The sequence below is a fragment of the Paroedura picta genome, chromosome 5 (assembly GCF_049243985.1).
Source record: "Paroedura picta isolate Pp20150507F chromosome 5, Ppicta_v3.0, whole genome shotgun sequence".
Taxonomy (NCBI): domain Eukaryota; kingdom Metazoa; phylum Chordata; class Lepidosauria; order Squamata; family Gekkonidae; genus Paroedura; species Paroedura picta.
Window position 1 is genome coordinate 51,505,490 of NC_135373.1, and position 115,666 is coordinate 51,621,155.

Below are 115,666 nucleotides of genomic sequence, written 5' to 3' on the forward strand. Positions count from 1 at the left end.
AAAGCTGTATTTCACTATGGTGGCTTGTGTGTACATATAATGCAACAGACTGGATACATGCAATGCAGGTTAATATAGTGCCTGGGAACAACAATTTTGGTCTGTGCTGGTAAGTATTTGAAAGGTATTAAATGCACGGGCAGTTGTACTTCTATTGTAATGGCTCTGTTTGTGTTTTCTGTATTTTTCATATTTCATATTTCATTTCTTTTTAGGTGAAATATGCTATGACAAAAGTCTCTTTTGTTGAAGAGATATGACTTTTCTCTTATAGTTCCACAATGAAAGTGGCTAGATAATTTTAAAAAAATGAAAGCTGGGAATTCAGAGAACCTGATACCTACAATATAACAATAGTCAATGCTCAGTTTAAAAAATAACAACAATAATTAAGCCATCTGGTGGTGAGAAGAATGACTACTGCAGAGGACTAGGCAGTGAAACTGCCATGAGGAAGCCTGGTTTTGACTGAGCTGAATTGACAGTTGAAGCTGCAACAGGAAGAGCACAGGCCCATTCTCATGTGGAAAATGTTTGTGTTGCTCAGTGTGGGAGCTTTGTCAAAGCAGAAAATGGGATTTACCACCCACTGTTTTGCTGGTACTTACCACTGGTTACCTTTCATCCCTGCATTACAGAGCTATACTGGAATCTGTGGATTGTAAGAGCAGCAAGGAATGAGTTCAGAGTTCTGGAAGGTAAAGAATATTCAATCATTCCAAATCCCAAGTAACCTGTCTTGGCTAAATATAGTTTAGCCAAGGCCACCATAGTTTTTAAGTATCAGTGCAGAAAACATTCATTTCAAATTGATTTCTCAAGCAAACGGAAAAATGGCTGAAACGTTGGGTTTGCTGCAGTGTAGTTTGGCAGGGTCATCCGACAAAGACAGAAAGTTCCGAAGGGGTAAACCTTGTGCTTTCCTGTTAAAAGTAAGTGAAGCATGACTGTTTCAGGACCAAGCAAGCAGCTGGCAGTTTCAGCAAATCATTTCTTTGTTAACAGACCTCAACTGGTCATATCTGGTTTTGTTTTGCCAACACCCAACAGTCAACAGAGTTCCATCCCCACTCATTCTGTTCCTAAATAAACACCAGTTGTTCAAGGAAGTCACTTTGTGCATTTCTTTTAAAATAACGGTCAGAAGATCAGGAATTCTCCTACTCCCAGCACTCTTCCACATACAGGCAGCTGGGTGATCTTGGGCTAGTCATAGTTTATTTTACATCAATAGAAAGGGGAAAGAAAAGAAAACTGAGGCAATAGTCTTGTGATCTAATACACTAATAAACAGATTTTAGAAAAAAGTCCCAGTGTTCATGAAATTCTTCAGGTGGTCTTCTATTCATCAAATTGGTAAGCCTTGCCATGGCAGCATATTCTCTTAGCTTCTCTAGCCATACATCAGAGTCAGATAGTTCTTGTTGCATCTATCTTGAGGCGATTAAAGGTCTAGCTGTGGTTGTTGCATAGAAAAAGTATTCTCAATCAAGCACAGGCAAATTCTCAGGAAAGATACCTAATGTATGTTTTTGATCTAAGGGAAACTGAATATTGAGAATCCTCTGCAATTTCTCATGAATTTGTATCCAGAATCTTTTAACTCTCCCACAAGGCCACCAGATATGAAAAATGAGTCTATAACAACTCCTATCAAATTGGTTAGACATTTTACCTATGACTTTTGGCAATAAAGATCGCCCCCCCCCCCTCTTTGCTCCTCTTCTCTTCTCAGGGTTACACACGCAGTGATCCCTGCTCTCCTCTTTGGGTAATGTCGCCGTTGTAGGGTTGGATGATATGATTGTGTGTTAGTGTGTTTTTAAGTATTAGGGGTTTTATGGGGTTTTATATGCTGTTACCTGCCACGAGTCTTAGGGAGTGGCGGGCTATAAGTCCAAATAATAATAATAATAATAATAAAAACACCAACTATAAAACATGGCAATTCTCCCTTAATAATTTAAATTCTTAGTTTTACATTCTTAGACCAAAGCTGTTCCTAAACATCAAAAGGTATCTCTTCTGCAAAATTCTGTATAAAAATGTAATAAATAAATAATCTCATTCATTACTTGTTGGGGTGGTATTGTGGTGATTTGAACAATTTTTTGTAATATTCTACATTATCAATCTTCATTGCTGTTATGGTTTCGAAGTCTGCCTCTTCCCTTACCCATAAGCCAGCCCTCTTCCAGGTTTGTTAGCATGTTCAACATTTTTTTTGCCTTAATATGTATTAAGCTTCTTTCACATTTCCTCAGTTTTTAATGTCTCTTTCTGATCTCAGGACATTAATCTTCCTTAGTACTGCCTTTCTGGGAACCTTTTTGGTGCTGATTTTCTGCTGTTCTTAACTGGGCCAAAATATTTTCTAACCTTTTTTTTTTCCTTTTCAGGGCCACATAATAGCTGATCAGTCTCCCCACAGGCAATTGTAAGCTGCTTTGAGACACCTTTGGGTAGTAAAAAGTGGGATCCAAAAAATCAGGTCTTCATCTTCTCAAGGATGATTTGGTGTTCCAATCCCCACACCTAGAAATGTGGAATCAATCCCCTTCTGATAGTTTGACAGAGACTGAGTTTGTACACTTGCACAGGCAGCAGATTGCACAAATAACAGCAGTGGGCTTTATTGAAATAAAATTTTTTAATGGTCCAGACTTAAACGCATGAGTAAGTAGGCTGTCTAGCTTCATGACAGGTTAAATTACCTTCAAATCAGCTTAAGTAACAAAGCAACAGATTGGAGATGCGGTGAAATGTGTCTTCTCACTCAACCTTTTTGTTCTCGCTCATAACTTGTTACTCAGCCTTTCTGTTGTTGCCACCCCAAACGGGTGTAAACAAACTTTATAGGAAAACTGGACCACTGAGGCCCCAGTTTGTGTAAGCCAATCAAGAACATGATCCAAAGGATGATTTTCAAAGAGGAGCAAGACTCCCCCTCCCCAATGGAGTGTCATTAATTAAGTCAGGTGGCTTTTATATCCACAGGTGTGACTTCACACTTTTTATCTTGGCCTGGGAACAGCTGAAGAATGATGAGCATTTGATATAGATCACCTCCCAATGCTCTTATTTATGCCTGGATAGCACAGCAGGAAATAGGCTATTGCTTTAAATTTACAACAGGGTCAATTGCTGATGCTTAAACTGTCAGGTTGATCCATATAGATCTGGCCATCTCTTTTGACATACTCCCACTGAAGCTAAAGTTCATGGCTTTGGACATAATTTTAGCATAACATAAACAAGGGAATGGTTCTAAGTTCGTATAATTATACTAGATCTATAGTCAAATACAAAATGTAGTGTTGCACAAGATACTGCAGTATTGGAAAATACAAAATACAAGCAAGCTATAAATGCATGCATGATACTAAGCAGCGATACACATGGCTACTTTCATTCAGCCACATTTTCCCCACCCAGAGCCTGCTTGCCCTTTGCCCTGCTATCTGCCACAACATTTTCCTTTGGTAGGAGACACTTCAAAGAGTTCAAACTGAAAATCCTGCAAGCGCAGAGCTCATCTGAGAACCTGACTATTGTCTCTGTTAATCTTATTCAGGAAACTGAAAGAACTGTGACCTGTTTGCAACTGAAACCTTGAGCCACACAGATAGCTATGTAGCTCGTTTAATAGCTATACTGTGGCTAATGTTTCCTTTTCAGTTGGCAGTAAGTTGTGAATAAGGTAGACAATAAGGTCCAGTTAATTATCTTCTTCCCTTTGAAGTAATACTGGCTGCCTTTCCTGACTGGCTGCCCTTGCTTTGAACCACAAAGGCTGTTGTGTACTCAGGTGCCCTCAGGATAGGAGCTGTAATCAGTTTCTCCTTTCACTTTTAAGCTGCCTGATACTCCTATGTCCATTTTACTTTCACTGGCAAGCTTTTCTTGCTCAATCAGTTAAAAGGACTAACGATTTGACTGAAATTTCCAATAAAGCTCAACCAGCCCTAGAAAGGATAAGATCTCCTTTTTCATCACAGAAACCACCCATTCCTTAATGCTGAGTACTTTGGCTTCCATGGGGTTAATCTGACCATTGCTCACTTTCATTTCCTCCAAGGTGGCATTTCCAAGCCTTCTCTGTTAAACCTGAAGGATACTGAGTGATAGAGTGATAGACTTGTGATAAAGTCTACAACAACAAAGAAATGCACATATCCTTGGTGGTCCTATTTAACTAATATAATAACTATATTTATTAGGAAACTTCATTCTACACATAAACAAATGAACTGGTGGTTGCTATCCTAGTTTGAATAGTTGGGTGGGGAGCAATGCTGGAGGCATCTCTGTGCCCATCATGTTGTAAGCATGAAGGAGATGGAGGATTAATAGAGAGAAGCAGAAAACAGGAAATTAACCCTCTACAAACAGACCAACAATATCAGAAAGATGAGTGGTCAGCATTCCTATCTATCTCACTAACTCTGTGGTAAAGAGAGTTACTGTAGCACAGCCTTTCTCAGTTTTGTTTTGTTTTTTACTGTTGAGAACCCCCTAAAATTCTTCAGGCTTTGAGAAACCCCAGAAGTGGCGGAATCGTGCAGAATATGGTTGAGAACCATAGCTATGTACATGCCTACCTGGGGCCCCTCCCTTTCCCACCCACCTCAGGCCCATCACTGGTCATTTGTGAAAGAGGAGGTGTCAACATGACCATATGGTCATATCACCCGATTCATGTTTAACAAATATATTAAAAATTAACTCCCACCCATTCGAGAAACCTGTTGAGAAAACCCTGTTTGAGAAAACCTCCTGTAGCTATTTGAGGCAAAAGGCATTGCGCAAGGCTTAACTTTGAGTGAAACCTGCATGTCTTTCTCAAGACAATTTCTTAGATGCTCTAAGAGATCTTGCCAATTATCAGACATTAACTGCAATGTCATCTGGATAAGCACATGTGAATGGAAGACCATTCAGTACTCTATGAGTCTTTGAACAGTTTTGATTGTGCCATTGAGGCCAAACAGCTTGTTGTTGGAACTGAACCAAAGGACTCTTTTCTTTGCTTTCTCTCTTCACAGAGAAAGAGTTAGGCAATTTTTCTGCTCCTGCGTAAACTCCTGTGAGGGGAAAGAAACCTTCTTTTCAGGTACACTTGGCTCTCCTTGTTCCATCTGCTCTCCAGCTACAGCAGGGATGTCTCCCCCTACTGTCACATTCATCCATGCCCTCAGGCTAAACTGGCATGTCATTCTCATTAATTCTTTAATTGTTTTCCTCCAACCACTGAATGTTGTCAACTTTGTTGCACTGAGCACATATTGTTATGGAATTCATTTGTCTGCTCTTGAACCAGAGATCTGCTCCCACGAGAAAGTTACTGGCAGAAATTTCATGGAGCTGCCTTACTGCAATTGTTTGATTGGGTCTTAGTCCTCCTGAAGATTCACCAGACTCACTTCAGGGTGTTCCTTCACCTTTCTCTCAGCCACTGTCCCTGGGTCCAGCCACTGCACCTTTAATTCCTGGGCTGACTTCTGTTATTGGGCTTCCTGAATGCCAAGAGTTGGAGAGCTCGCACTCCTCTGGCAAGTCCCTGTGAATTGGTCTCACAGATAGACTGCTAGCGATGAGCAGGATCTTTGCTTCTCCTTGGTTTTGAGCTCACTTCCAGCAAGCAGACTACTTCCCACACATCAGCAGATGGAAAGAGCTGAAAGCCTTAATTGGGGATTGCTTCTCTTCCTGTGGTGGGCAGAAGCCCAGCTTAAACAAAGGGAATCCTTGCTATGTCCATGAGATTATTCCACTGTGATCCCAGAACAACCATTAGGTGTCACTAGTGAGCACATAGGTACAGTTTAGCATCCACTAACTTTACAACAGCAACCCTTGGGAGTTGACAGAAATTGCTACTTTTTAATAGCAATTCCAACACCTACTCACACAAGCAATACTACATCCATGCAGGTTTTAAAGTGTATTTTCTTCCATTAGTCAGCATTTGCACCTCCATTTCCCCCCACTGTGTCACCAGAGGACTTTTTTCTTGTTTTTTTTTAATGTGACCATTATTGCACTATAGCCGAATTATATAACTATCAATTATCCCAGTCCACTAGTTGCTCTGAATTTGTCGCTTCTATTTTTAAAAAATCCTCCCTAGCCCTTTTTGTTATGGATAGGTATGAGGAAATTCCCCAGTTGCCTTTCCTCTTGTATATCTGCACTGAAAAAGAGTAACTATTTCAAAAAGGAAAGCTAGGGGTTCAGGGAACCTATTAGATCATGGTAATCAGTTATTATAATGTTAGTGCACCATTGCACCATAGCAAACTGGCAATTGCCATTTTTTTTAAAGCCTGAAAAAATCCTCTGGCCCTTTTGTTACCATCTATCATGAAATGGTGCAGTTTGGAACTTGTCATGTGTACAGGTCAGTTTTCTCTGCATCCCTCCTCTTGTCTGATCTACTGCTGTTTCTTTGTTTATTCAGAGTTCCTTATGATTCCTGGATCCAGAGTTCCTGGATGATTTCCTTATGATACAGCTTTTAAAATCTAACCTGCATGAAAGCTGCAGCATCTCTCTCCATCCTAGCTTAGATAGTTAGAATGCATACTGTTTCCTGTCCTTAGCATGGCATTCCTTAACAATAAATGATTTGCATTTCTTTCCTAATGCAACATGCGTCACGTGGACATTGTTCCTAAGGCAGCATCTCCCCACTGCTGGGCAAACCAGCTCTAAGCTCACAGTGTGTACATCCATGACTTCAGAACAACAAGTTTGCACGACAGATTGTCATCATCTGGCTCCGTTTATGCCTGTCTAGTCTAAGGCTTTGATCCACCATGTTGCATTTCACAATGAAAACCAGTTGGTGGTGCCCTTTGTCACTACTTGTATATTTCAAGATTTGCAGATGATGCGGGGTAATTTCTTAGCTGCCTTGAATCTTAAGGAAAGGTGAGTATAAATGTTTTAACAATTTAATAAACTAAAACAAGTAATGAATTTACACATTTGAATGCCTAGTGGAATGAATGCACAAAACAATTTGTTTCCGTGAGTTCTTTAGATTCTAAATACCAGAAATTCAGTCATGAACTTGGCATCACCCACTGCAACTTATTTATCAAGCTGTTCTAATAGGCATAACAACTTCATCATTAATTGAACAGCTTTATCAGTGCTATGGTGAGCTCAAGGTTACCCAGCTACTTGCATATGGAGGAGGAGTGGGGAATCAAACCCGGGTTGCCAAATGAGAAGTCCGCACTCCTAATCACTACACCAAGTTGGCTCTTTAAGCACACTTTTCTTTTGCCAATGAAATAGCATCAATCTAGGAAATGCAGAGGATGGATGGAGGGCATCTTGGTGATGAATCACTGCAATGAAACCTCCAAAACAAAACACACAACATTCAGACAAAGGTAGAGAAACAGAAGGGGAGAATCTCTGATTCAATTAAAAATGCATACTTCTTTGGTGTACAACCTGAAAACATGCTGCAAGGAAGAATAGGAGAAGAAACATGGGGAATGTGTAAAATCTCATTAGACCCCGAATCAATAGAGTTTCACATGGGTAGGAAAAGAGCTCCCTCTGTTGTCTAGTAGAGGACATATCTTTAGACTTACAAGCAAGTGTCCTACTCATGCCAAAACAGTTACTCTCATGCCTATAGACACCTAATTGGCTTATACTGGGGGGTGGGGTGAGTAGGAGCAGACCTATGGGGTTTATTAGAAAATTCTGTATAATACTGTGGCTTCAATTTGTAACCTTTTGGTATATAATTAGTTTAGATCAGGAGTCCCCAATCTGTTTTTTAGCCTCTAGCACTTTTGGAATTCAAAACAGCTACCATAATAGGTGGCGCCAACCATAAAATGGCTGACACAAGAGGTGGAGCCAACAGAAAATTTCACAGAATGAAATCATGTGTAACTCAAATAGAAATTGTTCAACATTTCAGCCAGAGAAACTGGGGCTTCCTGTGAGGATGTTTGGCAGGCTGTCATTTCCAAGAGAGCAACCTTCTGGATGGTGAATTCTGGCTGATGTTATCTCTCTGGATCAAAGGAAGATCTCAAGATAACCTGCTTGTTCTCCAGATGGCAGCTCCCCCATGGGTAAACTGCAGAAGTGGAGATTTTTGCAATTAGACTGGAGGGTGGGCAGCAGGAGGCTGGGGAAAAACTATGCTCACAGGTGCGGTAGAGCCTTTACGGGCATTAAGCTTAGCCAAACCTCATTTCTTAAATTCTAAAGGGAGTAATTAACCTCACAGACTTGGAGAGATTTCCTCTACAGCAAAGGAAACACAATGGCTGGAGTATTCCCAATGTCTGGAAGAGGAAGCCACACAGAGGGCAGGTGGAGGAAACCTTCAATTGGCTACAAGCAAAAGCCATATTTAACTGGAATGAGGGGGGGGGAATTGCTCATACTAAGAAGCCAAATTCTAGTAGGTTAAGTCTTGCAAGATACTGACAGGGATGGGCTCTAGTGTGACATGGTCAATCCAGATCATGCATTGGTGGTGACAGGGTGATACCTGTGTCTCTGTTATTGGAGCATTAATGATTCTTGCAGAAGAAGATTATGATCTTGGGTGCATGCTGACAGGACCCAGTCCTGTTATGGCAGGAATCTGTGTGTGTGCATGAGTCCGAGAGTGCACTTTCCCACACCCTTCCCCTTCTTCCTCTATAGTTCCACCACCACCCAAACTAAATTCAGCCTGTCACGTTTACCAGTGGTTTCGAGGCAACAGAATTAGGGCTGCTCCTTGTCATAACAAGAGGCACTGGTAAAGGATAGGGAAAGCACTGAGAAGCTATTGGGGGACCTTTCCTGGTCTCTCCAGTCCCCCTCCCCCGGGCCCTTTACCAGCCTTCCTCTTGCTCTGCCTGCTGTGGAAATGGCATGTGGATTGGTGTGGTGACACTGTGGACAGCAGTGATTTGGGGCCTCCCAGGCGCTGGCTGGGGCTTGTGACAGAAGTTTGTCTCTTTAAGGGGGGGGGAGTCTGGCAAAGGAAGAGTGTGGGTCCTCTGGGTCACCCCTTTCCACCTCCTGTCAGTGACAGATGGTTGCCTCTGCCTCTTCAGCTCATGGTTCCTTTTGGTCCTGCATGCTCTATCTGTCGTGCTGCCTCTGACTCCCAACAACGTCGCAAAGAATGCTGAGGTGAAATCACTGTGGATGACCCCATGGCCGTGGAAGGCAACACTGTGGGATACCTTTTTCCCATTTGGCCACTGCTTAGCTATCCCTTTTGGGAGGCAACAGGTGGTGCCACAGGTGTGTGGCTGCTGGCAGTTGCAGTGCTGGCACAGTTTAGGATTCCTCTGCCTGTATGTGTTATGATTATTTAGACCACTGAAGGAAGCTCTCAGGGCTGAAATCCATTTAGTCTAGTGCAGGGGTGGCCAAACTGTGGCTCTCCAGATGTCCTAGCGATTATTGTATGTGTGATCAGTATTTTGGTCTAGTGGTTATTGTATGTGTAACTTATATGTTCTGTTGCATGCAATGTCTTAATGGATGTGATGTTACACCCATCACGTCTTTGTTTTTTTCAACATTCTACAAATATTGTTTTAAATTTGTAGTTGTTGTGCACTTTGCAATAAATAGATATATTTTGTTCTGTGTTTTTGATGTGCAACCTTCTTCCTGAAGTACATCATTCTGAAACTGAAAATAATGGTTGGTAACTTGCTGTTCTTTTCCTTCTATTTCAGATATGATATCTGAACAGTTAAACAAAGAACAAATGAAAAACCCCATACATAGCTTGAGAGAGAGAAATCATGTTTATATGAGGCGAGACTCCTGTGAATATTATAAGCAGGGGTGTTTACCAGGGCAGCTTGCAGGGCCAGTTTACCCATGTAAAACATACCATGGGTGCCATGCACCCAGGGACCTTGCACAATGCCTTCCTTCTATGGATCAAAGCCATAGCCTTTCTCCTCCCCCTCTTTCCCTTAATGGACACACCCCTTTTCATCCTAGTCCACAGTCTGGGACTTTGTAGGGCGCTTTGAGATCTGTTCTGCTCTTGAAGCCCCTAACCTTTGCAGATCTATTGAGACCTTAAGAGGAAATGCCTTATGTTTCCGTTGCAGCTCCTGTCACCCAGGATAATGGTCAAGAATTCTTGTTTCAGTAAAAGTCACTTCACCAAATCTCTTCAAAGCTACTTTCAGTGTACAGATTACTTTCAATTTACAGATGTATTAATAGAAGCATTATTTCAGGGTGTATATAGCAGGAACATATGATTTCTTGGAACTGGCAGGGTTTTAAGAAAGAGTCGGTGTAATGACACTTTGAAAGTAAAAGTAAATATTTCTAAGCATTTCCTTTGCTCCTAAAGTTATTTCTGGAAATCCAAAATAAGGAAAGCAAGTTCATGGAGGTCTGTCATGATTTCACAAGTTATTTTACAACACTGACAGACTGGCAAGACTTAGAGTAGGATTACAAGAATTAGAAACAACACAAAAAGGTATTAGATGTGCTATGTCAAACCACACAGAAAATGGAATTACAAAAGTACAAACAATGCTGTAAGAGCAAGACAATGCAGATGTTAAGTAGATAATGCATATATCACAAATAATGGACTAGAGAACCGTCCCATGCTCTTTCCCATTCCTTCGTAGAAATGGCCTCCTGAAAAATTTTGTTCTACATTTATGCTGAATGACAGAAGTATATCAGTCTTCCTGATCTCTTCGGGGAGGCCAATGCATAAGGGGGGGCGGGGCACAACAGAGAACACAATAAAGTACTATACAGGCACAGTGTGAGAAACAAATTTGTATTGTGGAAACAAAGCATTTTAATGTTACTCAAGGCAGCAAAATGTAGCCTATTTTCAAAAAATTGCTTAATGGAGGGATGCTATTTTTATTGTATGGACCAAAAACAAAACACCAACACCAACTTGCCAGATTTCCCAAAAATTCTTATCTGTGTGCCACCCCATTTTGACTAAGTGTCTACCTGTGTGTAACCCCAGTTTCTCCTATTGGCCTCTATTGAGGGGGAAATTATGGGTCCAGAGGCAATTAATGGAATAGAGGAGGAGAAGGAGAAGAAGAGTTGGTTGTTATATGCCGCTTTTCTCTACCAAAAGAAGTCTCAAAGTAACTTACAATCGCCTTCCCTTCCCTTTCCTCTCCCCACAACAGACACCCTGTGAGGTAGGTGAGGCTGAGAGAGCCCTGATATTACTGCTTAGTCAGAACAGCTTTATCAGTGCTGTGGGGAACCCCAGGTCACCCAGCTGGGTGTATGTGGGGGAGTGGAGAATCAAACCCAGCTCATCAGATTAGTCCACTCTTAATCACTACAGCAAGCTGGCTCTCTCTCTAAAAAAGAAAGTAGCAGTGCTTCTAGCCGCTGACCTCCAGTGACCCTAATCAAGGGGACGTACCAATAGGAAAAGAGAAAAAAATACAATAGAAACCTTCAGACCCCCATAATTACCTTTTACTCTTCACAAACAGAATTTAAAAGACAAACAGGATTTCATTCAATAATGAGGAATGTGAAATCAAAGTAAACCACAGGTATAAATGCTCAAACTGAGACAACACTGTCAAGTCTAAAATTTCACATTACATATTCTCTAAACCCTATATTCTCTAAAATAGAGGAAATCAACATAAGACCTGGATAAAGATAATGAGCTGAAATGAACTCCCGGTCTCTGAACCCACAGATTTAACACATACCATAATCTCATAGGCATCCTCTCTTATCTTGCCCACAACATCTGGTATATTATTTCTAAACTGTGTTTGTGTGTGTGTGTGGGGGGGGTCTATTTAACAGCCATGGTAAATAGCCTTTGGCTGGCTTATTCTCAGTGATTTTGCCAACTCCTTTTCAAAAGGCCATATGGTTCCATGATTACACATTTGAAAAGGCCACACAATGCACAATGTGAAGAACCTTTTTGTGAATCCTGACATCTTCTATCAGCCAGCTTCAGTAGATATCCTGACAGATATGACAGCAGAGAAATTTATCTGTGTGGAATACTCATTCATGACCTATCTATCTCCCCATGCCCCAATCTACTGCTTCCAAACTAAAAATTCTCTAGTATATTCAGCTTTCTTTGGAGGAAAGTCCTGCAGACCACAGGTTGCCTTAGGCTGCTATCCTTTATAAACTCAGAAGTCAGTCCCATAGAACAGAATGGACTTACTTCAGAGTAAATTTGCCTAGGGGCTAAGAAAGTTGCTTTTCTGTCTGTTTTGAGCTCTGGGATAACTTTTTTGAGATTGAATACTGTGCACCAAATTATAGAATAGCTCTTCCTTATTGCTTGGTGAGTTTATAATGAGAAATGCCTGAACTTAGCCCAAAGAGGTGGTTTCTGTTCTGGTTAGTATATATAGAACTGAAAATTGAGTTTAGTTCTGTTCACATTGTGAAATGTAACACTTCTCCAAAAGTGGCTTTAGAACACACAAGCTACAGGTTGCTGTTTACATTTTTGTCTTGGTTTTGTTTTACAGGAGCTACACTATACTATACATGTGCCAGAAGCTGCTAGCAAACCAACTGTCTTAAAGATAGCTTCAGACCCAGAACAGAGAGCTGAAACAGATGCAGGAGCCTGAACTAAGCTTAATGTGTTAACAATTAGAGACTCTTATTTATTTATTTATTTATTTATTTATTTATTTATTATATTTATATACCGCCCTCCCCGGAGGCTCAGGGCGGTTCACATTAAACTTATAAACAATACATGGAACAGTCTTCAGAACAGTCTTCTTATTTCCAGCTATTGGAATATGCCAGCTCTGTAGTGTGCATAATTCAAAAGCACATGAAGAATATCTTACAGGAGACAACGTGCATTTAGCATAGTGAGAATAGGGAGTTATTTTTCAAGTAATCTCCTCCAGCATCTTGATTGGTTCCCTTGGAGACTTCCTGCTCCTTTGAGCAGATTTCCTCTCTGCTTGCTTCCAGAACCCACTGGAGGAAGAACAAGTTAGTCAGTTATGTCTCTCTGTCTCCTCTCTCTATCTAAATTTCTCTCCTTAATAAAGCTATTTTATTCTTTTAAGCATCTTGGTGCTTCTAGAATCATAGAATCATAGAGTTAGAAGGGGCCATATAGGCCATCTAGTCCAACCCCCTGCTCAACGCAGGATTAGCCCTAAGCATCCTAAAGCATCCAAGAAAAGTGTGTATCCAACCTTTGCTTGAAGACTTCCAGTGAGGGGGAGCTCACCACCTCCTTAGGCAGCCTATTCCACTGCTGAACTACTCTGATCTCTTTGCATATTTCTAATCTCTTTGCATATTTAAACTCTGGAAACACCATCCATCAGCACCTCCTCAGCTCCCTCTAAAAGTTGCTTGGGGAAACTTGCAGCCTCTGAATGGCTTCCTTTGGGCTGGCCCTCCTCATAGCTCCAGAGTGATAGTAAAGAAAGAAGCGAGATAAGGTCTATCGTTGCCAGCTCTGACCTTGCTTATGCCTGTCCTCAGCCAGCAGTGGCAAAGGCAGGTAAATAGGTACCTATTCTCACTGGGAGTGGTGGCATGCCCCTTGCTAGCCACTTAAAGGAGAAAAAGTGCTGCTGGTGGTCCAGAAGACAACCATTGATGCTAGTCCCCTGCCCTCAAGGAGAATCTGCAAGAATCACTGGGCACTAGCAGGAAACAAACTAAGGGCAGAATAACCAAGGGAGATGACAAAAGCCCTAACCAAGGAAAGCATTTGCTGGTTAAAACCCCAAGAACCAGCAAACTGACAACCTCCAGGGATGGTGTTGCGAGGAAGGTTCCCTTAAAGGAACGTTCTCACAACAGCGGGGATGGGAATGTTGGCCTAGGATCACTGTGGAGGCACTCCATAAACACCTAGTTTCTTTAAATGAAACAAACTCTTCTGGGCCAGATGAATTGCATCCAAGGGCAGTAAAAGAACTTGCAGATGTCATCTCTGTCTATTCTTTTTGACACTTCTTGAAGGACAGGTGAGGTGCTAGATGATTGGAGGCGGGCAAGTGTTGTTCCAATCTTCAAGAAAGGGAAAAAGGAGGATCCTTACTTACTGTTACTTCCAACTCTATGATTCTATGAAAGCCCATCTGACCAGCAAGATAAATGTGTGTGCCAGCTTAAGGCAATACTGGCTCACTAAAGTGTACCTTATAAATCCAGCTATATCAATATATCTTTGTAGTATGAATAAACAAGCTGAGCATTTCCCAGAATTCAGTCCCTTATATGAAAATGAAACAACTTTAACTGTACACCCGACTGGTATGGTCTCCTTCCTCCATGGCCCTCATCCAATTGGGAGGTCTGTTTAGCTGCTTTTAAATAAAACCGAAGATAATGGGACATCCAGTTGCAGGTTTTGTCTCTTTGAACCCACGTTTGCACAAGCTGTTACCCGCAGGATCCTTTGGCTGGATGCAAAACAAACAAAAGATTCTTTCAGAAGGTAGGTCCTGTGACTCTAATTCGGAGAAGGGGCTAGAAAGAGGGATAGGCTTAGGGACCAGCGAGATGGGAGTGCGGGAAACCACAAGGAAGCCTCATCAATGAAGCCCACAACTTGAAGACAGCAGGAAAAAGTAACAAGCCAAGCAAATCAAACTCCTGTGTGAATCCATGTGGTGTTGAAATAAGACAGGGTAGGGTTGCAAGTCTCTAAGGGGAGGCTGGAAATCTTCCACAATTGCAACTATCTCCAGAAGACGGAGAGAAGTTCCTCTGGAGAAAATTGCTGCTTTGGAGGGTGACTGTGGGATTATACGCTGCTGAGGTCTTTTATTGGGTAAGGGAGCCAGCGGTGCATAGTGGTTAAGAGCAGCAGACTCTAATCTGGTGAACTGGGCTTGATTCCCGGCTCCTCCATATGCAGCCAGCTTGGTGACCATGGTTACAGTTAGGGCTCTTCTCACAGAGCAGTTATGTTAGAGCTCCCCCCGCCCCAATTACCTCACAGAGTGTCTGTTGTGAGAAGAGGAAGGGGACGCAATTGTAAGCTGCGCTGGGACTCTTCTGGGTAGTGAAAAGCAGGGTATACAAAAGCAGTTCTTCTTAGGAAACCCTGCTCTCCCTGGACTTTACCCCCAAATTACCCCCAAATTTCCAGGAATTTCCCAACCCAGTGCTGGCAGCTATAAGGATAGGGGTTACCTGGACTCAGGGGTTACCAGAAAACCAACCTATCTCAGCACCCCAGAGGAAAGACAAGGTTTAAATGTCAGTTTAGACTACAGAAAACAAGAGAAGGAAACCACCACTGCTGCCACATAAAGCTTAAAAGACATTTCACAACCGAGGACTTCACTTAAAAAACAAAACCCTAAACTGATGTGAACCTGGAAAGCTGACTGTGCTGTGTTTTTATTTGTTTGTGTGTGTGTGTGTGTGGGGGGGGAGAATCTATAGTTTTGCAGGAAGTGTCACATGTGTGACTGCTTCCTGGCAGAAATTGTGGCTATATCCTCAGTGCAATAAGCTCTAGGCTCTTGTTCGGTGGAGACCAAGGTGGCTGACCTGGAGAAGCTCAGAGGTATGTAGGCAATACAGGGCAGACAGGTCTCCTTTGATGTCCTGGAGAACAAGACAACTGGGACCGGTGGGTACCACACCAAATGAGAGGAGGGAAAATCCCATAGAAAAAACCCACTTCTGGGATGAAGGACTGACACCTCCTCTCAGAGTGGATGCATCCCTGTGGGTGGAGGGGGTTCATGGCAGCATCTGTGTGATCATATCACAGGAAGGCAGGTTTGAGTTGACACCATTGTAGGAAGGCTGCTAGACTGGCATGGTAGAAATCATTGTTTGTGGGGCACAAACAATTGGTGCCTGGCATATTGGAAAATAAGTCAGGAGGTCCTGGAAGCTGAATTAAGGTTCCTAGATCTGTGGATTTTCAGGACCTCTTTTCTTCCATGTGCAGGACAGGCAAAGTTATGCCCTGCCTTCCGTGCCTGTGGTGTGGATGAGGGAAGGGCATCTTGGGATACAATGAGTTTTCTTCACCAGGGGCAGGCTCAGCATAGAAGGCTGCCCTGCGTTGAGCTGGGGGGTGGGTGGTAGCTGACAGTGGGCAAGTAGAACATCTCTTCTGACATTTATGGGGGAGGAAGAGGTGCCTAAGGTCCTAATGGTGGGAATACGGTAGAATTTGGTGATGAACAGACAGCAGCAGGGGCCACTGCCTGAAAGAAGCCAAACAGCTAAAAGGTCATTTGCAGGAGGCTCTAATATGTGGATAATCATCTGTTACAGACTTTGGGGGGAACTTGAGGGAACTGAAGTGCTTTGTCCCAAATGGTTATAGAGTGAAGGTATAGGTGAACTAAAGAGAATGAGCAGAATACAATGATCAGTGCTTATTAGGTCTGTACAAAGGGTGGGTGAGAAAGAGTGGTTTCATACCCAAGGATTTAGAAAATCCTTAAAATTCCCTTAGAAGAGGGAATGAGTTCGTCCCCAAACATTGTGTGTGTACATAGGGCGAGAATACCAGGCTCCCAAGTAATCAGTGACCATGGGTATGTTCTGCAGAGCAAAACTAAGGGTTAAAGAAATCTGAGAGGCAGCGAAATGAGCATATATTATAGGAAAGGGAAGTTCAACCGCCTGTACTGGGTAAGGGGCCCTGTTATTCTAGATCAGGTTTTCTCAACCAGGGTTTTGTGAAACCCTGGGATTTCTTGACGGCCCTGGAAGAGTTTACCAAATGGGTGGGAGTTAATTTCATTTATTTATTTATTTGACTGAGTGATTGATTTCTTGGATTTATATGCCACAGCTCCCAGACCAACTGGTTTGCAGCAGCTCACAACATCATGCCCATTATGTTTTAAAATTTGTTAAACATTTATCAGTTAATATGACTCTATATGGTCATGTTGGCCTGCTCCCCACTCCCATAATGTGGAATGATGAGCCTGGAAGGATGGGGAGGGGAGGGGCCCTGGATGGGCATGTACACAGCTATGTTTCCCAAGCATATTCTGCATGATCGCACCACTTCTAGGGGTTCTCAAAGCCTGAAGAATGTTTCAGGGATTTCCCAGTAGTAAAAAAGTTGAGGAAGACTATTCTAGATTGATATATGCCTGTGCCTTATTCTAAGTCATATGCCTGAGTAGGGGAAGCAACACCTGCCTTAACCCAACAGGGTCCACAATTTGGGGTGATAAGTAGGTGTTGTCAAACTGCTTGGGAACAATGACCATGCTGCAGTCATGTCCAGTGTATGTCTGAGTGGAAAGTTACCCAGAAAAACCAGTGTGATCACACTGGATGTCATAAGAAGAGCCATGAAGCTTCCTTATCCTGTCAGACTCTGGCCTGTCTTACTTGCTCTAATCAGCAGCAGCTCTCCAGAGGGGGAAGCAGAGGCCCTTCACACCACCTCCTCCCTGATGCTTTGAAACTGGAGATGCTGGGGACTGGGCCTCAGGTTCAAAGCAGATGATCTATCACTGAGCCACAGCCTTTGGTGATGATATGCTGGACTAGGAATTTGTCAGCATGGAAGTTAAAAATGAAAGCAGAGTCAAGTATTTTCATGTCATTTTATGTCTTTTTTTGAATGACATAAAACCTGCATAACAGGAAATTGCTTGGCTATGGATGTTTTGCTCTGGTTTGGCATCCAAAGTAGAGGGGGCGTTCTTTTATTTTCATTTTTGAACACCCCTATGACATTTCCTTTTATTGTCCGCTATCCAGGTTCCCCCCTGCTTTCCTCTAATCTTTCCCAAACATGTTGGTTTGATGAGATCTGTTACAAAAAGATCAGAGTCTTAAGTGTGTGCGCATAGTGTGAATGTAAAAGTGCAGTTTTGTGGGCGCAGGTCCTGCCCACATGGGGCCTTTCCCTTGTCTCAGGTCCCCACAGCTTTCAGCCTTACCCCCATACCGCCTTAGGACTTTCTCAGGGTTTTTTATTTTTAAGGGATACTTGCTATAGCAAAACAACAGCTGCCTTTCTTGGAGGCTGAAGGCCTCCTGGTGGATGGAGAGGCAGGCTAAATCAGGACTCCCCCTTGTATTCACAGCAGCAATGAGAGCTTAGTGGAGAAGAGCCACCATGTGGAAGCAACCAAAACCTATAATCAGCCTTGGTTTAAGGAAGCCTTTCTAAACTTTTTTACTGTTGAGAAATTCTGAAACGTTCTTCAGACTTCCAGAAATCTCAGAAGTGGCACGTTTGTTCAGAATATGGTTGGGAAGCATAGCTGTATGCATGCCCACCCGGGGCCCCTCCCCTTCCCATCCCCTCCAGGCCAGTCATTGGCCATTTGGGGAGGGGATGTAAGTTGCCATGACCATATATGGTCATTCCACCCAATAAATGCTTAATAAACTAAATATATATATTAAAGAAATAACTCCCACCCATTTGGGAAACCCTTCCAGGGCTATCAAGAAACCCCAGAGTTTCACAAAATCCTGGTTGAGAAAGCCTGGCTTAATTATTCATGGGGCCCATAATACCAGAGCCAGTTTAAGGATTTGCAGGGCTTTAGCAATCACAATGGGCACTGCCACAACAGTGGGGCACCCTACTAAGAATTTTGGAAGCAAGTGACAGCTTCTTTTTTTTGTTCTTGCAGTCTGCAAGCTGCATAAGTATGAGTACCTCCTAACAATCACAGTGTGAAGCCCCCCTAATTGTGTAGGACTGCAGGGCCCCTGGAACCATGCAGTCCGTAGCACCTGTTGCATGTGCGACTAGGATAAGCCCCCTAACAGCCAGAATACCTGTACAGTTAGGGATAAAAAACAAAGAGGCCCCATAAAGAAAGAAGGCTGCCTTTACAATGCAGAAGTAATTCTATTTGAATGGATCCAAAAAGTTACAAGCCTGTCAGATCAGGGAAAGGAGAAAGGAGTTGTGAATAAAGTGAAGCTTATTTGACATTTTCTTTATTTTTGGTGACTTCCCCTATTTTTCTAGCTCGTGGTCACCAATGAGCTTCACTTCTAAGAAGGGATATGAACCACATACTACACTGGCTCACAGTTAGCATACAGAAGGAAAATAATTGCCAAGAAAAACTCTTGAGAAGGTAAAAGCACCATAGACTGTGGTAATCTGAGAGACATGATAAATGCTAAACTAAACATGAGCAGGCAGTGTGATGCAGCGGTAAAAAAGGCAAATGCCATTTTGGGCTGTATCAACAGGGGCATCACATCAAAATCACAAGATGTCATAGTCCCATTGTATACGGCACTGGTCAGACCACACTTGGAGTACTCTGTGCAGTTCTGGAGGCCTCACTTCAAAAGGACGTAGATAAAATTGAAAGGGTACAGAGGAGAGCGACGAGGATGATCTGGGGCCAAGGGACCAAGCCCTATGAAGATAGGTTGAGGGACTTGGGAATGTTCAGCCTGGAGAAAAGGAGGTTGAGAGGGGACATGATAGCCCTCTTCAAGTATTTGAAAGGTTGTCATTTGGAGGAGGGTAGGATGCTGTTCCCATTGGCTGCAGAGGAAAGGACACACAGTAATGGGTTTAAACTACAAGTACAATGATATAGGCTAGATATCAGGAAAAAAAATTTCACAGTCAGAGTAGTTCAGCAGTGGAATAGGCTGCCTAAGGAGGTGGTGAGCTCCCCCTCACTGGCAGTCTTCAAGCAAAGGTTGGATACACACTTTTCTTAGATGCTTTAGGATGCTTTGGGCTGATCCTGCGTTGAGCAGGGGGTTGGACTAGATGGCCTGTATGGTCCCTTCCAACTCTATGATTCTATGACATATTTTGGACACCTAAAAACGTCTTGACAAAGTCAAGCGTTGAAAGTGATATAGATTTGAATCCCACTTTCACTGGGCCACTCAAACGCATTCTTGAGCTCATGTGGTTGTTGTGGGGAGGAAATAGAGACTCACATACTGAAACCTGAGCCCTTTGGGTGAATGCTGGGATAAAAATATAGCAAAATTGTTTTTATAATTTCAGATTCTTTCCCCCATTGCTATTTAGAGTAAAGAATAAAAGAAATCTGAAGTAACAGCAGGAGAAAAGCAGAGATGGCTGGCTTTTTCAACTCAATTGTGGTAACTTTTCTTATTTATTTGATTTATATATTGCCCTTCCAGATTGGCTGAGGTTGGTGCACAACAACGATAACAATGACAAACTAGATTACTTGAACATTATATCAACTGATAGGGCTCATCCGTCAGGGCAGACCATGTATAGCTGGCATCCCAGGTTTGATTCTATGACACATGGCAAGCCACCTTTGAAATGGAGAGGACTTCCCAAATCAATTTGAGACAAACCACGGGTCGGATGTTATCCAAGGGGAACCAGAGTGGAGCAGTGGTTAAGAGCGGCGACCTCTAATCTGGAGAACCAGGTTTGATTCCCCACTCCTCTGCTACATGCATCTAGCTGGGTGACCTTGGGCCAGTCACAGTTCTCTTAGAGCTGTTCATGCAGAGCAGTTCTCTTACACCTCTCTCACCCCCAGCTACCTCAAAGGGTGTCTGTTGCAGGGAGAGGAAGGAAAAGGTGTTTGCAAGCTGCTTTGGGTCTCCTTTGGGTAGTGAAAAGGAGGGTGTAAAAAAACCCCGCTCTTCCTTTTATCTTCTAAAAATATCTCACTAGACATGCCTAAGTCCTTGGAGTGATTTCAAAGGAAGAATTATCAACAGTTTTATCTGTTGCAGTAAATACGGTATAACAAATGTGCTTGCCCTTTTAGATTGGCCATTTTATATTTCCAGATGTTTGCCAGCAAAATATGGTCATTGGGGCAGTCACATACAACCAGTGAACTGTTGCAGAGCAGGATGGTATAGAGACGATGTGATTGCCCAGGGCACTGCTGGCTGAAACCACATAAATCACATTCCATTTATCTTCTAACAACATATTGACATGCCTGTTTACTGGAATTTTAAAAAAAGTAATAATCAGAAGCTGCCTTTAGCTTACAAAAAATTATTTAGTGATGGAAATTAGAAACAGAGAGAAGATCCTTCTGATGCCTTCCAGCAACCTACCTGCCGAAATAAAGTTGTGCTCCTCAATACCACCGTTGCATTTATGCATCAAAGAGGAAAAGATTTTCATTGCACCAGTATTTCAGCTTTTTAAGTTGGTATGATTTATATCCAGCCCACTTGTTTAACTTTCTCACTCATGTTTGAATGCAGGATGCCGTTCAGGGTATAACACAGGATGTAGATCATGTATTTCGGAACAAAGCTGTGCCCAAGCCTGGGGACATGATGCAATTTCAGATGGCAGGATTCCAGCACTGGGGAATCTACGTGGGAGATGAAATGGTAGTCCATTTTGCATTGCCAGGTAATAAGAGGACAGGGGTATGTGCATGTCTTTGTGCATGAAGGAGGGGGGAGAGAGATAGATAGAGAGAGAACACATACACACATATACAGAACCATGAGGGACTCTACATAGGTCATTAAGTGTTATACAATTCCTACTATTCATTGATAGCTTGATAGTTGCTTTAAAAATTTGGCTCTGACCAGTCTCATATGGCCAGATGACAACAGAGTCTCCTTGCCATATACAAGTCAGAGAAATGTCAATGTTTCAAAAGGATTACAGGTGATTACAGATGGCTTTATCACAGAGCAGTTTCAAAAAGCTGGCACAGGTTGGCATTTTTATATGGGTTGGTAGCTCCGACATTTATGCATCATATAGAACAGAACCCTTTTCTCACCACTTGTATTTTCAGCTGTCAGCTACTTTCCACTAAAATATGCAGTCCGAAAAGAAAAAGTGGAGGCCATCCCAGGGGTCCTGGCTTTTGCTCCATACAATAAGTTTGACAATGCCTATAAACCATTGCCTCCGGAACGTGTGGTAAAAAGAGCAAACCACATGGTGGGCAAGGTCATGAGATATGATGTGGCCAAGGCTAACTGCGAACACTTTGCCACAATGATGAGGTACAACATTCCTATATCAGGGCAGGTAAGTTGATTTTTCACATTTGAGTTACAACATTGAGACAAGGTTCTTCATAGACTCCTCCATGGAGTCCTTCCAGGAGTCCTGGAGGGTCCACATCTAACTGGTCCTTTGTCTACTACATCAGTTGTAGTTCACAATATCACTGGAGAAATAAAACATGTTAGTAATTAACAACAGACACTTTCCCAGTTATGAAAAGCAACTAATTTCTTTTCACAATTAGGAAAGTGTCTGCTATTAATTACTAACTTGGACAGTTTTATTTCTTCAATGCTTTTGTGAACTACAACTGAACTCAAACAGACTGATTAGCTATTTTAGCAAAGAATTATCAGATGACATAATATGGCATAAATTGGATATTATGGCACAGTTTACTAATTTGCCACAATTTACTTTTGCCTTATATCTGTACTCTCATGAACCTTGTTCCATTTAGTCTGAGGAAGAGTGCATGTACTTGAAAGCTCACGCCTTGAATAAATCTTTGTTGGTTTAAAGGTGTTATTGGACTCAATTTTTGTTGTACAGGATAGTAATGTTAGCAGGAAGCTGATGAGCTCCTCCTCTCTGACAGTCTTTAAGCAGCAGCTGGACAGACAGTTTATATTCTGCCTTGATCAGGAGGTTGGACTAGATGGCCTGCATGACCCCTTCCAACTCTATGATTCTGCGATTCTATGAAGTAGGTCACTTGAATCTCACTTGACACAATTTGTAATTAAACATTAACATTCTGGGATGAAGGATGGGGGTTCCAAAACTGAAATGACCCAGAAGCCTGAAACAAACCAGGTGGCCGTGGCCAGTCAACTTTGTTTCTCCCTGCTGCCATTTCAGCCTCACAATGGACAGGCATGCCTGCCCTCCTGTAAAGCTGAAAGCCATTTCATTGACGGACTTCTCCCACTTCCATGCAGGAGAGAGCAAAATGGAGCATTAAAATGACTGTGAGCCATTTAAACCTAACCTCTTGGATAGTTCACTCATCAGCTGTTCACTTTAAATGGCCAATCCTCCCCCGAACTGGCCAAATTCATGAGGAATTTGAATTTGTGAACTGGTTTGTGCCCAATCCTACTGTTACTATGGTTATTGTTACCATTGTTATCTTCTAGTTCATTGGCAAAACTGGGTTCAATGTATAATTCCTCACATTCCATGTAAACCTCCCTGAGCCCCAGGGGAGGGTGGTATATAAATATGACAAAATAAATAAATAAATAAATTACCAGGGAAATCCCATTTCAATCTAAGTTCTCCTTCAGCCATAAAGAGGCAAACCACCGTACTATTTAAGGGGTATTGTACTATTTAAGGGGTAATGGATTACACGCATGGAACACTTTTCACTGATAAGAATTTGTGAGATAGAGTGTAAATTCATGTTTTTCCAACTCTAATGGTTTCTTCATCAAGGTCTTTCCATGTCTGACAACCGTGTGGAACTTTGCAGATGCCAGGTTTTTGGCAAGGTCCATGAAGGCTGGGGACAAAATAAGCAGGAAGTGTTCTTGAAGGATAGCTGTGCTTCAACGAAGTTTGCATGAACTATTGTCTGATTTAATGTATTGACATGCTTTAATATCCCTTCCCCTTTAAAGGCAGAGAGATTTAGTTTTGAGGTGGATCCAGATTTTGTGAAAGAGCTCAAAGGATATCTGGCTGAAATCAAAGAGAAATAGTGGTAAGTACAGGTTGGCGTTCAGATATGGACAACCACTGGCTTTAGAAACAGCTGCCCCAAGAATTTTCACTGAAATGCTGGAACATGGTGATGCTAGAATGTGCAAAATCTACTTCCAAGAACAGTCTGATATCCACAGAAAGGTAGCCATAGAGCACTTCTAGCTGCAGGTTCCATGAACATGCCTATACAAGGACACTCAGCCATACAGATGAGTAATGCTTTTTATTACGTTATTTAGTCTTCTTCAGAAAATGGCATATCATCACTGACATCCAGTAGTTCATATGAAATACTGGAGTGGGCCCACCAGAGATATACCACTAGATCAAAGAAAGAGGTCTTCAATCTGGTAGAGGCCTTCAGTTCTGCATCAAACGGTGTTAGATTTGCATTAATGAGCCTCTTGTGGCGCAGAGTGGTAAGGCAGCTGTCTGAAAGCTTTGCCCATGAGGCTGGGGGTTCAATCCCAGCAGCCGGCTCAAGGTTGACTCAGCCTTCCATCCTTCCGAGGTCGGTAAAATGAGTACGCAGCTTGCTGGGGGGTAAACGGTCATGACTGGGGAAGGCACTGGCAAACCACCCCGTATTGAGTCTGCCATGAAAACGCTAGAGGGCGTCACCCCAAGGGTCAGACATGACTCGGTGCTTGCACAGGGGATACCTTTACCTTTTTAGGCTCATGGTTCTAGTTGCATCACTGCTTACTCAGAAAGCTCCCAGTGCAGTATTATGCCTCTTCTCGCTGGATGAGTTTATGACACTTGAAAGGGACAAGCAGGTCTAATTCTCAAAACTAGGAAACGTGTCTGGGATGCTCACAAAATTGAAGGATTCTTGCTACTAAAGAAACAACAAAATCTATATAAAAAATGAGGTGGCAAAAAGGTCCTGGGTCTAGCCTAATATGCTTGCTCAGCCATTCTCAATGAGAATCATATGGCCCCCTGGGGGACCCTGGCACATTTGAGGGGGCCCACAGACTGAAAAAGGTGAGAAGGGGAGCCCAAAGGGTTTATGGGCCCCCCTGCTAACTGAACCCATGAAATACCTTTTTTGTCCCATATGACATCATTAATTGCTAGAACGTTTGACCTTCATCAAGGGAAAGAAAAAGAAATCATGAAAGCCATTCCTTTGTGTGTGCTTGAATTTAATGAATTCAAGAAAAAATGAATGTACATGCTTCTCATGGTCAAATGTTCTGGAAATCTGACAAGCTACATTGAGTAGTTAGTTCACTCTTAGTTTAGGCCATTTTAAGCCTAGCTCACTGTGCAAGTCACCAGTGTATTACACTGGGCTCAAGAACCTGATAAGAGCTCCTATAAGGTCCATGGCCAAAAACAAAGGTTGAGAAAGGGCATCTAACTAATTATCAGGGATAAGTTTTTTGCATGGAATAGTCATGCCAACTCTTTCCTCCAGTCTGATCCAGATTAGCAGTTTGGTATACACTAAGCCTGGGGCATGACTGTCAGCTGCCAATCTGGTTGCTTTAGCCCATACTTTGAAGGAGGACTGTGGCTCAGTGGCACAGCATCTATTTGGTATGCAGAAGGTCTCAGGTTCAACCCCAGAATCTCCAGTTAGAAAGACCTGGTGATGTGAAAAACTCTGGAGAGCCACTGCCAGTTGAGTAGACAGTTCTGATCTTGCTGGCCCAAGGGTCTGGTTCTTTTTATGGCAGCTTCATGTCATACATTAATTTCAAACCTCATTAGTAATGTAGGGCATTTAACTGTAGGCTTTTGTTGTTGTCAAAGCAAAGAGCCACCTAGTGAGCAGTGATGGTTTCAAGATGTCCCATTACGTGAGGCAAACAGCTTAATGTCATTTGGTTTGTTTCCTAGTGAAATGGAGTGGCCGCAAAGACAGGAGACTCAGTGGTGCAAGGTTACATATCCACTCGACAAGGTCACTGAAGAAAAGTTAGGCAGGCCACATATTAAATTCCATGCACGCTTGATACACTGAATGTTAAGGTTTTCATTCTGTTTCCCAATAGCACCTCCTCTCCAAACAATGCTCTCCACATATTTCTTCATTCAGCCTCTTCAAATGCCCAAGAATCCTCAACATATGGATATAAAGTAACGATGCAAACAGAATGGCAAAGAAGATGGATTCCAGTAACTGAAACAAGGATGTGGAGGAGGATGTTGAGAGCTTCCCCCCTACCACTTGTTTAGTATATTATGTAGTGTACAGCAAATTTTGAATACTTTTAATGTATAAAAATCCTTTTCTGAACCCCTCCGATATTTCTATGAGACTTTTATTTCTTTTAAAAATAAAATAAAGAATCCTCAACATTCCTTCGTATGAGACTCAACAGAACCAAACCTCACACAGATTAGTCAGCACAACAGTAGACCCTGAATCTGTACAGATATGTAAACACAGACTTTTTAATATCTATCCATACACAAGCTTTTGAGATTTATCGTAGACTCATTGGCATGTTTATAACAGAAGAGGAGAAACACTTTCAAGACTAGGTTCTGGTTCTATCTTGCGTATCAGGGAGAACAGTAGAAGTAGGAGGAAATAATAGCAAAGGTCCTGATGACTACAAATTTGGTGCAGGCACCCTACACTCCAACCTCGTATGTAACATACTGATCTGAGTAGGAAAGGGATAGGCCTCAAAGCTCAGATGAGTTAATTATACTTATTCACTCCCAACAGTTTTAGTTCTGGCTTCAACCACTAGTAAAACTGTGATTGTGGCAGAACATTTCTGCAGAAACTACAAGATGGGTCACATCATCCACTTCACCAAAATTAAGCATCCTGTAAAATGGCATGCAAACCTCTGGTCCTGTTCTCTGCCCTACTCCTAAAGTGAATAATCCAATCACAGTATTGTGATCAGAAGGATGTACAGATTTATCCTAAGGGTAGGTATCCATAGGCTGTGGCTGATCCTTCACTGCGGGGATGCTTTTCTTTGGGCTCTGCACTTCCTTCGGTGCAGTCTAGCGATAGGTGGTGCATAAAAAACAGAGGCCAGATTCTCAGTGTGGCAAAATCTTACAGGCCAGGGCAAAGCTACAGTATTTCTTAAGCTTCTGGCTATCATCCCCCACCAATCTCAAGAGTAGGTTAAAAACCAGGGGTTAGTGACACGGTGTCTGTTGCCTGGTTGGAAAACACTAAAATGCATTCCATGTGTGAATTGCCCAGTATACTTAACAGATATGAGCACTTGGTCTTCCTGATGGTGAATATACATAGCTGCCTGGATGAGATTCTGATTCACATACTGAAGAAGAACACACACCAAATCTGTAAATTAAGTGCTAGCAAGAAGGGGTTTGGTCAAGTTTCAACCATGAGTTTTAGAATGCTTGACCCAACCGCACAGGAAAGAGGTAAAGTCTGAAAATACATTTTGAGTGAGAAACTGTCCTTTTATTTTGCTTTCCAAATTCTGTATTTCCCTTTCCCAGTTATCCTCATTTGTCTATTTCTGGGTATGCTTGAAGTACTTTTAAAAATTGGATCCTAGCCAAGAGAGACTTGACTTCCCCCCATGGTGAGATGTTCTGTTTACCCTTCCTAACCTGAAATACAGGACTAGTCTGGGTCAATTGATCCGGGCCTCAAGAATGACAAGAACAGATGATCTGGAGGGACTAGGCCAGCCACTTGAAATGCTTCTACTCCACTGCAAAGCATACATTGTAAATGGGACAGCATAAAAATAAAGGCCATTTGTAATGGCTTGTCCTTTCAATGACACAGAACACTAAAAAAAATTAGCAGGGGATCCCTTGAGTCAGAAGCACCACTTCCTAAGTCTTTCCACAGCATCTGGGATCATGGAGCGGGACACCACCGAGCACATGCCACAGGACTGCATTCCACAGTGAAGTCCTCCCACCGGCTGCTGTTAATCTGGACCAGGCTGGCTATGACTGCTGCTTCTGGTCTTCAGCTGGGACTGGGCTATGTCAGCTAAGGCACTCTGTATCTTCTCCAAAAGCAGATCCCCACGATAAACCACCTCTTCTAGGCGGGCTGCCGCCTCGTGGTTCTCTTCCTCCAAGCGATACAGACTGGCAGCCTGGACAGGAAAGAAGAACAGTGCAGTTTATACATTCCAGCCATATTTTCCACACTGAAATGGACACTTGCGCATTTAGAGACATTCGGTAATCAGAAGCACATTGTACAATACAGCATTCTCAAGACCTGTGAAACTGTTTATTTCATAAAGGGGTAGGGCATTAAAACGCAGAAGATCAGAGAACAAAAGGGTTTCAACTCGGAGAGAATCATTTGCTTATCTCCCAGAACAACAGGATGGATGACACTATAAATTAGGGGTGGCCAAACTGTGGTTCTCCAGATGTTCACAGATTACAATTACCAAGAGGTCCTACCAGCATGGCCAACTGGCAAGGGCTCAAAGCAATTGTAATCCATGGACATCTGGGGAACCACCGTTTGACCACCCCTGCTATAAACCATGATTTGGAGTATGGAAATGTGAGCTACGCCAGGTAACCTAATGGCAGAAAGTATCCTTAAAGATGGATTGGGGAAGTTTCCCAACAAAGCAGACACAAAGGTTTAAAGGTTAAAATGCTTTGCCCAAATGCTGTGGCTACACACAGGGACCCAGCCTGCTCTGCCAGGGCGCTGGAGTGGTATTTGTTCTACTACTACCAGTCTTTTACTGTATCTCAGCTTAGTCTAGGTTGGTATCATTTTGTCAAGGGCTCTCAGGGTCATATTTCAGTGTTTTTTGTAGTTTACTCGGGTTGTGGGGCTGTTTTCTGGTAGTTCTGGCTCCTAATATTTTGCTTGCCTCTGTGGCTGGCATCTTCAGAGGTCTGTCACAGAAAGATGTGTCTCTTTCTGTGACATCAGATTAAATGTAGAGTCCAGTGGCACCTTTAAGACCAACAAAGTTTTATTCAAGGTATGAGCTTTCATATGCATGCACACTTCCTCAGATACATTGTCATGGAATGTATAGGCAAAGTGTGAAGGTAAATTAACATACAGCTAATATGAAAATGGTGAACAGATTCCAGCGATGAATACAAAAAAAACAGCAATTTGGATTTGTTTGTATTAATTTGAGATTGAATACAAACAAATCCAAACTGCTGTTTTTTCCTATTTATCTCCGGAATCTGTTCACCATTTTCATTATGCTGAATGTTATTTTACCCTCACACTTTGCCTATAAGTATGAATTGCATACTTCCATTCCATGACATTGTATCTGAGGAAGTGAACATGCACACGGAAGCTCATATCTTGAATAAACTTTGTTGGTCTTAAAGGTGCTACTGGACTTTAAATTTGTTCTACTGCTTCCCACTTGAATCTCTGTGGCATGTAACCACCACAATTTTCCATGTATGTGCTCTAAATTAATATTTCATAATAAAGTTTCTTTCCTGTTTAAGAAAGCAGACTAATTCAAATCCTACACACATGGCTGGATTGCTCACTCGCACGCTAAGAACATGCATGCAGGGGAGACTATAGTAATTGGAAAGTACTTGGTAGCACAAGAAGAGGGAACATGCTTTTATATGTGTGAAACATGCAATGCATATGTAAGAACATACAGACCCAAGGTGGGTTTGTGACAGGCAGTGTCAGGAAGGAAAAGTCATCCCTTAGCTGTCCTCCCTTCATGTCCACACACTTCTAAGGCCTCTCAATGCTTTAACAATGCAGCGTGATAGAGAAACCTAGTGACACTTTCAAAACTAGCCCAATTAATTTTGTTAGATGAAGCTCATGCAGTAGTACCTTGCAGCTGCTATATATAAAACTGAGCAGGATTTGTGGTGGAAGGCAGTACTCTGGAAACCAGCTTTTTTTTTTTTTTAACATTTTCTAGTGGAAGCTGCCATTTTGCCTTCTTCCCAAAAGGTTCAAGTCACACCTTGATCCCAGTGCTAACCAGCACTGATAATCTAGTCTAGTCTGCAGGGAATCCTACCAGGATACAGACAAAATGCCTTCAAGGGGCATCCTGAAACTTAAAGCTGTACTGTGCCCAACAACAGAGAATGTTTTAAGCAGTTATTCTTAATTCTTAGATTGAAGGACAAAAACAGGGAGTACAGTCTGCACAGCATCTGGACCAAGAAGCTACTGTAACCATTGACAATCACTTGGAAGGTGGCAAGACAGTGGCAAAACACTTCTGGCTTGGTATTCCATTAAACACCAGCTGAATGAATGCCTCACACACATTTGTTCTAGATACAAATTCACTAATTAGAACCTGTAGAGAGTCCACTTAGCCAGGGAGAAAAACAAATCTAATGAATTTGGAGTAAGACTGGCAGTGAGAATATGTACTAAACATTTACATGCCAAAGATTGACATAAACCCCTGAAGTACTGGCTCCACTCCTGGCCCTGATGATTCAGCCACTGGGTCCCTAGCAGCTGACCCATTGGCCATCCTCCATTCAATGGGGCCTCCACTCCATCTTTAAAGCCATCAAGGATATTGCCAGATGGCGGGGGAATAGCCAGGTGAGAAATGTTGCCAGTATGTAAACTTCATCAAGGCACCTGACAGGCCCCCTTCAGCTCCCTGACCCCCTTTATTCACAGGCACAAAAGCAACTCCATCAGGAGGTTGTAGGGGGAAGAGATTAAAAGGTTGCCAGCCCCAGGGTGCAATGCTTACTGTTCATCTGTTTGCATCAGATATTATTTGATGTTCCAAGCATCCGTTTTAATCACTTCTCAACAGCGAGTATTTGTATAAGTTACCTGAACAGACATTGCACTGGGTTGCTTGGGAATGAGTTAGAGAGCTTGCTGATTGGGCAAGGCATTTTGATAAGGCACTGCTTCACTCCCTGAGATGAAAGGAAAGGAGCTACCAAGCACATGAGTCACTTAAAACCCACTCTTACCTGTAACGTAGCTGTGGATTCTTCACTAGGCAAGGAATCTATTAAAACATCGATATCCTTAGCAGTCCTGGCAATCAAGGCAGCAAACAGCTGGGCATATTCTGGAAAAGTAATAACATTAGTCATTACTAAAGGATATAAAACCAGGTTGAGACTGTTCCAGTTGCCGTATTTTAAAAAGAAAGGCTTTTTAAAGGCAATATATGTGAGACTATTTAGCACAGCTGGTATTCTCAAAAGAGGGGCAAGGTTAAGGGACTGTGGTTCAGTAGATCACCTGCACTGCACACAAAAGGATCCAGGTTCAAGTGGCAGCATCTTCAGATAAATGACAACAGGTTATGGGTACAGGCAAAGAGACCTTTCTCTGTTGAAGACCTTGGAGTATCGGCATAGACTAAGCAATATAAGGAAGTTTCATGTGCATGATGGATGTATACAAAATACAAAGACTGCAAGACCACCGAGAGGTTCACTTATGAAGAAAAAGTTACATTTCTAAGTAGGAGCCCACTGATGCCCACAGAAAGGCAACAGCAGCAACAAGCTGCTTTTTTCTTCGTGCTCTTAAAGGAATACACCACAGCAGCTACCACATCTTACAGGAAACCATCAGATGAGGAGAACAATAATTAGCATGTACTCATGGCCACTCAGTATACTATTGGGTAAGAGGATCATCCCAATAATTTTGAGATTAAAAACTAAAATGCAGCAAGAGTTGAGAAACAGCTGATCTCTTGACAAAGCTGTACCTCAATCTGAAAGCCAATTTGGGACTATAATAAACAAATAATTTTGTGTAGGGATGCCATCTTCCTACATTCTGTAAGACTTTGAGAAGGCAAATGGCACCACAAACAATTAAAAAGGCCAAGAGAAGGACTCTACAATGCTTAATTGTACGTGTGGTCTCTCCCCCCTGTCACAGAACAAGTAGACAGAAAAAAATGAAGGTTACTTGCCTTCGGTGGGATTCGTTTGTTGGTCTTTGTTTATTGCGGTTTGTATGTTGCTAAAGGACGCAGGCGGGGCACACTGCTGCAAGACTCCGATCGCATTACAAAACTGATCTGCAAGCTATAGGTAAGCACAGAACAATTAATTTCCAAAATTATGTTATGAATGCATAGCACAGAACAGCAGCTGTCAGTTTCTTTAAAAAGCATCTGAACAACTTGGCAAATGCATCTATGCTGCCCACTATACTAACAAACATTTAATCACCCTCTCCCCTTGATTTACAGATCCACACTTAGACCCCAGCCGGCTTCAGGGCCAGACCCCCACTCCACCCTTTTTAGTTCTGTCCTCTGAGATGGCTGAGTTCTGTTTCCACCTAATAAAATTGGCTGTGGAGGCTTCATGCCCCAGGGCGGCTCAAGCTACCCAGGCTCTTCAGAGAGCACCAAAGTAAGCAGAACAGGAGTCCCTGAGACAGCTTTATAGGGACTAGGGTTGCCGGGCCATAAGCAGGGGATGGGGGAAGAGAGTTGCCAGACCCAGGTTGGGAATCTCCTGGAAATTTGGAGATGAAGTCCGGGGAAGACAGGGGGCTCAGCAAAGTGTAATGCTATGGAGTCCACTCTCTCAAACATCCATTTGATCCAGACTGATTCCTGCAGTCTCGAGAAGAGCTGTAGTTCCTCCCCCCCCCCCCCCGGGGCTGGTATCCCGAATTGGGGTTTCGTCAAAATGAGCACGCGCGCATGGAATGCAAATCCCGTCCTTTGCGGGATCCTGACCTCTCTTCTAGCTGTATGCAAAGAGTCACTTTAACTTAAGGCGGAAGTCAACTGCACCACGTTTCCTAAATTCGGGCTTCCATAAACAACCTCCTACTCAGGCACGCATTCGCGGAGCACCTTGTGTGTTTGTGTGCGTATGTATCTCTCACCCGCCCACCCCACCCCACCCCTACCGAATTCACGGCGTCCTGGAGCTGCGTGAGGCGATCGGCCATAGCGCCCCCTTTCCCGGGAGACTCACGCCACCTGCAGCAGGCGACAGATAGGGGGCCGGTCCCCGCGAGAGCCCCCAGCCAATGCGAAGCCTGTTCTGTGTCGCCGAGGGGGCAGAAAAGTATCAGCGGAAGCGGCGGCCGTCAGGCCACACTCCGGTCGGCCCGACTGTCTATGGCACTGGGTGGGGCGTGGCGAGCGAACTGCTTCTTGGCGCGACCCCTGCTGGTCGGAAGGAGGTATGACCGGCTTTTGGGGAGGGCAAAGTTGGGAACTAGGGACAGGATCTCAGGTGAGTGTATTGTGGATCTGGAGACCATTACCTGGAGACGATTGCTGAAAAGCAAATAGATCCGTTCTGGACAAAATTAAACCCAACTGCTCTCTGGGGGCCATGAGGCTCTGGTCACATAATGCATGCAAATAATGGATTAGAAAACAATGATTATGCTGGGGAAGATTGAAGGAAGCTGGCAATCCTAGCCCTCTCCCCATCCAGTGACACAGACAAAAATGCCCAGAGGTTCATGCTTAAAGACACAGGAATATGCGGAGAGAAAATACAGGGCTGGAATCCAAAGCAGCTCCTACTGGAGAGCAAGTTCCACTGACAGATGTAGTTTTATTGTCGTTTGTTTATTTTCATGAGATCACAGTTGACATATAGCAACCTGTAGGGTTTTGAAGGCAAGATTTGAAGGTTTGTCATTGCCTGTCTCCCCATACCCACCCTGGACTTTCTTGGTGGTCTTCCATCCAAATACTGACCAGCACTGACTCTTAGCTTCTGAGATCTAATAAGGTAGGGCTAGCTTGGGCAATGCAGCTCAGGACATATTAGACTTATTTTCCAGTAAACCAAAGGCAGAGTTTTAGCCACTATAACTAGTAAAAGCAAACTTCTGCATGCAAGGAGAAAACATGGGTATTGTGGGGTTTAAGCACCAAGATTTAAACTCTGTGTATACAGGGGTTGCAATACAGACCAACTCCCAAAACAAATGAAGGGGGAAAAGCTTCTTAAACAAGACAATAAATTTATTGAATTAAGAGAAAGGGAACTTAGTTTAATAAGGCAAATAAAAATAGGGATACTACAGAAAGGAAATACAGATGTTAAGTAAGAATGCCGTGGAGATTGGAATCTGGGTTCCCACGATCATAGTTCAATGTGCTAACCATGATACCATACTGCCCTTAATACAGAGCAGTTATTGCTCAAGCCTCTTGAATGCATAATTCAGCTATTAAAATTAGATTTTATTTTCATTTGTTCTGTGCAGAGGAGTACTAAGGGCAGATCAGGATGTGCTTTGCCCTGAAGAAAGATCCTTGAAGCCAGCATAATGCTACATCCAGTAGAAAGTATTTCCTTTTATTTTTTGACATGCACATCTGGCCGCAGCCACTAGGGGCATGGGGAGATGTGAGCATAGCAAAAAGCATTCTAGATTTCCCTTTCTCCAAGACTGAAGCAAACTTGCCTAACAAATCATACAACCAAGCCAGCATGCTAATAGCTACTACAGTAATTGCCAGCTTGCAAAGTGGTAGTTAGGGTGTTGCAGCAAAGTAAAACAACTGTTTCTTCTCTTCATTTCGACGTTTTCCTTTCATTTCTGTTGCCACTTAACTTTTCTGTCCCCCCCCCTTTATTTTCACTTCTTGGTCTCAAATCCTTCCCTATCCTGCTTGGGAACAGAATGTATTTAAGAACAGTACAGTAGCAAACCTTTGGTAATATTACATATTATAAACAGAATCCCTGGATTTGCTAAGCACTGTGCATTGCACTGGTTTTGCTGATTTTGTGCTTGACATTGTCATTGCCACAAAGCACTGAGTTTTACAGGGCACACTCTGATTGCACGGGTACTGGTGGGATTTGCACTGGTAGTCACATTTCAGAAGCCAAGTGGGGCCGATGGGGAGGCAGGCATTGACAAACCATCTCCAGGCATCTCTTGCCTTGAAACCCTACAGCAGTGGTCCCCAACCTTTCTGAGGTTGGGGACCGGCAGGGCATTGGGGCGCGGCCCGCGGCCCGCAGCCGCGCGGGCCACGCCCACGCACCGGGCCGCGCGCGAGCCACGCCCCGGCCCCGATTCCCTCTCCCCGCCCTCCCGCAGTAAGAAGCTTCCCGGGCCGCAAGCTTGCGGCCTGGGAAGTTTTTTACTGCGGGGGGGGGGGAGAGGGAGCCGCGGCCCGGCACCGGGCACTGCCCTACAGGGTTGCCATACATCAGCTGTGAGTTGATGGCAAGAAATACATAAAAATACAGAAGAGAGGTGTTTAAAACATTATCCACTCCAGGCAGAAAATAGGCAAGGAACACCACTGGTTCCAGGTGTATGGGAAGGGGAGAAAAGGAAAATGAAAAGCAACTGTAATCTGCTAGTCCATGATTAAAGGCAGCCTGGAGGGGTAGCTACTCTGACTAGGGCCCATTCTGCACACCTTGGCTAATGAATTTTCAAGGCATATTTTCCTGCTTAGCAGGGGGAAATCCAGCCGGCAAAAGCCCATTAATATGTGCATCAAGATGTGCAGAATGAGCGATGGATACCTAGCCTGATTTTGTCGGATCTCAGAAACGAAGCAGGTTCAGTTCCAGTCACTGTTTGAATGGATGTCTACCGAAGAAGCAATCGCTGAACATTTCTTGCCCATGAACCCCAGCGGGTTCGCCATCAACTGGCTGTGACTTGAAGGCAGAAATAGCGCGTGCTTTTGCCTCCTCCAAGGCCAGAGAAGAAAAGGCAGGCCTTTTGTAGCTACCGACCTTCTTCTTATGCCAGCCTCTGCTTTTGTGAGGTGTCTGCGACGCCTCACCAGGCCGCCATTTTAAAGCGGGGTGAATCACACCACTAGCGTGCCCGACACTGGCTGGCTTTGCAGTCTGGCTGCGAGCCCAGGGCATGCAGCACCGCCTCCCCCGAAGAGGAGGAACCGTGTCGGCTTCGCGGGCGGGCGGGGAGTCGTCTGAAGGGGCAAGCCCCGGAAGTGAGTGGCTGCAGCTGAGCGCGGAGGACAGCCCGTAGAAATGGAGGCGCGGCGCAGCTGGAGCTGGAGCCCGCGTTGGGGCGGCGGCGGAGCAACAGCAACAGCCAGCGGCGGCCGGCCTTGAGCCGGGATGGGCAGCCGCCCGGGATAAAACCCAGTACGTGGGCAAGCATCCCCCGAGGCCGCCTCGCCGGCGTCTGCCCGCCTCTCTTTCGCTTCTTCCTCGGAGCAGCGCGCAGAGGTCGCCCGGCGTCATGTGGCTGCCCGGCTTGGTGCTGGTGCTGCTGGGCTCCGCTTGTGGGGAGGCGACTGCGGAGGACAGCCCCTCGGGTAAGAGGGCTCGGGGACCTCGGGTGCCTTGTGGGGTGGCCAGGGGTCCGGCGAGGAGAAGGTTTCCACAGAAGGGGCTCTCGGCTGGCGCCCCAATCCCGCTCGGGCCGGGTTTGCCGGGAGCAGACTGGGAAGCGAACATGCCCCTGGAGCAAGCCGTGCTGTTGGCCGCGGTGGGGCTGCAGTCCAGGGCTGCGGGGGTCGCCGTTCGTGTATTTCCTCACACTGCAGGAGAGGTTAAGTTTGTGAGCTCACACCCAGCGCCACGGCTGTTGAAGAGGCTGTGAACAAAGAAATTAATTAATGAAATAAACAAAAGTCTTCCGGGGCTTGTCCCTGCTTTCTGCTGGCTACCAGCGGCCCTCTAGGGCAATGGCCTACTGGGAAATTTCCCTGTAAGTTGGAGAGCCAGTCTGCCCCTGGGACTTACATGGATCTGGGGCATCTCGCCAAGGCTGGGACATGGGGTGTTCCTGGAGGGTGGGCAGCCTTGCCTTGGGTTCAGCAGGGGAGAACGGGCACTCACGCTGCTTTGGACCTGCTGGGGTGGCCATTCTTAATGCCACTGGCCCTTTAAAGGCTGGTGATCAGGGTGTGTGGTGAATCTAGTTAAAAGGCAGCACTGGGCAGCCAGGTTGCTGGGTGGGCCTTGACCTGGGGTTGTCCACTGCCTAGGAGGGAGTTGCCCCTGCCGTGCCTGGCCCAAAGATCCTGGGAGCTGGAGGTTGTGTGTTGTGGTCAAGGTACTGCGTTCTTGGTTTCCTCCACTGATGAAAAAGACTGACTTTCACACTCCTGGGACTGCTGTGCTCCAGAACAAACAAGCTCCTCACGCCATGCGGCAGCCATGTGGCTCTACTTGGGGTTATCCACTGCCTAGGAGGAAGCTGTCACTGCCAGCCTAGCTCTGAGTTGTATGTGTGCATGTGTGATGCCTATTTTGTGTGTTTTCTGCTGTCTGTTTGCTTTAGTCCCACTTTCAGGTTTTTGGTGTCCAAAGCAGAGTTGTGCTTTTCTAAACCTTTTGGCTTCAGTGGCCTTTTAAAAGCCTTCCAAGTGTGAAGCAGCCTTGACCAGATTCCAAGAGGTTAGATGACAATGAAACTATAAGTTAGGTGGAGGTATTGTCTGCCATGCCCTGGGTGAGAAGGCTCTTGAATGCATCCTGAAGAATATTCCAGGCAGAGGACAAAGCATGTGATCACTTCTGCAGCTTCCCTAAGTTGGATGTCTTCCAGAGGAAGACCAATGATCCTGGGAGCTGGAGGGCTTCAAAGAGCTGGTCATGTGTTGTGGTCATGATACCATGTTCTTGGTTTCCTCCACTGATGAAGAAACATTACTTTCTTACTCCCAAGACATCTGTGCGCCAGAACAAACAACCTCCACATATCTCTGGAGGCTAGAAGTTCATTAAGTCTGAAGTGTTTCTGACTGACTTTTGCAGGAACGTTCTTGTTAATTAATGAGCTTTAGAAGAGCAGTTCAGTAACTGTCTGATGCAGTTTGGTACTTGAGTGCAGAGATAAGTTTGAAGCACATGGCTGAGACTTTGCTCCCCCCTTCTCCCTGACTTAAGTAAGCTCCATTAGAATGTCACAAAGTCAATGAAAAAAACTGCAGAGTGCCTGCAAAATGAATTGTGTGTGTCTGGTAGCCCTAGATCAGGAAAAGTAGAAGGTAGAAAGAGCTGGCATAGAACTTTCAAGTTGTTTTTTTACAGGAAAGAATTTAAATGAGCGTGGAAGTGGGTCTGAGCTTGCATGGTGTGACCATAAATAGAGTGGCTCCCTATAGTGAACCAGCAAATTGAGTCTGTTGTTTATCATTAATCCTTCTGTCCAGCAGCTGTATCGGGGGCATTAAGCCTTTCTAGACCCAGAATCAACCTCCAGCATTACTGTATGGGGTGCACTGGAAGCTGTGTGACATTGGTCATGTGACAGCAGAAAGAAAAACAGCCGTACCTGGGACCTAATGGATGAAATGGTAGTTTTTGTGCTGTATGCACAAACTGCAGGATTGCCTGGAGTAGTAATAGGCAGGATAGGGAGTGGTGGATAGAATGTAAGGGATAGTTTTTGCCCACATTTTTTCACTGACATCCTCTCCGCCTCAAGGATGGCCCCACCCCCTGCATGCACTCACTGGAAGGCTTTCTTCCCCAGGCCTTTAAGAAAAAATCTGGAATTGTTAGAATACTATAGCATTATAACTGTCTATTGATAACTTCCTAGTGGTCTGCTTAAGAAGTTTGTTTCTAGTTCTTTGGCTGCAGAGTTGTAAGGTTCTGCAGTGAAATGAGTTAGACCTTTTTTTTCTTTTAAAGGAAGCTGGGAAGCAGTAGGTTTTACAAGCTTGTTGTGTTATGGCTGTCTGTGGGTGGGAATGGTAGCTTCATGGGATTGATGCAACAAAAGTGCAGGAGAAACCGAATGCGATGCCACTATGAGTCTTTCGTGTGCCTTCAGTCCTTTTCTGTAAAGCAGAAAGCTGTAACAAATTGATCTTATTAGTTGGAAAGGAGTCAGTTTTGAGTCAAACTCAATGGTAACTTGTTGCTGTATTAGCTGCGGTGAATGTCTTGTCCGTACTGGATGAGGACAGTCCAGAGCCAGTCAGGCGTCCCAGAAATGAATGGATCTTAAGAGTTTTGACCACATGCTAGAATGTAATTGATTGCAATTAAACTGAAGCATGCTGGACTCAGATGCAGTCACATTGAGAGACTAAAGAGATCCATTGTACACATGTGAAGCCTCACACAACCACTGAAGGCCACTGAGTGGTATTCCTATCAACCCATGTGCAGAAACACACTTTGCATCAGATTGCCCTTTGAGTTGGGTAGTCGTGTGATATAGGAGAAAACACTCCTCTGTCAAGTCTGCAAATCAAGACCTCATAATTGGCCAACTCTCTTCTGTTTGATGTCTCTTGTCCAACTTGTATTTCCTGTGGTCCCTTTCAGTCAACGTACTTCAATTTTCTTTACAGCACCAATGTGACTTTGCCTTTCTGACAGATAGACAGAGTTTGTGAAATGGCTGACAGCGGTACAAGAAAGTCATGGGGAGATCATGTGGGATGGGACATGGCTTTTCATCTTGGAGGCAAGGAGAAGCATTCAATTAAGTTAACTTCCTCCAGGGTCATGTGTGCCAGTCTGTTGGCAGGAAAGGTATGAGCTTTTGTGAGTCACTCTTCTGAAGAAGTGAACAGTCACTTCCGAAAACGCTTACCCTGCCACATATTTTCTTAGTCTTTAAAGTACTACTGGACTCTTGTTCTTTTCAGTCAACATACTTTTCATTGAAGGACAGGAAGAGTGAAAAATTCTGGCTGGACATTCTTTTGCAGTTTTAAAGGAGACCTGTGGATAATCAATTTTTGTGAGATTCTTAACTTTGATGCAATCCACAGAAAACTGCTAGCCAGTGGTGCTAAAGGATTACTTATTTTAGGTCTGCTTTGGCCTGCTGGCTTTACAGTAATGGTACAATATATTTTACTTTTATATGGGTTACAATAAGAATATCTGCTGTAATTTCAATCAAAGTTATGCTATGTTATGCTCCGTCTGTAGGCTGATTTATTGGCATGGTGACATTTTAGTTGTGCCAGATGACTGATTCGAAGGCCCCAAAACACGGTAAACTGTATTCGACTTCCGGTGGTGAAACCTCAGAGTGTTGGTTAGATGAACTGCCATGATGATGCAGAATGTTGGTTCAAATGCTATAATGTTTGCAGTGAAAGGGAAAGTGGTCCATTTGGTTTTGATTAAAATATCTCCCAGGTTGAAGACTGGGAAGAATTCCCAGGATGCTGAGCAGTAGAAGGTGTAAAGATTTAGATGCAGGGTGCCTGTAGGAGAACTACAGAGTAAGCTGCACAGGGTGGAACAGGAATAACCTGCAGATAATAACAACCAGAAAGAATAAATCCTCCTGAATATCCTGGAAGGATAATAGCAAACATTAACATAGCTCAGAGTAACATTATGTTGCACAAGGGAGGTCTTGCAGTCAATTTCCAGGGACCAGACTGGTAAGACTTCCTCCACATACTCTGCACAGGTGCTGCCCCTCAGATACAGATTTGTTGTTGTTGTTGTTGTTATGTGCGAAGTCGTGTCCGACCCATCGCGACCCCATGGACAATGATCCTCCAGGCCTTCCTGTCCTCTACCATTCCCTGGAGTCCTTTTAAGTTTGCACAGATACAGATAGTTATTAATTATTATTATTATCTTAACACAGCCCGGGGCGCCGTGGGCGCTGCGGACTAAATAAAGCCGTAAGGGCTTAGTGGGAGGAGTTAGGGCGGGCTCTGTCCGGGATGAGGAAGGGTGCCGATTGGCCCCTTCCTCCGGACAGACCATCGGCCAGCCCAATCGGCAGGTGCAAAGGGCCTGCCAATTGGCCCGGCCGATTCCTGCCCTGCTGACAAGCGTGGCTCGCAGTTACTCCCTTGCCGGTGGCCTGACGTGTCGGGAGGCGCAAAGCGCCTCCGACGCGTCAGGCCGCCAGCCGAGCTCCGTGCGGCTCCCGGGCGCTCCCTGCCCGGCGGCCTGACGCGGCGAGAGGCGCAAAGCGCCTCTCGCTGCATCAGTCCACTGGCCAAGGGAGCTCCCGCCAGCCACGCTGCGCGTGACTGCCGGGGGCTCCCTTACCTAGCGCCTGTTGTATTTTTCATAGCGGGCTTAATTACTAGTATTTATATATTGCCCTTCTTTGCATTTCCTAGTGAGGCCTCTCCCTGTTGTTTGCTTTGTTGTCTTTGTTGTCATTATTTCTCTTTTTTCCTTAAAAGTTTCTCCAAGCTAGTTGTTACTTTCCCTAAAGGGGGAGGGGGGGAGCGAAGCCAGACAGATCTTGGCCTTTCTAGCTCTAGGAGCCTCTACAGGAGGCTCCTGATGTCACCAGCCTAAATGTGCTCATTACAAAGAAACTCAGAAAAGGCAGCTAGGAAATCTTTGGGTTTAGAACTATTCTATTAGAGACCATACATAGCTAGAGGTCTCTGTTCTGCTTAGCGTGTTGTGACTAGTACTGGTTTGAGGGCATCCAGGCTGGGCCTTGCTCCTGCTATGCCAGATGTTGGTGCAAAGCAGGAAGTGTGAAAAGCTGTGGTTGGGAGAACAGGACTGTGTTTTGGGGATGCTCAGTGTGCTTCCCATAGCATGGACTGTGCAGTGCTTGCACTGCTCAGGACATCTTGCATTGGCTGTGGGGGCAAGCAGCAAGGCCAACTTCTTCAGTAGACACAGTAGTCAGTGCCTAGGGCCTATGATACTTTTAGGGGCCCAGGAAAATGTTTGTACTAAAAAAAAAATCAGAATGGGGAAAAATGGAACTCTGAGCGAGGCAGAGATGTGAATGTTGTGATTGGGTGGCTGGAACCCATGTGTGTCTGCTGTCAAATTCTGCCTGCTTATTGTTCTAGAGCAGTTATCTGAGATACTGTAAGCTGGACTAGGGTGTGCTCTCCCTTAAAGAGGGAGGGAGCTCTGTAATAGTAATTCCAGAGCGGTAGCTATGTGGCTTTTCTGCAGCAAAAATAGTCAAATCACACCCTAAAATTTTCGTAGATTAGAACAGAAATAAAATCCCTTAATCTTGAATCTCTAGACACTACTGAGAAACTGATTCTAGAATGAACATCACCAGTGAATGCAAATCCTTTGTTCGCTTGAGCCCATTCTTACAAGCATTCTTTTTATTTAAAAATAGTTTCCAGTCATAATCCCGAGAAACCCATCTGTCTATTCTACTGATTGTTCTTAACCTTTTTTTCCAAGGTTGGAAAAACTGATTCTTGAGTGTGGCTGCAAGGTTATGCAAGTGGTCCTCTTTAGCAATGGTCCCCAGGTCCGGGGACTGGTCCGTGGGTCAGTTGGTACCGGGCTGCGGTTCGTCCTCCTCCCCAGCTGCTGCCTTGGGGGCTGCCCTGCCACTCTGCCGCCGACTCACCTTTGGTGCTTTCCAGCGGGCACCATGACTGGGGCTCCCACTCGGTATGGCACTGCCCAGCTGCTGCTGGCAGCGCCCCCCAGCAGGGGTGCTGGCAGGAAAGCAAGTGGAGCAGGGGCTCAGGCAGCGGCGACGTCCCTCGGCAAAAGGCTACCCCCCCCTGGGCCTCAGTAAAATTGTCAAGTGTTGTTCGGTCCCCAGTGATAAAAAGGATGGGGACCACTGCTCTTTAGGACAAGATCTGGGAAGCTGGAGGTGGGCTTAAGGGAGAAGTGTTTGCACTGAGGCAATACAATGTCAGATTAACAGGTGATTAAACAAACTGGCCTTGACAGCTTTCAGCTGCATACTTGGTTATTCAGGTGAGGTGTGGGACTAGAAGCATCTTCCTCATGGAGCTGGGCCTGGAAGGCTTGAGGATCATTGGTTTAGAACAGAGGTAGTCAAACTGCGGCCCTTCAAATGTCCATGGACTACAATTCCCATGAGCCCCTGCCAGGGTTTGACTACCCCTGGTTTAGAATGAAAGAGGAGGCTGGTTATAGTTGGGTAATGCTGTTTCATGTTGGCTTTTAGCCATCTGCTGCTTGAATCAATAGAAGGCTGATCTCTCTAGTGTCTATTACTGATGATTTTTTTTGAAGCTACCAATCCTGCCTGTGGGAATGGTGGATATGAAGGGGTGGGGAGATGGAGAAGCAGCAACAGATCTGGCAAAAACTCTGTGTAGAAGCAACCAGTTTCCTCCCCCTGCCTTACAGGTAGCTGGTCTCATTTGTTTTTTCACCCACCAAAGACAACTTCTATGTAATTTTCTCTCTCTCCCTTTTAAACATAGGTTTCCCTCCCCTAGAGCTATCTTTGGGAAAATTCAAGACTATCTTGCTGAACAGAACTGTTGCAACAGAAGCAGTGTTGAGAAATTTTGCCAGCAATGTGACAGTCGTTATCTTTCAGATCCACACCCACCAGAAGAATGTCACCATCTCCTTGGATAAGGTATTTGCAGTACTGTTGTTTGACATGAACTTAGCACCCACAAAGTCCATGGCCCCTGCATCAGACCCTGTTGACTGTCTTTGCTGATAGTTTCTTGTAGTGCGGGCTCTGCTTCCATAGTAACTGTCTCCCTGCTATGAGAGGTGCTAATCCTGAGCTTGGGCACATCTTCCTGCTCTTTTGTTGCTTGGACAATAATATGACGTTGTCAGGGTATGGGGGCAAGGTTGAGCAGGTTTGTCTGGGAAAGGGTATCCCTAACAGGGATCTCTTTTCCCACCGCCCCCCTCCCCCCACTACAGCCTTGAAATCTGGAGCAGGCAAGAGCAACTGCCTCTTCAGTCATGGCATGCCCTGATGTATGGCCAAATTGCAAGCATGAGGAGCCCAGGCAGGGTGAAGGAAAAATGACTTTTTATACAAATATACTATAAGTAAGGAAACCAAAATTAAAATGGGTCAGAGTTAACGGCAAAGGAAAACGCTAGCCAGAAATCAATGAAGTTCACTAATTTAACTGACATAATTTCTGTCTCAGTACCAGATCCCAGTAGGCCAAACTTATCCCATCATGGGGTGAAGGACTCTCCCCCCTCCTTCCCAAAAAGGCCTCCTCAGTGCTATTTTGCCTCAGGAAGTGAACCCCTTCCTTCTCTGTGCAGACCTCTTCTTATAATCTAGGGGAATCATACAACCACTTACGACTTTGGGGAACCAGTTTTAAAATTGTAAACCTTCTTCTCAGTTACAAGGTGTTACTCAGATTTGGGCTTCCACACACCCACTGAAAGAGCCTTTTGTGGCCCAGGGTGGTAAGGCAGCTGACATGCTGTCTGAAGCTCTGCCCATGAGGCTGGGAGTTCGATCCCAGCAGCTGGCTCAAGGTTGACTCAGCCTTCCATCCTTCCGAAGTCGGTAAAATGAGTACCCAGCTTGCTGGGGGGTAAACGGTCATGACTGGGGAAGGCACTGGCAAACCACCCCGTATTGAGTCTGCCATGAAAACGCTAGAGGGCGTCACCCCAAGGGTCAGACATGACCCGGTGCTTGCACCTTTACCTTACACCCACTGAGCATAGAGGGGGTCCTCAGCCTCCACTGCTGATCAGCAGCACTCTCATAGGCTCAGCTGAACAGCTTTTTCTCCCTTCAGGGGCAGGGCAGCCTTCTGTCTGTCACAGTAGAGCCTTATATGCTCCCTGTTAGAGCTCCGCCTCCTTAATAGTGATAAGTGACTGTTCTCCCTACATTTTTCTCCAGTTCGGTCATAAAGCATGGAAGCTGCCTGGGGAATGTGGGCCTATTGCAGAATCTACACAAGGCCTCAGGTCTTTGTGGAGGAGAGGCTCTCTCGAGGACTGTAAGCTGTTCATTCTCAGTCCTAAGATTGTGCTAGTCGCAGTATCCTATTTGCTGCCTCTACTACTGGCTGTACGAGGACTGAAAGACTAGTGAGGATTGCAGCTGCAGGAGGAGGTCTTGGTAGGGTGGCACCTGGATATCTTCCAGTATTACAATTGATCCCCAGATGACCAAGAACTATTCACCTGGAGCACAACAAAAATTGAGTCCAATAGCACCTTTAAGACCAGCAAAGTTGTATTCAATGTTGTATTTTTCAAGTGCATGCACTCTTCCTCAGACTAAATGAACAACCATTATAAACATAGAGATATAAGGCAAAATAAATTGTGGCAAATTCGTAAACTGTCATAATATCCAGATTAAGCCATCTGATAATTCTTTGCTAAAACAGCTAATCAGTCCTTTTGAGTTCAGTTGTAGTTCACAAAAACATTGGAGAAATAAAACTGTCCATGTAGTAATAAATGGCAGACACTTTCCCAGTTGTGAAAATAAATAATTAAAAGAGATTAGTTGCTGTCCCCATCCGTCTCCACCCTTCTTACTATATTGTTATTGTTATGCTATGATTATTGTTACGGTTTCAATGTATAGCCCTATATTTTATGTAAACCGCCCTAGGAGAGGGCGGCATAGAAATATGATAAATAATGACATAGAAGTTGCTAGCAGTATTAAATACTTGCTGCATCCAGGAGGATTTAAAACTTCTAATTGCTGTTAAGCTTGTTGCTTGTTATGTTTTGTTTTTACTGTTTGTGTCTTGGCTATCATTTTTTATCATGAAACAACTGGTTAATCCAAAAAGGTGATGTTTGAAAGTGGAAATGGATTTCATTATTACAACAACACTTACAAACCGTGCTACCAAGTTGTCCATTGGGGTTGAATCACTAGGTGCAAACCCTTGAATTATTCTTGGGAACTGGCATAATGCAGGCATATGCATATTTACAGTTAGGTAAGCTTAGTTTCTGGCTTCCCATCCCAAGTTATCCCTGATTTCTGTTTTGGGTTTAAAAAGGGGAAAAGGTGGTGGTGGTGGAGTATCGCTCTTGCAAGTAGCCACACAAGGTTCTTGCTCCCACAACCTACAATATTTCAGTTGCACACCGTACTTCGAAGAGATTGGCCGGTCCCTATATAAACATTCATTTCTTCTGCTTTTCAGATAGCTTCCATTAACAACTCTGCAACTGGAGTAGATCAAGGGTTGGTTTCTGTCCTTCGACCACAGCAGAATGTGTGTACCTGGTATATGCGAGCTGTGGATGCTGATCAGGTGCTGAGCACAGCTGTGTCTCTATCCTACACTGAAAAAGGTACATCTCACTCACTCCCTTGCATTTATATTGTGGTGTTCTGTAATGCTGTAATACTGGTGTACAAGTCTTCTGGTGTTAGTTCTTACCACTCAGGGGTGACCAAACTGTAGCTTTTCAGATATCCATGGACTACAATTACCATGAACCTCTGCCAATAAGGCTAATTGCGTGTGGCAGTTGTAGTGCATGGACATCTGGAGAGAGCCACAGTGTGGCCACCATTCCTTGACTGTCTAGGTTTTACTGGGGAGTCAAATTGAGATGTGGATATGCTTCATACTTGCATGCTCTCTTCCTCCTCCCCTCCCATTATATACAGTTCCAAGTTGTCTGCTTTTTGTCCTTTTTTGCAAACCATAGTTTTAAATTCTAAATTCTTGCTTGTGAGGACGTGAAACCATAGTTTGTGGTGTGGGTCGGCAAACTGTGGTTTGTTACAGTAACACATCTCTTTAGAGCTGCTTATAAGACAGGAGGGGTTTCTCAGCACATGAATTTGTCAGGCTTGTTCCTGCATCAATAAGGAATGACTTGTCTCATGGCATGTGAGTTACTCCACCGTGTTTGAGTTGATCTTGTTAAAATATAAGGATAAATATCTCTCTGGAGTTAGTCCTCCACTTTGCTTTTCTGCCTAGATTTTCCATTATTTCCTCCCTGATGGGTCATGGGTCCCTCAACTCTATCATTGTACATTGCACAGAAATCACCTGTTTTGTATTTTTTGCATTGCTGGCTATCCATGCCTGAAATTCCCTTTCAGAACTACTTGTGATTCTTCTTGTTGTTAGTACTCTCTGGGAGCAAGTTCCAGTACCTGTGTTCCACCATCTCCACATGTATTTTCCAAGGGGTGATGGTTTACAAATCAAGAGCCAATCTCATGAAATTACCTTTATTTTTCCCTCTGAAGTGACTTATCTTTCCCTTCCTGTCATTAACTGTGTCTTTGCTCTTGCCTAGATCCGATCCCTGGTGGCTGTAATCTGGAGTTTGCCTTGGAAATTGATCCCAATATTTATTTAGAGTATAACCTAGCTGAGACACGCATTAAATTTGCCCCAGCAAATCTTGGATACCCCAGGTATTGCAGTTAGCTCTCATTTGCAAAAATGTTTATTCTTGGGGTACATAATGAAAGTGGGGAGAGGTCAAGAACTACAGAGAGGCCTCCACAGTGAAATCCAACATCTGTAAAGGCTATTGTTTGTCCCCTCCACACATGGCCAACCAAGGGGCAAAACAGATCCAGGAGACACTGGTGAGAAAGTCTGGGACTTTAGCTTCTAGTAGGAGTAGATGTTTAGATTACCAAGATTTGTGTTAGTCTTTAAGATGCTGTTGGATTTCTGCAGGATTTCTCAAGCCATGGGGAAGATGTTGAAATTTTGGGGAAAACTGAAGTACATGAGAACTTACAGATCTAAGCTTATTTTATGTACCTTAAAAACATCACCTATCCCCCCTCCCCACATGTCCTATTTTTACAATGGCATTATAAAGTTTGTTTTTATAAGCAATGGGAAATATTCTCTTATTAGAAAGAACTGAAAAGAACTTTGTGCTACTTTAGCACACTTATTAGAAGTAGGAAAACTAATTCTTGGAAATCTTAAATGTTGTAGTAAATAGGAATGTATTATTTAGACAAAGCCAATCTCATACGCTCCCAATAGGACTAAACATATTTAGGTATTGCATTTAACTTTACTGAGAAATTTATGGATGTAGTAACATGCAAAATGTTACAAATTGACTATGGAATTAGCCAAGTTTAAATAAAATGGAAATGAGCTGCCTGCAGCATATACAGGATCTAATGCTTTAGGTAAGTCTTAGTACTGCGCACTTGGTAAGTGATTAAAATCTAAAGCATTTTTCTCATTCCAACAGAAAATACTTCGTCATAACTAATTAACTCTTCTGTTGGGGGGGGGGCAGGGACAATGTTTCAAGGCTTTGGGGCCTCTATTAGACTCCACATCCTGAGAACAGACCTTTGGCAGATTAACTTTCTAATGAGGTATTAAAACATCTGCTGCAGCTGTCTGAGCTATCCAACTTCTTTAATGTTATGCCATGACTTTTGAGATGTATTTAATGTGATTCATTTGGGTGGTTTTCAGTAGTATGTTGGGGGGGGGGGTTGGGGGGAACAACATTAGGTAATGCTAAGCAGCTTCAGTAAATTGAATTGGTGTTTAAATATTGGGTTACTGGTATTTAAATAAATACTTGCATCTTCCAGAGATGTAACACCACCCTCTTGTGATTCTGGGACTGCCCGAGACACAAGGTGGAGACTGTACTATGACATCTATCAGTATTTCCTACCAGAGAACGATCTTTCGGAAGCTGCGTTTGTGAGCCACATGAGGAAGATGTCCGAAGTAGAAGACATTGGAGCAAATGGAATCAGAGTAAGTAGTGTGGTTTTGCCTTGTATAGAAGGGACTACAGTAGCTGCTATTTAAAATCCTTTGATCTGGAGATGGCAGGGAATGTCACAATCAATAGAAAATAAATAGAAAATAGACAACAGAAAATAGAAAACATTCAGAAACCAATGAGAAAACAAGTTAACCTTCCAGGACATTCAGTTGCTGACCTAAGAGTAGCAGTTCTCTCACAAAAGAATTTCAAAGGGAGATGAGAAAGAGAGACTGCTGAATTGCAAATGATAATGAAGCTCAAGACAATATGGCCTCCTGGACTGAATAGAGATCCAGGTTTTCTCTCTGTGCCTACTCCTCCTCTTCATATCCCACCTAATCCAATCAAGCCTGCTATTGTCATTTGCCTGCTGTTGGCCCTTTGCATTTCAAGACATAAGGATGGATGGACTCTAGCTGTATCTGAAGACATGAGCAGTGACTCATGAAAGCTTGTACTCTACCACAGATTTTGTCAGTCTTTAAGGTGCTACTGGATTGATGCTCTTCTTTATTGCTATGTCTGATATGACCTTGGGCAACTCTCGTTCCTCAGCATGTTTCCTGATGTGGATTGTCCCACATATGCTGCTCTTTGTTCTTTGAAGGGCAAGATGCAAATGTGGCAGTATGCAGCAGAACTATATCGGTTTTGAAATGGCTGACTTTTCATGGATCCTCTTTCCTTTGTTCAAATGAAACTCAGTAAAGCAGATGTTTGACTTCCAACTGGAATGTGGGGGGAAATGGAGGGGATTAGAAATGGTTGCTGGTAACTGGTGAACCCATTTCTTTTCTGTTTTCCACTCCAGATAATGACCTTAAGTAGCGAAGACAAAACAGAACTGTACTTCTCATCACTCCCTGGACAAGGAGTGATTTACAATGTCGTCGTGAGGGATCCACTGTGGAACACATCTGCTGCATATGTACCTGTTCACACATATGCCTGTAGCCTGAATGCTGTGGTTGATAACTGCTCCTCTCTTAGTAAGTCAGCAGAAGAGATATAAGAGAATGCAGCTTCCAAGGTGATAGTTTTTGCCAAGTCGTGTGCGAGGATGGGTGTCTCACCTGGTGCCACTTTGCACCTGTTCTTTACAGATGAGATTCTGACTTAATGGGCTGGGAGTCAAAGCTAGCTTTTGGAGCACAGAAACCGGCACGATTGCCGTCTTCCCATTCTACGTTTGCTTGCTGTAATCTCTAAAACTGCAAATCATCCAGTCATTTTTTTCTCCTTCCTGCAGGAAGTCAATAAGAGGTTTCCAATTAATCATAAAGGAAGTTTTTTGTCTTTTCTCTAATCTGTGCCCAAAGTTTAGTGGCAATTTCTTATTTTGTTCATTGCTCACACATGGTGGTCAAAAGGCTTCAGTCTTTGCAGCAAACCAGTTTGTGATTCAGACGTTCTGACATACTGTGGACATTGGGGAGGAGGAAATGTGTGGGCTCAGGGATCCCCAGACTTGCACACTGATTGGTGGATGATCATCCCCTGTTACGCACAGACAGTGCCTTTCTTTTTTGAGTTCAGTTGTATAATTGTGTCTGGACTAAAGTGTGGCTGTCTGTCTGAAGTTGACTCTGGTCATTCCTCAGAGGGAAATTGTTCTCTGACAGTTATTTAGTATCTCTCTCAACAACCTGGACTCAGCCTTCCCTTCTTTCCTTCTGCAGGAAGAGTCTCCACCAAAGTGTTCTTCACCACACTTGCCATCCTCAGTCTCTTTGTTTGTTTCTTTGGACACCGTTTCTGGAAAACAGGTATTGACAAGAGGCTGTATTTCACAGAGGCTCTGTTCCCCCTATAACTGAATTTGCTTAGCTTGGGTCCTCTATTGTGAAACCTGACCACATTCTGACAGAGGCACTCTGTCCCTAAAATCGAAAATTAATCGGGCCTCATTCTTTCCATTGGAAGGGCCTGTTTACAGTGAGTGTGAGCCTGAGAGTCACATGCTCAACTGCACAGCAGAGCAGGGATTTGAACCAAGGCCCTTCCTCATCTTAGGTACTAAATCACACTGACTCTCTTCCTGATGCTTTAATAAAGACTTCTGTTTTTCCCCCCTTTAGATCTGTTCTTCATGGGCTTCATTTTCTCAGCATTCTTCTTCTTTATCACGATTACCAAAACAACTGACCTCCATTATGATGGTAAGAGAAGAGGCCACAGATTGGTCTGTCTAAAAATACTAGTTTCATGCCTCCCATTTGAAAATGTGTCTTCTTGGTAATAAGACCTGGCCAGCTTAAGGCTGTCTCCTGTATTGTTGCATCTCCATCTTGGCTTACTGAACAACAGCGATTAAGGGGATCTTCCTAAGTAGCCCTTGTAGGCCTGAATAGGCTCATCATTCTGGCAGTGACAGTGTTACAAAATGGCCAAGATCGGTGATGGAAAGTGCCTTCTAGTTGCAGCTGACCTATGGTGTCCCCACATGGCTTTCGAGGCCAGAGACATCCAGAGCTTGGTTTATCATGGCCTGTCTCAGTATATCAATGCTGGATATCCTTGGTGGTCTCTCACTAATTAGTCCAGGTTCGCTATGCAGAAGCAGGCAAGTAATCATTACAGAATAAGAGCTTTTGCATGATAATGCAGGATGCAACTGTTTTGATTTTTTTAATACTGCCAGAGGTAGTTGATTCTACACGTACGCTTCTAATGTCAGACTCTTGTTTGATTAGTTAAGAAGACCAGTTCTAAGTAAATGACAGCAGAATAGATTCTTGAATTTCTTAAATTTGAATACGCTTTATACGTATTCCTTATACGTTTTAAACCCTCAGGCCCCAAACTAGAGAGCCACAGGCACTTGGTAGCTCTGTTTTGGAATACAGATTATTTAAAAATCATTTCTTAAAGGGATAACTTCTGCCCCATGTGACCCCCATCACCTTTCCATGTAGCTTCAGGTAGTTCTGAAATATCTGGCTCCTGCTACACATTAATGGCATATCTATTGTGCTAGTGGACTGTGGCTGCTTGCAGTTCAGTCCTTCACAGTTCTGCTTTTTCAGAGTGTTTCCTAAGCACAGTCAGTTCCATCCTGGCTGCTGTGATGGATGCAGTGCAGAGCTGTGTGTTTTCAGAGGACTGTGATTTTCTTGCTCAACTCCAGCAGTATATACTAGATTGCAATCTTAAAAAGAGGGTGAAGGGGGAGAGAGATATGCTAGTGATGTTTGTTGTTGCTGTTTGTAAATGCCTATCTTCCTCTTGCTTCCCTTCCCCTCTTGTCATTGCCAGTGAATCTTGGGCTTACAGCACTTGCTGGCGTTGTTGGTGGCCTTCTCTTGGTAGCGTACTGGTGGCGATTTGGCATTGTGTTCCTCTGTATGTTGGTCGTAGGACTAGTGCTGGGCTTCCTTGTTGCAGCAACCGTGTTCTTCACTCCCTTGGGTAAGCCATATAGTATTGCTTCCTGTGATCTTTCTCCCATCTACCTGAAACAAATAGAATAGTTCGTGAAGCTCAGTATTTAGATAACTCCTTTCCCAGTTTCTGACTTCCATGTCTTTGGAATGCATGGCAGGCAGTAATGAAGCATGGATTTGCCAAGTGGGCACATGTACGGCTTCCTTGCTGTGCTTACGGGCTCCCCTTGTGCTCTAGCACTTGGTGTTGGATAGAACCCTTCCAGGTTTGATGATGATTCAGTAAAACTTTGCAGGCTAGAGGAGCAAGGGGGGTGTGTGTGCAGAGAAATCTCCATATCCATTTTGATTTGTTGTGACATTGGAATACAACCTATGCTTTGGACTTGAAAGATGCTGCTCATTTCCCATGAGTAAAACTATTGCTTTTTGTAAAATGGAAATTTGCAAGTGAGCCCATGTGTAAAGTTAGTATTTAAACAAAACTTTCTGTAAAAACTAAAATGCCCTTTAAGGGCAGCTGGACTTCTGTAGAATAACTGAGCTACGGATGTGGTCTGGAGGAGCCTCTTGTAATTAATTTCTTTCCAGGGTCATTTAAATATTGGCTTTGCACAGATACATCACTGTTGTCTCAGGTTATGAATGTGGTCCTTTCCCAGGTGACTACAAGGTTTTCCAGGATGATGCTGTGTTCTGGGTGACATTTTGTTGCATTGCCTTGATGGTTCCGGTTGTTTTTGTTGGCTGTCTGAGAGTTGTAAGTAGCATTTTTTGTCTCAATGATTTTTCCATAACTGTTTGGGGGAGGTGAGAGCAGGACTCTGTAAGTGAAGAACCTTTTATTGGGGCTTACCCTAACATTGCAGAGGAGCAGCTGCGTTCGTGTGTCCTTGTAAAGTAAAATATGGGCAAGGAAGTGAGCTGTGTCTCATGGAAGCCCGTACTGAAATAAATTTTGTTAGTCTCAAAGGTGCTACTGAGTAATTCTATTTTTCCGTATCTAGTCTTTCCCCCTAGCTTTCAGCTAATCTGCAGGAAGCCTTGTTCCTGCGGACCTCTAGGCCTGGAGCCAGGGCCTTTTCCAGTTTTGGCCTCACAGTTAAAGAATCTAGCATTCAGAGATGCCTCTGCCAGCCACCTAACTCTTTCCCTCTTTATTTTAGATCAGTGGTCCGCAACCTTTCTAAGGCTTACGGTGGGGGGGGGGTGAGCCGCGGCCCGGTGCCGGGCCCTTCATGGCCCGGCACCAGGCTGCGGCCCGGTGGTTGGGGATCACCGTTTTAGATGGTGAATAATATTGTTGTTCCTTGTAATGTGTGAATTTTAATTCTTCTGTTACCTTCTTTCCTCCATCTATTGCTATGATTTGTACTGGAGTTTGTAAGTGCTCTGTGTACTTTTTGGTAAGAAAAGGGTGTGTAAGAAATGCATCTACAGTATTTGCTGGCGTATAAGACTACTTATGAAAAACATGCCTCCAAGTGGGAGGGTCGTCCTATACGCCGGGTGCACTTCAGTTGGGATAGACATAGTTGCCCATAGTACTGTAATGTAATGTAACAAACTCTATATTTTGAGTGGAAATGTTGGGGGGTCGTCTTATACGCCAGCAAATAGGAATTTAGATTTCTATACCGCCCATTTGTTTGCAGCTCCGGGCGGTTTACAATGAACATTCTATAACTTACATGGAATGTTATACAGACTGTAACATCAAAGCAACTTTCAGTAAAGCATCAAAGGATTACAATACCACATTTATAATATAAGTAACAATTAACAGTCACATTGAGAGGTTAATTATGAATGCTTCATCTGCTTAACTGTGAATTCAGCAGTTGCTAACCTTCTGTCTTGTTCTGAATCTAGTCTGCAGCTCCCAACAATAACATGGCTGTTATTTGTGGGTGCTGCAGTCGGGGCATGCACATAAGAAGAGCCTTGCCACAGATGAGTCCTGTGAGCCACCTCACACAGTGTGCTCTATGTGCAGAAGTGCTTCCTGTTGCCTACTATGGATCTGCTGATCCTCCTCCTCATTGGATGCCTATGCTTTCTAGGAAGACAGGGGAAGAGGTTCTCTATCGCATGCAAGATTCTTTGTCTCTCTCCTAGGAGAGCCGAGCATGGTAGAGATTAGAGTGCTGGACTAGGATCTGGGAGACCCAGTTATGAATTCCTGCTGTGTCATGGAAGCTTGCTGGGTGACTCTGGTCCAGTCACAATACTCAGCCTAGCATACATAAAGGGTGGTTTTGAGGATAAACTGGAGGACAGAAAAACTATCTGGTTTACATCTCCACTGGGAACACAGGCAAGCTGTAAATGAAGTAATTAAGTAAAAATAAAGCAGGCAGCCCCAGTTATTGTAGATCAACTTAATGATTTTGTTTGCCTTTTTTTTTAGCTCTGCAGTATCCCTCTTGAGATATAGAAAACAGAGCTGTACAACCTGAACTGTGCAGCCTTCCAAATAAGTATAAATTGGTGACCTTGCTGATAGTTCCTTTTTTAATCCCTGTCTGTAACAATGCTTGGAAGTAGCCCTTGGTGGTTTTGCTGATGTTTCACACTATCAACATTTTCATTGAATTATCCACAACATCTGGTCAGCTATCTCTAGTTCAGACCAGCTGTTGTAGACACAGAGTTTGAATGGAGAAAACAGAAGTTCATCTTTGTGGCTTCTGTGCAGTCCAGCAGCAAAGAGGAGCTTCCAAGCTTTTGTGCTCCCCCTCCAAGCTTCATCTAGAAACTTCCTTCCCACCCCCACCCCCCAGAGGGCCATGTGATAGAGGTAGAGAAAACTCTTCCTCTTGCTGCTTTGAGGAGAGAATGAGATTCCTTGAGCATTGTTATTTAATTTTTTTCAGGAGCTTGAGCAGTGGTTTAACTGAGAGGCTCTCCTCAGGTATGGGTAGGTTGCTCCTGTTCAAAAAATGCAAAGACTACAGATCAAAGATGGCACAAAAGGTTATAATGCTGTTAATGTTAGAAGTGTTATAAGTTCATAATTATAATGCTTGTTCTGTATTTGCACTAAAAATCTTCACTGTAAACCGCCCTGAGTGGAGGGAGGGTGGTATATCAATGTAAGATCAGGTTTAAGGTTTGAGTTTTGACCTTCAAGGCCATCTGCAGTCTGGATCCCACAGATCTGAGCGACCACTTACTGCTTCATCTCTCTACCCCCCCTTCTCTCTGTGGGTGCAAACCTGTTGGTGGTTCTCAGCCCAAGGGTGGTGCGCCTGGCCTCGACCAGGGGCCTGACCTGGTGGAATGAGTTCTTGGAAGACCTGAGGGTCCTGCTGGAGCTTTCTCAGTTCTGCAGGGCCTGCAAGACAGAGCTCTTCTGCCAGGTATTTGGTTGAGGCCAGAGCCATTAAGCTCTATGGGCTCTCTCTGTCATAGTTGTAACATCAAGCTACCTCCCCATTTATCCCCCCAAGGCTCATGATCTGATTTTTCTTTACAGCTGAACATCTTGGCATGTGGCATTGTTGGATCTTATGTCATAGTCTTGGCTGCTTCTTGCTACTTGTATACTGGTCTCTCTTACATTGGCATAGACCTGCTCCGGCGGATCCTCAACCAGGACTTCAAAAGAGCATACTCTAGTGTGCCTTTTCAGCCTAATGGTGAGTCAGTTGTGAAGTTGCCTGGTGGGAAGAGCATTTTTTGTCAGTCTTTATTTGATGCTTCTGAAGGCTTTGGAAGAAAGAGCTTTTCTACATGAAGAGTAGAATTTCACTGCACAGCTCCAGGGTCGGAGGGCGGGAGCTGCAGGGGCAGGGGCAATCAGGTCAAAGCTGGCTGCACCCTGATTGGCCCTATTCTAACTTGACAGCCAGACATGTCCCTCCCCTAGGCTGTTTCATAAATATATAGAGGAACAACAATGGATAAAGATGGAGATAGGCTTCAAAGGATTGATGAGCAGCAGGGGACAAGTTGATCTCAAACTCCCTAGGGCAAATGAGTGAGAAAAACCAATGGAGGTCTTGGGATAGGGGACACTGCATTGAACTACTTCTTCATCTTGCAGACTTCATACTTTTGGCAGTCTGGGCCATGCTGGCAATTGGTGGAATAATGATGCAGCTACGGCGTGAGCGATCCGAGGCTCCTTTCCCACCGCACCCTTATCGGCTATGGAGACGGGAGAGAGAGCGCAGGATAACAAACGTCCTGGATCCAAGTCATCATATCCCTCCCCTGAGAGAGAGAATCTTTAGCAAGCTTTTCCAGGTTAAGGATTTGTTCCACAAAGAGCAGCTGGCAGGGGAAAGAACGCCACTGCTTCTGTAGCCCTGTCAGCCATTGGAAAGAGACTGCAGAAATGTGGATGAAGATTTTCCGGAGGCATCCAGTGGCACTGGAATCATGGTTTTGCCTAAGCTAAAATGAGAGCCAGACAAAGGCCAACAGTTGTACAGTCTGAAAAGTCCTGCATTCTGCAGACACTGAACTGTGGGTAGCAAGGATCAATTTACACATATGTGCAACCTGTGGAGGAATGTGTGCGTGTGAAAGGGGGCACTGGATGGGGAAGGAATTCAGTGCTGAAGTGTGTAACTTTAAAATATGTGAGTCCTAAGAGGTGGCAACTTAAAGCATATGCTCAGTTAATTCTTCCCTTTCCTTCGAGCACTGCATAGAGCACAGTTCTAAAAGCGATAAGGTAACTGAAGATGTTACGGTATGACTAAGTAGGTAGCTGCAGAGGCTAAGAAGAATGGCTGTGCACTCTGGAGCGGAAGGCCTTTCTTGGGAAGGAAGGACTTTGGGATATCCAGGTTTTGATGGATTTGACGGCTGTTCTTGTGGAGATTTTTACAGTCATTTTCAGTTGCTTAAGAGTCCTCTTCTTGGCCATAACATTCACTTCTTCTGCTTTTATATTGGAAAGATTAAATATGTTTGCAGGCGTCCAGGGCACTTTTGGTCAGAGGCCATAATAGATACCTTGAAGGGGCTGATTTTTCCTTGTCGAAACTGCAGAAGACAGACTATCCTTAGCCTGGGTGTTGTTGCCAGTTTCAGACAGTGGAGTGTTCTCTAAGCGTCCTCCTGACTTGCAGTCAGGTGAGCAGAAAGCAGAAGGTGGCTGCATAGAAATGTGGCAGCTTGCACACACTTGTTGAGAATTCGTAGCAGCTGCCTGTGAGACTAGTATGCAAAGGCACGTTTGGTGGGTAGGATAGAGAAGGGAGACCATCCAAATAAAGCCATCTGACTTAGAGGGTTGCCTGTCACCTAACGGAATCCACAGACTCAAGCCATGTTCTTGGAACCTGTGTAGTTTGTGGGAGCTTCTTAATCTGGGAAGTTGAGATACCTTGCCATTTATGTAGAGGGTGTGGTGTCAGCAATAGGCCCTTAGAATGGAGATTGTAGGAAGTCCTTTTTGAGTGTTTTAGTGGTAAAAACTGTCAAATCTATAAGCTCTTTACAGATATAGGAGAATCCATCTCTGTAGAACGCAGCATCCTGTTTGTAACATTCCTCTCAGGTAAGCAGGAAGCAGAGGGCTCTTTGGCACATCTGCACAGACATCGCTCATGAGACAAGAACGGGGCTGTGATACACCCAAGTTGCTTTTTGGCTTTAGGACTGCCAGGAGGAGCTCTGGGGGATGCACTGCATTAGGAAACGCTGGATTGCAGCAGATGAGGCAGCCAATGACATCTGCCTGTGACACGCTGATCCTCTTTAGCCCATGCCCTGGAAGCTCTAGTGAAGGAGTAGTCAAACTGGCCATCTCCAGATGTCCATGGCCTACAATTACCATGAGCCCCTCCCAGCACGCTAGCAGAGCTCATGGTAATTGTAGTTCATGGACATCTGGAGAGCCACAGTTTGACCATCCCTGCTCTAGTGGGATGCCAGTTGGATAGGGAAGGCAGATGCTACTACTGCTTTTTGTCATGTTATAGTACAGGTCTGGGGTCTGCATCCTGATGACCCTAAGGACTCAATTGAAGAAGCTAGTGTTCTCCCACCTTTCTGAAGAACTGCAAGGCAGTGTCAAATCAATCAAAATAGGCTATGTTAAACTTTCTTAACTTCAGAAAAAAAAGATTATAGGGCACTAAATAAGTGTGATCATAGAAGATGGGGGGGAGGGGGATTCCTTAGTTATTAGGAACTACTTTGAGATCACAGACCTTCATTTTGTAAAGTAAAAGAAGTAAATGGAATACTGTTGGTGCTTGTGGTCCGGACATGTCTCAGTTCTAAAAAACTGCCATATCTGGTCAGAGCTACAATTACTTTGGGGGCCAGATTTTAGCTGGCATGATTACAATGCAAAAAAAACCTTCAACTTTTTATAATAAATGTGTTTGAAATTTAAAGCCATTTTTGTGAGACAGGGTGGAAGCCTGATCAGCGTTCATAGTAGTCTGTCATTCTGGTTATCCCCAGGGAGATGTAAAGCATTGCAAAGAAGTCTAGATTTTAGATTGCAAGGGAAAAGAGCACTGAATTCTAGTAAACAGTGCAGCAAGAGCAGCAGTATGTAAGTAAAAGTAGAAAATTGGTTGCCTGTTCCCTTTTGTTAACAGGCATGGCCTTCCTACTGAATGGCCCTGAGAGAGATGATCAGAACCTCTTGTGAGTCTGGAGATCAAGCTACCTTTTGCATTTACATGATGGTTTCTGATGAAGGGAACTTTGACTCTTGAAAGCTTATACCCTGAAATGCATGTTGATCTCCAAGATGCTAGTGGATTCAAAACTTGTTGTTTGACTGCAAGCCAACACAGCTGCCTTCTGAAGCTACATTTTGCACTATACCTCTGCATCCTTGTTCCAACAGGCCCTTCTTTGTAACACTTCTGCCTTCTCACCTATATGTAAGCCAGGGCTCATAGAATGAAGAACATCCATTTGTATCTGACAAAGTGATTGTTGATTCACACAAACGCACTGCAAAATTTTGTTGGTCTCTATGATGGTACTGGACTCTATGGTGCTACATTTTGTTCTAATACTACAGAGATAGAAATTCAGCATTACTCCAAGCCAGTAGAAGAGGTTCCTCTGACGTTTTTCCTGCCACTTCCAAAATCTGGCATCTTAGCCTAGGTTTGCCTAGTAGTTGGGTTCTCACCCTGTTCATGCAAATGTACTAAGCAGAATGTACTGTTCCTCTGGGAAACCAAACTAGCTTTGTTTAGGGAGAAGATTGGGGGGGGGGGGAAGACTGGTAGAAAAGCAAAGCACCTATAGAAAACAAACCTCTCATGCAGTGTATCTTAACGGTCCCTAGATATTGCACTTAGTCATTTGGATGAGTTCTAGAATCTAATGCATCAGAGCTTCTCTATCTCATTGGCCTATTATGCACGGCTGCTGAAACGGCAGCATGGGGAACGCGGAGGAGGAAGAAGCGAAGCAAACCGCTTACGCACTGGATGGAACGCAACGGCGGCAAAACCCAGAGTATCTGATTATGCACACGGCTACTCCAGAGCTGCTTCTGGTTGCGTCCTGGTCCTGGGAAGCTCCACTTTCTTACTCATCTCGCTACCGCAGCTTTTTCGGCGGCATACGTTGACTCTGCGTCCGGTTGCTACCTGCAGCGTGCATAATTGGTGATTTTAGCTGCCACCATTCCACCCCAAATGCATATCCACTCCGTGCATAATGGGCCATTGCCATGCACTCTGCTCTTATGCTTGTCCATGGAAAACATACACAGGATTTTCCATGTTCCTGGGATTTAAAAGGAATTGGCAGCTGTGACATCCCCCACTTGAGATTAGGGCATCATTTTATGGACAGTTGCCAATTTCCTGTTTCCGAGCAGAATAGCCATAATGAGTTTTGAGGCGTGTCTGGGCTGTGCTTGTTGTCCCACAGCTTGATGAGAGGTCTTCCAGAGACACAAACACAGCAGACACTAATTTTAGAATGAAAAGGGGACAGCTTTTATTGATTAAAGGAATATTGACAAAACATGGTGATGTATCCCTAAAATCAAGAGACCCACTCACTGCTTGATAAGCATCCCACTTATGACTGCTGGAAATAACCCAGAAGTAAAAAAAAATATTAGTATCACAAGGGCAACTACCACTGAGTTGGTACCATTTGACACCTGAGGTAAGCCCAGCACAGCCCTTTGTGGGCATACTACGTGATGGCTCAAAACCCCCATATCCTATAAGGGAGTTCCCCAAAAGGGGGGAGATGTACATCCACCAAAGGATCTGCTCAGATGCAGAAAATTGCTACAGAGACCGTTTACGCACTGGAGGCTTCATGCCAGGCTGCAGGCTGGAGTTTTAGTCGTGGCAGGTTGCCCCACCTCTTCCTGCACCTACACGGGGGAGCATTTGGCCTGGTCTGCCTCATCCACCCCCAGTTTGTGCTCCTGGGAGCTGGGACAGCAAAGTTCCCAGTGTATAAATGGTCAAAGTGAGGCAGGAGAAACCCCACTTCTGCTCCTGCCAAAGCCCTTAAGACTGAAGCCAGTAAAGCAGAGCTTCCCTTATATGTACATACAAATGTCTATTCCTCATTCAGATAGATCAACACCATCTACCCTATACACAACCTCCTGCCCAAAAACAGATGTTCCCCATGTTTGGTGGTCGAGCTGCCTAAAGTTTGCTGATTCATCCTGTGTACTTGCAGAACTTCTTGTTAAGTCTACTTTCTCAGGTTAATGACAGCTCTCCAGTTCTGGCGCTCCCAACAGTTCCAACCAAAATAACTTACTTTGAGGAAGGAATGCTGCAAGGATCTCCAGATCAGATGTAACTGCCTGTTGTAACTCAGATCCCCTTGTGACTGGTGAATCATTCTCCAAATTAATTATTAGGGCATTTGGAAGGCCATGATGAAGCACCTGCTGAGACACCATTTCCAACAGGGAGGCTGAACACATTCCCCTGCAGCCTGACCAGGTGATTTGTAGATTGTTGCTGAGCCCTGCAAGGTTTCCCTACTAGAGGAGGCTGCATACTGACCAACCTAGGATACAATACTGTGTCCAATGCTCCAGTGTTCTGAGTCAACCTATGCAATTTAAGATAATGCAGACATTGAGTTGATCTGCAGGATAAAACTGTTCTTGGGGAACCAAAGCAGTGAAGTTTTAATAGCCTAGCTAGGCGCTATGTCACTGCTTGCTTAGAGCCTGCTGAAAACTTACTGTGCTTGACAGGGTTGTGTATCCCCCAGAAAGGGAAAGAAATATGCAAAACAAAGAAGGAAAACTTACTTGGATGATGTGTCAAGATGATGGATTTGAAGACTTCCATCCAGAAGTGTGTTCCTCAATTTAGCCACTTTAGACCTAGTATGGTTTGCATGTCCTATTTTTGTTGTTGCTCCAAAACAAGCAAAGAAACAAACAAGCAAAGGCTTAAAGGGGTCCTCTGGAAAAATTGAGTATGCCTGGAGTGGGCATTGAATAGCTCAAGAGAGCCAGATGGTGTTTCAAAGAGCAGTGGACTGGTGAATGCATCAAAGGGTATTACTTAAAGCAGTCTTGTACTCCAGTCCATAGTTGTAAAGCACAGGTATGATTTCTTGGCCATAGTAGCCAAGTTTATGGATAGCACCAAATTATTCAAGATGATGATGAAGAGAAACAATACAGGTTCTGGGGGACCAGGTGATTAGTGGTGTAAAGTGATACACATTGTGCTAAATAGTTACAACTTTAAATATATGCTGCTGGTGGTCTGGTGATGATTGACCCAAAAACTAAATGCTGAGGTTGTAGTAGATGTTTAGTTGAAGATGTTGTCACTGTACAGATGAATGAAAATGCACATTTCCTTGAGCGCTTCAAAGCCTACTCCAGGTAGGGAGCATTACAACTTTTTTAGATTGTTAGGAATTGTTAGGAAAAGGATTAAAAACTAAGGGACTAGAACTGTGATGGCCTTCTATATTACGTGGCTAAAATTTGAATATTATATAATGAAAAAGGGTTCTGGAGCTCTAGAAAGGGCAACCAAAATGAAAAGTTGGAGCACCTTCTCTATGAAGATTAAAGTGTCAGGGGTTTTTCAGGTAAGAGAAAAGGGGATGTGGTAAAGCTTATAAACTATATACATGTTGTAAGGGAAAGGGAGAGATCTGATCTACTAGAATAGATGATAGTTGATATAAAATAGATCCATTACAGAAAATAACTTTCTCCAACTTAGTTGTGAGATTCACTACCATTAATAGTGCAGTTATCTTTAAGGGCGAGTTAAACAAATGCATGAGGATAGTTCTATCAATTGCTACTAGCCACGATGACCAAAATCTCCAGAGGCAGTAACCATCTCAATAATAGTGCTTTGAGGGGTCAACTAGAGGTGGTTTGTGCCTTAATGACCTATTTGTAAGGCTTCTGTGATTATGTGGATTACTGATGAAACTCATAGAAGAAAATTCCATTTCCCTTTACCAGACCCCCCCACACTTCTGTGCTGTTCCTAATTCACTGATGTGGTGGCTTGCTACCCTCTCCACATTTCCTCTCCTATTTGTGTGCAGCTCCCCCACCACTATTCTATTTCCTTGACCATGTTCCTATAGGCCCCAGGCTGCCTGTTTTCTATCTTGCCCTCTACCTCTTCCTCACATTACTGCCAGAAGCAAAATGGCCATTTGAGGCAAGCCAGAGAGGACTGGCATCCTGATTTGTCAGTGTGGTAGGCATGTTGCTGCACCTGAAGGACTGAATTGTGTGCCTTACTACTGTAAAGCAAATTTGTGTCTTAGTAGGGCAGCTGGTCCCAGTACTGTTGAAAGACAGCCATACACTTGGAATTAAATCCAAGATTGCCTCTGGAGTGGTTCCATGAGACTACTGTTGTGTTACAGGTACCCTTGGACTATATTGTCAAGCAGAATGCAAAGATGTGATGAGTTAATAAATTGTTATCTAAGCATAACCTGGTGCTATTTCCAAATCTTAAAATAAATATTAAAAAGTAGGGTATATATTCGATTTTTTTTGGAGGGGGGGAAGAAAAACCCTTATTCTACAGTTCTGTTTTTAAAAGAAGAAACTTTGAGTTAATATGGCTATGAGATGTTAAGAAGCAATAGCCTGGGGAGGGCAGGATTCAGCACCTTGCTTCTTCACCTCATACATTCACTGTATGAAAGCATAAACTATGTTTTCATAATGGATTCATTGTGGTTTTTAGTTGGTGTAGCCTTCCCCCTTTAGCACAGTCTACACTGTGTATCCAATAGCAGCTGTTTTATCACATTTACATGGCAAGTATTAGGAACTATCAGCCTCTCATTCCGACTAGTTTACATATAGCAAGTTCAGTAAGTTAAAACTAGGAGAAAATTTGCTTCCATCATGCCAATCTAAATACTGAAATGTAGAAAAAAATCTATGGTGCTTGCTATATATCCCTTCAAATTCAGCAAAGTCTATAACCACACAGTCAACATCTGTTCTGTGGAATCTGGCAATCTGGCTTTGTTACAGAAACTCACATTCTTGCCCAACAAATACTGATAAAAATAAGTTTACTGTACAAGATGCATTCTCACACAAATTCATTTCAAGCATGTGCATTACAAAACTGAGACAAGAAACACTGTCGTGCCATACAGAGAAAGCAACTTAAAGTCTGAGTGTCTGGGCATAGACCAAAGATACTGATCTATCAAACACCTAAAGATCTGAGCTAGACAGATACAATTCACAGTTACAAATTATTATCCAAGCACTTAAAAAAAAGAATTATGGCAAGTTAACAATTTCATTCACTACATAATCTTGGAACTCTCCACATTTACAAAACAACATATTGCATGAAGACAACCCTGTATCAAATGTAAGAGAATAGTAACTACTGTACAATCCAAAGATAAAGAAAATAAGTCTTAGTGGTTGAACTCTTATTTACAAAAATACTTTAAATTACAAAAGGGATAGGTATAGCTTCCAGAAATCCTACTCAGCTTGACAAGAGGGGAATTATATCAAGGTCTTGTGCTTAAGCAAATATCCTATTCCCCTAAAATGTTCTTGGGAGCATCATAACATTAGACCCTACTGACTTTTCTTTTGAAGAGGCTTTTTGCCCATCAGAATCCACTGCTTTCCTAAGTAGCCTTCCTCTTGTACTCCTACACTAGCTGGGAAGATCCAATCCATATTACACTCATTTTCTAAGCACATGGAATCACAGTGAAGTACGTATTAAATTCAGTCATATGCAGTAAGTGGATCTACATCTCAGTTCTGTCAACACTGTTTATAGTGCTTAAGAATTATTTGTCCACAACCAGGGCTAGTTAAGCTTCCAAAAAAGGTATTTAAAAAAGATTGGAGATGGCCAAATTAAAAGAAGTTAAATAAAGAAGTTACACACGTTTAGCAGTTCTACTTAAAAAAACCTGTACCATTTCTGAAATAATGCAAACATTTGGAACTGAAATATTCAAATTATATTACTCATTCATATAGTTTGGTGAAGGTGACTGTATCAGTTGATACAAACTGTTAAGTTCCTGAAGTTAGGAATGCAGGAACTTGCTGAAGTCAGTCTCTGTCAAGCTGTAACTGAGGATTCTGGTCATTTTCCACATAAATCTTCCGCTTGCGTAAAGGCTTCTAGAGGGCAGACTTTATGCTGTACAACCTCAAGGATTCACTGGAGTTCTGCTTATTTTTGAGTGCTACAAAAGGTCTATTTTAACTTTATATTCTGATAGTAAAGTATTTGAAATTAAAAGAGAAGAACTGTCATCCATTCTGTCTAAACTCCTTGAGTCTATTTTCCAAAGCAGCTAAAGCAATTTAATCAATTGCTTCATTTTTGAGATTGCAAGCTAATGTAGAAAAAGACATTTTTGGTGCCTTATGTCAATATAAGTAGCTTTTGTCTTTTAGCTTTGAGCCCAAATGCATGAGCAGAAGATTCTTCTGCACCTTCCACTGGGAACAGCCATGATGCTTTGTTACGGAGGATTCCTCAGAGGCGTTTATGAGCATGTGGGCAAAACTTCACTCAGGTTTTCAGAGCCAAGGGGTTTAGGGTATCGTAATACAAAGTGCTTCATATTATGTAAGGAGCTGAATAAGTTATTCTGTATCTCTGAAAATCTTTAACATTACGGGTGTGTCTTTGCACACTGTATTTACATCACAAGTCTCAGCATCTAAAACCACAATATGTTCAATTACTTCCTTGTTTACAAGTAGGTTTATAATTGGGCTTCCTGCTGCAAGCCTCCTGCTATCACAGCAATGAAACTGATCTTATTTAATGGACTTAAATCAGCTTTATGAATCAAGAAGGTTGACAAAAGGTCTAATAACAGAATTATAATGGACTACATAAGATAAATTAACCAAGCTTTTAAAAAGTCCATATAGTGAAGATTCCATTAAAATCAAATGCACTTCAAGCACAAGGTCTTCCTCAGTGGTACAAATTGTTAAAATACATGCCACGTTTACCAATGTTCTTATGTAACAACTCTTAGCTTGAGATGAATTATGACGTACCTTGGTTTTAAAACACAGACAACAATTTTCATAAACAAAATGATCTTGTGGGGATTCCCCTATCTCCCATCACAATTTCAAATTTTTAATTAATTAAAAATTATATTAGATATTTGGACCATGAACAATCATTTGAAAAATGGTTTTTAGTTGTCCATATTATTTAAGAAGGAATTATCTAGCTAATGAACTGGCTCGACTTCTTGTATCTGAGTAATATAAACATTTTTGAAAATTGTTTTGAAATTTTATTTATGAATGGCTTATATAATTAATTCCCCCTATTTCTTCTTTTATTCAATTTAAGTTTGTCAGAAATGTTAGATTTTCTATTTTGAATAATTTTGCTTTATGGTGCATATTTTAACAATTGGTACCACTGAGGAAAGCCTTGTGACCAAAATTCATTTGGTTTTAATCGAATTTTACCCATTTGCATTTTATTAAAGCTTGGTTATTTTATCATACCTAACCTATTACTTATTATTATTAGGCCATTTGTTAACCTTCTTGGTTACCTGATTTTTTTTTCTGAATTGGAAGTTTTTTCTTCCCCTTTCTGTTTTGGTTTTGCTTACAACAGTGAAAGCAGCCATGGCCAAACCATTGCTGAAAGGAATTGAGAGGTGTACCAGAGATAAAAGCAGCGCTGTCAAGAACTACCATGGCCCCACAGATAAGCTTCCTTGTCCCTCTAGAGACCCAACCCAAACAGCCCAGGCAAAACAATTCACATTGCTTGCCTAGGTGTATGGGTTCCTGAAGTGACCAGGGACCCTGAATTTCACTCTCTGGTCTCCCCATAGGTAGCCCTATATGCAAATTCTGTTAACTGCTGTTAGACCGATCTTTGTTCTTAAATGGTATAAAATCTCCCTAGCTCTGTACTGATGTACTTGTTAACACCAGTCACACAGATTTTCCTCACCTTTAAGGAAGATTCTTCCTGTAGTTGTTGATTTTTCAAATTTTGTGGTGTTCACCACTGATCTGGCAGTTGGTTATGCAAAGAGTTGACTGTGGGACATTATAGTTCCTATATCCACCCTACAGAGCAATACTTTACAGCAAGGTGCCATATATTTAATGCATGAGAAAATTTCTTTTTTAGATAAAGAATGCTCCATTTTCAAAACTACAAGGAAGAAAGAAGGAAAGACTAACCTTGTCAGCTTATCAGCACTGTACAGCCAGTCACCAGAGTGCTGTGCAAGCAAAACCTGCAGTTCTGATTTCCTTCAAGGATGTACGTCAACATTCTATATGCACATATGCTACAAGACCAGTATTTTCAACTTTCTAGATGTGTCTAGTTTGTGAACTAGTTTTGACTAGCTTCATAAAATATTCAGTCATCCTTGTCCATCTCCTACTGCTGTTGCATCTATGGCTATCAACTAATATTGGACACTAGTAATGAGTTTAAATAAGTCATTTTAATGTACTATACATGGTATAAAAGTATCAAATTGTTATTCAGTTTAGGATGCATTAATTTGTAAATGCCTCATTGGAAACCAGGTGCTTGCCAAGTCAACCTTGATACTTTCAGTTATTGCACCGACAGCAGTCATTCAGAGTCTCTGCAGGATTTTCAACTCTTCCTCAGGCTCAAGTCGCTGTTTGTTACTAATGCTGACAGAGAGGTACTTTCTGATACATCTTCTTTCTTGAGATTCAGGAATGACTCTCTTGTTATCTGCAGGATTTCTCTCAATCCTTTATTTTCTTGCTGTAACCAATGAAAGACTACTTTAAGTAATATGGCAAAAGCTGAAAGAATATTTGAACAGGTGGCAAAAGGAAACTGAATATGATATTTTATGTACATAAAAGAAATAACTTGGGGAAAATTCTGATGCCATACACAGACTCTCTCTATAGAGTATATCTTAAACAGAGACATTCTTTGGTGCAAATGTTCTCCCATAAAGATAAGAACCTTTATTTACTATAAAGGAATCAAAAGCAACCTGACAGCATAAGAACTAAGAAGAGCAAGAACATGGTTTTCTCCCTCTTTGCTGAATGAAGATTCAATAGGTTTAAACCTCATAGGATAGTAGCAATATTTGCCATTATTCCCACAACAGGTCACAGACAGCAAAATTATTATTATTAATTACTCGTCACTCCTGGAACCAGCTCACGGCACAGTACAATTTGTCCACAATAAAACCCCATTAAAACACACTAGGACATAAAACCGTACAGCAACCCCATCTTCCAAAGGACTAAGCACTGGTAATAGCAGGGCAACTTGCACAACTTCACCTAAAACTAGTCCACACAATTGGTGAACTAAACTATTTTCATGTTGTATAGTGTGTTATACAACTAGCTTTCAGATATAAGGTTCCTAAATTCATGATGCAAAAACACTGCACTTTAATATTTCCCTTCATCTATGGTGTCTAATTTTTCATGCAAAAGGAACTCAAAAAAGCATTCAGAATCTGTTTTAAGGTCAATTATGCTTTTGCAATTTTGAAGTCATATTAGCTTGCACAATTTCAGTGTGATTTATTACTTACTTCTAGTTGAAAAATTCGTTCCTGTTCTTTGCAGCCCTGTTGCTCATCAATTTCAATGGCTTTCCGCATCACTGCTGCCATTTCTGTAATTTGGTCTACATGAACTTGTAGCTCCTATGCCAAAAAATTGGGGATACTTCTATGTATACAATTATGACAATACTCAATTACAATATAAGAAAACAGATTCACAGAAATGTGCACAGATTTCCTACATAACTTGGAAAATATGTGATACTGATTTTCTCCAATAATGTTGTTGCCTAAGGCAAGATTAGAGACTTGACAATAACTTCGGCTCCAATAACTTGTTGCCCTAGTGTCCACTGAACTGTTTTCATGGGCACACATTTTATCACGTTATCCAGGAAAAAGGAATAGTGCCATCCAATATTAGGGGGTTGGATCCTTCAAACCATGAACAGAAGGTAATTGTGGGTACTTTCTACTGTCTTTCTTCAGCTCATACTGGAGAATGGGAAAACCTCATGAACAAATATCACCCCATCTTCTTCCTGCACCACCAGAAGAGGGAAGTGGAGGCTACATAACTCAAATCTCCCTCCTTGGTGAAGCTCCCCATACCCCAGTAGAAACATTCCCCAAGAGGGCCTCCCCCCAATCACTCTTCCAGAAATTGCTTGGGCATGCTGGATCAGATAAAGATTGAATGAAGCAGCCATAAGGCTTTGCTCTTTCCTCCCAGCTCACAAATAGTAGCAGTTGTGCCCTGTTTTGAGAAGCAAATCAAATCTCAGCAGTCTCAATCCAGAAGATTCAAATTCGGTCTTATAAAAATATTCACAGTGTTTTGACAAACGTAGAGAAATAAGGCTGTTAATTAGCTTCTGTAAACAACTGCTCAGGCTGAAAGTCTCTTGGGATATCAGTGGTAAAGGAAAACAACTTGGTTCTTTTAACAGGAAAAATGAACTCTCTGGTTTATTATACATACCTACATATTTTACATACCAACATGTTTATGATACACTTCAATCTTCAACACAAAATTCAGGCCTTTTCTTTTAACCACAGCTTTGTAGTCATGAAGTAATTCAGATCACCCCAACACTGCACTGTATTCCTAAATGATGCATCTTTGCAACGTATTGCCATCAGCATAATATAAAAGATTACATCTATTTTAATTGCTTCCTGTATCCTAATCTGTTTCACAGAATCATAGAGTTGGAAGGGGCCATACAGGCCATCTAGTCCAACCCCCTGCTCAACGCAGGATCAGCCCAAAGAATCCTAAAACATCCAAGAAAAGTATGTATCCAACCTTTGCTTGAAGACTGCCAGTGAGGGGGAGCTCACCACCTCCTTAGGCAGCCTATTCCACTGCTGAATAGGTAGTTTTCCAATCAAATAAACTGACCTTTACTACCTTTACACAGTACTTTGGGGAGGGAGTCAACAGAATTACTTCAGTGTCAATGAACACATTCATAGTACATAACTGTTTTACAGCAATTAATTTCTTAGATCAAAAAGTTAGCAAAATCCACTAAGTAAAATGCCCTTCTCCCAGATTAATTAGACAATAGCATTCTTTTAAAAAGTACTGACAAGACTGCAAATGGAAAGTGCCCTCTTATTAGAGGCATTCCCATATTCTTCCCCCATAGGAGAGAGCTCCAAGATTTTGCTAACTACATCACAGGTTTAAGTGTATTTTTTGCTTCAGAATGACTGATTTGTATACAAAGTTGAAGGACTGGTCAGTCCACTACAATTTATGGGTTAAATCCAAACTTAAATTGCATCCAAAGGTATCCTGCTGTGCATAGAAGAACACATTTGACTTGAACGTCGCTGGCCAATTATTTAATATATATATTTATCTGCGTGAAAGCACTACTAACTAGATTTTTTATTTAGACATATGGAATGATGGCAACTAAAATAATTAAAAGTAAGCCTGAAATAGAGGCTGTTGAAAAGCAGTAAATAAGAGACTCTACTCTCTTCTTCTGTTATTACTTCCTTGCATATCACCCTTTCAATGCCACTGTGCAGACCAGCAGAAACAGGTATTTGATACTGGTACTTAACCATGTACCTCTAGCCTGTAACACCAATTAAAACCCGAAAAAATACTGTAGTATCTCACATATATAAAGCATAAATCAGATAACTAAATCACTCTAATGCAACAAGTTTATGGAATTTTTATAAGCTTACTACCTTGGAATGTTGCTCCTTTAACTTCATTATAATACCTGGATCATCTTTTTTGCTGGCCATGAGCAGTCTAAACATCTGCTCTCTATATTTGCTCATAATTAGCTCCAATGCAGACTGATGTTCTTCAAGAGATGTGCGTAGTTCTGTAATAATATAAAAAATGAACAATAAGCTCAGTCTCAATATAAGAGAAGGTTCTCCTTTAAGAACAGCAGATACAAGAAAGCTACCCATTTAATTAAAGTTACGCAGAATGGAAGAGTGGCATTTTTGGACATGTCAAATCAATCCACATTTTGGCTACAACAATAAAGAATAAAGCATGCAAAAATGACTCCTTTATTTCAGATCCCACTTGTTTATTCTCCCTCTAAAATTATACTAAAGGAATACATGAATGAAAATTAAAATCTGGCTTTAACTTTACTTAGAAAAATAATTGCTTGGCAACAGCAATAAACTGCCCAATCAATTAATCACCCCTAGTTCCCCAGCAGTCTTAAGGGCAGGCACGTTCTAACAAAACTTACATCTGACTATGTATAAATCAAAAAGAACACCCTTATTAGCAAAACAGGTCCAATGGCACCCTAAAAACTAGCTTGTTTGGAATACTTAAGCTAAACTTATGGAAACCTAGTATTATGCTCTGCTGAACCTTTCTTATTAATTATTTAATAACAGAAATACAATCAAGACACAACATATGTTGAATACCTTAAACCAGTGGTCCCCAACCCGCGGCCCATGGTCCGGTGCTGGGCTGTGAAGGCCGCGGCGCCAGGCCGCGGCTCCCTCTTCCTGCCCCCCCGAAGCGAGAAGCTCGCCAGGCTGCGAGCTAATTGGCTGCTTTGGCGGCCGATTTGCTGGTGGCCCGGAGGGGCAGAGAGAGGGAGCCGCGGCCGGCGGTGGCGCAAAGACGCATGTGCGGACTGCCGCGCACGCACGTTTGTGCCCCCACCGGGTGCAAACACACGCGCGCGGCAAGTCCGCGCATGCCCATTTGCACTGGGGCTGCCGCGCGTGCATGGGGTCCCGGGCCACCCTCTCCCCCCACTCCGGCACAGCGGTCCGTGGCAGCCGGAAGGCTGCGGACTTCTGCCTTAAACTACAGAATGAAATAATAGGCATTAGAGCAACTCAAAACTACTACTGTAAGTATTAAACCTATTCCACAAAACCTCCATATCTAATACTCAATAAGTTTACGTGAACATTGCTCATTATTTCTTTGCCCAACTGATAACTTGGTTAAGGCAGCAATCCACTTGTGGAGAAACCATTGATACTCTGAGTGAAGTTCTCACTTTTTCTATTGCCACTGGCTAATGCAAGCAGAGTGTGATAGCACTAAAACATTTTCTTTTAAACTCACAGAAATCAGTTTAGGTACCTTTATTTTCTTGTTGCAGTTCCCTGATCTGCCTGTTTTCCTGCTGGATACCCAAAACCAATGAAGAGCGAGGCCTGTGTCTTGCTACTTCATTCAGTTCTTGAATTTCTTCCTGGTACTACAATCAATTTTAAAACAAAGAAAAAGGTGTCCAGATGTCAGACAATTTACAAAACTGGATGCAGTCACCAAATACCCCTGCTTCTCAAACAGCAAGGATTAGTTTAGTAGCACCCTCAAAGTATTTGCCTGGCCAGAATTAACTAAACCGAAAGTTAGTCTTTTCTGTGACCTCGATCTTATCAACATTTTCCTTTTAGCTCCTCCCTCCCTCCCAATCAACTTGGCCAAGGCATCCAGGCACTGACCAGGCAAAACTCCAGTTGATCTCTCTTACTGGCAAACTGGAGTTGTTGAACAGCATCAGCAATAACACTCAGCCTCAACCAGCATCTCAAAATAAGTCCCAGGAAATGATTCAGCTTCCTCAGTGGAAAATCTATGTCCCATTGCACAGAACAGAGTGAAGAGAACAGTGCCTGATATACCCAAATGATTCAATAATATTGTATGGCTGACAGCAACAAGGGCTACCAACCTATCGAGTAATGCTAACAGTGAAGAATTAACACTGCCAACCAACAAACATTGACAACCCCACTACTGTGATCAAAGTTATCTGACTGAAATCACTACATTACTTAATTTTATTTTAGGCTGCTCTGCTATGGAACATGTAGGGTTGGAGGCAGTTCCTATCTAGCCCAGGCCATTCAGATTCAGATTTTCAGAGTGTGAAAATCTACATTCTATTAAGGTGTCCTTTATATTATCATGGCTAAATGTACTCTGTTTCCCCTGAGTGCATGTAAAGTGCCATTGAGTTTCAACTGACTTATGACAACTCCACAGGGTTTTGAAGGCAAGGGACGAATAGAGATGGCTTGCCTCTGCCTGCCTCTGTGTAGCAACCCTCAACTTCCTTGATGGTGGTCCATCCAAGTACTAACCAATCCCAACCCAGCATAGTTTCCAAGATCTGATGAGATCAGGCTAGCCAGGGCAGGGCCTGCAATTCCCCCAAGCATGATATAATCAGCCCGGTTGGGTCAAAATCAAGGGTTGGTCAAAATCAAGTTTACATGTGGTGACCTTAATCAAGGATGGGTCAAGCTTTAGGTTACATATGGTGACCTTCAAGAAATATGTCCACAGTCAGGACAACCCAAAAGAGCTGAAGCTTCAATGAGGGTAAGTCACAAAGTATTGCTACTAGGGTACCAGTTCATAAACATATCAGTTTATTCCAAACAAAACACGTTTAAATATGTCTCTATGATCAGTGGATGGTTGCAGACAAATTCTCTCAGTGATAAAATTCTTAGTCTCATTAGGGTACCTTAAAAAAACCCAACAAAATAAATTAAAACTGAATTGGTGAGAAATAGGCCAGGGAAGTTATGCAGAGGATCTCCCCCCCCCCCCCCATCATGACAAAGCACCTGCTCATTCCTTGAGGGCAGCAAGGGACGTACAAGAATTTCACTGAGAAATCTTACCCCACCCACCCTATAGTCCTGATCCTGCTCCTTCAGAATACTTTTTCTTCCCAAAACTCAAAGAATATTAAAAAGGAGCACCATTTGAATCCTTTGAGGATGCCAAAACTGAGGTTTTGACATGGTACAAATTGAACAACACGGAATTCTTCAGGGTAGTTAGACCAAGACATGGAAACATCCCCCTTCAGAAATTTATAGACCAGGTGGAGGATATGTCAAGAAACTATAGTTTCATATTTTGATATCTTTTAAACATTTCTATGATTTTGTAGCAATACTTTTTGACTGGCCCTCATACAACCACTGAGTACTATAAGATTTGTATTTAATCTGACGTTAAACCTGTTTTAGTGACTTTTGCAGCAAATCCATTGCTTTGTACTACCATCGTATCTCCTTCTAAGAGGATGGCTGTAGGAGCTAGTGGACCTCAAGCCCCCTAATACAGTGAACCCCAACCCGCGGGCCGCGAAGGCCTTGGAGCCGGGCCGCGGCTCCTTCTTCCCTCCCCCCCAAAGCGAGAAGCTCGCCAGGCCGTGAGCAAATCGGCCGCCAAAGCGGCCGATTAGCTCGCGGCCCGGCAAGCTTCTTGTTTCGATAGGGGAGGGAAGAGAAGCTTGCCGAGCCGCAAGCTAATCGGCCGCTTTAGCAGCCGATTTGCTGGGGGCCGGGAGGGGGAGCCACCGGCATGGCGGCGGCAGAAACGCGCATGTGCAGACTGCCATGCACGCGCATTTGCACCCCTGCTGGGTGCAAATGCGCATGCGCGGCAGTCCGCACATGCGCGTTTGCGCTGGGGCCCCTGGGCCGCCCTCTCCCCCCACTCCGGAGCAGCGGTCCGCAGCGGCCGAAAGCTTGCGGACCGCTGCCCTAACACACTCCGGTAAATAGTAGGCTTTGGAAACTGTTCTTTGGAAACAGATATTATTGATTCAATTCAGCTTATCTGCAAGTACACTTACAAGTCACAACTACAGAGTTAGTTTTCACAAACTAAGTAGATTATACTTTATAAAATTGTATCAGACACATTGGTACAAAAAGTCCTACAGATCTTGTCAGTGAACTCACTTATAAGTAGTAGTAGGAAGACTTGGGAAGGGTGAGTAAAGACATCAGGACAAATACCTATCTTGGTTGTGGGGTCACAAGATTATGTAGCATTATACTATAATTCATAGGAAACCTAGAGATTTGTAACAATAAGCTGAAAGGATGTTTTTAGCCATACTACAAACAGGATCTACTAGCTAATAGGGACTATGAAACAGTAGACAGGCTACACAGTACAGGTCTAATATGAATCCTTTGAAATATTTTTTTTCTCATTGTCACTTCCTAAATAGAACAGAATTTCCAACCTGCTTCATGGCTTCCACTCGTTTGTTGAGAGCTGTAGTCTGTTCAATCAGGGCTTCTGCTGCATTGTCATGTTCTCTCAGTCGCTCCACAAGTGCTTTGGCATCTGCTAGGGCCTTTTCAATTGTGCAACTCATTTCTAAAAAGAAAAAAAAAACTTTTTTAAGTACAAGCTTTGTTTTTTCCCCTCAGCCTGTCAGGGAGTTTTCCTGTAACATTCTGACATAATTTTGTCTTCCTTCTCAACCACAGATCACCTTCAAAATGTCTTGACTCCCTTTTCTTAGTATAACAATATACTTCTTGTAGAATTCCAGTTCAATATGTAAGGAAGATTCCCTGTGAAACTAACAGCAGCACCATGCTCACTGATTAGAAACCCAAATAAAGGAGATTTGAGTGCTACTGCAGAGCCTCAATGAGTACTCCTTGTGTGATACAGCAGCCCTACTTCTCCCTAAGGGCAGCCATTGTGATTGTTTTTAGGGAAGGGCTTCCCAACCTTTCTGAACCCAAGGGCACATTTGAACTTCGGACATAGCATGGTGGAGGGCACAGCAACAAAATGGCTGCTGCAGGAGGTGGAGCCAGGCACAAAATGATTGTCACTGCTTAATTTTAGTAATGCAACATATATCTTTGACCTTTGGTGGCAGCTCCTGCCAAAGCAATATTTTAAAAAAATCTGCACAGCCAATCAAATCTCCAGTAATCAAGCAGAAGTCTTGCTGGACAAAAGCTCTTCTTACTCCCACTTCCTAAAAAAAAATAGGCAAGTACCTAATCTTTCCATCACAGACATTTTATGGATTTGGGCATAGGAAATCTGTTTTTTTTCCTGGCTCAATATTGTACTGAAAAAATAGCCACTTTTTTAGCTGGAGTGAGTCCAGCTGAATGAAGTGGTGGCAGAAGTGTAGTTTTAAAGCAAACTGGGAAAAGGTCAGAAGTTCAACTGAAAAGAAACTTTGAAACCTTTACTAGATTTAAATCATCATAATCTTATAGCCTGTGTCTTCCCTGACAGCTTTAAAAACCATATATACATTCAGTAAGTTTAGGTTTAGAATTTTTGAAAAACCTGCAAATCCTTCACCTATATTTGTATTCTGACAGCTGTTGAAAGGTTTTCCTTTGGGTGGATACATTTTCAGGTAGGGAGGCCAGCGTCTATTTGATCTTGTTTCTTGGCCTCAACCATAGCCCTGGTGGAACAGCTATATCTTACAGACCCTTTAGAACTGTTTAAAGTCCTGGAGGGCCCTGATCTCATCAACAAGAGCGTTTCAACAAGCCTCTCTAAAATTAGCTCATTTGTTTAACATGTGCTGGATATTTATGGTCTCATGGAACAAAGCACACACCTGAGTTATGGTCTCTGTCTCTATATATGTAAAGAAATACAATAAATATATATTAGGATATGACTAAATGGTGGTAGTGTTTGAATGCAGCTATGGATGAATTCTAGACTCTGAATAAGGGGCAACTATTAAAAGGAAATGGGCTATCTTGTCTGGTAATGTCTCTGTGAGTGAGAAAGGGAACCTGACATGTGAAAGAGTCACGGCTCTCTAGATTATTTTAAAAGAAGCAAGACAGGTGGCAAACTGTGACCGCTTGCCTTACCTCTAAGCTTTAACCTGAGGGACAGAAGGTGATAGGTGAATCAAAAATGGTGACACCATTCCCTCCATGGAATAGCTTCAGATTTTGAACCATAAAGATGTTGTAAAAAGTTGTCTCTGAATATACTTCCGCAATAAGCAGTTACTTCAGAGATGATAGATGAATACATACATTTTGTACTCAGTGATTTTGTTCTAAGAATCAAGTTATATAGTACATTTTTGAATATGCAGATGCCAATTATGCATCTACATTCTACACATATAGATAAAAGGATGTATGAAGCAAATATATGCACATGTGCACACATAATTACTCCTGGAATATCTAGAACTCATTGTAAGCTGCATAAACAAATGCTTCATATAAACTAATGTGTCACATTTGTTTAATTCCCACATCTAGATCGGCTCTTAGAAGTGGAAAACAATAAAAGGGGTCATATGATATGATGCACCCGTCCTTAACAAAAATACCACTACAAATCTAGTTACATAAATATCTATTTTACAGTGGGATGCAGTTATACCACCATCAACCTCTGACCTGCCAAATACCAAAACTAAAAACACAGTGCTAGTAATCCTTTGACAGTGGCAACTCTTAGCTGATTGAGACCTATTAATGACCACTAACCTCCAAACAATTGAGACAGCAACAATTTACTCCACAATTACTTTGCAATACACTTCCTTACAAAGCTATAATTTGTATAGCTTACATCACAGGGAATGTTCCAAAGGAAAACCAAGCAGCTAAACAGGATCGAAGTTCCATAAATGTGTAACTTTTCTGGTCATGAGAATATAGGTACACAGCTATTCCAACAATATTAAATACATCTCTGCTTTCTTCTATCTGTAGACATACAGAAAAGAATTTTCTGCCTTCAGCTATATTTCAACGTAACCCAAATTTTCACCAGAAAGCAGTGGACAACTAAAACTATGTACTATGTGTTCAAACTTGTTTTGTTCTGCATGCCTTCATAACGTTGCCACTAAAGAGATTTAAATAGCAAAAATAAAAGTCAGAACAGAGACTGAAGAAATGACAAATGGGAAAAGGGAAAGGTATTTAAAAGTTGGAAACAATTTGGGATGCTACTCAGAAAAACTTAGTTTTCAATTATTACAAACAGGAAAAGGGGTAGCAGTGCACAAAAACATATATCAAAATAACTCTATCCTTTCCTCAGGTACATGGACACTTAAAAGGCAACTGGTTTTTCTAGCTGCCAAAAGCCTTTCGTAAATTGCAGTCAGAATAGAAATAGAAATTAGGTCTGATTATGGAGCAGATATGAAATACTGGCAGCATTCTGGAAAGCTTAGTTGAGAACTGCCATAGTGATAGCAAATATGAGTCATTTCCGGGAGAGGCTGTATTGGCCTGCAGAATCTAGTAGCATCAGAGACCAGCAAAATTTTGGGGGGTATACTCTCCTTTCTGACAGAGGGAGCTCTGATTCTTGAAAGGTGCTCCTGGGCTCAAATCTAGCTGAATTTGAGCAAGGAGGCTGTATCAAGTTTGGGACACCTGACATCTTTTGTCGTCAAAGGGATGAGTAGCAACACAAGAGCCTCTGTGGGTCTGTGTCCAGTTTCAGAGATTCTAACGAAGTGTTGCCCCCTCTCCTGTGGAAACCACAGACCTAAACCCTGAAAGGAAGAAAAAAAAAATTCAATACAGGGTCCCAGACCCTTACCCTGCCATGGACGCTCGCTGAGCCGCCCTGGGCCAGACACACCTTGTCCCACCTCACAAGGTTGTGAGGATAAAACGGAAAAGACAACGAGGCAAGATAGCTTGGGTCCTCATTGGAGAGAAGTGTGTGTGTCTGTGTGTGTGGGGGGTGGTCACTGACGCAAAAGTAACAGCATCTAACAATAACAACAGGCAACATGCCCTTCTGCGCTTAAAACCACCAGCATCTCTAACGAAGTGCCGGATTTGGCACGGGCACACACAGGGAGCGGGCTCCGAGGCGCATCGCCCCGGAGGGACGCGCGAAAGGCCCCAGTCCTTCTCGCGCCCCGCCCACGAGACAGCCGTTGAACCGAAAGCCCGGCGACCGCGGCTGCCCCCACCCTCGCGCGTCCCCGCTTGCGCCTCGCCGGGAGCCAATCAGAGCGCAGCAACAGCAGCAGCCCCTCACCCGCCGATGGTCACCATTCATTCCTCGCCAGACAGCGCGCACAGCCGGGCGATGTGGAGAGGCGCCTGCGTGCCCGCTTCGGCTCCCGTCGCCCTCTTCAACAGCGGCGGCTCAAGGGAAAGGCGGAGGAAGCGCCGGCCCGCCGAGCAGCCCCATGAAGGCACGGTCAGGTAGGCGGGGGGCGGAGGGAAGAAGGAGCCGCCTCAGCCGGCGCACGCACGCAGCCACCACTATGCTCGGCAGGCACAACCGACGGGGAAAGGGAGGGGAAGCCGAGGCTCCCGGCGCCGCCTATCGCGAGACTTGGCAAGCGACGTCTGCTCTGCTGTAGTGTGCCTGGGATAGTATCGCGATACGACCTTCCAACAGTAGGAGGAGTCCCCCCGCCAAACATCGCGAGATTTCACTTTCCCTTTTCTTTGCTTCAGCGGAGGGCAGGAGCGGCCCTCCCCTTTCCCTGTCCCACCCAGTCATTTTTCGTTCCGATATATTGAGAGGCTGTCACTTTCTTCTCCCACGGGGCTTCTCCCGCCAGCTCTCGCGATGCTTTGGAGAGGCGGGTGCCCTGGCAGCCGTGAGGCGATGGGCAGAGGCCCCGGATGAGAGAGGCGAGTGGCTAGCGACGTCTCTGGCAACTCTCCCTCACAGAAAGGGTGGGTGAAGCGAGGCAAAACTTGCCGGGGGTGGCTGGGGGGGAAAGAGGCCCGCGCGGCTCCTTCTGTCTCGGCGCAGGAATGCCCCACAGCCGGGCCCGGAAGCGCCGACCGCTCCGTGAGAGAAGAGATGAGCTCCAGGAAGAGATTTTCTGTGCCTCCCACCAGGCCCCCGAATGCCCCTCGGAGCGACATATAACCACAAAACAGCCGTAGCTTCCCTTCTCGCGACATTCTTGCAAGCATCCCTTTAATCCCCCCCCTCCCGGCGGGGGGTTGTAAGCTCCATGGACGCATCTTGCAATCTACTGTGCTTGCGGCGGAGGGAATCGCTCCTTTCGATTCCCAGCAGCCCTTGGTGCAATTGCATATCTTTCAGTATCCTCACGATTCAGTAGAGAACACCCCCCCCCCCCCCGCTTGTGGATTCGCAGATGCACGGAAGTTGGCGCTGTGAAACCACCAGGAAAATATGCTCTGTAGAAAACGTGTTCCCTTCCCCCCTGGCTCCGCAGAACAGGCAGCGTTTCCCAGACTCTGGTAAAATAGCCTTTTTCTGTGCATCGACCGAGGAGACAGGCACCTGAAGAGCAGCCATGGGTTAATGGTAGAGTATCTGCTTGGCATGCAATCGATTCAATCCCAGGCATCTTCAGTTAAAAGAATCAGGTAGTAACATCTGAAAGATCTCTATGTAACACCCTGTACAGCTACTGCTAGATTACACAGGAGTAAGCTTGATGGACCAGTGTACTTCAGTATAAAGCAGCTTCATGTGAGTGTTCATGTGCTTGCAAGAGCCACAAAACAGGAGTAAGCACGATGCACCAGTGTACTTCAGTATAAAGTTTATGTGCTTGCTTCAGTTTATGTGCTTGCAGGAGCCACAAAACCACCTATGCAGTTCCATCTGCATGTCATTTACGACACATACATATGTTCTGTAACACAGAGGGAAACATCTTTCATAGAGAGAAGGAGAAATCCATGAATCCTATTTTCCTCTTTCACATTCTTTGTTCTCAGCAGCTGTCTTTTTGACTTTGGGTGAGTGAATGCATGAGCTATAAACATCAATGTTTTACATTGCTGAAAGGTAGGGATCTTTGTGGAGCAGAGTACTTAATTTTTTTTACTGAGGCCTTTTGGGAAGGGATGAAGAAAAATGTATTTAAAAAGAAGAATGTATTTTAAAAATCTGTTGGCACCTTTTGGTGTAAAATTGTTAATGGAGAGGCATCTTTGACAGAATAGCTTGGAATGATACGCCTTTTAAACAGGTGATAATGAAAAATTCCTCTAGGGGAGATGGGAACTAAACAGTGTTTTAAAGCCTGTTTTGAACTAGGGAAATATGTTTGAGTGTCCTTTTGAATAAAAAGAGCGGAAGTTATTTTATGAAGGCAAATAATATATGTTGTGAGCCGCCCTAAGCCTGCTTGTGGGGAGGGATGGCCTACAAGTCAAAATATAAACAAAAGAATAAATTACTTGGGCTTTCTGTTCCCAGTGCATAATAAAAAGGTGATTGTCATTATAAGAGTGGCAGTTGCCTGCTCAACTGGAGTTGTGACAATCTTCAGAAACTATCAAAAGAGAACTGTGCATAAATGCACTAATTGGAAACTGTTGATCAGTCCTTCATAAAAATAATTGACATATTAAAATAATATAGTATGATTCACTACTTGGGTGTGGTGTTATGGAACCATGGGGATGAATATGCTGGATCTAAACATGTTGATGGAGATTCCTTTCATCTACCATTCTGCCCCAAGCATTGAGAAAATAATCTAGACATGGGAAGCATGGTAACTCCATCGTGTACAGTTGGTTGTTTAATGAATGTTGTGCTTAAGAAGAATGAAATAAAGAGCTTCTTAATAGCTTCTGGGGATTTTCCTATTAATGCTACTTGTGGTCTTTCAAAGCTCTGGTCAGCCTTGAAAATGTCCTAGGTAGACAATTTAATCACACCTAGGTGTCCCCCATCTGCCTGCATTCCAATCAGTCCTTGAGTACCTTTGGTTAATGAAATGGGAAGAGTAATAAAGCAATAGTGGAAGGGATGAAATCTGAGCAAACATATTATCTGAAAACCTAATTATAACATTGATGGCTGGGGGAAAAACACTTGTGTTTCTACCACCAGTGTTTCTCCAGGATATTACCAGTGAGCTATTTCAACTATTTTTTTTCTTTCTCAAGCAAAGTGTGAGGGATCCTCCCTCAGTTGCCTGCTGTGACCACTTTGCTGGGCACTTTGTTGCTAATGTCACACTAATTTGCTCTTACTTGGAGGCTGTATTATTGAGTTAGATGATATTATTGAGTTAGATGCTGCCTGCCACAGAGGTCTGCCATAAAGTGCAGGGTTCTGTGTTGTGCTCTGGAGAGCTCAGCCACTGCAGCTGGTGAAAGGTTACATCACAAGAGAGAAGGACTGGCCATCCACAGCAATTGTCTTTCTGACAGTGGAGCAAGTGACTGCTTCCTGGGCCTTCCACTCTTGGCAGATGGCCCACCTTGATGTCCCCCTCATGGCAGCCCGAATACGGGTCACCTTTCTTGGAGGTGCCTTCTGTTTTTTTTCCTTCTGAGAGGGTATGGGCCCCATCTTCCTACTACTGGCCCTCACTCTTTCCTCTGGGACTGGAATGTCTGCCAAGCTGTTGGGGAAGTCTTTTCTTGTTTGCCTTTATGTCCTTCCAAATCTGCCTTGGGATAATTGTGTTTCTTTTCCTCTGCACATTTGAAGAACTGCCTGCAGATTGTTTCAGCCCTGTTGTGTGGAGAGGTGGGAGTTGTAGATATGCTTCCCTTATATGACTGGTAGGGTTGGGGGTGCTAGTGGTTCCTTTAAGCTAGTGGTTCCCAAAGTGGGCAGTACACCCCTGTGAGGGCATTGGCAGGATCCAGGAGGGTGGTGAGGAATTTTGTGGCAGTAGAAGCAGTCTGACCCACCCAGCCCCAAACATGCTTCATGTGCAGAGAAGACAATGTCATAGTATTTCAACCTTTGGGGAGGACAGTTGTGAGAGCTGTGGACACTGGGATCTCTTCCTTTGCTGTTTGGTGGGGCTGCCAAGGTATCATGGGGTAACTTTGTGGAGCCTCTTTAGAAGACTTGTCATATCTCCCTTTCTGTCCTTCCTTTGGTGAATTGTGGGTGGCCCAGTCAACCTGACAGGTGTTTGTTTCCTTTGCTTGCTTGCCTGGTGAGGCAAGTTCATGGGGGAACTGTAGAGGCCCTGTTAGAATTCTCATCATGTCTGCTTGTCATTGCATCACTTAAAATGGAAAACTATGGTGGGGCTGGGGTGCTTACCAAACTATAGTTGTAAGGTAACTTTGGGGGAGCTGCTGTCGGAAATCTCTTGTCATATTTACTTTTCTTACCTTGAGAACCTGCCTTTGGAGATTTGGGGGGGGGGGCTGTGAGCATTAGCGGGATGCTTGCCTTGCTTCTGCTGTCTAGCTGCAGGTGGGATCTGCTCAGGAGAAGTTTAATGTCACTGTCTTGTTCCAGAGCCATTCATCCATACCTGAAACTGTAGAGGTTTTTTTTTCCAGGGAGACCACTAGGGAGGCATTTTTTGAGCATCCCTAATCTTCCCCAAATGAGCCTCTTGTGGCGCAGAGTGGTAAGGCAGCGATATGCTGTCTGAAGCTGTCTGCCCATGAGGCTGGGAGTTCGATCCCAGCAGCCGGCTCAAGGTTGACTCAGCCTTCCATCCTTCCGAGGTCGGTAAAATGAGTACCCAGCTTGCTGGGGGGTAAACAGTAATGACTGGGGAAGGCACTGGCAAACCACCCCGTATTGAGTCTGCCATAAAAACGCTAGAGGGCGTCACCCCAAGGGTCAGACATGACCCGGTCCTTGCACAGGGGATACCTTTACCTTTAATCTTCCCCAAACGTGTAGAGGAGCAGACGGCAGGGTGAGGTTCCCTGTGTGTTTGTTGTGTATAGCTTTTGTGGGGTCCATTCTATATACTTTTGAACCTGTGGCTGAATTTCCCCCAAAAACTAGTTTCCTGGTTTGACCTTAGTCCTGTTAGGTTTGCAGTGTCATGGTGACACTGGCATTGCTGGAAATATTGCACTGCTTCTGCTGCTATTACCCCTTACAGTTTCTACTGAAGAGATTATCTGGACTTTAATTCTGTTCTGCTGGGCTTTTATTGCCCTTGAATTTTTGCTTTCCTCCACCCGCCCATTAGAAACAATAAATAATGGGGTCACCTTTGAGAGCCAGTGTGGTGTAGTGGTTAAGAACAGTGGATTCTGATCTGGAGAATTGGATTTGATTCTCCACTCCTCTGTATGCAGCCAACTGGATGTCCTCGGGCTAGTTGCAATTCTCTTAGAGCTGTACTTGCAGAGCAGTTCTGTCAGAGCTGCCTCAGCACCACCTACCTCACAAGGTGTCTGTTGTGGGGAGAGGAAGGGGAAGGTGTTTTTAAGCTGCTTTGGGATTTCCTTAGGTAGTGAAAAGCAGGATGTAAGAAGAACAGTTCTTTTGTGGGGGGTAACTTGGACTCTGTAAATCCAATCTTCATCATATTTGGAGGGCAGGTAGAAGAGAGTCAGCTGAAAATCTGCAAATGTAATGTCTTTAGCATGCTGGGGGCGGTGTTGGAGGTGTTCTACCATGCCATGAACCAAACCAAATTTAGGGTCCAGTGGCATCTTTAAGGCCAATAAAGTTTTATTCAAGATATATGTATGAGCTTTCGTGTGCACGCACACTTCCTCAGATACAATGTCATGGAATGGAAGTAAGCAGTTCACATTTATAGGCAAAGAGTGAGTGTTTGTATTCACTTGAGATTGAATTGCATGGCAAACATCCTGGGTTCAATATGTCTACAATCTAAATTGCTGTTTTATCCTGTCTCTGGAATCTGTCAACTATTTTCATTGTGTGGAATGTTAATTCACTCTCACTGTCCCTGTAGGTATGAACTGCTTACTTCCATTTCATGATATCTGAGGAAGTGTGCCTGCACACGAAAGCTCATACCATGAATAACTTTCTTGGCCTTAAAGGTGTCACTGGACTCTAAATTTGTTCTGCTCCTTCAGACCAACACAGTTACCCACTTGAATCTATAAACCAAACCAGTTTGTCTAGTGTCAAAATTCATGAAGGTTCATGATTGGTCCATGAACTGCACATGCCATGGACCACAAATTGAACCTCATTCCTTGTTTATTGTTTAGAGATTTTGGGATGACAAGCCATGCCTTTTCTTTTTTTAATTCCAGAGCATTTGGCATTTTAAATCTGATCACCGAGATGGGATTCACTGTGTTTGCTCTCTTGTTTCTGTTTTGGTTTGTTTAAGTGGTTTTGTTTGTAACTCACTGGAATTTGGATTATTGTAGTGAAATGCATTTGTAAGCCATCTTGGAGGATACTGCAAAAACAAATACAGTGAGCTAATTATACATTTGATACTTTGAAAACTTAAAATATTACATACTGTTTGTAGTTTCTTTTAGTGGTTTGTACATCTGCCTTACACCAATGAAAATGCTTTAAATCTTGGGATACTCGCAGTTATGTAAATCTTAAGTATGGCATCACCATGGAAAATTGCATGCTTATTATTTAATTTAGTTAGCAGTGTTCAGTTAGTAGTGTTCAATTTTTAATTTGCATAGTAGCTTCCTAATTCTGGCATTTATTTATTTTAGAAAGAAAATGAAACTTTTTTCAGAGTCTCACAAAACTGTGTTTGTGGTGGATCACTGCCCTTATATGGCAGAATCTTGCAAGCAGCATGTTGAATTTGACATGTTAATCAAGAATCGGACACAAGGAATCATACCGCTTGCACCAATATCAAGATCACTATGGACCTGTTCAGTGGAGTCATCCATGGAATATTGTAGAATAATGTATGATATATTTCCTTTTAAAAAACTAGTAAGTCACTGTTAATTATATTTTGTTGTTATGGGGAATGTGTATTCTCCAGTCTGTAGCCACAGTCTTGTCTGTTGTTTTATCTTCTTTTAGTCTATTCAGCAGGAGATATAAGTCGGTTCAGCAGGAGATATAGGTAAGGTGGACAGTCAGTCAGTCAGTAACCTTTTATTAGCATAGAATATGTATAAGACATATAAAAATAGGGTTTAAAATTTCAACAAAATAATAAAATAGGCCATGGGGTTACATAACCAAACAGATCTTAAAGTGATAAATAAACTATAAAAGATAAAATACAAGGTAGGTAGCATATTATAAAAGCATCTTAGTTAAAACTCTGGCAACTAAAATGGTTACCTCTGGGTCTTTGTCAGAGAGCAGAAATTGCAAGGTCATAGATTTACTTACAGAAGGCTTGTTTCCCAGCAAAGCAACAAAGCTGTCATCCCGACACTGCTCACATAAGGGTTAATCTAACAAAATGTGTGAGACAGAGTCAGGGCAGCCAGAACCACATGGACAGAGTCTCGAATGGTATGGGATACGGTGGTGGTAAGGTGGACAATGAGGCCATAGGGCCTCACAATGAAGAACTGAGAGTTACTCTGCATAAGTAGTATCATGTACTACTTTGTCTTTCTCAAACTTGATTGAGCAGAAATATATGGCAGGCTTTGATATTTTGTAATAGTTTGTCTAGAAAAGTACTTTTTAAAAGAAAAAAATTGGATTTGATCCCATATATTTGCATTGGAAGATAACATCTGCAAGAGGATTCTTTTAGTAGCAGCTGAGCTTCTTGAGTAAGGGAAAGGTACCACCATTAATTAAGAAGAAGAAGAATTGGTTCTTATATGGCACTTCTCTCCCCAAAGGTGTCTCAAAGTGGCTTACATTCGCCTTCGCTTTCCTCTCCCCACAACAGACACCCTGTCAGGTAGGTGAGGCTGAGAGAGTCCTGATATTACTGCTCGCTCAGAACAGCTTTATCAGTGCTGTGGCAAGCCCAAGGTCACCCAGCTGGTTGCATGTGGGGGAGTGCAGAATCCAACCTGACTCGCCACATTAGAAGTCTGCACTCCTAACCACTACACCAAGCAGTGTGATCCAAGTTTGCCTTTACAACTTTCAAAAGCTGCTAATATGCAATTAACAGTCCAATCTTAGCAGAGTTAGTTCATTTTAAGTCTTTTGAAATCACTGGGGAGATGCCTTTCTTCAGTAGTAAAAAATCTGCTTTCTATGCAGAAGGTCCCTGGTTAAATTTAAAAGGATCATCTCCAGGTAACACATGATGTAAAAGACTTACACCTGAGACCCTGGGGAGCTACTGCCAGTCTGAGTAGACAATTCTGACCTTGATGTATTAATAATCTGACACTGAACAGCAGTCTTGTTACTGTGCTTCTCCTAAGTGGATAATATGTTCTAAACTAGGATAATTTTTTCTTGACTGCCTGTAGCCATAAACCTGGAGGGGATTTAATGCATACAAGTACAATTACCACTGCATCCTGTTACGTTTATTAATGGGCTGCATCCTGTTACGTTTGCCACTTGTATGCATATATTTTATCTATTCTGAGTCAATAGCATGCTACCTGAAGGAGTGGCTCAGATTCTCATATACTTGTATGGCACGTAGTTGACAGAAGAAGATCTAATTTGCATCTAGCAGTGTGACAAAATTATGCCCCAAATTCACTTTGCCTTTATGTGCCAGATCAAGTAGAGATTTGGGAAATAAAGTGGTAAATTAAAGAGTCCATGTTAGAGAAAGAATTTGAGATGTTGAAATTAAAACAATCCCCCAAAGGGAAATGGAATTTAGAAAGAAACAGAAAGAGCGTTTCTGTTTTACAAATTTTACAAGAAAGAGAAATCCCAAGGCAGCATGAAATCAAATTAAATAAATTAAAAATGGGGAAAATATAATTAAATGCTGAGTTAGGAAATAAAAAGCTAAATGGTAAAGTGATGAAAAAAAAATTCAAAAATTTCAGAAAGGTGAAATATTGAAGTTCTTTTTTGGTTAGTTTTGAAAGGGCTTATAAAGATTTTCAAGTGGCTGTTTCGCTTCTCAGGACAGCCTCCTTCACAGTTGCATTTTCATAACCTCATGAAAATCTATACCTGCTGTTACTATATCAAGAGTTTTTTTTTTAAATGTTAAATGTTCCTTAAACTATCTATTGTAAACTTTCAGGTAAACTTCATTGTAAGCGATTCCGTACCTCAAGTTTTAAACTCTTGGAACCAAGAAGATCAAAATTTGCAGGAGGTATATTTTATTTTAATAATATTTAATGTATACCGCTGTCTAATACTTGTACTACAGTGGAAAAAACTGTTTTTTTTTAATGTTGACAGAAAGTCGACTTAACAGTATGGTGCCCCAAATAAATCCTCCCTCAAAGACCAAAATATACATGGAAAGGACCCTGCTCCCCCTGTCTGTTTACTTAGAAACCCCCAGCCTAGAATACTGTTGTTGCCTAGTGACAGCCACAGAGGGAATCAGGTTTTTAAAACTACAGGCATCCTTTTCTCACTTGAATTTTTCAACTCCCCCCCCTTTCCCCCCCTTTTTTTTTACTTTTCACAATTATCTGCAAACCTGGACCTTTTCCGGAGTTGTAAAAAGATTTCTCTTGCTTTTTCACAGCTCCGTTCACCAGATTTAAATATCCAAAGATTTGCAGACTTCGCTATTAGAATATATGATTTCATAGTAATTGTTTTTCAATACTGACCCAACTTTCCAGGGTTTTTGTGAAAAAATGCCTTGTAAAAAAGTATTTTTCCCAATGAATTTTTCTCCCCCCCCCCCCTCCGCCACAGCTCATGTCTAGACATGACTTCCATTGCTATTACTTAGGTAGCTGTGTACTTATTATTTGCTTGCATTGTTTTCCAGTGCTTCAGTCCTAACCTATATGCATAGTTACTTTTATTAGAGATCTGTGCTGTTTGAATTTTTCACATTTTGTAAACCACTTTGAGTTTGAGGTTATAAGCTCATTTGATGATGATGATGATGTCAGAATATTTTATTTATTTATTTATTCATTCATTCAATTTATAGCTCGTCATTCCCCAAAGGCTAGTGGCAGCTTACAATCTTCTGACAAAACCCATTAAAATCACATTAGAACAGACATAAAAACATAAAACAATTTACAAATATAAAACCCCTAAAGATACAGCGGTAAAAACTCACCCAACTAACATAACCCAGTATCGGGGGTTGGGGGGGGGGGGAGAGGGCACAGATGGAATTTGCCACCGCCGCTTCTATGGGAGGGGCCCTGATCTTCCTGGCCAAGAGCCTCAACCATAGACCTGGTGGAAGAGCTCAGTTCTCCCTTGAAATCCAGGAGGACGTCTCGGTGGGTATTTTCCCGCCACTTTTAACAGGGAGGCAGGACTTAAATTTCACTTCCTGTCCTGCGCATTGGAAGATACCCTGTTCCAGTCCTCTTCCTGCCTCTCAGGGAGCGACAGGGCTGATGAGCCTCTCCGTCTAAATTTAAATCTAACCACTGCAGGGGGCATAGGGCGACAGGCAGTCCCTCAGATATGTGGGGGCCAGACCGCATATGGCCTCAAAGGTCAAAATGAAAACCTTGAACCAGATCCGGAACACAACTGCAACTAATTTAGTTCACTGATACCCTGCATTTCTCCCCCATGAACACCCAAAGTGGCTTACACTGTTCTCTTCTCCTCTGTTTTATCGTTGTAACAGTGCTGTGAGGGTAGGTCAAGCTGAAAGTGGGGGAGTGGCCCAACATCACCTGGCATATCTCCATGGCCATATGGGGTCTTCAAGCCTGGGTCTCTGAGATTCTAGTCCAACACTCTAACTCATGGGTCTCCATAATTGTGCCCATGGGTGCCATGGTGTGTACCAACACCTTTTCTGGTGTTTGCCATATCTTTTTAGAAAGTGGATGGGGCCAACTAGGGCTCTTGACCAGCAGGACTTCTGCCGGGCCATTGGGTATTGATCAGCTGTGTTGGTTAAAGTAAATTTGTTTCAGCTACAGCTGCCACCACAATGATAGCTTTATTCTCTCTTATGCTCCTCTTTCACTATGTATTTTTTAAAATTATATATCATATATTCTCTATACTTGGGCTTCCTGTGATGGTGAGGGTCTGCCTCCTACAGTGGCTATTTTGTAGGTGGCTCCGGCTCCCACAGTGGCCATTTTGTGTTTGTACCCACCACCTTGTGTTAGAATTCCAAAGTTGCTCACAGGTTCACAGAAGATTGGGGATTTCTGATCTAACTGCTGCGCCACACTGACTGAAATGGGAACGTTTTATGTGCCTCCATGAAATATTTTGTATTTAGCATGTTAATACATGTTAAAGCCACATGGTTATAACCAGAAGTCTTGGAGTTTTATTCTTCCCTGCCATTGCTTAATGTATGTGGAATCATTTCTCTAAGAAATTTGTTTCTCTAATAAATAGCGAGAACCAAGCAAGTGACTTAATAAGGCATCTTCATTTTGTCACCAGTTAATGGCAGCTTTAGCAGCTGTTGGACCTCCCAATCCTCGGGCAGACCCTGAATGCTGCAGTATACTTCATGGCTTAGGTGCAGCAGTACAAGCTCTCTGCAAAATTACTGAATACCAACATGAGGCTAGAACTATGTTAATGGAGAATGCTGACCGTGTTGGAAACAGAGGACGAATAATCTGTATTACTAACGCAAAAAGGTATTTGGTGCACCAGAATTACTAATGTACTGATGTTATAACTGAGTAAAACCTTTTCCTGTAGGCTTTTATGGAGTAGGGGAACATTACTGGCACTTATGCGGAGTGTAGGCATTCATGTTTTGTTGCATGTCTCCCAAGGTGAGTAAGGTGCAGGTAAGTTAGGAGAGTGGCAGACAGTATATCTTCAGTGCCCTTTGCAAATGAATATGCTCTTCCTACAGCTGTCCCCATAGGACAGGAAAATGCAGTTTCCTTCCATATCATTTTGCAGCTTGACAGTTATGGAATATGACAAGGATTATAGACTGCAAGCTGTTTCCTAAGTAATCAGTCCTTATTTTGAGCCACAGCTGAATCAAGGACTTGGTTTCATGCTTCTGTGTGGTCCTTTTCATGTCTTTGTGTTACCATAGATAGTGGGAAAGTTGGAGTATAAGAATCTTAATATTAGAAAAATACTTTTTTATATGAGTTTTTTTTTCCTGTTCCAGTGATAGCCATGTACGAATGCTTGAGGAATGTGTCCAGGAAACAATTCATGAACATAACAAGCTAGCAGCTAATTCAGATCAGTAAGTGTGTGCCTCAGTGGCACTTGTGACTATTCTTTATGAATGTGTAATTTTTATGAAATACAAAATTTCAGCTCTCAGTCCTGTTGTAGCTTTTTCCTTCCTTACTGTTGTAGCCTCAGCCCTTTTTCAGCTCTCAGTCCTGTTGTAGCTTCTTCCTGCACCCCAGTCCTTCCATCATTACCAATGCTACCGCTTCCTCCCCATGACTCGTGTTGCCATTGATACCTCCCTTTCTGCCCGTTTTCTCTTCCTCATAGCCACCCCTTACTAATATTTGTTTTAAATGTCTCAATATTGCTCAGCAGCCTCATAATCTTAGTTGGCATTTTTTAAGTTCATCATGGAGGAGAATTAACCTAGCCACATTACGCAGATTTTTGGATCTGTACACTGGGGCAAGGTTCAGAATTAGGTAACTGATACTCTTGTGTTGTTAATGCTTGATAGGAGAGAGTCAAAGATGGGCTTGTGGTAATTTCAGACTTTTTCATCTAGCCATATTTATTCCCTTATTTATTACACTTTTATTTTGCGCTTCCTCTAAGGAGATCAGGGACATCTCCTCTCCTTCATTTTATCTTCACTACAGTTGTGTGAAGTAGGTTAGGCTGTGTATGTGTGATTGACTCAAAGTGACCTAGCAAGTTTCTATGGCACATAATTACTTAGCAAATTTCCATGACAGAATAGAGTTTTGAACCTAGGCCTCCCAGACCCTTTTCTAACTCTCATGAGCTTTTGATTCATGTCCTTGGGTTACTTCCTGCACTACTACTTGGTTGGAAAACATAGTTTACCTGGAAACCAGTTTTGTAGAGGACTGCTTGGTCCAGTTTTGCTGTCAAAAAGGGTATACAGGACAAAATCCCACACGGAGGGAAGGAGGCCTTGAAGATCATATCTCGTTTTCATAGCCTTGATCTTGCAACTGAACTCATTCCTTAATTTTAAACTTTTATAATCTTGCAATGTAATTCTATGCAGAGTTGCTCCAGTTTAAGTCTATAGAAATCAGTCATCCTGCATAGAGTTGTAGTGTTAATGTTTTGAGTAAAATTTTTGCTGTAAAATGCAGTTGATACTTCTGTCGAACTCTAACAAAGCATTTTACTATATAATGTAGTATTATACAATTGGAGACCTGCAAGAAACTCGCAAAAAACCCCACTTGCTTCCCCTTTCCCTAACAATCTTCCTCCTCTTTTTCAGGCCCCCTTCTGCATCAATCCTTTCCTCCCCTTATCTGTCAGCCTACCCCAATTTCTTTTACCCCTCATCCTTCTCCATCGATATACCCCTCTCCTTATCTATCAAGCTATCTGCATCTGTCTTGTTCCTCCCTCGTTGCATCTCCACCACTCTTCCTTCCCTTATCTGTCAGTCTACTCCCATTTCTTTTGCCTATTTACCCCTTCCCCATCAATCTACCCCTCTCATGATCCATTGCGGACATGGCCAGCCTGAAAAGACTACCAAGTGTTGATGATAACGTGGTGGGCTTGGAAAGGCTCCAGGACACTGACCAGCATCTGGCGCTAACAGCTAGAAAGAAAAAGGGGAATTTTTTATTGGGGGCGGGGGTGATGAATTGCCACAATCTGCACACTTAGGAAATAATATAAAGATAATTTATTTTATAATTTTTGTTGGATATTTTTTGCTCAATATCTGACTTTGTAACTGTTTTTAAAATTCTTTTTAGCCTTATGCAGATCCAGAAATGTGAGCTCGTCTTAATTCATACTTTTCCTGTTGGTGAAGATAATCTTGTTTCAGAATGTCTTAAAAAAGAGGTGAGGTTGTTAAGTTTTTGAGTAGCCTGATGTTTTGGCCAGGATATTGTGGCCAGAATACTTATACCACATACCTGAGAGCTAGAGAATTGTATAGTGAGGAAGTTCTGTTGTTATAATGGAAGAGAGAATTACCTCCAGTATTATGAGATATTTGGTTAGATCTAACCAATTTTTCTCCTGATGTACAAAAAAGGGGAGAGTCTGCTATGAGAGCTGAAGTTGCCATTGGACAAAGTCTTGTGGGACAGAATCTATAGTATGATATTGAATTAATATGTACTGGATGAAAACTACCATTGACAGAACAGATTGATGAATTTATGCCATTGGAGAACTTCCTTAGGTTAAAGTAGCCTTTCTCAATTTTTTTACTATTGGGAAACTCATAAAACATCCTTCAGACTTCAAGAAACCCCAGAAGTGGCATGATCATGTGGAATATGGTTGGGAAGTATAGCTGTGTATATGTGCACCTGGGGCCCCTCCCCTTCCTACCCCTCCAGTCCCATCATTGACCATTTTGGGAGGGGTGTGTAGGTTGAAATGACCATATATGGTCATATAACCCCAAAAATGTTTAGCAAATTAAAAAATATATATAATCACAGAACCCTGGTTGAGAAAGCTTGGATTAAAGCATTTGGTTGTTACAATTATTGATTGAGACCCACAGTATAGAATAAGTAATTCTCTGGATATATATATACTGGAAGGAGAAATGATTGCATAGGGGATGTTGTAGGAAAGAAATATTGTCCACAATTAGTACCTTGACAATAATGCTTTCAAGGATGACTAGGTAGTCTTGCTGTTATACCATGATTGCTATTACTGAATAGTCTGCTTTTGTGTGTGTGTTTCTTTGCCCTCTAAGCTCTCACCTGTTTTAACCAGCGAAGTACACAGTGTTCGAGCTGGACGGCATCTGGCCACTAGGCTAAATCTTTTAGTACAACAGCATTTTGATCTGGCTTCAACCACCATTACTAACATCCCTATGAAGGTAAGGTTGCATCAACAGCTTGGTGTTGATGTACTTACACTGTTTCTTTTAAATTACTTGATTTGTTTTAATTTTTACTTTAATGGATGTTCTTGCATTTTCCCCCTCCCCGTATCATTTTTCTTTTCTGTTTTTATTAGCCCACATTCAGTGTCTGTGACCAGGTTAGTAAATCTTATGAAAGATTAAAAAGGATCACAGAACAAATAGCCATATTGGCTTTCCAGCAATTTGGAGTCAATTATGAAAGCTGTATTTGTTTTCCTTGTTTTGAGTAAATATAACCTAGTTTATTCAAATTATTTTGACTGTGATTCTTTTGCTTTTATACTTGTGTTAGAAATTTCTGTCCCCTTGTGTATTTTAGTGGCATAGTGAACCTATCATCCTCTGTCATTCCCATGCTCTCCCAACATAAAAGGTGTTTGTAACAAGTAGGAACCAGTGAGCAAGGAAGAGGTAAAATTGATTTCTTCAAGGGATTTAGGAAGAGGAATGCAGTTCTCTTGAGAAATACAAAGATGTGGCTTTAACCCCCCCCCCCCTCTCTCTATATATATTCACACATTTTCTTTCTCTTCACCAATTCTTAGTGGCTTTTTCTCTTCATTATTGGTCTTCTGTGGCACTCTGATGGCTAGCAGAGAAATCAGACATCATTATTCTTAAGCTTCAGTGGTTAAACATTAAAATGAAAGAAGAGCATCTTTGTTCCCTATTGTAAGAAGAAGAATGCACAAAAGGAAAATTGCAATAATGTTAATGGCCAGTATCCTTTGCTAAGCATTGGTAGCCTGGATTGTGTAGGTTAAGGAAGCAGTTTATCTTTTGTGATTTAACGTGCTATGATAATGTCAGTGTAATTTTGAATGAGCCAGTGCATATAATTCCTTAGGTCTGCAAATATCTTGTTTGCAACTTAGTGACCTGAGTGTTGCTGGTATGCTCTTTCTTCTTGCCATTGTTCTTTCTAGTTGCAGTGTGTATGTTTGGCTCCCTATGCATTATTCTTTGAAAACAAATGTCCTGAAAGTGAATTTTTTGCTGCTTGCCATACATGGTGTTTGCTAGTATGCCGCAGCTATTTAAAGATGCCGTTTACTTTTGCTTTTACCCTTATACATGCAGTTTGAACCACAGTAGCTGCTAGTCTTCGGCTGTGGCAGCCAGATAAAATTATGTGTGGTATTTCTTGTTAACCTGAAGAGCCAAAAATTGGGAAAAAATGGCCATACTGACTACTGGTGGTGTTGTAGTCCTAATTAACATTTTTTGCTTAGGGAATGGCAGAGCTTCTCTAATGGATAATTTGTCACTGAATGGTAGTAGATGCTGGTTCTATTCTTGCATATAGAAATGCAAAAAGGCAAGATGAGATTTTTTATGAAGCTCTCTTTATAGATGTGTATACGGCTTGAAGCCAACCTACACTTAACACTATAAGTCCTATTGATCTCAGTAAGACTTAATTCTAAGTCATGATGCATAGGATCATGCTGCACATGAGTATATGCTACTGCATCTTTAAGTAGGTCAGTAAGCAAACAAGTTTCCTCAGTATTCTAACCTATTGATGTTGTCTGATCTTTGAGCACTTTTTTCTCTTCAGCTTGATTATTGAAATGCTTAATGTATCATTTTCTGTTAATTGGTCTAAGCTTGTTTTATAAAAGTTTGCTTATATGTTTCACTTTTTCTTTAAAAGGAAGAACAACATGCCAATACATCTGCTAATTATGATGTGGAACTGCTTCATCACAAGGAAGCACATGTAGACTTCATAAAAAGTGGTAAGACAGAAAAGTAAAGCTCTTTCCAAAGTGTAATCAGAAAATGTTTTTTATTGACTTTTATCTTCTCATGATGCAACCGATACCTCAGTTTTAGTTTCTTGGGAGATTTGGGCTTGTTTTGATCAGAATCCATTTATTTGTGTTTTTGGCAGTCCACAGTATCTGTGAAACTCTTCTCCAGCACTCCAGTTCAAAGAAACTTTTTTCCTGTCAGTTTTCTTCATTCTCCAGCTTTCACGCCCATACATAATAATGGGGAATATCATGGTATCAAATATTTTGTCCTTGGCTGCCAACACTTCCTTGCTCAGTCTAAAGCAGGGGTAGTCAGCCTGTGGTCCTCCAGATGTTCAATTCCCAGGAGCCCCTGCCAGCAAACTACCCCTGGTCTAAAGCAGTGGTCCCCAACCTGCGGGTGGTGGCCCGGTGTCGAGCCGCGAAGGCCGATTAGCTTGCGGCCCGGCGAGCTTCTTGTTTCGGGAGGTGGGGGAAGAGAAGCTTGCCAAGCCGCAAGCTAATCGGCTGCTTTGGCGGCCGATTTGCTGGCGGCCCAGAGGGGCCGGGAGGGGGAGCCGCGGCCGCCGTCATGGCGGCGACGCAAATGCTCGTGCGCGGAGTGCTGTGCACGCGCGTTTGCGCAGCAGTCCACGCACGAGTGTTTGTGCTGGGGCTGCCGCGCGTGGGCCTCCAGGCCGCCCTCTCCCCCTACTCCGGAGCAGCGGTCCGCGGCAGCCAGAAGGTTGCGGACCGCTGGTCTAAAGGATCTCTTCTAGCTCCTTCATGGCTAGCCTTCCCAGTTTCAATCTCCTTCTGATTTCTTCGGTGTCATTTCTCTTTTGGTTGATGATTGAGCTAAGGACTAGAGAATCTTTAACCATTTCAGTTACTTCATTGTCAGTCTTAAAGGTGTATAATTCTCACTGGGGGATGTTTGGCTCCGTACAATGACATTTGGGTCAACTAATCTCTAATTTTGAGAGCTGGGTGTGATTCCCCTCTCCTCCACATGCACCCAGCTGGGTGACCAATGGCTAGTCACAGTTTTCAGTACTCTCTCAGCCTCACCTACCTCACAGAATTTCTGTTGTGGGGAGAGGAAGCATGGGTGATTGTAAGCCACTTTGAGACTCATTCAGGTAGCAAGAAGCGGGGTACAAAAAACCAATGCCCATTCATTGTCATCATGGGCATTAACATGCTACTAGTTCAAAGCACATAGTCACCTTAGTAGATACAGGGACCTTACTAGCAGAGTTTTGTTTTCTGCCTATAAATGATAAAACCTTCCTTTTCTGGTTCTTATTTCTCCTCTGGTTAAGTTCCTTGTTGCATAACTTAAAGAGAGTTAGTTCATTACAGTTTATTAGTTAATTTATGTCTTTAGGAGTTCCAAAACTGGAAGAGGGGCAATCCCTGCTAAGGAAGCAGGAAGGGGAAGGAGATTTGTTCCAGTCTCCCTAGTAATTGGTAGAAATCACCCAGCACAGATGAGCTCCTGTTCTCAGAAGTGAAGGACCCTTCTCACTAAGTAATCAGTGGCCATTCCCTCTAATTCCTCACATCAGGAACTCTGCGATACATTATCATACAGCACGCCCTACTTAATGTGTTATGGGTTATTCTGGGCTGGGTGTTTGTAGAGTGAGGTAGCGGTTGGGCGCTGGGGTTCAGTTGCAGCAGGGGAAGGATTGATTGACCCTGTAAGTGGCATCCTATGCTCCTCTGGGCATTTGGGTGGGGCTGTACCATGAGGAGGCAGCACTTGAGTTTTGGATTTGCATGACTGCCTATGGGCTGCATTGTATTTTTTCCAGTATAACTTTCCAGTGCTGAGGGCGGCATTTCCAGGCTGAAACAGTTTAGGGAGCCTACTAACTTCTGCCGTACCCACTACCATACCAGTACAGGACTTGAATGGTGGCCAGGAATGGCAGAGCTACTTTGGGATATTTACCCCAGCATCTTGAAATATGACAGCATAGTGACTAGTCGGTTCCCTGAGCACTCCCAATCGAAGTCCCCCAGATTGCATTGTTAATGTAGTTTACATGAAACACTTTAGAGAACTGAAACTGCTGCAGATCTTCCGTTCTTGGTGTCCTTAATAATCTGGTACTAAAGAAATTTAGTAAACAATAATCCCTGATACATTATTTCATTGTGTTAGGATGATTCTAAGGACAGTGATATTGATAAAGAAGTAGCTTAATGATAACTGCAGCTAAAAAGTCAGTTCTGTTGGAGAATTTTTTTTTGGTAGTGGACCAGTAGTAGACCAGTAGTCTACTGGGATGTCCTTTGTAAATTCAAATGTAAAAAACATCCATTGGAAAAGGAGTGAAGGATGAGTGGCAATTTGTTGCGTGTTCAAAAATTATGGTACAGAAGATTTTCCAGGATTTTTAATATGACCAGGTTTGGAATATTGAGGGAAACTGTTTATTTCAGCATGAGAGAGTTATTGAAATGACTAGGATCTGGAAAGAGCATATTTGAAGAGCAGTGACCAATTGCTATCAAATGTATGAAAAACCTGAAGATGCCAAATAGGACTTTGTTGGCTAGGTTAGAGACAGCATTTACTAAAATGTTTTTTGTTCCTAAAATAACCTTTTTAAATTACCGACCTTGTAATTGACAATACTGGTGGTAGTGTTCTTGGTTGTTTCATGCTTTTTCCTTTTTCTTTTTGTAAACTTGGAGTTGCAGGCGACAGCCATATGGGAAGCAGTAGCAAAGAAGGCACAAATAAGGAGACAGTAACTTTGAAATGGTGTACACCAAGAACAAACAGTGTTGGTAAGGGACCTGTTTTGAAGCTGCAATTTCCTCTTTCCCCTCTGTTTTTTACCCCAGGTTACTGAACCTTGCTAGGAGAATTCTGCAGCATGCATTTGTTTCCAGTCTAATTATCTGACTGTTTGCTCCATAACTTTGAGTGGCTTGTAGAATGTGCATGGACTTCTTACTTTGGAATTTTGGGGAATTGTAGTGGGTACCACCACAAAATGGCTGCTGTTGTGGGAGTGAACCAACCACAGAATAGTTGCTGGGGGTGGATAATCACAACACATTGTAAGATGTCAAGCGAAATATCTTCCTTTGATGGGGCACAGTTATTTCCAAATGGATGCTTCCTGCAGATCCGAAGGTGATTCCTCCTGAGCTTTTCTGAAGCAAATTGGTGATAGAAAAAAGCCAGTACTGGCCTAACAGTCTGATTAAATCTGCTGTCATATTTTAAGGCTGAATTTAATAAAGGCTAAATTTTTCAAACATTTCCTACTAAAATCTTTGCTTAAGCAGTTTTTTCCCCAAAAAATTATACCTCTTTTTTCTGCATTTTAGTTGTGTTGGAGATATAAAAAGCATATAGATGCAAAACCCATATCATTATCACTCTCCATTTAGAGAGTATTGTGGAGGATTTTTTGAGGATTTTTGCCCTTTGGAGGATTTTTGCCCTTTGAACTATAAAATACAAACAAGATTTGGCTTCCATGTGTTGGGATCAGGTTGTCTCCAAAGAGTTTTGCAAAATATGTATGATTACTATCATTTAAATAATTCAAGTTAATGTGAGCTCAGTGGAGAATGAGCATGTTTTCATGATGCCAAACAGAACATGAACAAGGAAGTGAACACGATGCCACATTAATATATGAATTATAGGAGAGAATCTGTACAAATCTATTGGAATCTGTTTTATTCTCTCTGTGGTTAAACTGAAGAGATTGGGGGGGGAGGTGTATGTATAATCCCAGCAGAATTCAAGCATATTTTCCATCCAACTCATGTTAACTTCAGCGTATACATTGTTTGAATGCAGAATATAATATTTATTTTATTTAGAATGTTTAACACTATTTGTGTATTGAAACCAGGATGATATTTCTATCTTGTAACCATTTCCTCCTCTCTTTTTTCAGAGCTGCATTATTGTACAGGTGCATACAGGATATCTCCAGTAGATGTAAACAGCCGACCTTCCTCCTGTCTTACTAACTTTCTTCTTAATGGTAAATATATTTGGGGATCGACACTTTAAATAAAAAAGTAATTGATTTCTAACTATTAGGAACTTCAGAGTTTGAACTGGGGATCTACAGTGTCTAAGGCTGGGGTTTAATGTAATGAACTTCCTAGCAGGGGAGCAGATGCCCAGGCCCTGAGACCATGTTAGATGTAGAAGGGTGAAACAACAAAAGAGGGAACAAAATAACCCAACCCAAGTTAGGAACCTAAAAGGCTGAATAGCAACAAATAGGTATAAAAAATTAAAATGCAAATATTTATTACAATACATGTGCACATATAAAACTTAAATACATCAATGTATATCATACTCTGTTGCACAAATCCAACATGTTTTGACACATGGATAAATGAGACACGTGAGAATACACTTAGGCACAGAGAGGGCTTCTACAAGGGTGGCATTTTGAAGAATAAATATTTTAATTAAAGGGCTCCAAGAGATACATTTGCATACTTTTCATTAGTGTGGGAGCCTCTCCATTCATATTTTTTTACCGCCTTACAGTCCCCATTATACCACGTGATTGCGTTTAAATATTAGACCACTGAAGAAGATCCCAAAAGAGGTTGAAACTCGTTTGGTTATTTCGTCATTTATCCATTTGATAAAATGTTTTAGATTTGTGCAATAGAGCATGATATACATTGATATATTTTTTAATATGTGCACATGTATTATAATAAATATTTGCATTTGCATTTTTTATACTTATACCTATTCTGCTGATGCTCAGCCTTTTAGATGCAGAAGGGTGGCTAATATTAGAATATTGTCATTTTATTTTGTAATGCCTGACTGCAGAAGAGCTGCTAACATTTATTAGTAAATAATTGTACAGTGTCGTCATATGCAGTCTACCTTGAATCCTATTCAATGTGTCTTTCTCCCAGGAAAGTGTTCTTAAGATTTCATTTGTAGTCTCATATTTTAAATTCAGTTAATCTAATTTTTCTATATTATTAACTAGGTATCGGGGAGATGATATAAGTGCTGCTATGCAGAATTGTTATGCTGAGTAACTAATGAAATGACTTCTCTTTCAATAGGTCGCTCTGTGCTTTTGGAACAACCACGGAAGTCTGGCTCTAAAGTAATTAGTCATATGCTTAGTAGCCATGGAGGAGAGATTTTTCTGCATGTGTTAAGCAGCTCTAGATCCACTCTGGAAGATCCTCCTTCAATTAGTGAAGGTTGTGGTGGTAGAGTCACAGACTACAGAATTACTGTAAGATCCTTAAGGTTATTTTTTTTAAAAAACACCATGATATGCATTCAGTCACTTTGAACTTATCAAAATATGCTTCGTTTGGCTTTACAGTAGAGCATTCTGTAAAGGGAGTAATTAAAAAGGAAGTTTCTGGGTGGCATTTTTCATAGGGGTAGGAAGAAAACAAGCAGGAACAGGGAATGGTAGAAGGGGAGTAATAATATGAATGTAAACAAATATATCTTAGTGGTATTCAGGGTGATACTTTGCAAAAAGTATCACCAAGAATTACTTGCCAAATAAAGGCTTATGATGGCTACAGAAGAGCGGGTTCATGAGAAAAATTCAGGGTTAATCCCTCAGATACATGCACAGGAAAATTTCAACATTAAAAAAGTTAGGCAAAACAAAGCTGATTAATTCCCGACCTTGATGATTTAACAGCATAGCTTTAACTTTTATGGCAGCTTTCTTCATTTGAGTGAGGTAATTTGTAATTAGGCACACTTATTTTGTTGAGTCCTTGATAACTGTAACTTGAATGTTAAAATTGATTGTGCGTATTGAAGTCAGTGGGATGGAAAGTTCTTAGAATCAAACATTAAACTTTAAGACTGAAGCTATAAACATTTGCTTCTTGAAAATTAAACAGCCCTTCATGGGGAAAATACAATGGTTCCATTTTTTAAAAAAAAATTCAGTTTCAGTAAAATAGGTTTCAGAACCTAACGTGGGAATTAACCTCCTCTACCGTATGATTTGCGGTCTCTGCAAACACTATGAAAATCTGTTTTTGCTGAATTGCATGCAGTATTACTAAAAATATGATCTTATTTGGTTATTAGGATTTTGGTGAATTTATGAGGGAAAACAGACTAACTCCTTTTCTAGAACCCAGATATAAGAACGATGGAAGTGTTGAGATTCCCTTGGAACGAGCAAAAGATCAGCTTGAGAAGCATACTCGCTACTGGCCCATGATTATTTCACAGACGACCATATTCAACATGCAAGCTGTAAGTGAACATCGGTTATTTTAAAATCCCCCTCCTAACCACATTTATTTGCAAACACGGAAGCCTAGTTTCAGGGTTGAGGTGCTACAAATTGAACACATTCAGTAGTTGAATTATGAAGCAGTCGGCTGGGGAATGTCACAATCAGATGGGAGCCAATTACTTGGTTTGTCTGGTACTAAAATGAATGCCTGCCAAACCAGTTTGCGTTGGTTCTTCCCAAGAAGACTGCTGATTCAAACTTATCAGTAGCCATTAGCATCACTAAGAACTACTTAGCGCAGTGATTCTCAACCAGGGTTACTAGTAACCCAGGGCCCCTCCAGAACCCCTCCAGGTTACTCCAGTTGGGGGGGTGGGATTTAATTTTTTTTTAACTAACCAAGGGAGGAGTCAGGAGGACAGAGTGGCTTTCTGTACATCTGTCTAGTATGTGATGGCCCTTATTGAATTCACACACAATGGAAATGAAATGAGAGGGAAGAGCAGAATATGCTGCACTCCCCTCATTATCTCTTCCCATTTCTTCTTAGAGCCCCACCAGCAGAAGATGGCTGGAGGAAGTCTGTTGTAAGCAAAGGGATTCAGATATTCAAGCAGGAAAGGACTGTGTCCAATGCCACAGTCTACCCTTCAAAGCAGCCGTTTTCTACAGAGAAACTGATCTCTGTAGTCTAGAGATGAGCTGTAATTCCAGGGGGTCCCTAGGTCCCACCTGCAGGCTGGCATCCCTAGCTGAGAGCTACTAAACCTGGAACCAGACTATTCGCAGCCTGCACAAGGATTCCTTTCTTCCAAGGTTCCCCCTTGCCCTGGCAACCATTGCCAATCCTGAGAAAATATATTCTCATGTGTTACTAGGAGTGCCAACGTCCTGGTGGTGCCTGCAGATCTCTCAAAATTACAAGTGATTGTCAAATCACACAGATCATTTCCCTGAATAGAATTACTGCTTTGCATGACAGCTGAGATTAATGCTTCCTCTTAAAATTCTTAAAAATCATATAATAGCAAAATTAACTTTATATTGTTTTTTCAGTTGATTTACACATTTTATGTTGAGAAATTTCTGATGAAATAGGATTTACACTTAGCTGGCTTGCCCATTGTTACTGAACAATGTTCTCTCTGTATATATTTATTTTGCTAATAGATTTTCTGAATACTATTGTTGGAGATTATATTTACACACTGTGGCTTTACCTTCACCTTTTCTGTTCCTTGTTTTGCTCAGCAAGGTACTCCACAAACAAAAATGAAGCAAACTTCTTATTTAACAAGCATTTTATTTTATTAGTGATGATGCCATTTGCACTGTAAACATGTGACTTGGAGTGTGACAGGGAGGTGTGGCCAATTGGCATCACTTCCTGGGTTACTTGGAGCTTGAAGAATATTTCAGGGTTACTCCACAGTCAAAAGGTTGAGAAAGACTGACTTAGCCAAACACTGAAGGGTAGGATATTCTTTAATAAAGCATGTATTGATTATTTATTGATATATATGATTTGATTGATCTGACATGGTTTACATTAGGATTTCCCAAAACTGCACATGTGTAAAGACACCACTGATTAAGGAGTACCTAGAGCTTTCTCAGCTCCACCTACTTCGCAGGGCGTTTGCTGTGGGGAGAGAAAGGGAAAGGTGTTTGTAATCTGTTTTGAAACTCCTTTAGGTAGTGAAAAGTGGGCTATTAAAAAACAGCTTTGCGCCTCTTGCCGCGTCAGGCCGCCAGCAAGGGAGCAAGTGCGTGCCGCGCAGAGCGCGGCTCGCAGTTGCTCCCTTGTCGGCAGGGCGGGAATCGCGCTTCACACCTGCCGATTGGCCCGGCCGATGGTCTGTCTGGAGGAAGGGGCCAATCGGCACCCTTCCTCATCCCGGACAGAGCCCGCCCTAACTCCTCCCACTAAGCCCTTACGGCTTTATTTAGTCTGCGGCGCCCGTGGCACCGCGGGCTGTGTTAAGATGATGATGATGATGATGAGGTCTTGGCAAAATAGCATCTTTCAGGGATTACTGTTGCACACCTCAGCATAATTAATTCATGAATGGATACAGTGCATCTGAGTTTGCCTGAGGTGGCTTACAAAATAAAAACATTAAAAGTTATTTTAGTTAAAATCTTTTAATTAATTAAACATTTATTTAAAACCCAGCCACAGCATAAAAACATAGACCATTGAGCAGTTTAAATAACAGTACTCAGATTAAAAACTACTGTACTGTTAAAAAATCCACCCCTGGTATAAAAGCCTGGGTGAACAGAAGTCTTGCCAGGACCCTAAAAGTGAACAGGCGCCCAGCAAGCCTCGAGGAGGAGGCATTCCGTAAGTGTGGTGCTGCTGAAAAAATCCCACCCGTGGTTTCCAGCCCTCTCGCTGCTGAAGACTCTTGATTTTTTTAAAAAAATGTCTTGCAGGTAGTGCCCTTAGCCAGTGTTATTGTGAAAGAAGCGCTGACTGATGAAGATGTCCTGAATTGTCAGAAAACAATTTACAATTTAGTAGACATGGAAAGGAAAAATGATCCACTGCCAATATCAACAGTTGGAACAAGAGGAAAGGGTCCTAAAAGGTAAAGATTACTTCTCCATGTTTGCAGTTTTCAGATGCATGAGCACCACCATAATCATCCTTTTTGAGAAACTTATTTTACTATGTACCCATGTTCATTAAAACACACTACAGCTGTAGTAAGTTACTGATGGAAGCTAGCTTTGCATTAATATAGTGAATATAATGATTCTACTTCACAGCCAAGCTCCGTTGATCTAAGAACAGGGTATTAAGATGGAAGTAGAAGTTTATAAAAGAAGTAAAGGAACTGGGTGTTGTAGGCTTCTTCAGTTCTTATTAATCAGGGCATCCGTGTACTTTTTATAGAGATGAACAGTACAGGATTATGTGGAATGAACTGGAAACCCTTGTAAGAGCACATTTAGTCAACTCTGATAAACATCAACGAGTCTTGGAGTGCCTTCTAGCTTGCAGGAGCAAGCCTCCAGAAGAAGAGGAACGCAAGAAACGAGGAAGGAAGAGGGAGGAGAAAGAAGATAAATCTGAGAAAGCAGGAAAGGACTATGAACCAGAAAAATCATGGCAGGAATCTGAAAGGTGATTGGCAGAACTTTATTTCAGTATGAATGTAAGAGTATGAATGTAGGATGGAGTTTGGCTCTTGAAAGATTAACTTACAAATCCAGAAGTGTTATTCTGTGTTTTTGTGGGTCTCACCTAATGGCCAAAATTTGAATCTGCTATTGATATATTTCCCACATGCTGAGGTTACCGTCATTTATTTATTTTATACTTGATTGAGGTAGTTTAGCCTGAGAGTCTGTGACTAGCCCAGCATCGTCCAGCAACTTTCCATGACAGAGTGAGAATTCTAACCTGGTTCTCCCAGATCCTAGTCTGACAGTCTAATCACTGGTTGTAATGTAAGACTTTATGTTAGAGCACTACTTTTAAACTGGTGGTTTGTGCTTTAGAATTAGTTGCTGGCTATCTATTACATTTTTTTATCATGCCCTTTCTCAAAGAAATTCAGGCGAGTGCAAATTCAGGCGAGTACACTGAATGAAGGTGTATTGAAAGTGCATCATTCAGTGTGTGTGTAAGTGCCCTTGGAATGTGACTAGCTCAAGATCACCCAGTGAATTGTGGGGATTTCAACCTGGATCTCTGTGCTCCTAGTCCAGCCATTTAAACACTTGCACATATATGCTTACTGTTGCTATTTTAAAAAATCTGCTGGTATATTTAAAAGAAAACGCTGAGTGAGGAGTCCATTCCTCTTTCCCCAGAAGACCAGTTCTCTTTCTTCCTCTGATCTGATCTCTTGAAAGACAACTCCAATATTAACTACAATGTGTTGGAGGGGAGATTTCCAGGGGAACTGACATCATTGTAAGAAAAAAAGGGGCCAAACCGTATTCAACCTTTCTCTTTATCGGAGGCTCATTCTTCCTCTGGGAATCAAAACATAGTTGAAGTGTGTATGATGCGGTTGTTAGGTGGTGTGCTTATCTTCTTTTTCAGGAAGGAGGGAGTGACTTTAGAACTGGTGGTGGTGGAAAGTGCCATCAATTACGATAATCCCATAGGGTTTTCAAGGCAAGATATGTTCAGAGGTGGTTTGCTATTGCCTGCTTCTGCATCATAACCCTTCCTTAGTAGTCTCTCTTCCAAATACTAGCCAGGATTGATCCTAAATAGCTTACATAGCTCATGAGATCATGCTAGCCTGGGCCATCCACTTTTTAAAAAATTAACTGTTCTAGTTCTAAAAAGTAGCTTTGTTACCCCAAACAATACATGTGAAACAATCAGTTATACTTCAGAACAACTGTAATAATACTGTAATAATACTTCAGAACAACTACTTCAGAACAACTGCAACAACTACTTCAGAACAAACTGTAATAATACTTCAGAACAACTGCAATCCTAACCCGAGAGGCTTTCTCCTTTAGAGCCCTCCCTGCGCCGTCAATACCAGGCATTGAATGTGTTGGCCTCGGATGGGGATCAACCGAGAGCGTGGCCATCTGGTTAGTATACCGCGCGCCCACTGCACCACCAGATGCCCTGCCTGCCCTGCTAGAGGCGGTGGCGGCCTGGACGCTACAGTTCTCCAGTCTACTAGTCCTGGGGGACTTTAACGTCCATGCTGAGCTACTGTCCTCTAGAACTGGACAGGACCTAGTGTCAACCATGGCAACACTGGGGCTCTCGCAATTTGTTGTTGGCCCCACCCATCAAGCAGGCCACACCCTGGACCTTATTTTCGGCGTAGGTTTGGATGTGGATCTGGTCACAACAACAGCCGTGCCATGGTCAGACCACTATGCTCTAAAGGCTCGGCTAAGGCTTCCACCACCTCCTCAGTTGGGCGCCGAGCAAATTTTAGCTCGCCCGCGGAGACTTATGGATCCAATAGGATTCCTGAACGCTCTGCGGGAACCAATGCCTCCCGGCACTTCTCTCAATGGCCTGGTCAGTGACTGGCATGACAGACTGCTGACGGCCATTGATGAGATAGCTCCCCGACGCCCTCTCCGGCTCCGTCTCAAGCGAGCTCCCTGGTACACCGAGGAGCTTCGCGACAAGAAACGGGAACTGAGACGGCTAGAGCGAGTTTGGAGGAAGACTCGTGACGAAGCCTCGAGAACATCTTATAGAATGCAGATGAAAGCCTATGAGATGGCGGTGAAGTCAGTAAAACGCAATTTTTACTCGGCTACCATCGCATCTGCAGACTCACGCCCAGCTCAATTGTTTAAGGTAGTTCGATCTCTCACTGCCCTGATTGAAGGGCAACAAAACAGTAGCCAATTGGACATCAGCTGTGAGGCATTTGCGAGTCATTTTGCGGACAAAATCTCGACACTCCGCCACGACCTCCCCCCAACCTTAGATACAAAAAGTGAACTAGAGGCCCCTTGGCCGTCTTTGGAGAAAACTATGAGTAACTTCAGACGACTCACGCTGACCGAAGTGGACAGGATTCTAGCGACAACAAGACCAACTACATGCCCACTAGATCCTTGCCCATCCTGGCTCTTGAAAACAGCTGGCATAAAGATAATGGACCCCCTCCGGGAGATAATCAACCTATCTCTAACAACAGGAGAATTCCCGGAGGGTTTGAAAGAGGCTGTGGTACGTCCACTGTTGAAAAAAACATCTCTAAACCCACAAGAGCCTAACAACTACAGGCCCGTGTCTCACTTAGCATTTCTGGGCAAGATGATAGAAAGGGCAGTCGCAAACCAACTGACAGAATACCTGGAAGAAGCTTCGGTCCTAGACCCATCTCAGTCTGGCTTCCGGCCTGGCCATGGGGTAGAGACAGCGCTAATCGCCCTGACGGACGACCTCCGTCGCCAGTTGGATCGAGGCGGGTCGGCACTGCTGATATTATTAGACCTCTCAGCAGCGTTCGACACAGTCGATCACGAGCTTCTAGCTCGCCGCCTCATCGATGCTGGAATACAAGGGACAGCCCTTCAATGGCTGATCTCCTTCCTCCAGGGTCGTGGACAGAGGGTTGCAATAGGAGAGAAAACATCAGGCCGCCGGCAACTTACTTGTGGAGTCCCACAAGGAGCGGTCCTCTCTCCTATCCTATTCAACATCTTCATGCGCCCTCTCGCACAGCTGGTACGGACGTTCGGGCTGGGTTGCCATCAATATGCAGATGACACCCAGCTCTTCCTCCTGATGGATGGCCGCCCTGACTCTCCCCCAGAAGCATTAGCCAGCTGCCTGGAAGCAGTGACGAGATGGCTCAAGCAGAGTCGTCTGAAGCTCAATCCTTTAAAGACGGAGGTCCTGTGGCTAGGTAGGAAGGGCCCTTGCGAGGAAGCGCGCCTGCCTACCCTGGATGGCGTGCAGCTCTCCACGGCTCATGCCGCCAGGAACCTAGGCGTGATTCTGGACGCCTCCCTCACAATGGAGGCCCAGATCACAAAGGTAGCGCGGCTGGCATTCTACCATCTCCGCCAAGCCAAACTACTAGCGCCCTACCTGGCCCCGGAACACCTAGCCACAGTGATCCATGCGACGGTCACCTCTAGACTAGACTTTTGTAACTCGCTCTACGCAGGCCTGCCCTTAGCCCTGACCCGGAAACTACAACTAGTTCAAAATGCAGCAGCCAGGATCCTCACGGCAACACCGTGGAGGTCCCATATCCGGCCTATTCTTCATCAGCTGCAATGGCTACCAGTTGAATTCCGGATCAGACTAAAGGTTCTGGTAATTACCTTCAAGGCCATACGCGGTCAGGGCCCAGTGTACCTGAGGGACCGCCTCCCCGCCTATGCCCCCAAAAGAGCTCTACGCTCTACTGCCTCAAATCAGCTAAGGATCCCTGGCCCTAAAGAAGTCCGTCTGGTCTCGACCAGGGCCAGAGCATTCTCTGTTCTGGCCCCTACCTGGTGGAACGAGCTCCCAGAAGAGATCAGGGCCCTGACGGAGCTTAAACAGTTCCGCAGGGCCTGCAAGAAGGAGCTCCTCCATCAGGCATTTGGCCGAGACCAGACGTAATCAACAGCGACCAAGGGCCCCTGCTCCCCCCCCACCCCCCCTCAGAATTCAATCAATAAACCACCCCTCTCAGAATCCCATCAACAAGCCCTGGACCTGTTTGTATCACAACTGTTTACTGTTATACTGTGTTGTGTTTGGTTGCAATTGTTGGTTATTGATGTATATGTTTTACAGACTGTTTCATGTAAGGTTCCTTGTTATAATGTAAACCGCCCTGAGCCTCCGGGGAGGGCGGTATAGAAGTATGATAAATAAATAAATAAAAATAAATAAAATATTGACTAATTTAATCATAACCTTATTATACTAGCTTGCTACATTCCCCCTGATCTTGTCTGTATTATACTAATGACAAGCAGGAACTCACAAGGACTCGTGGGGGAGATCTCATATCCCTCTCCTCCTCCCTTTTTCTGCTTCTTTCTCCCCATAGCCCTCTCCCCCTTTCCTACTTCCTTCTCTCCTTCCCACGAAACAGCCTACCTTACCTTTATCTGTCCCTCTGCCTTCAGCTTTCCCACCCTGGCCCTGGGAAGTCTCTGCCAAGGAAAATATCCACAGTTCTGCCCACACTTTATACATTCTCACAGAGAGATCACAGTTTCCAAAACTGAAGTGTGATAAGTTAAAAATCAGAAGTGCAGTGGTAATCTCTGTCTTTATCTCTGAAGGATAAAAGGTTTATTGGATCGTGAAAAGGAGGAATTGGGAGAAGCAGAAGTCATAAAAGATTCACCAGATTCTCCTGAACCACCAAACAAAAAGCCCCTCATTACAATGGGTGAAATGCCCCCTATTGAGAAAAACAAAGGTAAATTTACAATCATTACTATATATGTAAAAATGACAAAGTAATTAAGTCAATATCCATTATCAATGATGTGTAAGCCTTGTAAAATATTGTTAGAACATTTCTCTGAATAATGGGTTCTGGTCGAAGAAGTCTGCCTCTGGACTGAATGAAGGGTTTGCTTGGCTATAGGAGGGAACAACAGCAGGGGTGTCAAGGATAAATGGTTTCCAGTGAGCACTGAAGCACAAACTCTCCCAGTTGGGTTTGTGTGGGGCAGAGAGACCTCTGAGGCCATGGCACAGCTGCGCTGGTGTAAGCACACTGCGTGTGCTATTCATACCCTCTGCCAGCATAATTTCCCTTTAAATGAGCATATTTCCTAGTTAGACCAGAATAAAGATCAGTCGACTCCCTATTCCAGTTCGGTTCCCCCACTCCCAGATTGCTTTGTTATGGTCTTAAACAATATGCTGAAATTTTACCTGGGCTTTCAGCACTGTCTTAATATGACTGATAGTATATATTTTTAGGTCATATTTAACCTTTTATAGTTCTCAATAAAGTTCTCAATAAAACCTTTAATAGTTCACCAATAAAGACTTGGTGTTGGATGTATGGCAGACTGGCTGAAAAGATATTCCAGTCTCAGTGTTTTCTTTTCCCTTTCATTTCTCTAAGCTGCTTCTTATACAAAGTGCCTGCAATGATTCTCCCTCACATAAAAGTTTTACTAGTAGCCTATTCAGTAACTCAAGTACCAGCTGTTTCTTGATTCATGTTAAAATATGCTGATAACCCAGTCATCATCTGATTTTTGAAAGTCTCATAATTAAGAACAGAAACATTAAAAATATGTGACCCATTAGGAAGCTGTTGTTTGTGATGTATGCCAGAGATCATAGTTCAACCATATAAGCTTTAAGTGTAGATCTCACCAAGGGATATTCTTTGCATGGGGTGTGCTTTGATGCATTCCATTATGTCATTAAAATCTCCCCCAACAACAAATAGTCATAGGTAAAATTCACCAAGTGGCGGAAACATTGATGAAACGTGTTTGGAGAGTCTGCATTTGGACCAAACACATTAATCATCATAATAATAGAATCAGCGCTTTTCACCACCAAAATAATAAAACAACCATTTGGATCTGTAATCACTTGTTGAACCTGAAAAGCAATACTCTTAAGTATCAATATCAATATAATAAATAAATAACAGCACCTTTAGATCAATTAGCTGTATCAGTAATATATATGTCACTAACCCTATCATTAAACACATAATTTTATCCTTTGCCATTTTATGAGTTCCTCGTTAAAAAGCTGTATCAGCTTTTAGATCTTTCATTTGGAAATAAAGTTTTTACACTTATTCAAATCAAGCCCATTGTATCATATAACCCTTGGAAATCATATCTGATCCATGATGCCCAACTCCCCCAGCCATAGGTTACAAAATATCAAGAATCTTACTATATACAGCATTTACTATGAAGTGTGTGTGTGTATATATATGTGTATATATATATGTGTGTGTGTATATATATATACAAAATGAGCATAAAAAGAGGAGAAATAGATCTGTAAACTCACTATCATCTAAGTGGGGAAGGGCGAATCCCATCCATAAGCAAAAAAGAAACAAGCAGAAGAAAACTGGAAAATAAGCAAATTTGTTTCTTTGCTACCAGAAAGCTGACTTGTTTTTTTTCACCACTGAAAACCAGGTGGAAGACCTCTCAGTGTCTAGGATGAAACTTTGATGAGGCTATTCTTGAAATGTAGCCAGAATAAGATATTTAGTTTTAGCTATGTTATCTTGTCTCATGTTCTGGCTGTCTTTGCTGTCTATGTTTGGGGCCCAGCGGACTGAAGCCTGCTACTTCTGTGCATTTGAAGCTTTATTAAATTCTCCTTGTAACCAAACCCGGATCTTGCTTATCGCTTCCTTGGGATTTCTGCAAACTTCAGAGCTTCTGGGCAGGGCTCCAAACAATTGATCTTAAGGATACAAAACGGCAGAGCACAGATCTTGCAGACCAGAAAGAGACAATATGAAACTTTTTGATTTGGCTTTGATAATCACTGCAGAAGATGGCAGGATATTTAATGTAACATTGCAGGTTCATATCTCTTGCAAGCCTTCCTGTTCAGAACACCAGCCAAATTGGCACTAGAATCTGAAACTGGCTTATTTGTGTTGCTATGTACATGAGAAATCTGATAAGCCTGTTCAATTTGCAGCTGGAAATCAGATGAAAGCTGCAAAAACGTATGAAAAGACTTCTCCATAAATCCACACAGCTTTTTCCTGTCTTATCAGACTGTTCTGAAAGCCCAAGGACATGAAGGTTAAATCAACGAGTATGGCTCTTGAGCTGAGATATCCAACTGGGCAAGAGTTTATTATTTTGTAAATTGGTGCTGCTGCATTAATACTTCTTTGGTGTAATCTGGATAGACAGTGATCTTATTTTTGTTAGGACCTCATAGATTCTTTTTCTGTCTTGCGAGGAGAAGGAGGTGATATTTTGCAACAGTTTATGAAAAACTTGACAGGTTTGTCTTATCTGACCATTTGGAAAGCACAAGGACAGGAAGGTTAAATCAACAAGTATAGCCGTTGAGCTGAGATAGCCACGGTTCTTCCAGAGCAGCTCTTGTGGACTCCCATTGGTTGAACTCCTGTACCAATAGACTTGATCAGCCCTCAAAGATGTTGAATTGAATCATTGTTTTATCATTGACAGAAGGTTATTTTAGTTCTTCAGACTGCTATTTTAGTGTTCACATTGTTTTCCCAGCTGAGCAGTCCTGTTTTCAACCAGATTACATCTTCTTGCCTGTCAGTAGCAGACGATTTGGCGACGGTCTTTGTTTCTTTTCCTTTGCGTCTCATAGTTTTGAAAATATAAGCTCACATCAAACAATAATACCAAACAAAGGCAAAACACTAAAGTGAGAGTAGAAAATCGAACAAATCAGGCCTAGATCAAAGCATGATACGAAGAAAAGATAGGAGAGCTAGAGAGTTGCTTCTGATTACTCGGCCAGCTTAACCGGAAATCATGGGTCCGGATGATTGATTCCAGAAGTAATACTGGCATACTCCTTGGCTGATGTAACATGCCCTCTTCTGCTGAAGGCTCTCTCCAGCAAGGCTCAACTATTATTGGCTGGCTTTTCTCAAGAAGGTTCTTGCTGAATAGCATCTGCAGGGCAGGTACATGATCAACACTGTACACATTCATGAAGCATTATTCCATCAATGTGGATTAAAGGATAAGGCAGCTGTGGAAAGAGCAGTGTTAATGGCTTTTTGTTTGATAACCAGCCTACTCTAACCACCTTGTTAAAAGAGCTTGCTATGGGGAAGAAATGGAGTTAGTGACAGATTTTATTTTCCTGGGCTCCAAGATCACTGCAGATAGAGACTGCAGCAAAGAAATTAAAAGACGCTTGCTCGTGGGGAGGAAACTATGGCAAATCTAGACAGCATCCTAAAAAGCAGAGACATCACCCTGCCAACTAAAGTGCATCTAGTCAAGGCTATGGTCTTCCCAGTTGCAATGTATGGCTGTGAAATTTGGACCATAAGGAAGGCCGAGTGTCAAAGAATTGAGGCTTTTGAACTCTGGTGCTGGAGAAAACTCTTGCGAGTCCCTTGGACTGCAAGGCGAACAAACCTGTCAGTCCTAGAGGAGATCAGCCCTGACTGCTCCTTAGAAGGCCAGATCCTGAAGATGAAACTGAAATACTTTGGCCACCTCATGAGAAGGAAGGACTCCCTGGACAAGAGCCTAATGCTGGGAGCGATTGAGCGCAAAAGAAGAAGGGGACGACAGAGAATGAGGTGGCTGGATGGAGTCACTGAAGCAGTAGGTGCAAACTTAAATGGACTCCGGGGAATGGTAGAGGACAGGAAGGCCTGGAGGATCATTGTCCATGGGGTCGCGATGGGTTGGACATGACTTTGCACCTAACAACAACAATTCTATGTGGGAAGATGATATAAGCCAGTGGTCCCCAACCATTTTGTCACCAGGGACCGGTCAACGCTTGACAATTTTACTGAGGCCCAGGTGGGGAGGGTAGTCTTTTGCCAAGGGACTTCACTGCCGCCAGAGCCCCTGCTCCACTTTCTTTCCCGCCGGTGCCTCTGACTTCCCACCACCCGCTGGGGGGCACTGCCAGCAGCAGCTGCGCAGTGCAATGCTGAGGGGGAGCCCCAGCCATGGCAGCTGCTGGAGAGCACCAATGGTGAGCCGGTGGCAGGGCAGCTCCCGAGGCAGCAGCTGGGGAGGAAGACAAGGAGGAGCCGCGGCCCGGTACCGACTGATCCACGGACCGGGACCGGTCCCCGGACAGGGAGTTGGGGACCACTGATATAAGCAACAGAGTTCTCTAACATCTTTATACCACCCTCTCCTTCAGCAAGAAGCTTGGGAGGAAAGGCATGGGTTAACTGCTAAAGGAAGAGATTAACCGTGCAGCGCTCTACTTCAGACTGCACAATGGGTTGCCTGTTGCCAAATCCTCGAATATCTTAATATGAAAAATTATACTATTTTCTTCCAAGTGATCCAAAGTAACTGTCTATACCATTTGTATATTTTTGTGTTAGTCAAAAAGATGGTATAGGAATTTGAAATGTCATCCCCACAGTTAAAATGTTTTTTTGACCCATTAATGTTATGTTAAAGCCCATTCTCAAACCTATGAATTCCTTTTGTGGAGGCACCTGAAGAGCAATTTGTCACCACTAATGTAAAGATAATTCTCCTTCTGTTTGCCTGATACCTGGCAGTGGTTATTGACAATGCTGCTTAAGACCTTTTATGAGTCATTTGTTCCCAAGGCAACCCACCACGTCCTATAAACCCATCTTGCACTGTGTTCCTGGTTGCAGGATTCTTTCATTGAATTTTATGCAACAATCCCGAACAGAATTACAAAAGTTTCTATTTTGCTTAAATGATTGTGAGTTAAATTTGTGACATGCATCCCCATCAGATTTCTCCTTCGTATCCTATAAGAAGGCAAGAGGAAGCTCATATTGCTAGCAGGCTACCTGAGGGAAAGCTTGGTCCCCTTCTCTATCCTCTCACTAACCCAGTGCCTGCTGGTACAATTAATTACTTTCCAGTGTTAATTATTATTTCTTTACAATAAAAAGTATTTATTTCCAGGTCTGGAATAGTTATTTGTCCGAAATTCTGTTAGAAATTGTGATATCTTCCTGAGCTGCTTTGAGGAATGCTGTATGGGAAGAATAAGCCCAGCTCTCAAATTGGAGTGCTAGAGCTTAGTTTTATATTTTTGTATGTGAGGGAAAAGTCAAGCAATTACAACATATTTCCTCATCTACTCTCAATAAAGGTTTTGGTTATTCTGAATGCTTTGTAGAGATCAAGTCAGTTTGTTGTTGGATACAAGTATAATGTACATGATTGATCTTGAATGTGTAATGCTTACTGTGTCATATGAGTAGTTCTCAACAAGACTTTGTGAATAGAAACTAATGAGTTCATTTTGTTTCTGGTTATGGAACCTTTTTTTAGGGCCCACATCACTATTATCCTTATGGAGCAACAGAATTAACACTGCAAATTCTAGGAAACATCAAGAATTTATTGGTCGCTTGAACTCTGTAAACAACAAAGCTGAATTGTATCAACATCTTAAAGAGGAGAATGGGTTTGTATTTCTGAATATCAAGTTCTGGTAGCTGACTATAGAAACACAACATTCAGAAGTATAAAAATATATCCTTTCATGGGACAGCAGATATTTATTTCAGAACTAGGGGCCAAGCCCATTGCATTCAGGAATACAATGGGCACTGGATTGGGGGGGGGGGTGTGTGTGGAAGAACTCTGTGGACGGCCTCTCCCTCCCCTCAGGACCTGGAAAGGCTGCAGGCAGCTGTTATGGAACTCAAGGACAGGGGCTGCTCTCTCGCAGCAGGGATCTGCAGTCTCCAAGCCTCAGAGGGAAGTGGAAGGAGGAGGGGGTGGTCAGGGACGGAAGGCAATTGGCAGGCCGGCCGCTGGACAGACAGGCAAGCTGGTTGAGGTGGAGGCACTCAGGCAGGACAGCCGCCCTGAGTGGGTGTTAAGTGCTGAGTGGCAATTAAGCCATGAGACACGCTCCTCCTCCAAGGCCTTACCAGGAATGTATATAGTGGAACAGATGATGATGCCCCAAGGTCCTGTTACCAACAGTCATTCCAGTCAAGTGTAACACCAAGAGACTTTGGATTAATATGTGCATGGATTAATATATATGTGTCATGTGTTTGAAAATACAAGAGAGGGAATATTAAATATGTGCTTCAAGTGGATGAAAGCTACAGATGTTTGGAGGAACTGGCATGCTTTGGAGTCACGCACCCACCCTCTTTTCTTCAAATCTATTACAAAACCAAATATTAACTTTTGTGAAATTATTCATTACTTCAGTTGTAAATTCAAATTTTTGGATGGTTTGATTATCTCTTTAGAATATTCGTCTAAGTATAATTGTGGGATAATATATTTATTGTTTGTTACTTTTCTAGACTGCCCCTATCACACCTGGTGGCTAGGTTTGGTTCACAACATTTATGTATACATAGTACAGTTAAAATCATAAAACCAACAATTAAAGTATTAAACAATATTAATGACCGTAGCTGTGAGCCTCTTCTTATTGGCTTGGTCGGTCTAGTAGATCTCTCTTCTTCCTCCCTTTAGGGAGGCGGCAGGAGAGAAAGCTGTTAGCGCAGGCTAGTTTGCATGGCATGAAATTTGGGGCAAAAGTATGAATGCATAGTAAATTCTCATCAAGCTTTTTTTTTTTTGTTCCAGAATGGAAACAACAGAAAATGGAAAAGGCAGCCGGCAATGAATACTGAATCTAAGATCTCTAACTGATCATGCTGCATAAATTTTGTATGCTGGTTTTGGTACCTGTATTCTAAGATTCAGTTGCTTTGCATAGTTTTTACATGCTTTTCTAATTTAGCCCTTTTCTATGAAAATATAAAATGTTAATGTAAATCATTAACCCCTAATCCCCTTTTATTATGTCAGTGAATAAAGCAAGACTTCTATTTCCAACTTGTAGTATGGTCTTAATATATCTCATTTACTGCCCTGTTGGACAAACACAATATATTTGAGTGAAAGTTTTTAATGTATGTTTAGTACTCTTTAGATGCATGAAAATCCTTTAGGGGGCATCTAGTCTTGACAAAGGAGCAGTGCATAAAATCCAGTATTAGACTTGAGATTCTGTGGTCCAAACTCAGTAACGGGTTGCCCTTGAGCAAAATCTAGCTCTTAGCAGTACAGTAAAGGTTTTAAGTGTAAGAATGACCTGCTGAACAGAATTGTGTTCTTTTTTTTGGGGGGG

The 115,666-nt window shown here is 42.8% G+C and overlaps 5 protein-coding genes across 22 annotated transcripts; 3 read left to right on the forward strand and 2 right to left on the reverse strand.

Moving 5' to 3' along the window:
- Nucleotides 1-14,285: 14,285 nt before the first annotated feature.
- On the forward strand, nucleotides 14,286-25,919 carry LOC143837732 (phospholipase A and acyltransferase 4-like). Of its 9 annotated transcripts, none has more exons than XM_077337898.1 (7): nucleotides 14,286-14,470; nucleotides 18,962-19,073; nucleotides 19,976-20,073; nucleotides 21,181-21,334; nucleotides 21,735-21,973; nucleotides 23,578-23,660; nucleotides 25,669-25,919. In XM_077337898.1, the coding sequence occupies exons 3-6, from the start codon at nucleotides 20,047-20,049 to the stop codon at nucleotides 23,656-23,658; spliced, it is 501 nt and encodes a 166-aa protein (XP_077194013.1). In that variant the 5' UTR covers nucleotides 14,286-14,470; nucleotides 18,962-19,073; nucleotides 19,976-20,046; the 3' UTR covers nucleotides 23,659-23,660; nucleotides 25,669-25,919. The 9 variants fall into 9 exon arrangements, with proteins under 9 accessions (XP_077194013.1, XP_077194006.1, XP_077194008.1 ...); XM_077337895.1 differs by lacking the exon at nucleotides 14,286-14,470 and adding an exon at nucleotides 15,499-15,550; XM_077337899.1 differs by lacking the exon at nucleotides 14,286-14,470 and adding an exon at nucleotides 15,499-15,550 and having other exon boundaries at nucleotides 20,000-20,073.
- A 3-nt stretch (nucleotides 25,920-25,922) lies between these two features.
- On the reverse strand, nucleotides 25,923-32,728 carry MED21 (mediator complex subunit 21). Its single transcript, XM_077337901.1, has 4 exons — nucleotides 32,490-32,728; nucleotides 31,534-31,648; nucleotides 30,569-30,669; nucleotides 25,923-27,732 (listed from the first exon to the last, which is right to left on the reverse strand). The coding sequence occupies exons 1-4, from the start codon at nucleotides 32,529-32,531 to the stop codon at nucleotides 27,559-27,561; spliced, it is 432 nt and encodes a 143-aa protein (XP_077194016.1). The 5' UTR covers nucleotides 32,532-32,728; the 3' UTR covers nucleotides 25,923-27,558.
- Nucleotides 32,729-35,377: 2,649 nt separating this feature from the next.
- On the forward strand, nucleotides 35,378-58,250 carry TM7SF3 (transmembrane 7 superfamily member 3). The gene is made up of 12 exons (XM_077337910.1): nucleotides 35,378-35,862; nucleotides 42,676-42,836; nucleotides 45,373-45,523; nucleotides 46,490-46,610; nucleotides 47,775-47,946; nucleotides 48,771-48,948; nucleotides 49,639-49,725; nucleotides 50,038-50,118; nucleotides 51,215-51,367; nucleotides 52,005-52,102; nucleotides 54,821-54,983; nucleotides 55,391-58,250. The coding sequence occupies exons 1-12, from the start codon at nucleotides 35,787-35,789 to the stop codon at nucleotides 55,651-55,653; spliced, it is 1,704 nt and encodes a 567-aa protein (XP_077194025.1). The 5' UTR covers nucleotides 35,378-35,786; the 3' UTR covers nucleotides 55,654-58,250.
- Nucleotides 58,251-62,830: 4,580 nt separating this feature from the next.
- FGFR1OP2 (FGFR1 oncogene partner 2) lies at nucleotides 62,831-77,865 on the reverse strand. Of its 4 annotated transcripts, XM_077337914.1 has the most exons (7): nucleotides 77,213-77,550; nucleotides 76,226-76,362; nucleotides 73,878-74,014; nucleotides 70,955-71,072; nucleotides 69,562-69,704; nucleotides 67,372-67,485; nucleotides 62,831-66,569 (listed from the first exon to the last, which is right to left on the reverse strand). In XM_077337914.1, exons 3-7 carry the CDS (start codon nucleotides 74,010-74,012, stop codon nucleotides 66,432-66,434), a joined length of 648 nt encoding a protein of 215 aa, XP_077194029.1. In that variant the 5' UTR covers nucleotides 74,013-74,014; nucleotides 76,226-76,362; nucleotides 77,213-77,550; the 3' UTR covers nucleotides 62,831-66,431. The 4 variants fall into 4 exon arrangements, with proteins under 4 accessions (XP_077194029.1, XP_077194027.1, XP_077194026.1 ...); XM_077337912.1 differs by lacking the exons at nucleotides 76,226-76,362; nucleotides 77,213-77,550 and adding an exon at nucleotides 77,663-77,865; XM_077337911.1 differs by lacking the exons at nucleotides 76,226-76,362; nucleotides 77,213-77,550 and adding an exon at nucleotides 77,677-77,814.
- On the forward strand, nucleotides 77,669-115,371 carry INTS13 (integrator complex subunit 13). Of its 7 annotated transcripts, none has more exons than XM_077337904.1 (17): nucleotides 77,669-77,832; nucleotides 84,019-84,250; nucleotides 86,460-86,534; nucleotides 88,784-88,986; nucleotides 89,481-89,561; nucleotides 91,267-91,357; nucleotides 92,235-92,363; nucleotides 94,069-94,153; nucleotides 96,860-96,955; nucleotides 98,086-98,175; nucleotides 99,242-99,420; nucleotides 100,248-100,418; nucleotides 102,841-102,995; nucleotides 103,304-103,534; nucleotides 108,148-108,287; nucleotides 113,833-113,968; nucleotides 115,120-115,371. In XM_077337904.1, exons 1-17 carry the CDS (start codon nucleotides 77,669-77,671, stop codon nucleotides 115,157-115,159), a joined length of 2,298 nt encoding a protein of 765 aa, XP_077194019.1. In that variant the 3' UTR covers nucleotides 115,160-115,371. The 7 variants fall into 7 exon arrangements, with proteins under 7 accessions (XP_077194019.1, XP_077194020.1, XP_077194018.1 ...); XM_077337905.1 differs by having other exon boundaries at nucleotides 96,866-96,955; XM_077337903.1 differs by having other exon boundaries at nucleotides 94,069-94,151; nucleotides 96,855-96,955.
- The last annotated feature ends 295 nt before the right edge of the window (nucleotides 115,372-115,666 follow it).

Excerpts from the sequence above, each read along its gene's own strand:
- MED21 (XM_077337901.1), bottom strand. The coding sequence starts at position 32,531 with ATGGCCGATCGCCTCACGCAGCTCCAGGACGCCGTGAATTCG. Across the intron at positions 31,649-32,489 it reads TCCAGGACGCCGTGAATTCG|CTTGCAGATCAGTTTTGTAA; the intron begins GTAGGGGTGGGG and ends GCTTACCTATAG. Across the intron at positions 27,733-30,568 it reads AATCCACAGCTACGTTACAG|GCTGCCAGTCTGTATCGCTT; the intron begins GTAAGAGTGGGT and ends TTTCCTGTCCAG.
- INTS13 (XM_077337903.1), top strand. The coding sequence starts at position 77,669 with ATGGTCACCATTCATTCCTCGCCAGACAGCGCGCACAGCCGGGCGATG. Across the intron at positions 100,419-102,840 it reads CCATATTCAACATGCAAGCT|GTAGTGCCCTTAGCCAGTGT; the intron begins GTAAGTGAACAT and ends AATGTCTTGCAG. Across the intron at positions 108,288-113,832 it reads CCCTATTGAGAAAAACAAAG|GGCCCACATCACTATTATCC; the intron begins GTAAATTTACAA and ends ACCTTTTTTTAG.
- LOC143837732 (XM_077337898.1), top strand. The coding sequence starts at position 20,047 with ATGGCTGGCTTTTTCAACTCAATTGTG. Across the intron at positions 21,335-21,734 it reads AGTCCATTTTGCATTGCCAG|CTGTCAGCTACTTTCCACTA; the intron begins GTAATAAGAGGA and ends TTGTATTTTCAG. Across the intron at positions 21,974-23,577 it reads ACATTCCTATATCAGGGCAG|GCAGAGAGATTTAGTTTTGA; the intron begins GTAAGTTGATTT and ends TCCCCTTTAAAG.
- FGFR1OP2 (XM_077337911.1), bottom strand. Across the intron at positions 69,705-70,954 it reads ACTGCAACAAGAAAATAAAG|AACTACGCACATCTCTTGAA; the intron begins GTACCTAAACTG and ends ATATTATTACAG. Across the intron at positions 67,486-69,561 it reads TAAAGGAGCAACATTCCAAG|GAGCTACAAGTTCATGTAGA; the intron begins GTAGTAAGCTTA and ends TTTTTGGCATAG.
- TM7SF3 (XM_077337910.1), top strand. The coding sequence starts at position 35,787 with ATGTGGCTGCCCGGCTTGGTGCTGGTGCTGCTGGGCTCCGCTTGTGGG. Across the intron at positions 35,863-42,675 it reads TGCGGAGGACAGCCCCTCGG|GTTTCCCTCCCCTAGAGCTA; the intron begins GTAAGAGGGCTC and ends TTTTAAACATAG. Across the intron at positions 46,611-47,774 it reads GCAAATCTTGGATACCCCAG|AGATGTAACACCACCCTCTT; the intron begins GTATTGCAGTTA and ends TGCATCTTCCAG.